Source organism: Juglans microcarpa x Juglans regia, chromosome 6D (genome assembly GCF_004785595.1).
Source record: "Juglans microcarpa x Juglans regia isolate MS1-56 chromosome 6D, Jm3101_v1.0, whole genome shotgun sequence".
Classification (NCBI taxonomy): domain Eukaryota; kingdom Viridiplantae; phylum Streptophyta; class Magnoliopsida; order Fagales; family Juglandaceae; genus Juglans; species Juglans microcarpa x Juglans regia.
In genome coordinates, this window is record NC_054604.1 from 18,395,391 (window position 1) to 18,539,569 (window position 144,179).

A 144,179-nucleotide genomic window follows, 5' to 3' on the forward strand; every position below is an offset into this window, starting at 1 on the left:
TTCGAATGGAAATTTACAACATTCAAACTTATATAATATGTTGGCGCCATTTGAGAAGCTGTGGCTGGATCAATTTGCACCATATTACACTTTCAATTATCAGTTTTTCAATTATCAGTTCAAACGTTTATAATTGACATTCGAATGGGTGTGAGTTGAATTGATCCAGGTAGGAAATGTTTCTCACTTCCTTGTTTTCAAGTTCGAACAATTAGTAAATTTTGTTCAAATGAGAAAATAAGAAACAAGACATCCAGAAGCACAAACGTGCTAGACATTTGGGAAAAATATTTTTTGAGATACAGAGAGAGTGAGAAAGAGAGAGACCAATAAGTAAATTTAAATTATAATTAATACTTAAAAAATCAGAAACATAAGATTTATTAATACTTAAAAGATAATTAAAAAATATAAGGTATAATTAAAAAATAAGTAAATTTAAATTATCATTAATACTTAAAAAATAAGAAACATAAGATTTATTAATACTTAAAAGATAATTTACTAAAAACTATGAGGTATAATTAAAAATAAGTAAATTTAAATTATAATTAATTCTTAAAAAATAAGAAAAATAAGATTTATTAATACTTAAATTAGAATTAATACTTAAAACACAATTTATTAAAAACTATAAGGTATAATTAAAAAATAAGTAAATTTAAATTATAATTAATGCTTAGAAAATAAGAAACATAAGATTTATTAATACTTAAATTAGAATTAATACTTAAAAGATAATTTATTAAAAACTTTAAGGTATGATTAAAAAATAAATAAATTTAAATTATAATTAATACTTAAAAAATAAGGAATATATGAATGATCTCCCACTTAAATAATTATTAATACGTATAATTATTAGAATTATTGGTGATTTGGAATGTGATAGTTGTAGGAGTTGGTTTACTAGTGGCTTGGTTTACTAGTTAGAAGCTAGGTGGATTTCAGAGTTATTTTTATATGCAATTGAACCTTAGATCCGTTCGAGAGTTGTGGCCAAATATTCTCTTAAAGAATGTTTAGGTATAACTCTTGAATTGTCCAAAGTGGATAGTTTGGGATTCTATCATCTATATGACAGATATATTCAGTTTAAACTCTTGTGTTAGTCAATCAAAATTTTGGTTCAGTGTTTCCGTACATTTTTCGGGTATGTGGTCTGAAAGTTTCTCGACCTATGAATAGGGTCGACGACTTATCATGACTAGCATACTTGGAGAATTGTAGGAAAATGCTGTTGAAATTTTTACTAATATTAGGGTTTAAATTGAGTGTATATGCGATATAAATGATAGTCTCTCGAATGAGATAAGACTAACTACCTTATCAAAATAGAAACAGTATCCTTAAAAAAACTCTTGTAAATGTTTATCCTATGAATTAGGTTTTTCTGATAGACAGAAGACAAGTAATGGAAATACAATGGAGAAGAGTTGGATGCTATTGGGAGACAGACTTGGGTGAGAGTACAAGGAGTATGCACAAGAGGTGAAGTTGTTTATAGAGCTTGCTCATGAGTGTTGACAGTCAAGGATTTATAAGATTTACGTGTAAGAAGTGCAAAAATCTTCATTCTTATAATTTAGTGGTAGCGGAGGATCATTTATTTGTGAATGAAATCGATCCTAAATACTCACCTTGGATCTTACATGCTGAACCATTTCCTAAACGAGTCAGATTTAGCAGTCAGTCCAATCAAATGGAGAAAGGTAACGACATCGACATGGATGACATTAACGTGGATGCTTCTGATGACAGTGATGATAATGGAGAGGATATGATTGACATGTTAGGCGATCTGGGTGTAGGAATATTTGGGGAGAGGGATGGAGAATGAACATCTGTACAATCATTTGAGGAAAATGGAAACTTTGGAAGACTGTGGGAGGATGCACAACGAGAGTTGTACAATGGCTGCATCCATCATAGCAAGTTGTTTTTCACGATGAGGTTGCTCCATATTAAGTTTATTTGTCATATTTCTGCCAAGGTCATCGACATGTTGTTAGAACTATTTAAAGAGGCTCTCCTTCAAGATAACGTAGTACCCCGTAATTTTTATGAAGCAAAGCAATTGAAGCGAGGGTTAGGATTTGATTATAATATCATCTATGCTTGTTAAAATGATTGTGTTCTCTTCTGGCAGCAATATGCAGAATTTGATTCATGTCTAGTGTGTAATGAGTCAAGATGAACATTCGATAATCGCGATATACCCCAAAAAGTGTTAAGATATTTTCCGTTGATTGCTCAACTTCAAAGATTGTTTATGTCTTTGTTAACTGTGAAAGATATGTCTTGGCATCACACAGAAAGAGTCCAAAATGAAAACTTCCTCTTGCATCCTGTAGATTCCTTACAATGGAAGAAATTTTATGTTGAGTATCCTTGGTTTGCCGAATAACCTCGCAATGTACATCTTGGTTTAGCAACGAAATCCATTTGGCAACATGAGCACTTCTCATGGTACTTGGTTTGCCATATTAATGCCCTATAATATGATGACTCTACTGATACCAGGGCCAAGGTCACTAGGGAATGAACTAGATGTAAATCTGCAACCATTGATTGCAGAGTTGAAAGAGTTGTGGGATCAAAGTGTCAGCACATATGATGCAGCCTCGTCACGAGAGTTGAAGATGCATGCTACAGTGATGTGGACAATAAATTATTTCTCAGCATATGGAAACTTGTCTGGATGGAGCAAAAAAGTTAAAATGACTTGTCCTGTTTACAATAAAGATACACAGTCTCAGTGGTTGAAAAATAATAGGAAATTATGTTTCATAGTACACCGTCGATATTTACCACATGATCATAGATGGCGTTCAAATAGAGTGATGTTTGATGGAAGGGTTCAGCACAGGTCATCACTGCCATAGTTATCTAGGAATGATATTATCACGCAATTGAGGGATGTTTCAGAAAACAGATTTGAAAAAGATACAAGAGTTCAAAAGAGAAAACGACAAGCAACGAAGTTGAATTGGGCAAAAAAAAGTATTTTTTTTTAGTTGCCATACTGGTCTACCTTGACACTATGCCACAATCTAGATGTTATGCACATTGAGAAAAATATATGTGAAAATATATTGGGCACTCTGATGTCAATAGAAGAGATGACAAAAGATACATCTAACTTTTGTAAAGATTTAAAGGAGTTGGGGTAAGACCGAAGTTGGAATCGCAAGATAATGGGTCATCAGCCTATATACCCATCAGATGGTATACACTTTCAAATGATGAGAGAAAGAAATTTTCTGATTGGTTCATGACAATCAAATTACCCGATGGGCTTCAAACATGTCCGGATGTGTTTGACACATGATTGGAAGATAATTGATCTTAAAAGTTCATGACTGTCATGTGTTTGCAGCGTTTGTTACCAGTTGGTGTGCATGGAAAGCTTACTCGAGATGTTCGTAAAGCTCTCACAGAATTAGGGGATTTTTCAGAGACATTTGTAGTAGAACGTTGAAAGTTGATACATTGTTAAAAAGAGAAGCTGACATTGTAGTGAAATTGTGCAAATTGGAGAGTTTGTACCCGCATTCATCTTTTGATGTAATGGTTCATTTGGTTGTGTACCTACCTCGTGAGGCTTTAGTCGCTAGCCCGGTTCAGTATAGATGTATGTATCCTATTGAACGTTTTTTGGAAAAACTTAAGCGATCTGTTGGGAATAAAGCTTGTCCAGAAGGATCGATTGCAGAGTCATATATTGATAATTTGTGGCATACTTTTTGTTCAATGTATTTCCATGGAGTTGATACTAGATTTACCAGACCGAATCGAAATTATGAAGGTGGACAAATGGGAGTGTCATCGGCATTTTCTGTATTTTCCCAGACCGTACGTCTCATAGGCGCACAAGGGGGTTATAACCTATGTGGGCGAGAGTTTGAAAGAGCTCGATGGTATGTCTTGAATAATTGCGCAGAGATTGACCATTACTTGAGGTTAGTAATGATCCTCTAAATAAATAGTATCTAATTTAAGTTCATGTATAATAATATAGTATTATTTGTTACAAATTAATAGTTCACTCGAACATGCGCAACGAACATATACAATTACTTCGTACGAATGGTGTGACTGACGTAGAAAAGATACGAAGAGAAATTTACCTTATGGTTTGAACATACAGTATTATTGTAAAGCCCCATCTTATAATAATACGAACTACATACCACTAAACTCCACAGATTTCTATCTAACATTGATATAACTATAATAATATTTATTGATGTAGATTATATTGAAATATGGTGAACATTCAGAAAAAATTTCACTAGAAATGTATGCTGGCATGTGGTTTGTCTAGGCGGGCCATCCAATACTCAGAATGTTTGGTGCGTGGGTATTGTGGAAGATATCATAGCATTAAAGTATGTGGGGATAAATGGTCTGGTTGTTTAAATGTAATTAGTGGGATGTCTCAACTCCTAAGTTGGGAGTGCGTAATGATGAATATTTTGTGAATGTCAATACATCTCGCACATGGTATGAGGATGATCCTTTGTTCTAGCTTGCCAAGCGAATCAAGTTTTTTTATTTAGATGATCCGGAGTACGAGAACCCATGGCGGGTAGTGGAGAAGTTTGCATCAACAAATGTATATGATTACATTGCAGAGGTAGACGAACCACATGAAGAAGTTGATAGTCTAGCAAATGAATAAGAATATCAAGAAAACTAATCAGGCATCAATTTATTTATTTATCTAAGCCAATATGACATGGTCTCATTGCGTAGAGAAGATGCTCAACCCGAAGTAATTGAGGGTGAAATATCGAAACAAGATGAATCAACTGAAGTGTCTAGTGAGGATGAGGGCGACTGGTCTAGCAAAACTGATAGTGAAAGAATTTCAAACATATATTTTTGTAAGTATTATTCTTATAAATATCCATAACGTTTATTCGAATAATAATTTATTACAATTTCAAATAGATATGCCTCCCAAATGCAACAACACGTGTGTCATCCCATCCATTACCGACTCTCCGTGTAGTTCACCTGCCATCAATAATGGGCTAACATTACCAGACCTAGAATAAGGTATTTTATCAAATTAAATACCACATTTTATGCTCAATTTAAGTGATATAAATCTATAAAATAAAATAATTTAATTAAAATATATGCTTTAATTACTATATATATAGCTGTTGTAAGCCAACGCAAAGGTCAAGGCACTACGAGGGGTGTCTGCATAGAGAAAGTAAGGAAAGTGGATAAAATTAAAGTTGATATTCTTGATTATCACACCTGTGGCTCTGAAGATTTGGCAGTGTGGCTTGCTTCTTATGTTGGTACGCTTACTCTCACGTATGCACCGATGACTACTTCCTCCTAGTCTAAAGTTCCTCAAGATATGAAAGACCGCATCAAAAATCGTTGTTTGGTAATAAGTTACATCCCAAGCAACTAAGTGTATAACATGTTAATTTAAAGTTAATTTGTATTTATACTAGTTGTTTATAATTTTTGAAAGGAAGAGTTTGAATTTAATTTTGGTCGACGAGAGGATTAATTAACTGTTGAGAAACTGATGTCGAATGCATTTCGGAGGTACAAAGGTCGATGCCATGCACACTATAAGAAGCTCAGTACCACAACAGAGGTGCGCCAAAATTCATTTGAAGCAATGCTACCAAATGAATGAGAGAAGGTTTGTGATATGTTTGAGAATCCTGCTTATTAGGTAATTTCTCTGCTATCTTTTTTTAATAGTATATGATAGGTGTATTAAACATATAGACATAATGTTTTTTTTTTTTAGCAACGGAGTACTATGAAACAAGCAAATAGATCAAAATTAACGATACACCATCATGCGGGTTCTCGATCTTTTCATCGTTTGTCTAAAAAAATGGTAAGTTCTTCTCGTCCCCATTAAATATTAACATATACACTTTTTTTCTTTAAGTTATAATATAGATTTTCCTTTTGTAGGAAGAAGAAAGTCCTGCTGACTATGATCTGACCCAATTATATGCTAAAGCACATAAAAATTGTGATGGTGTTTGGACCAGTCTCGAAGCAGAGGCAAATTATGTAAGTTTAAATTTCTTTAATTCCATTGTCCAATAATATTTTTGTTACTTATACTAACTTTAATGTTTTTGTTTTTGTATGACAAGATGATATCTCTTGAGGAAACTGCTATGAATCCATCTGATGAATCATCTGTCAATGATGCTCAGATCATTTCTCAAGTTCTTGGATCAAGTTCTGGATATTTGAGGGGCCTAGAACGTTGCGTGAAGCCATCATCAATCATCATCCTCTTCTCGAGTCAGATCAAATGACGACAAAACTAAGGAATTAGAGGAAGCAACACTTGAGATAGAACGATTGAGGTCCAGGGAAAAAAGCTGCTGACTCAATTGGATCAAGCAGTGGATTTAGAGGTGAGATTAGAAGCAAGGCTGCAGTTGAATAACCAAAAAATGTTTGAACAGTTCCAGTCAGTAATATCCCAAAACTCTATGCCACCACCACAATCTTAAAATTTATTTTTTCTTTAATTGCCTTTATATTATGATGTTCCAAAATATTTGAACAATTAATGTTTGAATTACAATTTATGTAATATTAGTATGATATTTTTAATTAAATTCCGATCTGTATGATTAATATCGTTCAAATGGTAAATAACCAGTTCAAATAGTAAATTATCATTTATAAATCCATTCGAAGAAAAATAGACCCATTCGAACAAAAACTAACCCATTTGAACGACAACCGAGAAATACAGTCAGTACGGAAGTTCGAACATTAAAATATTTTTTCGAACAATATTATTATGCAAAATCTCATTCGACTAGATAGAATTTCTAAAAATAAAATGTATGTTCGAACGGACATAATTTATATTTGGACAAAAGTCATTTGAAAAATTTATTGGTTTGAACGCATAAAATTTGTTTGAACACTCGATTCATTCGAACAGGATCAAATATGGTTATTAGTTCGAATCAAAATTTCATAATGTTCTAATGGATGTGTTGGTTCAAACTGAAATATTTCCACTCGAACGGATTTTTGAGACGGAATTGGTTCATCTAAAAACAAAGTCTCGTTCGAACAGTTTTGACTGGTTCTGCCCAATTTAGTCCTTAAAAATGATTTTTTGAGACGAAAATCAAAAACCTTTTGAGACGGTCTTTTCAAGACAAAAATTTTTCATCTCCAAAAATATTTTGGGACGAAATTTGGGTTCTTTCAAACAAATTTTTTTGTCTAAAAAAACCCAATCTCTTATAGTGATAGTCCCATTTGTAGGTTGTAACACTCGGGTAATTAATCTTTTTTGAAGTAGCCGTTGGATACTTGTATACATCACGTTGCCTCCCGTATACAGAGCATTCATGCAATTAAATTGTGATCGTGATTATAGGTGTGACAATAAAGCCCAGCCAAGAGGTGCGTAGAGAGAGAAGCGATTGGGGCGATTTTTTCCTCCAATGTCGTGGCACCATCCAAGGCATATTAGTCAACTGACGATTCTCTAACTCTTCCCATAAGCCTCTTCTTTTCGTATAAGAACATTTTGCATAAACAAAGGTTATAAACAACCTTTGATTCGCCGAAGACAACCATCTAGATATCATTTGAGACGTACCAAAAACCATTTGAAACTCATTCGGCTCTTTCCAAATAATCCACAATTTATCACCCACAGACACATTAGAACAAAAATAATTAAGAGTCAAGAAAGAATCTGTAGCAGCCATCCGGTTGTGACCAATAAAAGGTTCCGCATGCTCACAGATATTAATGTCTTTTTTTATAATTAACGAATTTAATCTCCTCTTCGAACTCCCCAACCCTCTAACATTCCTGTATGAAATGTTTCCGATCATAAATTTAGCTTTTGTGATCGGGTATGAACCCGCTGGGACTTCCTCACCATCTTGTCTAAGATAATTTTTAATAGTGCTGCATCTGATCGATTAGCTCCCTCAAAATCATAAGCCTTGTCTTTGCCCAGTGAGCCTGTTAATTCTCCTTCTTCCTGATACTAACAATATCCCATATCTACTTCCCCTTGCATTCCATTTTCATCTAGCACCTTTTCCGTCTCAGCAACCAGGGACTTTGGCACAATAGAGAGCTCACACTCTTTCAACTGCAACGTCTCTGAGGCCACTTCATTCACTTTATCACACCAAACCTCTTCAAAATCTTCATTGCTATCATCCTCTTGATTTTCCATTATTTTCACTAAATCCTGGCGAGGGTCTTTCAGCATCTCTGTTAATAAAATACTCGACCCCTATTCAGACTTATCTATTTCCGCAGACTCACTCGTAATATTCACTTACATCCCTACATGTATAGAATTAGGCGGTCCCTCAATATTTTCAACTTGCACCACATTAGCATTTTTATCCTCTTGTGTGACCTACAAACTCTCACCTAGTAATTCAATATTTGCTTCCATCACCTTGTCATCTTTAGTCCCCGAAGTACTACCTTTAATATCAGAATTTTTTGGCTGCCATATTTTTTTCTCTTTCGGCTTCCCATCCTCCTTGCATCTCTCCCCAACCTTACAAACCACAACCGTATGACCCTGTCGAAAGCATTTCATTCAATAGTAGCCTCTTACCAAATGCATTTTGTAGGTGAGACTACAATAGGAAAATATTTCACTGGTTCCACAGTCAAATCCACCTCCACACAAATTCTGGCCCCCATGTCTCTTGATCGGTTCAAAGTCGCATTATCCGTCCCTAGGTAACAACCAAAACGTGTTGCAAAAATCTGAAGACAATCACGGTGATAAAGGTGCATAGGTAATCCGGGTAAGAAAATCCATTGAGGAGCCAATGGAGATTCCTTACGTAAATCAAAATCCTTTGTCCATCTAAACAGTCGAAACAAGTTTCCTTCCATCACTCTTCCTTCTCGAGCCCATCCATGCACAAAATCATGTCCAGTCTTCATCTGAATTTAAACATGATAATCGTCCATAAAACTGATCGTCGGAATCTCGGCCAAACCCCACTTTTTCACCACGTTCAATCTAATCACATCAATAGAAGGCCGAGCACGCAGGAATTTCATAACAATCACAAACTTGTATTCTTCCGCTCCTTTTGTAGTCTCTGTTTCCATAAAAACAAAGCCTAGCTCGCCGTTTATCTCCACAGGAAACTGCAGAGGGATTTTGAACGATGTATTATCTGTCGGTTTTGAGACTGCAGCAACATACGTTGCTGAAACATCTCCAGGACTAACGTTCCCCACCGATGGCAAGGCCACCAGAGGGTTGAACCACCGAAGAGTAGCCAACCCTAGCCATCAGAATGCTAGCAACCACCCCAAAAAAGAAAGCCCAAGAATTTTTTTTTTTTTTTTTTTTTTTAAAGAAAAGTTAGGGTCACCTGTACAGAAAGCCCAAGAATTCCGCACCTTCCAAAACATAAATATTTGAGAGGAGGAAAAAATCACCCCAACCGCCTCTCTGTCTACTCTCCTCTTGGCTGGGCTTTATTGTCCAGCTGTGAGTTACATGGAAGTGGCTATATAATTAGCACCTCCTTTCCATGTTAAGTGTGACACAAAAAAGAGTAAATCTCTTTCAAAGAATTCTCTCTAGTCCCTAAATCTAGGTTGTGGAATTTGTTAATATTACTTTGGTCTTACCACATAGCACACTCCATCATTGATACGGGAAATTTCAAATGAACAACGATGACAATGGAGAATTCATGGAACAACTGCACTAGATTCAAGATATTTTCAATGAGGTAATATCGCTTCTGCTATGTATTTTGATCTAGTATTTCTAACGTTGGTATCAGAGCAAGATCGGTTGTTCCCGATTTACATTTTCATCTACTTTGTTTATGCTAGAATTTAGCATTTTTCCTGTGTTCAAGAGGAAGCATATTTTATACTAATGGAGCGCTGCTGCCTAGTTAAATGGGGTTGTCTAACCACCATGTAGAGGTGCTCGATAGAGCAAATGCGAGCTAGCCTTGTTCTGCCATGGCACCGTGAACACCATCCGGTTGCAGCGTTGTCCACAGTGTTTCTCTGCCAAGGGTGTTGTGTGGTGAAATTGGCTAAGGCACTGCGCAACATTTGTTTTTGTGTTAAGTTGTGTCGGTTGATGGGCACAATTAGTGAAACGCAGCTGTTGCACTAGCGCTATGTTTTATCAAGTAGGATCGTGCAATGCCGTGGCACTATCGAAGGGGAAGCGTCTTGCACAAGCAGGCGCACAGCTAGATGGGAACAGGGGCACCAACTTGGTAAAGCGTCGCCCATGGTGCTGCACAAACCAACTGGGTGCTACGTAGCTAGCGATCAAGCAACTCTGCCACGGTGTAGCGCTGAAAAACGTCGCCGTAAGGTAGAGACGCCCATCAGCATGGTGCAATGAGCAACCTCGACCAACACTGAGGAGTCAATGGAGGCTGTCCTCTGCCGCAAGCATAGCAATGCGCACCATGGTGGTATTGCAAACAACTATGCACAGAGGAGCACGACTCTCCAACATGCGGGTGCAAAGTTGACTGGTAGGAATAGGCGATGCTAATGAGGAGGAGCACCATAAGCCGTTACCTGCGATGGATGGGAGAGCCTTGTGGTCTGGCTGAGGGTGGTGGCGGCTGAAAGAAAAATTTTTGTTTCTCTGTTATGAGAAAAATGCCCTAATGTGTTTGAGGAAGAAGATAGTCGTTTTATAATGCATATGGGCTGTGGACTACAAAATAAGTTTTGTTATTTATTTGGGCCTTGGGCCTCTTTTAATCATTTTAAAAGCCTGGCCAATTTTATAAAATAAAACCCAGCCTTTTGTTATAAAAGATGTGGCGCCCCTAGCTCCTACTTGGGATTGGACGGTAACTGAGACGTCGGGACACGTAACACAAGGCTATACTTCCCTCGTACATGACAAATAATATGCTATACACCTAAGTACACTAGCAGTATGCAATAGTGTAGCAACGAAAAATTAATACAAGTCTGATAAACTAAGCAACGCGAGAAGCAATTGCAAAGCACATGGCACCATACTAATATTATAACCCCAAACATTGTCCAAACGTAAACATAAGCCATAAAGGCGTAATATCCCAAAATCATAAAGCATAGATTAAAATTTCCAAAACACTGGATTTCCTCATAACATAGCTCCACAAAATGTTGACCATAAGTATTGTTTCCCTTTTTTTTTTCTTTTTTTTTTTCCTTTTTCTTTTCTTTTCAAAATACTTAAACTCTCATACTGTTCATAACCATTTTCCTATCGGGCGATAGACACCAAAAGACCCCATGGGATTGCTGAGGCTCGAGCGGTATCAGACCTAATTCCTTTGCTACTGCCTTTGCGCCAATCGAGGCCTTAGAGGCTCGCTCTAAATACATAGACAACTAGTCCATATTCCACCAAAACTTCAAATTCTTAGAGGTTTGATAGATCGTAGCATCGATCTCGGTCTCACTAATACTATGTAAAATCTTCCTGAGAAGCTTAGCCATATGAATTAATGCATCAGCAGTGTAGTCTTGATGAGCCTAAACAGTGTACTTGTCCTCTATCAGGGAACCATCCGGATTCATGTTTCCTGATTATTTGAGGTACCTATTACAACTTCTACCATTTTGGTTGGGGGAATGGTAGTGAAAACTACCACAATGAGATCTCAAAAAATTTCAGCAAGTAATCACACAACATACCATAGTTAACACAAGCATACAAAAGGTATATCATGAAATGCGTGCATGGACATATACTTGACAACTAGTCCATTCCTAAGATTAGATCAAATTCCATCATGTGAAAGACAATCAAATTCGCTGTCAAGACCAAGTCTGTGATTTCCAACGGGCAATTCCTAACTACACTTGTGCAACCGATTACCTTTCCGTCAGGAAAAGCTACTAAAACTTTCCTAGACATTGGCTCAGCATCGAGCTCACATCGTCGTACACATTTACTAGAGATAAAAGACCTTGATGCTCCGGAATCAAACAAAGCACATACCACGTACTACTTCAATCTAATTTTACCTAAAGAGGTAACTATAATTACTCAAGATTCCCAGACACAAACTATCTATGAATTAAGGAAAAGTTGGAAATGTTACCAGTAATCACCCTCGCATCTACTGTCTCATCTGCTTCTATGTCTACCTTTCCTGGCGTATTAGCATAAAGCTTGGCTTTTGTCACAATCTTGGGTTTAGCATTTGGTGTTGACACTCCTTCAGGCATAATTTGCGGACAATCCCAGATCATATGGCCTGTTTGACCACATCTAAAACATGCTCCTGAGGCCCTTCGACATTCTCCACTATACCTTTTCGTGCATTGGCGACAAGGTGGTGGAGTGACTGGTGCTGCCTTCCCAACTACCACGCCCTTTTCTTTGCATGTGGTTACCGAGGCTTTTCGCTTCCCTGTACTACTTCCTAACGAGTAAGGAAATCCCCTTTTCCTATCCACTTGAGCCTGTGCGATTAGTCTTAATTGCTCCGCCTTTGCTATCGAAGCTATATTGACCAATTCTTGAAAATTTCCTATCTGTAGGCATGCTACTTGGTTTCGGATACGAGGTTGCAAACCGTCCTGGAACTTCCTTGCTTGCATCTTCTTGTACTAATCGGATGAGGTGCGAACCTCCCCATTTCCATAAAACGAGCAGTGTACTGATCGACTGTCATATTCCCTTAGGTCAAACTTGCAAATTCCAAAACTTTTTGCTGCTTAGCCGTTTCTGGAAAGAAACGATTGTCAAACGCAGTCTTGAATCGTTCCCAAGTGAGTGCAATCAAACTTCCCAATTCTTGGGCCGCAAGCTGCCGTTTGGTATGCCACTAAGTTCCAGCTTCTCCTTGAAGCATATGACCAGTGTACTGGGCCTTCTGCTCTTCTGAGCATTCGCTAATTTCGAAGATTCTTTATAAATCCATAAGCCACTTATTAGCGTTTAAAGGTCCTTCCGTTCCAACGAAATTCAGGTATCTATACACCATGAACTTCTCGTAAGTACATCCTTGTTCTCCTCTAGACATTACTTGTCTGGCGTTCTGTCATTGTTCCATCTGAGTACGTACCACCTTAGTCATCTGGCGAATGGCTTCAGCTATAACCTGTCCCCCTTCCATTGGAGGATTCCCAGTCTCCTGATCCCCACCTCTCGGAGATCTATTCTTAGGCTGGTTCTGAACCATGATTTCCTTATTCCTGAAAATGCACAAAACCAACATGGGTCAGTCCCTTCCTTAAGGAGAATAACCTTTCTTCCCTTGAACTCGCGATCTCATGGACGTAGCTTCTTCTTCCTTTGAATTCAACCCTAAAGCTATAAGATCCAAGCCTATGACTAGAGATCTCAAGCCTACTTAAAGGCACCATGCATTCCTAGGACAACGTGTGGGTTTACCCAAAGATGTAATTGCTCTAATACCATACTCTGTGGTGCCCTAGCACCTGCTTGGGATTGGACGGTAACTAAGATGCCGGGACATGTAATACAAGGCTACACACCACTCGTATATGACAAATAATATGCTATGCACCTAAGTACACTAGCAGTATGTAATAGCATAGGAGTGGAAAATTAATAAAAGTTGGATAAACTAAGCAACGCGGAAAGCAATTGCAATGCATATGGCACCATACTAATATTATAACCCCAAACATTGTCCAAAGTAAACATGAGCCATAAATGCATAATATCCCAAAATCATAAAGCATAGTTTAAAATTCACAAAACACAGGATTTCCTCAAAACATAACTCCACAAAAAGTTGACCATAAGTACTGTTTTTGCTCTTTTTTTTTCTTTTCTTCTCAAAATACTTAAACTGTCGTACTCTTCATGACCATTGTCCCATCAGGAGATAGACACCAAAAGACCCCATGGGATTGCTGAGGCTCGGGCAGTATCAGACCTAATTCCTTTGCTACTGCCTTTGAGTCAGCTGAGGCCTTGGAGGCTCGCTCTAAGTACGTAGACAACAAGACCATATTCCACCAAAACTTCAAATTCTTAGAAGGTTGATAGATTGTAGCATCGATCTCGGTCTCATTAATAGTACGTAAGATCTCCCTGACAAGCTTAGCCATATGAATTAATGCATCAGCAGTGTAGTCTTGACGAGCCTGAACAGTGTACTCGGCCTCTATCAAGGAACCATCCGAATTCATGTTTCTTGGGTATCTGAGGTACCTGTTACAACTACTACCATTCCGGTTGGGGAATGGTAGTGAAAACTATTATAATGAGATTTTAAGAAATCTCAGCAAGTAATCAGGCAACATATCACTGTTAACATAAGCATACAAAAGGTATATCATGAAATGCGTGCATGGACATATACTTGACTTATGCCTTTGACCAGAACTTGACTTATGCACTTGACCATTATCAAAAGACTTGTAACAGAGACTTAAGCTTTTCATAAAAACTTCTTAACTTTTTTTTATTCACATGAACTTAACCAGAACTTGCCTTATCAGAACATATCACAATATTTGCATCGAGTGATCCTTAGCACTGTTGCTCATATTCTTATTCTGAGAGTGGATACAACACGGTTCCCCTTAGCACTGCGTGTTCCTGCTAGTTACCACAATAACAACGGTCCGTGCACCATGATGAATACTTTATAAACAGAGAATCATATTAACTCGACCTTATTTCATCGGATTACATGCCTTATGTACCCACTAGTGTTAGGCGCTTCCTTGCTCCGATATCCTTTGAAAAGAATCCATTTGAGGCTCGTTGACAGTGCTTTGTCCACCCAGGGGTTACCACTCCATTCTTAAGCACTCCAGAGTGGACAGAAGAGTTCCACTACGACATTTCCCCACCCTCGCACTTCGGGTCGTGATGAAACTTTTAAACCTTTTCCTTTGAAAACGTTTTCTGTGAAAATACTTTTTTAAAACACTTTTTTGAAAACATTTCTTCCCAAAATGCATGTGGCATGAGACTTAAACATGCTTACATATACTTGACATATGACATGCGAAATGTCGTGCATGAAACAACCAAGCATAACATGTTCATTTCATAGCATGATAACATAAACCATATGAGATATCATAACACATACATGGAACCATGAGAACTTGCTTACGCCGAAACTCATAGGCACAAAAACATGAAGATTGATCACTTAGACATGTTCCAAACTTCAAGCATATAATATAAAACTCAAGACATAGTGAAACAAACAAGAAATCATAGATTTTTGACCAAGGTCCGAAACTTCCAAGACATGTTCAAACCGAAACATCATGTTGCATAAACCATCAACCTTAATCAAGTGAAAATCGAAACTTATAGGAGTATTTCATGGCATTTTCATCACAAATCCGAAACATATAATTCTTTCCTTTGAGTTACTCAAGATCATATTAAGCATATTCAAACAAACAATCAAGACATAGCAAACAAAGCATTCAAAACCATGAAAGGATTTACACAAATATATACAAGCATTAACCAAGAGTAAGTTGAGTGTATACTTACAAAATCCACGTAAAGCAATACTAGCAAGATGGAAATACGAACATACTATATTAGAAAGAGCATCTAAAACCCTACCTCATGTTCTTGAGTGTGTGTGTGGATTTCTAGGGCATCACTTGGTCTTAAACCATTCGGCTTCTAGGGTTTTTGGGTTAGAACTCCTTCATTTTACTCATAAAACAAACAAAACCTAAAGTAAGCAAGATACATGTGGTGGTCGAAACATGGAGGATGAACTCTCCCTTCACTAATCGACCTGAAAGGTTTTTCTTGAAAACCCTAAATTATTTCCAAGAAAATGATAAGAAGTGTGTGTGTGTTCTATCTTTCTCAAAGTCTAATAAGATTTGAATCTCGTCTTCGGATTGAGAAATGACTTGTGTGTGTGCAACACTTAGAGGAAGTCGATCCTTACCTTGCTAATCCTTGGTAGTGCCGAAATCCCTTCTGTTGCAAGGATCCTCCTTGTTTGGTTGGAAGGAAAATACAAGAAAATGAGGGAACTTTAAATGAACATAGGAGAATTTGTGGAGAGAATGAGAGCTCATGCAAATCCGAAAAATGGCAAGGGAAAAGCCCCCTTGGTATGAACCCTTCTCTTTATATATGAGATCCTTCACTTCCCTCCTTGGTTGTATCCAAAGTTCTTGCATGGATGACAAGTGGCAAGGTTTCTTCTTCCCCCTTTCCGTATTGCTGAAATATTTCCTGGAGTTCCTCACTTGGATTGTATTGGGAAGGGACATTTTGTGGGGTGGCGTGTAGGACTCCTCCTCCTTGGCCAAAATTCATTCTTTCCCCTTTATGCCATTCCTTTCCTTAAACAACTAAATATCTCTTCAAGGGTATCTTGGTAAAACCATACATGCCTTTTCCTACTCCCAACAAGTAACTCTTGGCATGGAAGACAAGTGGCATTGGGTGTGTGCCATAGCCCTAGCCGTCCCCTCCATTTCCTTTCCCAAGATGTTGCTTCATCTTCCAAGTACTCCTTCCCTAGGTGACCTTTCATATACCGTTGGTCTAAAATATACTAAGTGACAAGTGGCAAGTGAATGGGATACTTGGGAGTGTGCTAGCTGAAACTCAACGGGAAAACTTGTCCTTGATACAAAAGTCTCTTCACAAAATCTTTTAGAAATTTAGTGCATGCTTGACACATGGCAAAAGCTAGCTAAATTCGAAATCCTATAGGCCTCCCTTCTGTTTTCTATACAAAAATTCTAGAAAAGCTCGATTTCACCTCCCTAGGCATCCCTTTCCAAGAAACCTACATTGGAACTTGAATTCTGGACAAAAGCAATAGGCTTGGCATGCAAGCCCATCTTGGTGCCTTCCTGCACCTCTCTTTCCCCCTTAACCCATTATCAAGACTAGATTCAAAGTGTAACACTCTCATGACACATGGCACTAGCGACTTAGAATTGGATCATGGACCTAGGTTTCTAAATAGGACCGAAATTTCAAAGTAAACTAGGGGCCATTCTCCTGCTGGGCTCAAATTACCACATCAAAGGTTCTAAGGCCTTATAAAGTAATTACACAGATTTCTTCTTTCTGCTTCTCTCGAGCTACTCCACAGCTGTCGTTCCTTATGTGGTAACGCTCATCGAAAATGAGGCCTTCCTCAAGTGTCCGTATCCATCACATGAGTGCGATGATGGTCAAACATTTCCATCTATCTTGATTGTTTTGCTAACGCTTGTTGTTTTCTTCTAAGGCGCTCTTTGATACGACGTTCTTTTCATTCTCTCAACTGAGCCATTGAAGAAACAGACATACGTGGGGTCCTTTTAGTTCGTGCCATCCCCTGTTTCAAGGGTTTGGTAGGTGTACATATGGTTACCACACTTAAACTAACAAACACGAAACAAACAATTTCTCATAGAACAAAACATTCACAACATATATATACATTCATATCACACAATTCATACATACACCAAAGGTTCTAAGATACAAATAAATGAGGATATGCGCTTCTCATTGTATCCTCTCGTTCCCAAGTTGCTTCTTCAAATTCCTGGTTATTCCAAAACACTTTCACTAGAGGTATCTTCCGATTCCTCAACTCTTGTTCCTTACGATCCACGATCTGCACTGGCCATTCTGTATAAGACAAGTTGGGTTGAAGCTGAATCTTGTCGGGCTCCAAAACTACTGGTCATTTTTCTCCGAAACTCTTCTTCAAAGTTGACACATGAAACACATTATGTATTCCCTGCATCTCTGTTGGCAGATTCAATCTGTAAGCGACTGGACCGACTCTTTCGATTATCTCATAGGGTCCTACGTATTGAGGACTCAACTTTCCCTTTTTACCAAAACATACGACTCCTTCCATGGGCGATACTTTGAGGTATACCCAATCTCCTATTGCAAACTCCAAACTCCTACGTCGGTTATCGGCATAGCTTTTCTATCTATTCTGGGCTACTTTCATTCTTTCTTGAATCACGGTTACTTGTCTCTGAAGTTCTTGTAAATATTCGGGTCTTAGAATTTTCCTTTCACTCACTTCATCCCAATATAACGAGGATATGCATTTTCTTCCATATAAAGTCTCGTAGGGTGCCATCTGAATTGTAGTCTAAAAACTATTATTGTAGGCAAATTCCACCAAAGGTAGGTGACTTTCCCAATCACCACTTAGCTCCATAACGCATGCTCACAGCATGTCTTCCAAGGTTTGGATTGTACGTTCCGTCTGTCAGTTTGTCTGAGGGTGATAAGCACTGCTAAAGTTTAGACGGGTGTCTAACATCTTTTGCAAACTCTGCCAAAATTGTGAAGTAAAACGAGTATCTCGGTCCGACATTATGGTCTTAGGTACTCTCGTGCAATCAGACGATTTCCTTAACATAGATTCAAGAAAGTTTCTCCATAGAATCTGTATTAGCTATGGGTAGAAAGTGTGCGCTCTTAGTCAATCGGTCGACTATAACCCATATCGAGTTCTTTCATGAAGACGTCCTTGGCAGACCAATTACAAAGTCCATAGACACATCATCCCATTTCCAGTCTGGGATAGGCAGTGACTGTAGTTCACCTACCGGTCTCTGATGTTTAGCTTTTACCATCTGGCAGATGGAGCATTTTGCCACAAACTCAGCTACTTCCTTCCTAATTCCATCCCACCAAAACTGACCTTTTAAATCTCGGTACATTTTTGTACTACCAGGGTGCGCTGTGTAAGGGGTGCAATGAGCCTCCCTTAGTAACTTTTCCTTAAATCCAACGATGTTTGGAATCACTATTATCTTCTTATAAAAGAGCATCTCATTCCTTCCAATAGAGAAATATTGTGGCCCTTCTGATTTCAGAATCTTCTGTTGAAACTTCTCTAGTTTCTCATCTTTGCACTGTCCCTCCAAGATTTCTTCTTCAATCACAGATACAAACTCCTGTGCTATTGTGAAAATGACATCTCGTGGTGGATCTCCAATCATTAGGTTCCTCAATCTTGCTAAGACCGATGGTAAGTCAATCTAAGCCTTGCGGCTAAGTTCACCCGCTACAACATTAGCCTTGCTGGGGTGATATTTAATCTCACACTGATAATCACTAATGGTCTCCACCCATCTCCGTTGCCTCATATTCAGATTTTTCTAACTGAACATGTACTTTAGACCTTTGTGGTCCGTGTACACTTCGCGTTTCTCTCTGTACAAATAGTGCCTCCAAATTTTTAGTGAAAAAACTACCACTACCAATCCAAGTTGTGGGTAGGATAATTCCATTCATGGTCTTTGAGCTGTCACGAAGCATAAGTGACGACTCTTCCTTCATGCATTAGAACACATCCCAGATCCATCTTAGAGGCGTCACTGTAGACTATGTAGGGCTTATGAGGTTCTGGTAATGCTAATACTGGGGCCAAAGTCAACCTCTTCTTCAATTCTTGAAAACTCTTCTCACACTGCTCAGTCCATACATATCTAGTATTCTTTCTTGTCAGTGTCGTTAAAGGGCTAGAAAGTCTAGAAAACCCTTCTACAAACCTTCGGTAGTTCCTGCCACATTGAGGAAACTGCGTACTTCATGGGCATTAGTTGGCCTTTGCCATTCCGTTACAAAATCAATCTTGGCAGGGTCCACTGCCACTCCTTTACTAGAAATCACATGTCCCAAAAATTTCACCTCGCGGAGCCAAAACTCACTTACTAAGTTTGGCATACAACTGATGTTCCTGCAATATCTCCAATACAATCCTTAAATGCTTCTTATGCTCCTCCTCATCATGGGAGTAGATCAATATGTCTTCTAAGAACACCACTATAAAACTATCTAAGTATTGCTGGAAAATCCGATTCATCAATTCCATAAATGCGGCAGGGGAATTCGTCAGCCCAAAATGCATGACTAGGAATTTAAAGTGTCCTAAGCGAGTTCAAAAAGTAGTCTTAGAGACGTCTTGCTCCTTGATTCTGAGTTGGTGATATCCAGATCGTAGATCAATCTTTGAGAAAATCACAGCTCCTTATAGTTGATCCAACAGATCATCTATCGTTGGCAAGGGATATTTATTCTTGACAGTCACCTTATTCAAATCCCTATAATCGATACACATTTGAAGAGTCTCATCCTTCTTCTTAACAAACAAGACCGGTGCTCCCCACGATGATGAGCTAGGTCGGATAAAACCTTTCGCTAGAAGCTCTTCAATTTGCACTTTAGGCTCTTTCAATTCTACTGGGGCCATTCGATATGGTGCCTTATGCACTGGGGCTGTGGCCGGTTCAAGCTCAATTATAAATTTCGTCTCTCGATCTGGAGGTAATCTAGGTAGTTCATCGGTGAAGACCTTAGGAAAATCCTCAATCACAGGGATTCCTTGGATTTCTTTAGGTCCTACCATTACGTCCCTTATCATTACTAGATAAACATCGTCCCCGTTCACCAAACTCAACTTAACTTGTCCAGCTGTTACTGTAGATGGATCAAGCCGAATAGTCTCGCCCATATAACAAATCCTTTCGCATGCAGGTAGATTGAACACTACCACTCGCCTTCAACAGTCTATCTGGGCGTAATGCCTAGACAACCAGTCCATTCCTAAGATTAGATTGAATTCCATCATGTGAAAGGCAATCAAATCCGCAGTAAAGACCAAGTCTGTGATTTCTAACGGGCAATTCTTAACTACACTTGTGCAACCGATTACCTTTCTGTCGGGAATAACTACTAAAACTTTCCGAGACATTGACTCAGCATCGAGCTCACATCGTCGTACACATCTACTAGAGATAAAAGACCTTGATACTCCAGAATCAAACAAAGCATATACCACGTACTGCTTCAATCTAACTTTACCTAAAGAGGTAACTATAATTACTCAAGACTCCCAGACACAAATTATCAATGAATTAAGGCAAAATTGGAAATGTTAATAGTAATCACTCCTGCATCTGCCGTCTCATCTACTTCTAGGTCTAGCTCTCCTGGCGTAATAGCAAAAACCTTGGCTTTTGCCACAGTTTTGGGTTTAGCGTTTGGCGTTGACACTCCTCCAGGCATAATTTGCTGACAATCCCACATCATTTGGTCGGTTTGACCACTTCTAAAGCACGTTTCCGGGGCCCTTCGACATTTTCCACTATGCATTTTCCCGTATTGGTGACAAGGTGGTGGAATGACGGGTGCTGCCTTCCCAACTACCACGCCCTTTCCTTTGCTTGGGGTTACCGGGGCCTTTTGCTTCCCCGTACTACTTCCTGACGGGTAAGGAAATCCCTTTTTTCTATCCGCTTGAGCCTGTGCGATTAATCTTCGTTGCTCTGCCTCTGCTATTGAAGCTATATTGACCAATTCTTGGAAATTTCCTATCTGTAGGAATGCTACTTGTTTTTGGATACGAGGTTGCAAACCGTCCTAGAACTTCCTTACTTGCATTTCTCGGTACTGATCAGATGAGTTGCAAACCTCCTCATTTCCATAAAATGAGCAGCGTACTGATCGACTGTCATATTCCGTTGGGTCAAACTTGCAAATTCCAAAGCTTTTTGTTGCTTAGCCATTTCTGGAAAGAAACGATTGTCAAACTCTGTCTTGAATCGTTCCCAAATGAATGCAGTCAAACTTCCCAATTCTTGGGCCAAAAGCTGCCGTTTGGTATGCCACCAAGTTCCAGCTTCTCCTTGAAGCATATGACCCACGTACTAGACCTTCTGCTCTTTTGAGCGTCCACTAATTTCAAAGGTTCTTTCTAAATCCATAAGCCACTTATTAGCCTTTAAAGGTCCTTCCGTTCCAACGAAACTCGGGTCTCTATACACCATGAACTTCTCGTAAGTACATCATTGTTCTCCTCTAGGCCTTACTTGTCTAGCATTTTGTCCTTGTTCCGTCTGAGTACGTACCACCTCAGTCATCTGGCGAATGGCCTCAACTTTAGCCTGTCCCCCTTCTATTGGAGGATTCCCAGTCTCCTAATTCCCACCTCTCGGAGATATATTCTCACGCTGGTTCCGAACCATGATTTCCTTCTTCCTGAAAATGCACAAAACCAGCGTAGGTCAGTCCCTTCCTTAAGGAGAATAACATTTCTTCCCTTGAACTCGCAATCCCACGGACGTGGCTTCTTCTTCCTCTAAATTCATGCCTAAAGCTATAAGATCCATGCCTATGACTACAAATCTCAAGACTAGTTAAAGGTACCATGCATTCTTAGAACAACATGTGGGTTTACCCAGAGACATAATTGCTCTGATACCATGCTCTATGGCGCACCTAGCCCCCGCTTGGGATTGGTCGGTCACTGAGATGTCAGGACATGTAACATAAAGCTACACACCCCTCGTAAATGACAAATAATATGCTATGCACCTAAGTACACTAGTAGTATGCAATAACGTAGTAGTAAAAAATTAATTGAAGTCAGATAAATTAAGCAATGTGATAAGCAATTGCAAAGCACATGGCACCATTCTAATATTATAACCCCAAACATTGTCCAAAAATAAACATGAGCCATAAAGGCGTAATATCCCAAAATCATAAAGCAAAGTTTAAAATTCTCAAAACACAGGATTTCCTCAAAATATAGCTCCACAAAAAGTTGACCATAAGTACTGTTTCCCTTCTTTCTTTCTTTCTTTTTTTTTTTTTTTTTCAAAATAATTAAACTCTCGTATTCTTCATAACCATTGTCCATTGGGAGATAGACTCCAAAAGACCCAATGGGATTGCAGAGGCTTAGTCGATATCAGACCTACTTCCTTTGCGTTGGCCGAGGCCTTAGAGGCTCGCACTAAGTACGTAAACAACTGGTCCGTATTCCACCAAAACTTCAAATTCTTAGAGGGTTGATAGATCGTAGCATTGATCTCGGTCTCAGCTTAGCCGTATGAATTAATGCATCAACAGTGTAGTCTTGATGAGCCTGAACAGTGTACTCGTCCTCTATCAAGGAACCATCCGGATTCATGTTTCCTAGGTATTTGAGGTACCTGTTACAATTACTACCATTCCGGTTGGGGAATGGTAGTGGAAACTATTACAATGAGATTTTAAGAAATCTCAGCAAGTAATCAGACAGCATAGCACTGTTAACACAAGCATACAAAAGGTATATCATGAAATACGTGCATGGACATGTACTTGACTTATGCCTTTGACCAGAACTTGACTTATGCACTTGACCATTATCAAAAGACTTGTAACAGAGACTTAAGCTTTTCATAAAAACTTCTTAACTTTTTTTTTATTCACTTGAACTTAACTAGAACTTGCCTTATCAAAACATATCACAAAATTTGCATTGAGTGATCCTTAGCACTTTAGCTCATATTCTTATTCAGAGAGTGGATACAACACGGTTCCCCTTAGCACCGTGTGTTCCTGCTAGTTACTGCATCAACAACGGTCCGCGCACCGTGATGAATACGTCAAAACAGAGATTCATATTAACTCGACCTCACTTCGTCGGGTTACATGCCTTATGCACCCACTAGCATTAGGCGCTTCCTCGCTCAGGTATCCTTTGAAAAGAATCCATTCGAGACTTGTCGACGGTACTTTGTCGACCTAGGGGTTACCACTCCATTCTTAAGTATTCCAGAGTGGACAAAGGAGTTCCACTAGGATATTTCCCCACCCTAGCTCTTCGGGTCATGATAAAACTTTTTAAAATTTTCCTTTGAAAACACTTTTTGAAAAACACTTCTTTGAAAACACTTCTTCCCTAAATGCATATGACATGAGACTTAAACATGCTTACATATACTTGACATATGACATGCGAAATGCCATACATGAAATAACCAAGCATAACATGTTCATTTCATAGCATAATAACATAAACCATATGAGATATCATAACACATACATGGAACCATGAGAACTTGCTTAGACGGAAACTCATAGCCACAAAAACATGAAGATTCATTACTTAGACATGTTCCAAACTTGAAGCATATAATATAGAAATCAAGACATAGTGAAACAAAACATGAAATCATAGATTTTTAACTAAGGTCCGAAACTTCCAAGACATGTTCAAACCGAAACATCATGTTGTATAAACCATCAACCTTTATCAAGTGAAAATCGAAACTTATAGGAGTATTTCATGGCATTTTCATCATAATCCGAAACATATAATTCATTCCTTAGAGTTAGTCAAAATCATATTAGCATATTCAAACAAGCAATCAAGAGATAGCAAACATAGCAATCAAACCATGAAATGATTTACACAAATATATACAAGCATTAACCAAGAGTAAGTTGAGTGTATACTTACAAAATCCATGTAAAGGAATACTAGCAAGCTGTAAATACGAGCATACAATATTAGAAAGAGCATCTAAAACCCTACCTCATGTTCTTGAGTGTGTGTGTCGATTTCTAGGGCATCACTTGGTCTTAAACCATTCGGCTTCTAGGGTTTTTGGGTTAGAACTCCTTCATTTCACTCATAAAACAAACAAAACCTAAAGTAAGCAAGATACATGTGGTGGTCGAAACATGGAGGATGAAGTCCCCCTTCACTAATCGACCTGAAGAGTTTTTCTTGAAAACCCTAAGTTATTTCCAAGAAAATAGTAGGAAGTGTGTGTTCTATCTTTCTCAAAGTCTAATGAGATTTGGATCTCATTGTCGGATTGAGAAATGACTTGTGTGTGTGCAAGACTTAGAGGAAGCCGATCCTTACCTTGCTAATCCTTGGTAGTGCTGAAATCCCTTCTATTGCAAGGATCCTCATTGATTGGTTGGAAATAAAATACAAGAAAATGAGAAAACGTCAAATGAACAAGGGAGAATTGTGTGGAGAGAATGAGAGCTCATGCAAATCTGAAAAATGGTAAGGGCAAAGCCCCCTTGGCGTGAACCATTCTCTTTATATATGAGACAATTCACTTCCCTCCTTAGTTGTATCCAAAGTCCTTGCGTGGATGACAAGTGGCAAGGTTTCTTCTTCTCCCTTTCCCTATTGCCGAAATGCCTCTTGGTGTTCACCACTTGGGTTGCATTGGGAAGGGACATTTTGGGGGATGGCGTGTAGGACTCCTCCTCCTTGGCCGAAATTCCTTCTCTCCCATTTATGCCCTTGCTTTCCTTAAACAGGTAAATATCTCTTCAATGGTAGCTTGGTAAAACCACACATACCTTTTCCTATTCCCAACAAGTAACTCTTGGCATGGAAGACAAGTGGCATTGGGCAGGTGCCATAGCCCTAGCCGTCCCCTCCATTTCCTTCCCCAAGATGTTGCTTCATCTTCCAAGTACTCCTTCCTTAGGTGACCTTTCATTTACCATTGGTCTAAAATATACTAAGTGACAAGTGGCAAGTGAATGGGATGCTTAGGAGTGTGCGAGCCGAAACCCTAAGGGCAGACTTGTCCTTGATACAAAAGACTCTTCACAAAATCTTCTTGAAACTTAGTGCATGCTTGGCACATGGCAGAAGCTAGCTAAATTCGAAATTCTATAGGCCTCCCTTCAGTTTTCTATGCAAAACTTCTAGAAAAACTCCATTTCACTTTCCTAGGCTTCCCTTTCCAAGAAAGCTACCTTGGAACTCGAATTCTAGACAAAAACAATGAGCTAGGAGTGCAAGCCCATCTTGGTGCCTTCCTACACCTCTCTTTCCCCCTTAACCCACTATCAAGACTAGATTCAAAGTGTAACACTCTCATGACACATTGCACTAGTGACTTAGAATTGGATCGTGGGCCTAAACCATTGGACCTAGGTTTCTAAATAGGGCCAAAAGTTCAAAGTAAAGTAGGGTCATTCTCCTCTTGGGCTCAAGTTACCACATCAAAGGTGTTAAAGCCTTCCAAAGCAATTAAGGCTCCTAAAATGCCATGGCAACCTAGAACGAATTCTAAGGGCCAAGCCTAGACAAAACTCGGGTCATCACATCCTTCCCTCCTTAGAAAAAGATTGTCCTTGAAATCGGCATCGCAACCATTAATCAAGACACTCATAAGATGAAATACCAGACTACTACCTCTTCCACAAGCAACCGTAGACTTTTCAGACGATGTAGAGGATGAGGGCATTTTATCTGCCTCCACGGTCATGGAATCCTGTGAAAACTAAAATATAGCTTCCAGATCGTAATCAAAATACATTTCTTCGATCTATCAAGAAATTGTATTTGCGTGTGTTTAACTCGGTGGATTGCTTATCCTAGTGGGAGTATGGTTGATATTGATATGGAATTAATTTCCTATACGATATAAATTTACGTGAAAATTAAGTTAGAAATTAATAATTAGGCATTGAGGTGCAAGAGATGATTAAGAAGCTTAGCAAATTTGTAATCTTGTGGCGTGTGTTAATTATTCTTGTTCTCACTTAGATTGACGCAACAAGTTTCTTAGATGTGTGTGGTATTAAATGCGCATAGGATAGTAATTTTGAGATAACCGAAATGAAAGCCTAGAGATTGTGTATGCGACTTAATTGGAGCATTAATCTCCTCCATGAGCAATAGTTGGAAAAAAATGAAAATTATTATGAGTGTTAGATAGTTTTAGACCACCATTATTGTAAAAACCTCTGAAAGGTCTAGAGTAAAATTAGAAGTGCACGTGTGACGCATGCACTACAATTCTCATAGAAGTTGAAGGGATTGACTAACACATAGAGTTAAACTGCTATTTTGCCTATTGAGAATCTTGTGGGTAATCATGAATGTTGTGCGTTGCTTTTGTAACGCAAAGATTAATTACTCCTATATTTGAGGTTGAGTATTATAATCTTGGAGCAACTTAGATTAACTCACAGATAAGCACATACTCTCTAAAACTTGCTAGTATGTTTGACAAGTAAGGACATTAAAATCTGAGTATGCAAGAGTGTTGAGAACATTCTTGATTGGCACATTCATTTTAAAGATTTTATTAGTGCGCCTCTCTGTGGTATTAGCACTGATAATTTTGCTCAAGTTTTTTTCTCTCTAGCCAGAATAAATAGGTTCTTGCAGATATATGAACTTAGGAGCACTCCTTGAGAGTAATACCAAGCACCTTGGAGGTTTGCATGGTAACTGTGGTAAAAAGTCTAAATAATTAGGTATGACTTAATTAAGCCTAAAAGTATTGCCTATGATTGCATTGATGCAAGATAGGTTTTAAGCTAAGATAATTTCTCGCAAAGCTTTTTTCTCTCCTATACTAGATTGGAGAATACAAAAAATATTGAATAAGTGAGAAATAGGGATATCGCTAGTTAGCAACTAAAATGTCATATACTACATTTATTGCACAAAGAGATATTCTTGGCACTTTTAACGCTATACAACACCTCATATGGTGCCATCCTAATCATGGCTTGCAAACTATTATTATAGGCAAACTCTACCAAAGGTAAGTGTCCTTCCCAATCACCTTTTATTTCTAATATGCACATTCGAAGTATATCCTCCAATGTCTGTATCATCCATTCTATTTGTCCATCTGTTTGTGGATGATAGGAGCTACTAAACTTCAAACTCGTGCCCATTAGGTTCTGTAGAGTATGCCAGAATCATGATTTGAACCGAGTATCCCTATCTAACATGATCGATCTCAATACTCCATACAACCGAACTATCTCTTTAACATACAGCTTGGATAACTTTTCCATAGAGTAGGTGTTGGCGATCAGCAAAAAGTGAGCACTTTTTGTCAATCTATCAACATTAACCCATATAGAATTCTTTCCTGTCGCAGTCCATGGAAATCCAAGTATAAGATCCATGGAAACATCTTCCCATTTCCACTCTAGGACTGGTATGGCTACAGTTCTCTTGCTGGCCTTCGATGTTCTACATTAACTAGTTGACACACTAAACACCTATTAGCATAGTCAGCCATGTCTATTTTCATTCCACTCCACTAAAAGTGTCCTTTCAAGTCCAGTACATCTTAGTATTACCGGGATGTGCACTGTAAGGCATATTTTGTGCTTCCCTCAATAATCTTTCCTTCATTTCTGAATCTGCCGGAATTACCTTCCTTTCCTTATAACACAACATTTCATCGTCCTTTTGCTAGTGTTCCTTGATTTCTCCATCATTCAAGGGCAAAGTTTCTTGAATCATGGCCAATGTCTCGTCCTTCCTAGAGTCTCCAATTAGCAAGCTCCTCATGCTACTTAATAGAGACTTCGTCTCAGTTTGGACCTTACAACTCAAGGCATCTGCCTCTACATTGGCTTTTCAAGGATGATATTTTATCTCATAGTAGTTGCCACTGGTTGTTTCGATCCATCTTCTTTGCCTCATTTTCAAGTTCTTTCGGCTAAAAAAAATACTTGAGGCTTTTGTGATCAGTTAAAACCTCACATTCTTCTCCATACAGATAGCTCCCCCATATCTTCAGCGCAAACGCCACTATAGCTAATTCGAGGACATGAATAGAGTAATTCTGCTCATAGTCCTTCAATTGTTGCGAGGCATAAGCAACTACTCGTCCTTCTTTCATTAACATGCATCCTAGACCTATCTTTGATGCATCATTGTAACAGCCCATCAAAAATTAAGTGGATGAATTTTTTTAGGTTTTAGGAACTCTGTGAAAACCCAGGAAAGTTTTCACAAATCAATCAATTGCATAGATTTTAATCTGTCAGCATAGTTGGTCTTACAGTACTCATTATGATGCCAGAAATGAGATTTTATTTATTTGAAGTACTTAAGAGTGTGAGAATGAGAAACGGTCTGCGCAATTAGACTTCGATAAATGTTTAGGCTTTTATGGCACTATAAAACAATTTTCGATTTCCGGAACAACAATTATTCAAAATCGCATTTTGATTTTATTTGAGGCATTTTGGAGTCTAATTTTGACAAACGATTTGCACTTTGAGATTAGTATGATTATTTAGGATTTTACAGTGCAAAGTTTAGTTTTCACTTGTTCAGAGTGAATAGTGCTCGGTGTTAGCATTCAATCCAGTGTTTTTAAGATCACAATGTGTAATCTCCAAATTAGGTTAGATCAGTTTTATTTGGACATTTGGGAAGATCTTAGCTACACTTGGTGAATAGTATTGGACACTTGACACCAAGAGGAACCATAAGATGGAAATGTGAAGGAAATCAAGTTTTGTGATCATGTCACCTAAGTCAAATATTATTTCATCCAACCATCCATTTTGTGCCAAACAAAATAGGGTTTCAACCCTAGTGAAACCCCAAATACTTACCTCAAAAATTTGGTGAAAATCGAAACCCTGAACAGTTTCCCAAACCCCAAATGTTTGCCTCAAAACCCTAATTATGACCGGTTGTAGTTTATTGTTTAATCACTTGTTTAAATCAATTTCACATGCTATTAACCACTCAGATTCACATCATTATAGCCTTATTTATTATTTTATATCTAAAAAATTAGATTTGGGCTTGTTAAAAACCCAAACCACAAACCAATTCCCATTGAAACCCCCAATATGGCCCATTCGGTTAAGGCTCGTTAAGACCCACGAATTTGCACCGCCAATGCAAGGCTTGTGGAGGAAGTTTTCCTCATTCCATGAGTGTCCTTTCACAACCCAAGTCAGCCCCAAATAGTGCTTGGAAGGGAGGCAAAAAAGCAACCCCAAAACCAGCTTTCACATGGAAGTTTCCTTAGCTGAAAACCATGGGCTATGTGGCACACAGTTTTCACCAATTTTGGCTGACCACCCTCCCATCAAATTGACTTATTTTGGCCACTAGGCTAGCCCCTCCTCCTATATAAGTCATCCATAGCTTTCCCTTCGTCATTTGATCACTTTCCACTTACTCTCTTGGAGAAGACTCAAGAGGCGACTTATGACAAATTTTCAGGTCTTTCTTACACGAGTTTTTTGATGAAACTCTTGTAAGTGGATTATTACAAAGTTATCTACACATAGGTTGTTAATATTTGAGTCTAGTTTCTTTTGGTATATTTTTTGTAAATTTTCATAGACGTTTGATGGGTCAATTTTTTTTTTTTTTTTAAGCATGAAGAGGTCATTCTCAGTAATAGTCTAGACAATGTGTGGCATTTTGATATTTTGATTAAGTTCTTGTCAAGATCCTAGTCTGATCCTTTTATGGTTTATATTTAACATCCTAATATGAAAGTTTTATGAATATTTGTTGCATGTTATAAGTTTTTATAAGAGTTTTGCATAGATCTAAAAAGTTGGAAACTAGGAGTAGGAAAACAGTTTATGTTTTGGAAAAGTTTAGGTCTTTTGTTATAAAAGCATGCACCAATGACTTTGATATTCACATATGATGCTCTTAGGACTTTGATCTACATTTTAGAATGTTATTTTGAAGATTTATGGTGTTGGTCTTGAATGTATGAATTTTTATGCATACAAAAGTGTGGCGCCCCCGACCCCCATGTAAGGAGACACGGGAATCGAGATGCCAGGATGGTGACAACAGGATCACACATCCCAACGATAGTGCCAAGTGTGTGTACATGCAACAGTGTACAATAAACAACGCAGTGGATAATTAAGTCAACTAAGTACCAGAATGGTTAATACAATTTAAACAATCAGTAAAAAGGTTTAAAAATTATACAGTCATCCAAAATAAATATTTTACAAGTCTCAAACCAAAACGAGTGATCCCAGATCGCTCCTCGGGAGGAGCCGAATCCTCAGGCTCACCCTCAGCCTCATCTGCATCAAAATCTGCGTTACTACAAAATGGTACCGCAGGTAAGTATAGACCAAACAACTACGAGATAAAAATACATTAATGCAACCAACATGCATGCATATGATGAAATATGCCTTAGATCCAAAAATACTATTTTTCCCGAAAATAGATATTTTCAACACACGCCAAAACCCCATTTTGGCCCAAAAATAATACTCCGTCATTTTTTCAAAAAATGACCCAAATCAATAAAATCTCATTTTCCCAGAAAATGAATCACATAAAATCCTTTTAATCAACACACGCTATTTTCCCAGAAAACAGCCCATTATTCCATTAACCAATGCACCATGATCTCCCCTAGGGATCATCCGCACGTCCTGGCTTCGTAGCGATGCTCAGTTCCGCGCCCAGCGCGTTCGTGGCCAAGCACCCACTATGCAACGAGCGATGCCCAGTTCCGCGCCCAGCGCGTACGTGGCCAAGCATCCTCTAGCCCCCGCCAGCAGAGGGGCCACAAAGTCGGCACGAGACCATCTCGTCAGATCCCGTTGTCGCCCAACGACAACCCAGAGGACGTCACTCAGTATATTCCGCTCCCGAGTGAACAGAGGAGCTCCACCGAGATAATACCCCATCTCGGCTTGGGGTCGTGATACACACGCACCCAAAATCCTTTAACACATGAAAACCCAGTTTTCATGAAACACATGAACATGAATGCATGTATACGAAAACCCAGTTTCCTTTACAAACATGATCATGCGTGCAATATGTCATGTACATGAACAACACCATACCAACAACCAACATTTCACAATACCAACCAAATACACAACTCCATCCACAATCAATCCGACCCCCAAGCTCCTCGGACTCAGTCCGGCATGTCCAACTAGATCACAATAATATGAGTTAGTGCAAAAATATATTTAAATCACGATAGTTCTTTGGAAAAATACTTACAGTGCTATATAATAATTTCCGAAGGATCATGGAGCTGCAAAAGGTGGCGACACAACAACGTAACAGTGTAAAATACACTGTGGTCGTGGGTCTCAAATACCCACTTTTGAATGGGGACAAACTAAGACCCGAAATTGATAGGATAGGGCTTAGAGAAGTCGGTGAAGCCAATGGTGGTGGTGGTTTGCCGTGGGTGGCGGCGCAAATGGTGGTTTTAGGCCAAAAATACCCAAATCGGAAATGAAGATAGATAGGCTTCATCGGTGACGGATCGGAGCTGGGGTTGGGTCCATTGGGTTGCTAGGAGGTCAAGGATGAAGTCGTGAAGAAATGGTGGCCGGAGGTGGCGCGACGGCGGCGCTGGAGTGAAGAGAGCGCCGCGGCTTGGTGTGGTGCGTGGGGGCTGTCGGCGGCGCGATAGGAGCTGAGAATGGAGGGAGGTGATCGCCGGCCGGTGGGGAAGCGCACGGGAGAGAGGGAGGGGAGTGCGTCGCGCGGGGAAGGAGAAAAGCAAAGGGAGAAAAAGAAAAGGGGAAGAAAGAAAAGAAAGGGAAAAGAAAAAGAGAAAAAGAAAAGTAAAGGGAAAAGAAATGAGGTCCAATCCTCACCACTTGGGTCACAAAAAATGATCCAACGAAAATGATTTTAAAACAGCATCTCAATTAAAATAATTTAAACGTAATGATAAAATGAAAATAAAATATTTAAATCCAACAATCAATTAATTTAAAAAGGAGAACAATTTAAATGTACAACAATAAATAAATATTAAGAAAACATAACAATTTAATTTTCACAATTTAAAGATCATAAAATAAACCATTTAAAATATCCGATAATTTTAAAACAAGAGAATAAATTTTTGAATTATTAAAATAATCCTTCACTAAAAATACACTAAAATACGAGGTGTTACAAAAGGTGCGGTTAGATCTTGTATGTGAGGCTCACGGATGGATCTATGTTTTTATGAAATTTCTACCATGTGATCTTAGGTTTGATGCTTAGATCTATTTTAGGACTTGGATATGAACCATTTGATGTTATGTATGATGATTTGCTTCATGAAAGTTTTAGATCTAATGGTATGATCACAACCAAATCTCATAGTGCTCGGTATTGGAGAATAGGTACAGACCAATTGTGTTGAGTATGATTTTGTGACTTTTTGTGGTTTTGGCTTAATTATTCATAGCATGATATTTCTTTGGAATTTTTTATGAACATATTAAGAGTATTATATTGAACTTTTGGAGTTCTTGGAGTTGTTTTGAAGGGAGATAGGCCTTGAACATCAATGGTTGTTCCTTGAGGTCAAATACTTGAAGTTTTATCATGAAGAAAGTTTGTAATTTTTATGATATAAGTTTGGTGTTTGTTCTAGCATATTATTTAAGCATAGGATGTGATTTTTAATGTTGCATATTTCAGTTTTAGCATGAAAGATTGGGTTTGAAAAAACTGCAACAAAAATCAAGAGTTTTAGCATTGTCATGTTTCGGCCTATGCTCGGTTCACATAGTTGTGTTATTTTTTAAACTTTTATAATTAGATATTTGGATTTAGGAAAAAATTTATATGAGAAAATTAGATTTTGGTAAATTTTGGAGTTAGGATATGAAATCTTTAAGTTAGGGGCAAAATTATCATTTTCCCAATTATATAGGGGTAAAAAGGTCATTTTACTTTAAGTCATTATTTTTATGTTTCTAAGTTTGCTAATAAGAGTTTTTAACATTTAAAAATGTCTCCTTACAATTCCTATTTAATGGCACATTTAATTTGTCATGCTGCGCTCACTGTAAATTGGCGTCAAACTTACTTTTAGGATATTTGTGTATGCATAGTGGTAATAAACCATCATTCACGTTTAGTATGCTTATTATAAATGTTATGTTATTCCATGCCATGATATTATAGTTATATGATTGCCATGAGTTTGATGTTATTGCATGACATGTTATTTTAGTTATATTGCCATGATTATGATGTTATTCTATGCCATGTTATTTTAGTTATATGATTACTATGTTTACCTTGTTATGCCATGCCATCTGTAACAGGTTGCCAAAAATTTAAGGGATGAATTTCTTTAGCCTTTAGAAATCTCGTGAAAATTTCATAAGTTTTCAAGAATTGACCAATCACAAAGGTTTTAATCCGTCAGCATAGTCAGTGTTACCACTCACTATGGTGTTAGAAGCGCAATTTTACTTATTTCAGATAGTTAAAAGAGTCAGAATGGGATACGGTCTACGCCATTAGACTCAAAGGAATATTTAGCATTTTATGGCGCAACAAACTCGTTTTTAGTTTGCAGACGAAACACTTGTTCAAAAACGTGTTTTGACTATTTCAAAGCATTTCAGAGCCAAAATTTGATAAACGATTTGCATTATTAGGTTAGTATGATTATTTAGGATTTTATAATGCAAAGTTTATTTTCACTTTTCCTGGAATGATTAGTAACCTTGATAGTAGCACCAAGTACAGTGTTTTCAAAATCACAATGTGAAATGTCCAAATAAGGTTAAATAAGTTTTATTTGGATACTTGACAAGATCTTAGCCACACTTGGTGAATAGTATTGGACACTTGACACCACCAAGAAGAACCATGAGATGGAAATCTGAAAGAAATCAATGTGTGAAATCAAGTCACCTAAGCAAAACATTATTGCAGCCAACCAACTAATTTGTGCCAAACCAAGTAGGGTTTCAACCCTAGTGAAACCCTAAATACTTAGAATCCAATTGAAACCCCAAAAGTTTGGAGGAAATCGAAACCCTAAACAGTTACCCCAAACTTGATTTCAAACCCTAAATGGATCTGATTTCTAGAGCGTTATGTTTAATCACTTGATTAAATCACTTTTACATGCTACTAATCCCTCAAATTCATGTTATGACATCATTATTCAATTCATTAAATCTTAGAAATTTGATTGGGCCAAAAAAAATTAGATTTGGGCTTAATAGCATCTCAAACACTAATCAAACCCTCTTTAAACCCCCAAATGAAACTCATTCGATTAACTCTCATTAGGCCCACAAATTTTAGCCACCTTGGCAAAGCTTCTCGAGGAAGTTTCCACCCACCCAAGGCTGGCCACCCACTACTCAAGACAGCCCTCAAATAGTCCTTGATGAGAAAGCAAAGGCCACCTCACCACAACCACCTACATGGCACCTCAAGGCAAGTTTGCCCCTTGTGTTGGCCAAGACTTCCATCACTCAAGTGTCACTCAAGACTTCACTTCACCCTTCAGTTTGTATAAGAAGAGTGCAGACCATTCCCTTCCTCATTTCATCCTTTTCACAAATGTTCTTGGAGTGAACACAGAGTTTTCTCTCGGGTAGTTTTCTGAACTTTCTTGCTTACGATTTTTGAAGCCTTTCTAAGTATTATCTCACAAATCTTCCTTCATGAAAGTTGTTCTTATTTGAGTTTAGTTTCTTTTTGTCCTTTTTGTTTGATTTCATGGTCAGTTTCTTGGTAAAAAGTTACTTTAACCATGGAAAGGTCTGTCTGGGCTATAAACTGGATAGTGTTTTGTATTTTGAAGTTTTTGACCTAGCTAATGAATAGATATTGGTCCGAGACTTTTATAGAGTGTTTCTAACATGTTTATTTGAATGTTGGTTAAGGATTGGTTGCTTGATAAAAGCTTTGGATGAAAGATTTTCTCAAATCTAGAAACCTAAAAACTGGAAGGATAAAAACAGTTTCTATTTTACGAAAGTTTGGATCTTTTGTGGTTTAATCTTACTCCAGTGACTTTGATATTTTTATTGTATAATTCTAAGCCTTTTATATACATGTTAATATGTTGGTTCGAAGCTTTTAGGGGTTGATTTGGGAAGATATGATTTTTATACAAGAGAATACTCGGTTGGGTGAAATGTTTGATGATTTCGGCTAGATCCATATTTTGGTTTATTTTTAGCAACGTGATTTTAAGTTTAATGCTTGGATCTACTTTATGATATATTTTTAACCCATATGATCTTGTTGGTTTGAAGTTTTTATCAAGGTATGTTTCGGACCAAGTGTTTGATCAAATCAAAATTGAGGAAAAAAAATCTATTTTTGTCCAAGTGTTGGAGCCGAGTACTTCAAGTGAGATTTTGTGACTTTTATATGTTGATTCGAATCATGATAATTCTTAGGAGTGTGTTATGGATATTTTAGAAGAAAGTTTTAAATTTTTGGAGTTCTTGGAGATATTTTTAAAAAGAGTCAAAACCTTGAGATTTAAGTGTTTGTATTTTAATTAAAAAGTTTGGATCTTTTTATAAAAACATTTTGATTTTATGTGAAGTGAATTTTTGTTAGTTTTTTTAAGCATGCTTCTAAGTATAAGATGTGATGATCTATGTTGCAATATTTTGGGTTAAGCATGAGCGTTGAAGCTGGATAAAATTGAAACAAAAATCCAGGAGAAATGGCCTAAGGGTGTTTCGGCCTTGTGTGATTTTTATAGTTGTGAATTGTTTTAAATTTTTGTAATTAGATATTTGAATTTAAGACAAAATTTACATTAGAAATGTAAATTTTGAGACTTTTGAAGATAAGATGTGAAATCCTTAAATTGGGGATAAAATGGTCATTTTCTCACATGTAGAGGATAAAATGGTAATTTTACTCTAAGTTAGCATTTTTCATGTTTCTAAGTTATTAGTAATAAGTTTTTAACATTTACAGTCCCTACTCACAGTTTCTCGTGTTTTGTGTTTTTCCCTATAAACGCGACAATCACTATAAGTTAGCTCCCAACTTACTATCGGATTACTGTGTATGTGGGCAAGAGAACTACTGTTCATGTAATCATGTTACACTATATGCCATGTTACATCATATATGTTTGTTACTTAAATCATTCTGTCACGAGATATTTATCTGTCACACAATGCATTCCGTCACACGATATTTATCTGTCACATAATGTTATATGTTACACGTTATGCCATATCACGTAATGTTATCTGTTACACTTTATGACATGTCACGTAATGTTGTCTGTTACATGTTATGCCATGTCACGTAATGTTGTCTATGATATGTTATGCCATGTTACATATTGTTGTTTGTTTCATGTTACATCAAACATGCATCTCATGTACATGTCACGTCACGTTATGTCAAGTCAACTGTCTTTTCATTTTATGTCACGTTATGTCTCAAGTATAGAGTGTGTCTCGAAAATAGTATTTTCTCAATCAGTCATGCTTGAGATACTTGTGACGTAATCACGATGATTGTCCGAGTTTCTCCATTTATAATTCACTTGAGGTACTTCCGGCGTAATCATTTTAATTGTCAAACTATTACAAGGTACTCATGTTGTAATCATTCTGATTGTTGGGGTATCTCATTTAAAATGCTCTTGACGTAATCATTCTAATTGTCAAACTATTACAAGGTACTCCTGATGTAATCAATTTAATTGTTAGGATATCTCATTTAAAATACTCATGGCGTAATCATTTTGATTGTTTGAGCATCTGTGACGAAATATGTTGTCGATATCATTCTGATTGTTCATTATTTCTGACGAAACAACTAGCAAAATCATTTTGATTGTCAAAATTCATGTATTTTCATATTCATATTCATGTTATGCCAAGTTGATGTATTCCACATTTAGTTCAAGTTCATGTATTTCACGTTCAATTTATGTTTCAAGTTCAAATTCACGTTCATGTTCAAGTTCATGTTCATGCTAAGTTCAAGTTCACGTTCATGTTTCATATTCAAGTTCAAGTTCACGTTCGTGTTTCATGTTCAAATTCAAATTCATGTCATGTCAAGTTCAATTCACATTTCAGTTCATGTCGTGCCAGTTCATGCCTTGTTACACGCCAAGTTATTTTATGCTTGTTTATAACTTTGATTATGCATTCATGCATTTATTGTCATGCATGGATCATTAACCTGTGTGTATGTTTTATGTTAACTTGTTGAGATTTGTACTCAAATCTTACCGTGGTAGTCTTAACTAACATTCCCCCCAGAATGGTAGCTCGTGTGCCAGGATTAGGAGGCGCTTCAGAAGATGATCGATGACATGACGGTGACGACATGATGCAGAGCTCATCGTTTTGATGTTCCAATTTATAGATAGTAATATGGCATCCTTGATTGAGTTGTGCGAAGTATTCGATGGATTAGCCTAATAGATACTTTGGTTTCTGCTTGTACTTATGGAACTCTGTCTCCCGTACCTTTGAGCTTACAAACCTTTTGGATTCAAGTTGTAATCACAGAAATCTGTCAGTTCAATGTTTATATGTTTCAATTTATTGGGATATTACTAGTTTGGTGCATAGTATTGCTAAAAAAAATTATCCGCTGCGAATATTGCATACTGCAATAAGCATGTTAGGAACATTGCATCTTTAACTGTCATAAACAGGGCAGGTAACCTTGTATTGCATGTCCCAACACTTCAGATATCGGTCCAATCCCAAGCAAAAATCTGAGGGCATCACACCATGTCATTATAAGCATCAATCATGATCATCTATCATGTATCATGATTATCATGTCATGAAGCATAAAAGTCAGTCACAAAATATTTTTGAGTCAAGCATGAAACATTTATTAGTTAATTTATACTATGGTCAAGGAGTATATGATCTACCTAGTACTGTGGTCAAGGCATACGTGTTGCTTGGTACTACGATGAATGAGTAGAATTTTCCGTAATACAAAAAGGATACTCATGGTGAAGACGTAGGAACTACCTATGTACTCTCATTTCTTAATCAAAATGCATAATTTTAGTTACACGAACTAGCATTTTCAAGTTCAATTCATGTCCGGTTTCATGTCATGCTTATTTTCATGTTAGTTTAGTTCATGTCAGTTAAGTTCACGTCAGTTTTAGTTTGTATCTGTTCAGTCCACGTTAGTTCAAGTTATGTCAGCACATGTCATGTTATTTGTCAAGTCATGTCACACTCATTCATGTCCATGTCAACATTCATGTTATTTTACTATCATGCATGCATTTGCAAACTGTTAGTTTAAGTTAATTGTTAACTTGCTAAGATTTGTAATCAAATCTTACTTAGTTTTCTCAACTGTCCCAACTACCATTTCCTGCCAGAAGATTGGACAAGGTTGAATAGAATGTGGAGCATAGACAAGGAGTTGATGGATTCATTCCCCAATTTTCTAGACGTCAGTTTGGATATCAATGTTGAAATGTGTGAGTGGCTCAGAGATTTAGCTCAATAGTTTTTATTTCCAGATTATAGTTATGGAATGTTGTCTCCAGTACTCTTTATGTTACATACATGTTGGATAAGTACTGTAACCTCTTGGATACCTGATATCACGTGAATTTTATGAAGCATGTTTATATTTTGGAATATATTACCTCTAGTACATAATATTGCTCAAATAAAAAATAATTATCTGTTATGAATATTGCATATTGTAAGTTGCTAGGTGCATTGCATCTTTATCTATCATGAACGAGAGTATGTAATCTTGTGTTGCGTGTCTTGCTTCAAAGTTCGTCAAATTCAAAGCAGAATCTGGGGACATCTCAATTGCTATAAACGACATAGGGTTTATGAGGTTCAAGCAAAAAGCCAAAATGGGAGCTATGTCAATCTTTGCTTCAACTCCTAGAAACTCTTTTCACATTCTTCAATCCAACTAAACTTTGCGCTCTTCTTGGTCAACGCAGTAAGAGGTCTTGAGAGTTTAAAGAAACCCTCTACAAATCTCCTACAATAACCAGCCAAACAAAGAAAACTATGAATCTTGTGTACTCTGGTCGGCCTGTGCCAATTTGTCACTACTTCTATCTTGCTAGGGTCAATTGCTAGAAATTACATGCCCCAAAAATTTTACTTCTTGAAGCCAAAACTCACACTTATTGAGTTGTTCATATAATTGGTGTTCTTGCAATTTGTCTAATACTAGACCCAAATGTTTCCTATGCTCCTCATCACTTTAGGAATAGAGCAGAATATCCTATATAAACACCACTACAGAGCAATCCAAATAGGGCCTAAAGATCTGATTCATCAAATCAATGAATGTTATCGGAGCATTGGTCAAACCAAACGACATTATTAAGAACTCGTAATGTCTATATCAAATTCTGAAAGCAATCTTAGGAATGTCTTGCTCCCGAATCTTAAGTTGATGGTATCCTGACCTCAAGTTTATTTTTTAAAACAATGAAACTCCTTGTAGCTGGTCTAACATGTCATCAATCCAAGGTAACGGGTACTTATTCTTAATTGTTACCTTGTTTAACTCCTGACAGTAGAAGAACATTCTCATCAATCCATCAGTCTTCCTTACAAATAATACTGGTGCACTCCATGGTGAAGAACTAGGTCAAATGAACATTTTCTCTAATAATTCCTCGATCTGGGCCTTTAGCTCCTTAAAACTCTGGAGGGGCCATTCTATAACGTGCTCTATTACAATGGTGGTTGTTGGTTCTAACTTTATGAAAAACTTTGTTTCTCTATCCACAGGTAGTCCAGGTAATTTATTAACAAACACCTCAGGAAAACCTTCTATCACAAGTATTCCGTAAACTCCTTTGGATTCTTCCTCCTTTTCTACAACGAACAATAAATAGGCTATCTCACCATCTACAATACTCTTTTTAACCTGATAGGCTGAAACAATCAATGAGGATGCCTTGATGGGTTCCTACATAGCAAACCCTATCTGTAGTCGAAGCAACATTAACCAACTCTGGAAAATTCTCAATCCTCAAGTAAGCAACATGATTACGAATCCTTGGTTGCAAGCCACATTGGAACTTTTGGGTATGCATCTTCTCCATCGCTATCAGATGTGGCGAAAGTCTTCCAAGTTCCATGAAACGAGCCGCATATTGTTCCACTGTTTGATTCCCTTGAATCAAATTGGTGAATTTTTTAGCCTTTTGATACTTAGTGGGTTCAGGAAAGAATTGGTTATCGAATTCCTCCTTGAACCTTTCCCAAGTAAGAGCAGCTATATTTCCAAGCTCTCGTATCAAAAGTTATATTTTGCTGCCCCACCATATACCGACCTCTTCTTGAAGCAAGTGTCTAGCATACTAGACCTTCTATTCTTTTGTACATCCACTAATGTCGAAAGTTCTCTCTAAGTCAATGAGCCACTTGTTGGCCTTAAGCCTCCTTCTGTACCCATTAGATTCGGGTATCGATATATAAGAAACTTCTCAAATGGGTAACCTCGATTTTTCATCTTTGGTGGCCCTTGTCTATTAGTTTGCCCTTGGACTATTTGTTGTCACACGATTTCCATCATTTGGCGGATTTCCTCCATTATGGCTTGTCCTCCTTCTAGTGGAGGATTCCCTTCCTCCCATTCTCAGGTTCTTGGGAGATTTTCGTCACGTCTCCCACATGCTATAAGCTTTTTTCCTTCCTAAAATGTAGAAAGGTCACATGCATCAGTTACCACCCTTATACCAAATAGCCTTGATCCCATTCTAGGCCTAAAAGCGTGTACGATTTGTGCCTATAAGCTATAAAGATTCAAGCCTATAAACTAAGAGATTCAAGCCTTACTTTTTGGTACCATTTCCCTAGGACAATTGTTGGTTTACCCAGAGATATAATTGCTCTAACACCACCATCTCTGATGCCCCCAGACCCCGCTTGGGATTTGATAGAGACTAAAGCATCGAGACATGTAACACAAAGTCACATACCCCTCATTCATGACAGTTAGCATGCAGTACACATAGCATGTTTCTAGCGGTATGCAATAATTGTAGCAAAAACATTTAAACTATTCAAAGGTTTGAGCAATTTCAATATAGTACCAAACAAAGTACTAATAATCCCAAAGTAAATTAATTCAAAATCTTCCAATACAAAAGCAATAGGTCTAAACCTCGACCATTCTTCCATAAAACCATTAAAGTATATCAATGTCACTACAGTCTAAAAATCCTTCTTCTTCATAATTTTTTGGATGTCAACAAAAAGTTCTAAAGCCTCGCAGAGAAATTTTTCGGTTGCTTCGAGCCGCTCTACTAATGAAGGGTACGCAAGATGCTCGATACTCTTCAAGGCCTCCTTAACTACAGGGGTATCCTCGCACTTGAGTTTCCCCATCACTGTCCTCTAATCCTGTCACACCTTCTACCATTCCAGGAAGAATGGTAATGGAAACTACTACAATTAGATTTCAAGAAATCTCAGCAAATTAAACTAAAAACATACACAGAGATAACATAAGCATGTGTAAGGTAAACCATGAACATGAAGGCATGAGCATGAATATGAATTTTGACAAAACACATTTTTCTCCCATCTAGATTTATTTTAAAAAATACTGAACTTGTAACCATGTGACAAAGTAACGATATAACCATGTAAAACTGTAACAGTATGACCGTGTAACAAAGTGTCATTTCTTATTAATCTCATGTAATCATTTCAATATAACAATGTGGGTGGAAACCTCACAGCTCCCCTAAGCACCGTGGACTCATTGCTAGTTACCGCATCACATCACCGGCCCTCTGACTGGGTGTGAGTACATTCAATTCAATATGATGCAGCAGTTCACAACTTGCCTTCACCGCATTTACAATACGATACAGCAGTTTGCAATTCACCTTCACCCACTAGTGTTAAGTGCAGCTACTTCGTTCCGAAATCCTTTAAAAAGAACCCAGTTGAAGTCCATTGACTGTACTTTATTAACCTAGAAATTACCACTCCAATTTAGGCACTCCAGAGTGGACAAAGGAGTTCTATTAGGATATTCCCCTTCCTAGCATTTGGGGTCATGAAAAAAATCTTTTTGCACAACCCGAAAACATGTGACATGTGCTTGTGATGAAACCATGCAATTTTTCATGTAACCATTGCATGTACTTATGCTCAATATGCAAAGAATGCATCACATGAATGATTTAAAATAATTTGAACATTCAGATATGTAACATGAACAAAACACATGAAGACTTCAATATAGCATATGTATCCTTTTTCAAAGAAAGCTCCAAACATGTAATTTCAAACGAAAATTCCAACAAGTATCATATGAACATACAAGGTATAAACCGTTCATGGCATGTAACAAAAATAGGATTTCATTCACTAAAACAAGTAACCAAATGCAAAGTTTACAAAAAAAAATATAAATATATTATCCAAGAGTAAGTTAGAAGCTAACTTACAAAGCTCCAAAAAGTATTTTTTTCCAATGTTCAAGCAAGCGGAAAGTGTATATCATAACTATTAGGCTTTGGAAAGCAAAACACCAAAACCAAACATGTGTGTTGTGTACCAGGGTTTAGGCTTCCTAACCTAATTGGTCATGAACCCTCTTTTGTGATTTTCAAATCACATAAACACATGGCTTAAGAAACTCTAGGGCCGAGTAACATCCTTTCTTTCTATCCTCTCGTGACCAAGTGAGTGTGTGTATGACAAGTGTTGGTTTCACTCCACAAACCCTAATGGCCGAAAGTGCATGGAACTCAAGATTGGGCTTTTTCAAATGGTGACTAAGTAAAACCCCACATGAAACCCTAGTGATGGTCGAATATGCCTTATCTCTACAATGGTCTCTTCTTTTCCATTTTACCATCAAAGATCCAGGCTCTTAAGATAGAAAACCCTAGAGAAACCATACTTAATAAGATTTAATCATGGCTGCCTTCTCATGGTCGAACCAATCACTCCATTCCCATGAGGCTTACAACAAGGCTACAACACAACCATTAGCTCCCTTAAACCGAAATCTCCAACAAACTCCCTAGCAAGTGCGCATGTGTGTGTATGAGAAGAAAATGAGGTTATGGCTTGAAGGTTCTTACCGTGCTAATCCTATCCAACAAAGTATTATTGGATTTCCCTTCTATGTTTGCACAAAATGAGTGTTTGGATGGGGATAAAATGATGTTTGGTTCTTCCTAGAGTGGGCGAGAAAGAGAGCAAAAAGAGAGAAGGAAATTTAAAAAGCCAAAATGACCTTTGATCTCCCTCTAGCAAGTGTATGGGCGATGACCATAAATGCCCCTATTTATACCCTTTCGCTCCCACATATTCTCTCTCCTATCATCACTTATGTCTGGAAAATGAAAAGCCTCAAGAAAACCTTTTTGCCCAGGCACCAAGTGGCCCCTTCTTTTTGCCCTAGCCGAAGACCTCTTCCTCTTCCTTTCATCATTGTTTTTTTGGAAACTTAAGAGACTCATCTACATGGAGGACAAATGGCGCCTCCCTTGATGTGGTTGAAACCCTAAGCTTCCCTTCTTCCATTTTTGATCTATATATAATGAACCTATAGAGATTAGACTGCATGGCTGCCAAATGGCAATGTGGGTGGCATGTGCCTTAGCAAAAACCAAACTCCATCTCTTCTTCTTCCATCATTAGATTCCTCTAGAAATCCCATGAACCTATGCATGTATGACAAGTGGCAACATGGAAGTTGGCTTCCATGGGGTTGGTGTGCATTCTAGTAAACCGAATTCACCCTAAAGCTTTACCTCTTCCTTCTTGTGACTTCTTCTATAAGCTTGGTTGCATGTTTGCCAAGTGGCAAGTCCCTTGACAAAACTAAAACTCCCATTTCCTAGGTATCTCATACTTGTGCTTATGAAATTCAAAGGTTTTTCTTCTTACTAAACTCCAAGTGGCACCTCCTTCTTATTCCCATAACACTAATGAGCTTTTTCTCACCGCTTGATGAGTGTATGAAAGTGCACTCTAAATACCTTATTATTGGACTAATATGCTAAAATATAAATAGAAATCATAGGAATTAATGTGTATTCTTGAATTGAGTTTCTATTTATTTTGGGATACTCCTGAGCAGATTTTTATGTCTAATTTCAAAGTCTATAAAAGAGCAAGTCCAAACCTAGTCAAATTTAATGGACTTTCAAGTGGGCAAGATGTTGTAACAACCTAAGAACTTTCAACAAGTGTAGGACTCTTCAAATAAGAATAATAATGGGGTTTGAGAGTAATTCAGATCAAGAGAAAAAGTCAGTCTGAAATTCGCTAGAAGATAGCCTGTACATACTTTAATATTTTGATCATAACTTTTCACTCAACTATTGGATTGATGTGATTCTTGATGCGTTGAAAAGCTATCTTAAAGAGCTACAAAGTTATATCTAATGAGGATTTCTAAATTTGAAACATTGAAGCACGTACGTGGCTGACAAGATGAGTCCTAAAATTTAGGCGATTTTGTATGCGGGAATATGAAAGACATTAGTGTTTCTTTCCTACCCTATATAAGCATTTCATTAGTACGAAATTGAGAGTTTTTTGGGGAGGAGTTGGCACATTTCTAGAGAAGAGAAAATTTTCATTTTTATTATTTAATTCCTCTATAGAGAAATAAATCTTGGGTAAAGCTTAGGGTGGAAATTGATTGGTGAAAATACTTTGACTTTATTTCAATTCATATGTTAAGTTTTATTGCTTAAAATTCTAGGATTCAATTCTCCATTTGTTTTGGATATTATAAGTTTGAGACAATTATATTAACTCTTGCTATGGTTTGATTTTGTTGAGCTATAGGATTATAAATATATGATCGTGACTTAAACAACCTTTTCATACCATTGATGTGATCTTCTGTTGTACTATTGTTTATGAACATAGGGTCGTCTTTAGATCTGATATTCATTTTTATATATGAAAACCTTAGTTTGTAAAGGTAGAATACATTCTAAAATTAAATTTGAGAAAGTAGATGAATATAATGTCATATCTTCTAATTAGGAATTTGGTGCTATAATTCTTAACACCAAATTCTTAATTGTGTATATCGTTTGGATTGAAAAAGTAATAATATTGGATCCGGTTGATAGAAGCCCAAAGCTTTACTTGCCTTCTTACCTGTGCCCTGATCTCATTTTAATTACGTGATTTAAGTAGAATTTCATATTCTTGTCATATTATAATTTGATATTTTCTTTTAAGCTTGCGTCTTGTTGTCTTTTTTCTGACTCCCTGTGGATCAACACCCTGAACTATACTATAACACCGCGTACTAATTTGGGCGTAACCAGATTTTGGCGTCGTTGCTGGGGAGACAGTAGGAGAATTACTAGATAGTTTTTCTTTTTAGCAGTTTGTAAAGGCGGTACTTCGTTCATTCTTTTTGCTTGCTACATTATTTTTCTTTTTCTTCTTTCTTTTTATAGTTTTTTTTTTTTTTTATAGTATTTCATTACCTTGCATGCATAGATATAGAGACACCTTGGGTAGATTTGCTTGTGGGCCTATGCTAGAGTCAAAATCAAATTTTTTAAATCCTTTATTTGACAATCCATCTAGTCCCAAAGAAATGAGTGAACACGAAGATAAACCCACTATAACTCTTCAGGACTACCTCCACCTTACACGCACAACCACACCATCATGCATCATGTTTCTAGCTAATACTCACCAAATGGATTTTAAAACAGAGATGATACAGTTACTCCATACTTTTCATAGCTTGAAAAATGAAAATCCATATGTGCACATTAGGGAGTTTAAGTAAGTAGTTGCGACTTTTCATAGTCAAAACGCAACTGATGATGTTGTCAGACTTAAGTTCTTTCATTTCTCTTTGAAGGATAAAGCTAAGAGTTGATTATACTCACTAAGACCACGATCTATTGGGCCATGGAATAAGATGACTCAGGTCTTCTTTAATAAATAATTTCTCCAACATAAGACAATGCCTTAAAAAGGCAAAACTCCACCTTTGCACAAAAGGACAATGAGACTTTGTATCAGTCTTAAGAGAGATTTAATGAATTGTTGAGTATGTGTCATCATCATGGGTATGAGAATTGGTGCTTAGTAAGCTATTTTTATGAGGGACTTACCCTAAAGAGCGCCAATTTGTGGAAATGATGTGTAATGATGAGTTCTTACAAAAAGATCCTGATGAGTCCATAGAATACCTCAATGAGCTTGCTGAAAAAGCTCACACTTGGACTGGACCAGTGTTACTGATAGCACAAATAGGTCACGACCTGCAGAAAACCCAAATGGTGGTGGAATTTACTATCTCAGGGAAGAGGAAAGCATAGAGGTTAAGGTTGAGATGCTCACTAGCGAGCTAGATGTGTTAAAGACTAAGGACTTAAAGCCAACACATGTGGCTAATCATGTAGAGTCTTTTGGACTATGTTTTATGTGTGGCGGGCTAGATCACCTCGTCCAAGAGTGTCCCACACTTGCTGAGATAAGAGGGATGTATAAGGAACAATGTCATGCCTTAGGTATGTGCAAAAAGCCTTTTACACCTTACTCTGATACCTATAATCCGGGGTGGCACAATCACCCCAATTTTAGCTGGAAGCTTGAAAACTAGCCGCCTGCACAACCCTCTAGATCATATCCTACACCATATCATGCACCATCATCTTCTAGGAGTCCTTTAGAAGACACTTTGCATGCTTTTATTAAGGCACAGGGTAAAACTAACCAAAAGTTTGAATCTTTGATTATGCAGGTTGTTGAAGAAAACAAGGAGATAAAGAGCCAAGTGTCCAAATTGATGAGCTCCTTGAGTGTGAATGAGCGAGGTAAGTTTCCATCTCAAGCTCAGTCTACATCCCATGGTCAACACATGGAACAAGAGAACTTGAAGGATGTGAATGCCATTGTGACACGAAGTGGTAAGTCATTACACATCTCAACAACAAACAAATCAGAGAATGTGGAAAAGGATTAAGATAGTAGTGATGCCGAGCTGCCCAAGGGACCCGAGGTGACAAAGAGTCCTTTTAAGGTACCATTCCCTCAAGCTTTAAAATCAAGCAAGCAAATTATGGATCCTAACAATGAAATCCTAGAGAATCTAAGGCAGGTAAACAAGTTCCTACTTATACAAAAGTTTTAAAAGATTTGTGCACAGTTAAGAGGAAGCACAATGTGAAGAAGACAACATTCCTAATAGAGTAAGTTAGTGCTCTAATTGAGCAGTGGATTCCTCCCAAGTACAAGGATCCTGATTGTTCAACCATTGCATGCACAACATTGAAAATCATGAGTTTTGGCAAGCTTTGCTAGATTTAGGAACTAGCGTGAATCTAATGCCATATTCTATTTATTTGCAGTTGGGGTTGGGAGAAATCAAACCAACCACTGTGGTATTGCAATTAGCTGACCGTTCAGTCAAATGTTGTAGAAGATGTTCTAATTCAAATTGACAAATTTTATTATCATATTGATTTCCTAATCCTAGACACTGGCTTTGTTGTTGATACTACTTCTAAAATTTCTTTGATTTTAGGTAGGTCTTTCCTTGCCACTGTTAATGCTCTAATTAATTACAGGAATGGGCTCATAAAGCTGTCTTTTGGAAACATGACTCTCGAGTTAAATATCTTCCATATTGCAAAACAGTCAGAAAATGATGACGAGAGCCACTAGACATACATGATTGACTCATTCATGGATAGGGGAGTTTCTACAGCTTATGATTTTGATCCCCTTGAGTATTTTCTTGTTAATTTTGAGTTTGATTTTATCAGTGATCCATCTGATATAGTTGATATTTGTGCTATTTTTTATAAAACTCAAGATTATGGCACTCGGGCATGGCAACCAAAGTCTGAGGAGTTGCCTGAGAAATGTGAAAAACAAATTCCTTGAACTGTAGAAGCACCCAAAGTTGAATTGAAACCTCTGCCTAATGATTTAAAGCATGCTTTCGTTAGACTAGGTGATACTTTTGTTGTTATTATCTCAATTGAATTGTCTGAGTCTCAAGGTGAGAAATTAATTCGGACCTTAAGTGAGCATAAGTCAGCCTTAGGTTGGAGCATTGTTGATATAAAAGGTGTTAGTCCCCTGGTCTATTCTCATAAAATTAATTTGGATTAAGGAACTAGCCATCGTAGAGACCCCAGCATAGGCTTAATCCCACTATGAAAGAAGTGATGAAAAATGAAGTGTTGAAACTATTAGATGCAAGAATGATATATCCTATTGCTAATAGTAAATGGGTAAGTCCTACACAGGTTGTTCCTAAAAAGTAAAGTCTTACTGTGGTGAACAATGACCTGGGAGAGTTAGTCCCTATAAAACTTGTAACTGGGTGGAGGATGTGCATTGATTACAGCAAATTGAATGTTGCCACCCGAAAAGACAATTTTCCTCTCCTTTTTATCGATCAAATCCTTGAGCGTGTGACTGGTCATCCTTTCTATTGTTTCTTGGACGGTTATTCTGGTTATTATCAACTTGAAATTGCATTAGAAGACCAGGATAAAACCACTTTCACTTGTCCTTTTAGTACTTACGCTTTTCGTAGAATGCCATTTGGATTGTGTAATGCACTTGCTACTTTTCAACGTTGCATGATGAGCATTTTTAGTGACATGGTTGAAAATTGCATGGAAGTTTTTATGGATGACTTAACTTTTTTTTTATATTCTTTTGATGCATGCTTATTGAATTTCGAGAGAGTGTTGACTCATTGTGAGGAGAAGAAATTGGCTTTGAATTGGGAGAAATGCCACTTTATGGTACCTTCAGGTATTGTCTTAGGACATATTATTTCTTCTAAAGGATAGAAGTTGATCAATCTAAAATTGAATTAATCTCTAAGTTGTCTACACCTAGGACAGTAAAGAATGTGAGATCCTTTCTTGGTCATGCAGGCTTTTATAGGAGGTTCATACAGAATTTTTTCACCATACCTAGACCACTATGTGATCTCCTAACTAAAGATGTCCCATTTCAGTGGACACAAGTTTGTCAAGAGGCCTTTAAAACGCTAATTAACAATCTTACCTCAGCACCTATAATGTAGCCACCAGATCGGACTTTACCTTTTGAGATCATGTGTGATGCTAGTGACTTTGCTATAGGTGTTGTTCTTGGACAACGAAGGGATGGGAAGCCTTTTGTCATTTACTATGTTAGTAGAACTCTAAATAGTGCTCAGATGAATTATTCCACCACTGAAAAGAGTTGCTAGCTGTAGTGTTTACTTTGGATAAGTGGCGTGCTTACTTGATTACTTCTCTTATTATTATTTTCACAGATCATGCAGCTATTAAGTACCTTCTTACAAAGAAGAATGTTAAGGCGTGACTAATACGGTGGATTTTACTTTTGCAGGAATTTGACATCGCTATCATGTAGCCATCAGATTGGACTTTACCTTTTGAGATCATGTGTGATGCTAGTGACTTTGGTATAGGTGTTGTTCTTAGACAGCGAAGGGATGGGAAGCCTTTTGTTATTTACTATGCTAGTAGAACTCTAAATAGTGCTCAGATGAATTATTCCACCACTGAAAAGAGTTGCTAGTTGTAGTGTTTGCTTTGGATAAGTGGCGTGCTTACTTGATTACTTCTCTTATTATTATTTTCACAGATCATGCAGCTATTAAGTACCTTCTTACAAAGAAGAATGTTAAGGCGTGACTAATACGGTGGATTTTATTTTTGCAGGAATTTGACATCGCTATCAAAGATAAGAAATGAATGGAGAACGTAGTGGTTGACCATCTCTCGAAGCTCACATTTGAGGACACCTTTGACCACCTGTCAATCAGGAATGATTTTCCTGATAAGCATTTACTTTCTATTACTTATCTATCATGGTTTGCTCATATTGTAAATTATTTGGCTGCAGGCTAGATAAAGGGGGATTGGAGCGCTCGGGACAAGAGGAAGTTCATGACTGAGGTACGTAATTTCTATTGGGCTGACCCTTTTCTTTTCAAATACTACCCTGACCAAATTTGAAGGCGTTGCATCCCTGGTGAGGAGATTGCAGGCGTCTTGGAATTTTGTCACTCCCAAGCTTGTGGAGGCCACTTTTCAATGAAGAAAACTGCTACAAAAATTCTGTAGTGTGGATTTTATTGGCCCACTTTATTTAAGGATGCAAACATATATTGTCGTTCATATGAATAGTATCAAAAGTTAGGAGTTATGTCCCGTCGTAATATGATACCCTTAAACCCAATTTTAGTGATTGAATTTTTTTTTATTGTTCGGGCATTGATTTTATGGGACCATTTCTCCTTCTTTTGGATATCAATATATTATTGTGTTAGTAGATTATGTATCAAAATGGGTAGAGACAGCAGTTTGCAGGAGCAATGATAATAGGACGGTAATTAAATTTCTCAAAGATAATGTGTTATTTCGATTTGGTACACCACGTGCTATCATTAGTGACCGGGGCACACATTTTTGCAACCGTTCTTTTGAGGTTTTGATGAAAAAATATGGGGTGGTACATAAGATCTCTACTGCCTACCGCTCCCAGACAAGTGGACAGGTAGAACTTGTAAATAGGGAAATTAAGCAAATTTTAGAAAAACCGGTCAACCCGGATCGCAAAGATTGGTATTTGAGACTAGTTGATGCGCATTGGGCCTACCGTACAGCTTTCAAAACTCCCTTAGGCATGTCACCATATAGGCTTATTTTTGGAAAGGCTTGCCACTTACCTGTGGAGCTCGAGCATCGAATTTATTGGGCCATCAAGCATTTCAGTTTTGACATGGGAGAAGCAGGTAAGTTTAGAAAATTTCAGTTGACTGAGTTAGAGGAGTTGAGAAATGATATTTATGAGAACTCTAGAATCTATAAGGCTAAAATGAAAGCGTTTCATGATAAAAATATTTTGAGAAAAACATTTAAGCCTAATGATCGAGTGTTCTTATATGATTCTAGACTCCATAAGCACCTAGGAAAACTTCGGTCTAGGTGAATCGGCCCTTTTGTAGTGAAGAATGTTTTTGCAAATAGAGCGGTAGCAATAGAGGATCCTAAGAATGGTCGAATTTTTAAAATAAATTGTCAACGCCTTAAAGTATTAATTGATAAGCAAGTTCCAGAAGTGGAAGACATTCCACTTATGGATCCGGTCTATCAACCTTGGCCACACCATGCAAATATGTTTTTCTTTATTTGTTTTGTTTATTTTGTTTTATTTTTGCTTTCTCTTATTTTCTTTCTTTTTCTTTTTGTTTCCTGTTGTTTTCTTTGTTTTTGTTTGCAGTCTAGTTTCATTTTATCATTTTAGATTACCATCTTTGGTGTTTAGTGAGCTACTCATGTCACTCATCAAGTGTATTCTACCCTTTTTAGTTACTTCTCATTCAACTTTGATTCTTAAACATTGAGGACAATGTTTCATTTAAGTTGGGGGGTGGTGGTACAAATTCAGTATTTAAAATGCTTGTTGAAACTCTGTGGCATATTTTCATGTGTCAAAATTTTTTTAATTTGCATCACACGTGCATCATTTTCACATGTGTACTCATTTTCATTCATAACCATCTTCGTGAATTCACCAAACCCACTATAATCATTTTTTTTTTTGCTGAAGCAATCACAGAACCCCTAATTCACTCATCCAAGTTTTGTGGTAAGATGGTGGTTTGACACATGTATCTAGAAAACTCTTTTACTCAAGTATTCATGTGAGTCTTGAAGAGGATTAAGAACCTACAAATGCAGTAAATTATGATAAGCATTCATTGATCTATTGAATTGGGCACTTCTTTTGAAAATATCATTACATGATTTGTGGTAAGATGGTAGATATACTTGGGATATGACCAAGGTCAACTTAGGATCAACGTTTGAGCCTTTCAAGCTAACCATTTCTATCATAGATTCCTAGTAGCCAACTTTGAGCCAATAAATACATGTAGCTTTTTCTTTTCATATGCCCACATCATTCATGCCTCTCCACATTGGAGTATAGCCTATACACTGATTTTTCTACCCTTTTTACTTCCAAGTGTATATAAGGTGTGGAATTTGCATTTTCTTTCTTTTGTGTTGAGTTTTTCAATTTAAAAAAAAGTCAAGGTTGGGTAGAAATGCAAGAATACCAAAGTGTCATGTGTTTGCTCATCAAATTATTATGAATAAAGAAATAAAAAAAAGAAGAGGAAGAAGAAGGAAAAATATTATTATTTGATGATCTGAAAAGTTGGAGAGTACATCAAGTGAAAAGTGGGGTCTATTGAGATATTTAATAAGATTTCCCTTGTATGTACTTGGAAGTTTTTGAACCATTTCATCTTTTTTTTTTTTTTTTATATATATAGCCACGTTACAACCTTTTGTGTTGATCATTCTGATCCTAAATAAGCTTTTGGAAAGAGTGGTGGAAGTCTCATTTGTTAGTGTTCCTATCATAAGATCAATGTTTGCTTGTTGCTTGTACATAATTGCCTAATTCCCTATGAGAGTGTGTGTACACCCATTGTCAACTCCATAGAGAGAATCCTCACACGAAACACTTTTATACCCGTGAGTTATGGAGTTGAACATTTCATTTGAGATGTTCTTAATGTTGCATGTGTTAGGACTTCTGGTTAGATGGATATAGTTTGGAACACACACACACACACTCTGTGGATTGCTATAGGTGGATTGCTTGTGATAGGATTATTAAATTCCTAAAATTGCTTTGATATGTGAATATAGAAAGTGTGACTTGGTGGCCTTTGTGTGTGATTTTCTTTGGTCTCCTTCGTTGTTTTGGTATGAAAATTGCTAGGGACTAGCAATAAGCAAGTTGAGGAGTGTGTTAAGCTTTATTGTTTAAGATTATAAGATTCAATTCTCCATTTGGTTTGGATATTATAAGTTTGAGACAATTATATTAAATGTTGCTATGGTTTGGTTTTGTTGAGCTATAGGATTATGAATATATGATTGACTTAAACAAGCTTTTCATACCATTTATGTGATCCTCTGTTGCACTATTGTTTATGAGCATAGGGTCGTCTTTAGATCTGATATTCATTTTTATATATGAAAACCATAGTTTGTAAAGGGAGAATAGATTATATAATTAAATTTGAGAAAGTAGATGAATATAATGTCATATCTTCCAATTAGGAATTTGGTGATATAATTCTTAATTTTGTATATCGTTTGGATTGAAAAATTCGTAGTATTGGATCTGGTTGATAGAAGCCCAAACCTTTACTTGCCTTTTTATCCGTGCCCTAATCACATTTTAATTACGTGCTTTAGACAAAATTTTGCAGATTCTTTTCATATTATTATTTGATCTTTTCTTTTAAGCTTGCGTCTTGTTGTCTTTCTTTCGACTCCCTGTGGATCAACACCCTAAACTATACTATAATACCGCGTACTAGTTTGGGTGTAATATCCCATCATCCTTAAGTGGCTGAAAATTACATGGCCCAAGGCTTCTTCTTGGGTTTGGGAGGCTACTTTACTAAGTATCAAGGGCAAAATTTAGCCTTACCTTACCATATTCTAATTTAAGACTGTTCATCTGGGCCGGATTTTTATCCGGCCTGGTCTGGAACCCGCATCACTCCTAACCGGCCCAACCCGGGCCGGTTATGGTATTACATCCGGGTACCGGATTTTAACCTCGGTGCCTGGTTTTAATAACAAAAAAAAAAAAAAAAAACTAAGCCTAACTAAGCCCCCGTTGGCTGAATGTTATCCTCACTTCTCTACTCTGTCTCTCTCCCCCTCGAGCCATGAAAGTTTGAAACCCTAGCCTTCTCCCTCAAGTTTTACCGCCGTCTCTCTCTCTCTCTCTCCGTTGCCGCTGGCTAGACTTCCGATCGGTAAGTCTCTCTTCTCTCTCTCGCTTCAGTAACTCTCTCTCTCTCTCTCTCTCTCTCTCTTGATCTATGAGCAATGCATTTGGACAAATCTTATGTGGGTATAGAGTATATGCCGTTATTTTTCTAGATCTGCTCTCTTTTGTTAAACATGGGGTTTTTTTTTTTTTTAAGTTTTTGAGGGTTTACGTTTTTGTTCTCTCTTTGTTGATTTTGAGTTTGTTTTGATGAGAATGTTTGAAAGTTTGAGGAGTATTTTTATGGGTTAGATCCTCATGCCGTCGTCTTCATCTGTGGGTATGTTTTATTCTCTCTATATGTTTTGTTCTCTGTTTGTTGATTTTGAGTTTGTTTTGTTGATTTTAACGAAGGTCTTGTGAGATTTAATGCTTTCTCTTTAGCTTTGTTTTTAGAAGATTTGTTGTTGTCGGTGAAAATTTTGAAGTTGAATTTAATAGATAAGAAGTAGCTACTCCGTATATATTATAAACATGATTATTCGGTTGTGATGGGTTTTAGACTTTGGGTTGAAAGTGATAGATTAATGTTTTCTTAGATCTCCTTTTTTTTCTTTAACATGGGTCGTTTTTCACTAATGATCTACCCAGATCTTAAGTTACTCGTAGACCCTTTCCCTGGTCTAGCACGTTTTGGTATGGAACTCTCTCTCTTTTGTGTGTGCGTATGTGTCTTGGTATGGGTTGTTTTCTTGAGAGCCAAACAGAATGACAACAATTCAGCTTTTAGATTTGAAGTCAGCATGAATATAAACTCAAAAGGCATCTATAGTTTATCCAACTGAAACAAGACCTCATGTCTTAAGTTGTGTTGGCTACTCGATGACGAAAAGCCTCTATCGAGTAACTTTTCTAGTTTTTAGGGCCAAATCTTCCAAGGTTTGGGAACAAATCCTCCACATCATACACCAAATATATCACCCAGTAATTAAACTTTACATAGCGTACCAGCTATATAAACAGATTGACCTGTGTACAGAGAGACAGAGAGAGCATAAAAATAATTATGCATTTCAAAACAGCTTAAAAGAGTCATTCATAAAGACACTATACAGAATGAGGTTGCAACTTACAAGCTTCTGGACCATTGTTTGCAGTACTGAGAGAAAAAAATGTAGACTTTTCCTGTCTAAAAAGTCTTTACAAGGGTTACAACTTCCCATTATTGATTTAAAAATGGAACTCAGTGATCAACATCTTTTTTTTAGTCCATCACTAAACAGATCTTCAAAGATACTGTATCTCAGTTCAATTTTCTACTGGAATCTATGCTTAGCATTGTCACAATTTTCTTTTACATGTATCTATCTTGCAGAGAAAGAGATTTTTGGTGTGAGATTAATTCACTGATGGGAAGACTGTGCTGCTGATTTTGTAACTCATTTCTTGTAATTTTGTGTTTGGTAATGTAATTTATAAATACCACTAGTGTAATATGTAGTGGATTGTATTGTGATGCATGCATAGATGAATATTGGATTTGTTTTTTTTTTTTTTTACATGCATTTAGTATTTTTAGAACACAAATAAAATAAAGGCTTTTAGAAATAAAATAAAGGCTTTCATGAACTTGACTTCTTAGGAAAAAAATTTAATAAAATAAAGGCTTGTACATAAAATAAAAAATAAAAAATAATAATAATAATAATAAAAATCCGGGTACAACCTGGAACCCGGATTTCTGGTTTTAAAAAACCCGGATCCATCCGGGTTCCGGCCCGGGTTCCATCCCGAGTTTGAAACCCGGGTCCCGATCCGGGTTGGAACCCGGATGAACACCCATATTCTAATTCCAAGGCCTTTGAGTCTTCACTCACGTAGGTCCAAGTAAAACTAAGTCTTAATTTCAAGAACCTAGCTCGGGCTGGATTCTTTTTTCTTTTTCTTTTTTAACTTCCATTACTATTATCTTTGTTCAGATTAATAAAATCTTTATTTTTTTTTTTTCAGAATATTGTCTTCTTGCTCTTCTGTTCCAAGTCGACAGTTTTGAAGACTTAGAAAAAGAAAGCACCTGATTATTAGAGAGATCTTCTGAGGTGTTAATAGAGACTTTACTAGTGGAGTAATCACTGATTATAGATACTGTATTTTGTTACCATACTTCAAAGTCCATTTGATTAATGTTATTCTTTAAATTCAAAAATTCTGCATTCTCTTGATCATCCACATCCTGAGAAGATTGACTATCCTTATCCTTTCCAAGTTGATACTGTAATCTTCCTTCTCTTTTTCAAAATTAATTTTTTTCTCGACATTCTTGTAACTGATTCTGCAGTAGTCCTTCCATATCTTCAACAAATTGCTCCGTGTTTTTCCTCTATGTGGCTTCTCTTTGCAACTTCATCTATGCTTCCATCATCCTTATTGGATCGTCCTTGCCAGCGAGGTGTTTGTTTGAATACTTCTGATCTGCCTCCATACTTTTTTAGTGGGGTTACTATGCCGCCCCACCTTTACTGTTGGGTGTACCGCCCAACGTTTTTTTTTTCGTTTTTTTTTCACATTTTTTAATACATTTAAATATTTTTAAGAAATAAAAAAAATACACCAATACACTTAAAATTATTTCCTTAATCACTAAGTAAAAAAAAAAAATTATGCAAGCAGTCAAATGGAGCGGTTCAAATGGGGCGGCATATTATCTTTTCCCATACTTTTTTACTACCATTGCAAAAGAAATAATTGAACTTGCACAAAGCCATGAACCATATTGATCTTTAGTGGCATTCTGAGAAGACTTGCCAATCTTAGAATACTGGCATTCTTTTGTCTTTATGTTTTAGAATTCCACACCTAAAAAAAAAAAAAAAAAAAAGTGGTAATCTCTCATATTTGAAGGCTAACCATGATTGTTTTCCACCAATGTTAAAAAATTTGCCTCACACTAATGGCTTTGTTCTATCAATATCGACTTTTGTTATGAGAAATTGACCCCATCCAAAGCCCTCCTGATCCACATCCACCTCAAGTACTCTTCCAATGGCTGCACCTATTATTGTACCAAAATCTTTTGTCATTCTTGCTAAAGGAAGATTGTATACCTAGACCCAAAAAGGTTTATATGAGAATTGAATCTCGTTAATTGGCATATTCTCTTCTAATTCTTGGAAGCTTATCAAATGTCTATCAAAGCTCCACGGTCTTCCATTTAACACGTTCTACTTATCCTCTATATGTTGGAATTCCAACAGAAATCTATTCTCACCCATTTCTTTAAACGTTACCCACACTTTAAACATTGTTGATCTGAAAGCTTCTCTATTGACTGCTTTGTCATTGATGTTCAAAACTAATAAACAAGTCTTGCCTTTGGAATTGGAAACCAGAACATCGTCTTCTAGTAAAGCAATTTCTTTGCTTTACTCTTCTGTAAGTGACAAACCTTCCCACAGTCTCGTAATCTCTTCTGCCATCTTCAAGAAACACTCTTCAAACTGATGTCTAAGAGACTAAACCTCACCCTTCGGAGAGGAGAGGACCCACGCCGTGTCACGTCTTTAATCGCTCAATGAAGGGTAAAGTTCCACCGGAATGAGATTTAAAATATTGCTTAGATCTCATCATATTGAATAAGATGATGCTACTGGACCGATGCCCCTACCGATAAGTACATTTCATAATTTTTTTATTTTTTGCTTTTATTGTATTTATTTTTTTAACATCTTTAATTTATTATTATTTTTTTTTTACAAAAATACATAAACTCAATAATATTCACTTACTTAATTACTAAGAAAAAAAAAACAAAAAACAAAAATTGGTCAACCATCAATCATCTACCAATTCAAACAACATTATCCTATTGAATATATCAAAGTAATATATAAGTCGCATTGGAATTCATGACCTTATCAAGATTAAGAATAAAATACTATTAATATCAGAAATATTATTATTTAATCAATAATATTCTTTAGAATAATAAAATCACCATGGTATACACTAAATATATCAATATATACCTACAACTCTTTTACTTATTTTACATCTCATTTTTAAACAAACAATAAAATCATGTCACTCCATTAAAAATAAAATATTACAAAACTACCTTCCATTTCACATAAAGTTGTAAAATAGTTATAAGGTTATCATTTCTCATATCAATATGCTGAATAAAACTCACTACATAATTAAGATAAATCATCATAATTGATGTATTATATTTTTATTAAATAAAACGTCCTATTTATAAAAATGTGTGATTTATATATTTTATATACTAAGCTCATTAATATATATAAATTACGGATAATATAACTTATGGGCTAAATTGATGCAAAGTCAATATGAAAGTTATTTTATTAAATAAAATATGATTAAAAAAATACTAGCCAAAGTGAATTATTAGGATGCTAATTCAGCTGTGAAAAAAGAAAAATGTTATCGGTGTTTGGCATTGTCATCGGTAAACATAAAGGTGAAGTTCTTCTGCAAAAATGCCTTGCGTTTCTGATGATCCAAGCATTCATTGCTGAGGCAACAGCTGGGTGGCTGAAGATGGAGTTTTCTTGTTTCTTTACGAATACAATCCGCCATTTTCGAAGGCGAGATTCTTCTGGAGCTTTAAAACAGAGATTTTAAGAATGAGGAGAGATGCTTCCTGGGCGGTCTCTTCAGCTGCCTTCGATACACAAACAAACAGAACAGAAACTGATGGGAAGAAGATAACAAAACAGAAGTCCGGCTTGATCCTTGATACCAATTGTACCCTTCCTGTCGTAACAATACTTTTACCATAAGAGGGATAAAATAGTCACTGCACCTATTCTATTTCCGTTCGTCCATGAACAGTCTGTTCCCTCTCTCTCTCTCTCTCTCTCTCTCCATCTCTCTACCAATCGATCTTAACGTAAGGCAAGCACAAGCACAGAAGGAAGAATCACACTCTCAGCCGCCATATTTGCCAGTGCCTTTCTCGCTCATTCGGTTCGACCAGAGGTACCATTTCCGTTTCCACCCTTAACGAGATCGGACCAAAATTACAACGTTTATATGTATTTATTTGATTTTTCTTGCTCGACCTCGTTTTAATTGCATTATCCATGAGCTCCAAATTGTGATTCTTAAACATATTTTTACAAATTTGGTGTGGGTATTTTACTTGTTCTAGATGAAAGAAAGTAAAGATGGAATCAAGAACGATAGAATTGTTAACTCTATGCCACTCATTCTTGACTCTGATGACTTTAAGGTAAGTCTCAAAACGCATCAATTATGCCCTACATATTTGTGGTATTGTTTTCTATGTCTCCAATTTCAGCTAGGTCTTGTTCGTATTACATTTTGGTTTGGGGTGTTAATTTGATCATTTACTCAGACAAAACGAACTTATATATATATATATATTATACATGTTTTGAATTGGTAGGGGAATTTTTCCTTTGATGCTTTGTTTGGAGACTTGGTGAATGAGCTTCTTCCATCATTCCAAGATGAAGAAAATGATTCACCTGACGGGCATAGCAGCAGCATCAGCGGAAATGATGCTTTGCCGAATGGACATTTGCGTGGTGATGCTTCAAAGTCGAATGCCCCTTTATTTCCAGAGGTCGATAAGCTCTTGGCTCTGTTCAAGGATTCTTATAAGGAGCTGATTGATCTTCGAAAGCAGGTCTGTTTTTAGAACTGTAGGTTATGGAACATGTATTCTATAAAGATATTGCTCCCCTAAGGTTTTCAATTTGCCTTTTCTCTTTCTCCTGGTTGAAGATCGATGGAAGACTCTACAATCTCAAGAAGGAGATTTCTGTCCAAGATTCTAAGCACTGCAAGACACTTGGTCAGGTTAGCTAACTGAAGGGCATTTTATTTTGAATTGTATACATTGAATGAATTAGAATCTGGAAGTTGAGTTGCATACAATAGTGATATGTATCTTTTTTCTTTTTTGCAGCTAGAAAAAGGTGTAGATGGCTTGTTTGAGAGCTTTGCAAGGTTGGATTCGCGTATTTCAAGCGTTGGACAGACTGCTGCAAAGATTGGAGACCATTTGCAGGTAAGTTTTTCCCATACTTCCTTCTCATGTGCTTATGATATTCCTAGCAAATACAATTTTGTACATTGCAACTTTGCTATTGTATGTTTTCATTTGTATGGAATTTTCTTGTCAGAGTGCAGATGCTCAGCGAGAAAATGCTAGTCAAACAATAGAGCTCATAAAGGTATTTTCTTGTCATAAAGGTATTGTCAATAGAGCTCATAAATGCTAGTCAAACAATAGATGCACTAACTCCTTGTTATTAATTTAACTCTCTACAGTACTTGATGGAGTTTAATGGCAGCCCAGGAGACCTAATGGAACTTTCTCCTCTTTTTTCTGATGACAGCCGTGTTGCTGAGGCTGCTTCAATTGCACAAAAATTGCGTAAGATGGCCTTACCTCGCCATAAAGTAATAATTTCATGGGAATAATACACTTTGCACCCTCAAACTACAATGGACTTTACAGTTTACACCCCAAACAACCAAAATTGACGTATTGCATGCTTAAGCTATCAAAAACTAGCACATGAAAGAAAAATAGGTTACATGGCACAATATTGACCGTTAAATCTTAATCAAAGGTGCAAAGTTTTAGTTTTCGGTAGTTCGAGGATGCAAAGTGTATTTTTTCCCCTAATTTCATACATATTGATTACCCAATATGGTGAAGGGTTTACTTTCATTATCGTGTAATGTTTTCTTGTGATACCTTTTTATGTTTTTCACTGCAGTTTAAACAACTAGCAATTTCTCTTGATTTAGGATCATTTGCTGAGGAGGATATTGGAAGACAAGTGCTAGGCATACCATCAGTCATGGGAAATGCAACTGCCAGCAGAGGATTAGAAGTTGCGGTTGCTAACCTGCAGGATTATTGTAATGGTAGGGTAACTTTTACAGAATGTGGATGTATTCATATCTCAGAAAAATTGAAGCCATATACTGTTTTTTGCATGTGAGTTTTAAGAAGTCTGCTGTCTTTGAAAAGGAAACTAAATATGTTTTCTAATTGCTGTATGATACAATATCTTCATTAGAGGAATGATCTAATTTAAAATTTAAGCTGGAAATTTATATTTCATTTATTTGTGTTTATATATATTTAAGTAGGCATGTATGTTTGTAAATGTCTATATAAGTGTATGTATGTACGTATGTATGGGTGACTGCATATATGTATATTGTGTGTAAACCGTGATCTGTTAATATTATGTCACAAGTTGTTAGTCTAATTTCCATGAAATGGTATTTGGGAAGGCAATTTTAAATTTTTATTCATTTGGAAGCACATAAAATAAGATTACATCATTGGACACACAATCCTATGATTTATGGACAGAGACGAGCATCTTGTTTCGAAACAGACAAAAGGTGTTGGGGTAAGTCTACTTCCAGAAATCTGGACTCAGGAAACATATATATTGGTGGGTGTGGAAATAATTTTACAAAATATATATCTATCTACATTTGGGTTTGTTTCACATGCATAAGATCCCTAGATGGCATGTAATGTGCAAGTATCCTAACAATGGTGCATATTACATTACTATACTGCACTGTTTTATTAATGATAATGATATGCAGGATAAATTTAATTTTTCAATCATCATATTAGGATTTAAAAAAGGTTAAAGAATGTGAGTGATATGTTCTCTGGAAAACACAGAGATGTATGCAATGTAGTAGTAGTAGCAGGTCTGTGGAATTTCTTTTTTCTTCTCCAATTCAAAGTTGAGAAAGATTGGGCCATATATGGCAATTTACTTTGGGAAAATGTGAAATTCTATAAATTAAGGGTTTGGAAACAAAAGGTCTTCAGTGAGTCCCTCACATGTTGGAGTGAGTTTTTCTCATCCTTTTCCTGTAATATATTTGCTCTCGTGCAGAACTGGAGAACAGATTGCTGGCTCGGTTTGATGCAGCATCACAGAAAAGAGAATTGTCTACAATGTCAGAATGTGCTAAAATCTTATCTCAGGTAAATTTACTGGTCAGGTTTGATAACAATGAGTTTATTCAATACTGAGTCTAAACTTCATTGCTTCATTAACTAGCTCTCACTTCCAACTCCCACCTATTCTTCTTATCTTTTTTATTTTTTTATTTTATTTTTTAATTTTCATGCTTTTGTTGTATTCAAGGACTCAACGAGAGTGATTTTAGGTCAGTTAGAACAGTATGAAGGCTGTTGTCTAATGTTAGTGGTGTTATATGTATTAGTGGATTATATTTATTTGAATTAATTCCTATGTTATCTATGTATTTCGGGTATAGATATATTTGTACAGCTGTATAGGATTTATATGATTTGTAAGTTGAATATTTAGATTAAGTAGATAAGTATGGGAAACATATCTTATCCAAGATTTGAATCCCTATAGGATAGGAAATCAGATTTCAAATGGCTGATTTGGTGTAATCTATTTTTGACTACTTAATGAATGAGAAGGAATAGGAGGAGGTATTCAGTCAAAGAAAGAAATTTGTTATGGTATCAAGAGCAGGTTCATAATTTTTTTTCTGTTTCTATGAATGTTTTCCTTTCTCGGGGGCTTCTTTGTGGGTTCTTCATTCTCAGCGCTGGCTGAGTTCGTGTTTGGCCTTCTGTGTGCTTCTCGGTGCCTTCATTGTTTGTTCTTGGCCTCTCGTGTGACTATCGGCATTGCCTGAGTTGAAGGCTAGGGTTCCTTGTGACTTTCGGCAACCTCTTGAGTGTTTCTTGTGCATTGTCGGTGCTGTTTGCGTCAATTTTTGACATCTGTTTCAAAAAAAAAAATTTCATCTGTAGAGGTGATTATCGGCACTTTGTTTCAAAGTGTATTGTGGATTTCTGAGGTTGTCGGCACATTCTGTGAGTGATTTTTGGGCTGCGATACGTTGTATTGCGTGTGGGTGATAATTTCTCAAACTATCGGCATTATCTGGAGCAGTTTGGTGCTTCTCGGCAAGGTTTGTTGCGGCTAGGGTTTCTTGTCTATCATGTCTTCTGAAATTAGAGATTCTCTTCTGGTTCGATTCAATGGAAAGAATTATGCTGCATGGTCTTTTCAGTTTCAACTTTTGGTGAAAGGAAAGGAACTTTGGTGTCATATTGATGGGAGGTAGTGTGGCACTAGAAGACAAAGATCAGCGGGCTTCTTGTGAAAGCAAGGATGCCCGAGTCATGTCTTGGATTCTTGGATCTGTTGATCCCCATATTATCTTGAATTTACACTCATTCAATAATGCTCGTGATATGTGGAATCATCTCAAGCAGCTGTATACTCAGAATAATGCAGCTAGGAGATTTCAACTCGAACTAGAGATGTTGAATTTCTCTCAAGGAGCTCTCTGTGTGGAGGAGTTTTATTCTGGTTTTTGTAACTTGTGGGCTGAGTATACAGATATTGTATACACTTCAATTCCAGCAACAAGTTTGGCCGATATTCAAACTGTTCATGAAGCAAGTATGCAGGCATAGTTTCTTATGAAACTAAGGCCGAAATTTGAATTTATTCGTGCTAATCTGATGAACTGAGATCTTGTGCCTCCACTTGATATGTGTTTGGGAGAGATATTTCGAGAGGAGCAAAGATTGATGACTCAAACAACCATGGAACAAGCTACTCCAGCTCCTGTGGCATATGCAGCTCAAGGAAAAACCGAAGGGAGGGATTTGAGCACTACTCAATGCTATAGTTGCAAAGGTTATGGGCATCTTGCTGCAAATTGTTCTAAGAAAACTTGCAACTATTGCAAGAAGCAAGGACATATTATCAAGGATTGTCCAATACATTGTCCACGTCGCCAAGCAACTGCCTATTCAGCTGCTGCTGAGGCTACTAGTGCTGTCGGTTCTACCTTGGCCACTTCCTCTCATGTTCCAGCTTCCACTTCTCAAAATTCCACTCCTATTACACCAGAAATGGTCCAACAAATGATCTTCTCAGCTCTTTTAGTTTTTGGCATTTCAAGTAAAACCAAATCTGCCTCTAAACCTTGGTATTTTGATTCCGGTGCCACCAATCATATGACAAGTACCTCTCACTCTCTTGTTAATGTCTCACAGTATGCTGGTCCACTTAAAATTCACACGGCAGATGGTAGTTGCCTACCTATCACTGCCGTAGGTGACATTTCTCCTTCCTTAAATAATGTTTTGGTTCTCCTTCATTAAATACCAATCTGATTTCTATTGGACAATTAGTTGACAGCAATTGTAGAGTGTCATTCACTTCTGGTTGTCTTGTACAGGACCAAGTGACCGGGAAGATGATCACGAGGGGTCCTAAAGAGGGTCGGCTGTTTCCTTTATGTTTAGATTCAAAATCTGTTGAGTCAAATTCTTTATCTTCGTTTTCTTGTAATGTTGGTACTTTGAGTGTGAAGGATTGGCATAGGTGGTTGGGCCATCTCAATTCTCACATACTTCATAAGTTGTCATCTTCTAGTTTAATAGGCAATAAAGATTTCTATTCTCTTGATCAATTAAATTTTGATTGTGAAACATGCAAGTTAGCTAAAAGTAAAGTTTTGCCTTTTCCTTCAAAAGGATCTCATGCCACTCGTGCCTTTGATGTTATTTATAGTGATGTGTGGGGTATTGCCCCGATAGAATTTCATGATCATTATAAATATTTTGTGACGTTTATTGATGATTATACTCGTTTTACGTGGATTTATTTTCTTCGCACTAAGAATGAAGTATTTCCGGTATTCAAGCGTTTCTTGGCTTATCTCACTTATCAATTCTCTACCTCTATTAAGGTTCTTCGCTCCGATTCAGGAGGAGAATATATATCTATTGAGTTTCAAATGTTCCTTCAAGATCAAGGAATTATTTCTCAACATTCTTGTCCATATACTCCCCAACAAAATGGAGTAGCTAAAAAAAAGAATCGTCATCTTCTTGATATGGTCCGGGCTCTCTTAATTGATTCGAGTGTGCCCTCTCGTTTTTGGTGTGAAACTTTGTCTACTGCTGTGTATTTAATTAATAGATTACCTACTCCAGTATTAGACAATGTTTCTCTTTATTCTTTGCTATTTGGGCACTCCCCAGACTATTCTCAATTGCACTCATTTGGTTGTATTTGTTTTGTGCATCTTCCATCTCACAAAAGACGCAAACTTTCTGCTCAATCAGTCAAATGTGCCTTTTTAGGGTAAAATTCTTTTCAGAAGGGTTTTGTTTGTTATGATCCTCAGGCTAAACGCATTCGAGTTTCTCGCAATGTGGTGTTCTTTGACAAACAACTATTTCTTCATACTCATCTAGACCCTATTCCTCCTGGTTTCTGTGTTTTGCCAAATTTTTCAGATGAAGATACAACTTCTACACCAGCTTCCGCTCGGTTTAAACCTAGTTGTGTTTACACCAGGTGTAAACCATCTCATCCAGAAGATCTGACCGCTCTTTCTGCCCCTCCTGAGCATCCGCCTGTGCCTCCTGATCAATCCCTTGACACATCTTATGATCCACCACCTTGTCGGCATACTTCTAGAGTCTCCAAACCCCTGGATCGGTATAGTTTTTCATCTCATTCTTCTATATCTGCTACACTTTCTTCTATTGCTATTCCCTCCTCTTATAAGCAGGCTATGGAATATGAGTGTTGGAGGCATGCCATGCAAGTAGAAATGGATGCACTAGCGGTCAATGACACTTGGGATATTGTGTCTTGTCCTTCTTCTGTGACACCTATTGGTAGTAAGTGGGTGTATTCTGTGAAGCTTAGATCATATGGATCCCTTAAGAGATATAAAGCTCGTTTGGTAGCTTTGGGAAATAGACAAGAATATGGGATTGATTATGATAAGACATTTGCTCCTGTTGCTAAGATGACGACTGTTCGTCTCCTTATTGCTATTGCCGCTTCTCAGTCTTGGCAATTGCATCAGATGGATGTGAAGAATGCTTTCCTTCATGGTGATTTAAAAGAAGATATTTACATGAAACTTCCTTCTAGTATGCCCCTTTCCTCAGCTAATGATGTTTATAAGCTGAAAAGGTCATTTGTATGGTCTAACACAAGCTCCTAGAGCTTGGTTTGAGAAGTTCCACAATTCCTTACTTGAGTTTCAATTCACTCAGAGTGCGTATGATGCTTCTTTGTTCCTTCATAAGAGTGATTCTGGTTTTGTTTTTCTGTTGGTCTGTGGACGATATCATTATTACTAGATCCTATATTGAATTTATTCAAAGGGTTCAGATGCATCTTCATAGAGTCTTTCATATGAAAGATTTGGGACTATTGACTTATTTCTTGGAGCTGGAAGTTCACAATCAGCCACATAGGTTATTTATTAATCAACATATATACACCCAGGACCTTGTTCAGTTGGCTGGGTTGGGGGAGACTAATTCAGTTGATACTCCTATGGAAGTCAATGTGAAGTATCGGAAGCATGAGGGTGATTTAATTTCTGATCCTACATTATATAGGAAGCTTGTTGGGAGTCTAATCTACCTGACTATCACACGTTCGGATATCTCATATGCTGTCCATATTGTTAGTAGATTTATGGACACTCCTAGGCACTTGCATTTAGTGGTTGTTTGTCGTATTATCAGATACTTGATTGGGACTCCTACCCGTGGGTTATTTTTTCCTGTTGGCACTTCTCTACAACTTATGGCTTATAGTGATGCCGATTGGGCTAGTTGTCTAGATTCTAGGCGTTTTACAACTTGGTGTTGCATTTTTCTTGGAGATTCACTCATCTCCTGGAAATGCAATAAGCAAGAGTGTGTTTCTAAATCCTCTGCTGAAGCTGAATATAGAGTCAACAACGTGCTCTGAGGTGATGTGGTTACGGGGCATTCTTCAAGAGATTGGTTTTTTGCAAGACAAGCCAACTCCTCTTCATGGTGACAACACTAGTGCCATTCAAATTGCTGCCAATCCAATATTTCACAAGAGTACCAAACATATTGAAGTAGATTATCATTATATTCGTCAAGCCTATGAGGCTATGTCAATTATTCTTCCTTATATCTCTATGGATCTTTAAGTAGCTAACATATTCACAAAAGCGATGACAAGATAGCGACATCAATTTCTAGTTAGCAAATTGATGCTAGTAGATACACCAGCATCAATTTGAGGGGGGATATTAATGGATTATATTTATTTGAATTAATTCCTATGTTATCTATGTATTTCGGGTATAGATATATTTGTACAGCTATATAGGATTTATATGATTTGTAAGTTGAATATTTAGATTAAGTAGATAAGTATGAGAAACATATCTTATCCAAGATTTGAATCTCTATAGGATAGGAAGTCAGATTTCGAATGGCTGATTTGGTGTAATCTATTTTTGACTACTTAATGAATGAGAAGGAATAGGAGGAGGTATTCAATCAAAGAAAGAAATTTGTTAATATGGAGTTGTCTTCTCCAAGGAGCGTGAAACTTCTATGACCTTGTTGCTATTTATCATTATTTTATTAATCTCTCTCTTCCCAGTGGCTATTTCTGATTATTCTCGCCAGAAATAACCCTTTCCCCACTTCTGGTATCACCAATAAATTCTTTGTCTTCCTCAAAGGACGCTCTAGAGGTTGACAGTTGGTTTAGGACCACAGGACGGGTTAGGGTCCTGTTGAATTATACCTCATAAATCCTGCCACAGATGTTTTCTACTTTAAGGGCGCAGGAGGGATTCCAATTGAGTGGAAGCTTGATTCAATGTTTGTTGAACTTCAACCCAGTACACATAGCTTGAATCTCATTTAATCCATAAACACATACCTTTTTTTCATTTAAACAGTCTGCCTTCTCTAACTTTTGGTTTTCAAGTCTGGTTTGATCTCAAATTTCGTTTTTTTTTCTTTCCAATTGAAATGACAAGTCAGTTGTTTATTGAAGCCATGTTTTGTTTCCTTTGAAATATAGCAAGTGGCTCAATGATTCATAGCACTGAATGCTCCAGGGGGAGATGTAGGTCGTTGTCTATAAGGAAACTGAGTCTTGAGTGGCGGCTGATATCTTCAGGGGAGGCTCTACTCAAAGGGATGGGATGCAAAGACTTTGTAGACCTCGTAGGAAGGGAAATGTGCTTTCCTTTTGCAGTGATGTGCGAATAGGTATGGTCGATTTTTGGATCTCATTGGTTGTCCCAAAGGGAAGAGAATGGAACGGCTAGAGAGCTTTTCATGGTGAGCTCAATAGGGTGGTCGCCTTTTCTCAGTCATCTCCCTGTGATGGGTACATAGCCGAGCCTCATCAACAAGTCAAGGGCGGTGTTTCTATTCTAGAAAGGTTAGCCACTGTATCAGCTGGAATGCGTAAAGCTGGGTGTAGGGTGATTGGGATTCCCATGTATGCTAAGTTGTGGCTAGGATGTGGGAGATTCTGGCACTCGAAAGACCATCCAGGGGCAATATGGGAAAAGCAATGAAGAATGCTGTTGGCAAACTGTTTGTGTTCAAATGCCACTAATGTTATGGCTGTTGCAAAAAACTCCAGATGTTCTAGTAGTGGAATCACACAGTAGGTTGTAGAAGACAGGTGCCAACGGATAGGTGCATTGGCATGTTTGAATCTTTTTGGATACACTTGCTGCATTTGAGAGATTAGGAGGTAAATTTTTTGGAGGCTTTGGTTTTAATCTTAAGGGTCCATGGGTTTCTTGTCAAACAGGCCTCAAAAAAATCTGAAAACACCCCGGTTGGGCACTTGGGCTTCAATTGGATGGGCTTAATCTACCTCTAGGCTGGCTCGTGTAATAAGGGTTGGGCTCTAACCTATTAAAAGGAAGAGGCCTGTTGCATTTATCAAAGGAACCAACCAGCCCTACTTAGCAGTGGGTCAAAACATTTGTTGGGGATTAGTATAGGAATGATACTGATATGGGGGATGAGTTACTAAGTTTGTGACGCCCCCAAATTCCGCTTGAGATTTGACGGAACTTGAAGCGTTGGGACATGCAACACAAGGTTACCTGCCCCCTGTTCATAACATATAAAGATGCAATGCACCTAACAATATGCAATATTCGCAACGGATAATTTTTTTTCTTTGAGCATTATTATGTGCCAGAAGTAATATATCCCAAAACATAAACATGCTTCATAAAATTCACGTGATAGCTGGTATCCAAAAGGTTACAATACTTGTCCAATAGATCTGTAACATAAAGAGTATTGGAGATAGGGCTCCATAACTACAGTCTGGAAATAAAAACTATTGTACTAATTCGCTGAGCCGTTCACGTAGCTCAACTATGATATCCAAACTGTCGTCTAGAAAATAGGGGTTAGGCTTCATCAACTATTTATATGCTCCACATTCTATTTGACCTCATCCAATCTCTCATGCACGAGTTCTCTAGATCTTGACACATCGTCTACCATTCCGGGAGAAATGGTAGTTGAGACTACCAAGTGATATTTAATTACAAATCTCAGCAAGTTAACATATAACTTAACATACAGGTTAAAGATGCATGCAGGGTAGTAAAAGCATGAATGCATACATGATCATAAATAAATTTGGCGTGACTTTGACATTTAACAAGACATGTATTGACATGACTTGAGTTGACATGAGAAGAATTGAACTGAACTGAAATGAATGTGAACTAGCTGAAATTGAACATGAACTGAATTGAACGTTAAATAATATGAGCAAGGACGTGAAATACATTAATTGGAAATGCTAGCTCCTATAACTAAAATTATGCATTCTGATTAAGAACATGGAAGTATTCAGGTAGCTCCTACACCTTCACCATGAGTATCATTTTTTTGTATTACGGCAGATTATATTCCTTCACTGTAGTACTGAGTAGTGCATATGCCTTAACCGCAATACCAGACAGATCATATACACCTTGACTGTAGTATAAATTATCTAATAACAAGAATTTGAATTGAATGTGGAATAACATTCGTGAAATTGAACATAAAACTAAAACTTGAAATTGACTTGACTGACGTAAAAAATATTATTTTCAAGACACTCAGTACTTGAGACATGACGTGATATGAAACGAAATGACAAATGACCTGACGTAACGTAACTTGACATGTACGTGAGATGAATGACATGATATAACATGAAACAAACAAACATTTCATGACATGGCATAACATGTCACAGATAAACGTTTTGTGACATAGCATAACATGAAATAGACAAATGTTTCGTGACATGGCATAACATGTAACAGACAAACATTTCGTGACATGGGATAACATGTAATAGATAAATATTGCATGACAGAATATATTGTGACATAAATATTTCGTGACAGAATAATGTGTAACAGATAAACATGTAGTGACATGGCATTGCATGACATATATGATAACATAAGTACATAAACAATAGTTCCCTTACCAACATAGATACACAGTAATTTGATAGTAAGTTAGGACTAACTTATAGTGATCATCGGGTTTTACGAGAAAAAATACGAAACACGAGAAACTATAAGTAGGAGTTCTAAATGTTAGAAACTTTATCACTAATAACTTAGAAACATGAAAAATGCTAATTAGAGTAAAATTACCATTTTACCCTCTGCATGTGGGAAAATGATAATTTTACCCCTAACTTATGGATTTCATATCCTAACTCCAAAAATACCAAAAATACCAAAATTTACATTATTCATGTGAATTTTGTCATAAACTCAAATATCAACTTAGAAGAATTTAAAACAATCACAACTATGAAAGACACCATAAGGCCGAAACTCTTAATTTTTGTTGCAATTTCATCCAGCTCCAAAACTTATGATCAAACCGAAATATTGCAACAAGGATCCTCATATCCTAAGCTTAAAAACATGCTTAACGCATCCAACAAAAATCTACTTCATAAATCACAAAAGTTTTTAAGCAAAATATCCGTACTTTTAACCAAAACACGAAACCTTGAATCTCAAGATTTTGACCTTTATCAAAACATCTCCAAGAACTTCCAAAAATTCAAAACTTTCTTCTAACATGTTCATAACACATTCCTAAGAACTAACATGCTTTAAATCAACACATAAAAGTCACCAAAAATCACAAAATCTCACTTGAAGTACTCGGCTCCAACACTTCATCAAAAGCGAAATTTTTTTCTCAACTTTGATTTGATCAAACACTTGATCCGAAGCATACCATGATAAAATCTTCAAACCAACAAAATCATATGGTTTAAAAATGTGTCCTAATGTAGATCCAACCATTAAACTCAAGATCACATGGCCAAAATTAAACCACAACATGGATCTAACCACAAACCTCAACTTTATGGCCCAACCGAGTTTCCTCATGCATAAAAAATCAACACCTAAAATCCACAAACCAACATCCTAACATGTAGATCAAAAGGTTAGGATCATCAAATAAAAATGACTTAAAGTCATTGGAGTAAAATTAAACCACAAAAGATCTAAACTTCCTTAAAATATAAACTGTTTTTCTCCTTTCAGTTTCTAAGTTTCTAGTTCTGAGAAAATATTTAATCAAAAACTTTAATCATGCAAAGAATCTTCAACAAACATTCATATAAACATGTTAACAATACTCCATAAAAATTTTGGAGCAATATCTGTCCATTAGCTTGGTTAAAAACTCCAAAATAAAACATACTATCAAGTTTATCGCCAGATTGACCTTTCCATGTTAATATAACTTTTGATTAATCAAATGATCATAAAATCAAACACAAAAGGTACCCACGAAAACTAGACTCAAAGAGGAACAACTTTCATGAAGGAAACTTAGGGAGATAATGCTTACAAGGGTTTCGAAAACTAAAGGCAAGAAAGCTCAAAAAACTGCCCGAGAGAGGACTCTATGCATTTTCTCCAAGAACGGAAATGAAAATGGGTGAAATGGGTGCAACGATGATCTAGACGCCTAAGAAACTTCTGAAGGGTGAAGTATGAGTTTGAGTGAAACCTTGATGGATGGTGATTAGTTCACAAAAAGGTGCAAATAGTTAGTAGTTTTCAGCCAAATAAACTTCCAAGAGAAGTGTGGTGGTGAGGTGGTCTTTTCCTCTCACATCAAGGAGTCATTTGGATTCAAAGATGAGTTGAAATGAGTTGTGAATAGTAGTGAGATTGTTGAGATGAGATATTTTTTGAAAATGTTGTGTGTTTGGATTGGAAGTGAGTTGAGATGGTTTTAACTTTTTGGAGATGAAATTGATGTGGGTACCACAAATGATTGCATATTGTTTTTAATAAATTTGTTTTATTTATAAATATATTTATTCCTTAAGTAATAATAATTTACAAATTACCTACCCAATTTTTATTTTTTTTAATATAGTGAATAATAATATTTTCCGGATTACAATATTTTTTTCTAACGGAATTTTTTTGTAAAATATCAAATAAAAATTGTTTTAAAAATGATGAGATGCCCCCTAGGATGCCTTCACCGTGGATCTTGAGATGCTTCCAATACCTCAGGCTGCCTTCCAATTCGTGCATTTCCTAGATTGCAGATGAGATGCCCCTCGCCCATGCCATGAAGTGGGCTAAGCTGGTGAGGTCTGGAGTCGATGACGGCAGGAGGTGGGTCTGCCCACAGTTACAAGCTCTGCGTCGAGATGAAGGGTGCGTGAAGGGATGGGTGAGGGCCTTCGGAGCCTTCATTACACCCTTGTAATGGAAACAGTCCCTTAGAAAAGTAAAAAGCAACAGTCAGTAAGCCATTTTGTCGTATATGAAAACATATCAAAACAACCCCTGATAGCATCAATACACCGTTTGAATTGGAGAAGAGTTTTCCGTACGGAATGAGTTGAGATGTTCTGAAGTCATCTTCGAATCCAAACCACGCCCAAGTGACTATTTGGGGTTGTCATGGGCAGAGGTTGGTCTGCCTTGGGTGGGTGGAAGCTTCTTCAAGAAGTTTTGCCAAGGTGGTCAAAATTCGTGGGCCTAATGGGCCTTAAACAAGTGGGCTTCATTTTGGTGTTTAAAGAGTGTTTGGTTAGAGTTTGAGATGCTATCAAGCCCAAATCTAATTTTTCTTGGCTCAATCAAATTCTTAAGGTTTAAAGGGTTGGATAATGATGTCATAACATGAATTTGAAGATTTTTTTTTCTTTTTGGGAGCCTCTCCAAGGCAGGGCCCTTTGGACCTACCCCTGCTGAGTAAACCTTGTTCCTGTGCACTGCACCCTCGGAAGTTTTCCTACATGCAACTAGTTAAATCGTTGGCTTTTCACCTGGAAGTGTGGCCCCAAAGGATTGTTTACACCCATGAAGTGTTGAACTTTGGACCTCGAAGGGTGTGATACCCCAAGACCAAGACCTTCACCACTTGGCTTCACCCCTTCGGGTTAGAATTTGAGGAATTAATAGCATGTTGAAGTGATTTAATAAACTGATTAAACACAATGTAGAATCGGTTCAGTTTAGGATTTGGAGGCAAACTTTAGGATTTGGGGAAACTGTTTAGGGTTTCGGTTTCAACCAAGTTTTTTGAGTTTCAGTTGGATTCCAACTATTTAGGTTTTCCCTGGGGTTGAAACTCTCTTTGGTTTGACACAGTTCGGTTGGTTGGATAGAATAGTATTTTGCTTAAGTGGCATGATTTCACACCTTAATTGCATTCACATTCCCATCTCAAGGTTCATCTTGCTGCCATGTGTCCACTACCATTCACCAAGTGTGGCTAAGATCTTGTCAAGTGTTTAAATAAAACTTCTCTAACCTAATTTGGACATTCCAGACTGTAATTTTGAAAATACTGCATTTAGTGCTAGTATGCTACTATCGAGGTTACTATTCGCTCCGGGAGAAGTGAAAATAAATTTTGCACTACAAAATCCTAAATATACACACTAACTTAACTGTGCAATTTGTTTATCAAGATTCAACTCCAAAGTGACTCGAAATAAACAAAATGCGTTTTCTAATAAGCGTTCTGTCCGAAAACTGAAAATGGGTTTATTGCGCCACAAAATCCTAAATAATCAATTGAGTCTAATGGTGCAGACCATATTGCATTCTGACACTTCTAACTACATCAAATAAATAAAATCGCACTTTTGACAGCATAGTGAGTGGTTACACTGACTATGTTGACAGACTAAACCTATGCGATTGGTCGATTTGTGGCTCCTAAAGCCTATAGAAATCCCACCATTGAATTTCTAGTGGACTGTTACAAAGTTGGATATTTCCAATTGGGTGATGCAGAAAATCAGATTTTTCCGATATGTTTTCGAAGTCATGTGAAGGGTTTTGGGAGAAGCTTATGGCATTGTTTGTTGCTATTGAAGCAAATAAGACTCGAAAGAGAAGGCATTAAGCTTTAAATTTGTTGCAAAAGATCAAATAGAGTTAAAGAGGCTAATTTGTTCGATTATTTATGATGCTAGGGATGGAAGTGCAAGTTGTAGTTGTACTAAGGGGAAGGGCTCTGGAGTTAATTTATGAAGCTCATAATTTTATAATCGATGTTAGGGGGAATGACAGGGGAAAGTGCCTTCAAGTGGGGAATTTGCTTAGAAATTGTAATGTGGATATCATTTGTCTTCAGGAAATAGAGGTGAAGCACATTCCTTGTAGTACTCTACATAGGGTGCGTAGTCAACATGTTGATTGGTGTTTGGATTCTATAGGAGCCTTGGGAGGTGTATTGTTAATGTGGCTAGATGGGTGGTGGAACAAATTGATATTTGTGCCAGTGAATTTATTATTGTGTGCCTCTTTCAGAATGTGGAAGACAAGTTTCAGTGGGCCTTTGCAGGGGTCTATGGACTAAATTGTTACTATGCGAGAAAGTTTCTATGGCATGAGCTAGCTGGTTTGATGAGTTGGTGGAACATGCCTTTGCGTATTGGGCGGATTTTACCGCAACTCGATTTCCTTTCAAGAGATCGGGTTCTACTTCTTTGAGTTTTCCCATGATGGTGTCCTCTTATTTTATATTTGATTTGAACATTATGGATATGCCATTAGTGGGAGGAGCTGTCATTTGGTCTGATAACTGAGACATCCCAGCTTGGTCTAGGTTGGACTGGTTTCTAATTTTCTATGATTGGGAAGAACACTTTCCCAATGTGGCTCCAAAGCATCTAGAAGATTCTGCTTTGATCATTTTTTAGTTTTGTTGGGTTGGTGTGAGAATCAGGGTGGAAAAGGATGTTTCAAGAATGGTTCTTGTATAGACTCAAACAGTGGTGATGCTCGTACCATTTTCAAGGTTCCCTTAGTTATATTATGGCACAAGAACTTGAAGCTCCGAAAGCTAGCTTATGTGCTTGGAATAAAGAGGTGTTTAGCGGTTATTGGCACAAGGTTGAGGAAGATAGAGCTTATCACTAAGCTGGTAAGGACAACCCTTACAAAGGAGATATGTATTGAAGCCCTTGTTGCAAGAGGGCGATATAAGGATAGATCTACGAAGTTCTTTCATCAGGTGGCGAACTTGCATAAAAGAAATAATTCTATTTACTCCTTGTTGACGGATCACACTGCACAGTTGTACACCAAAAAATTTAATTGGCAGCCCAAGTTGTTCAGAATTTTTTTCGCAACTCTTGAAGAAGATGTGCTATATTGATGGAAAGACCCTTCAAGGGAAATGAGGTTAGGGAGGTAGTGAACGCCCAAATGGAGATAAGGCACAGGGCCCATGTAGGTACTCCATGGCTTTTTTCCAAACTTGTTTGGGTGTTTTGAAGGAAGACATTATGAAGGTTTGTCACGAGTTTCATTCGAAAGGAAAATTTGAAAAGAGCCTTAATGCCACAATCTTATCCCTTCTTCAAATGAAACCAGGGGCTGTTGAGGTGCAGGATTTCTTGCCTGTTAGTCTAGTTGGTGGTGCTTATAAAATTAAAGCTAAAGTTCTTGCAAGTAGAATAAAGTCAGTACTATCAAAGATCTACAATTCTCAAAATGCCTTCATCAACGGGAGGCAAATTCTATCTCGGTTCTTACTGCTACTCAATGCCTAGATAGTATGCTGAGATCTGGGGAATCAAGACTGATTTGCAAACTGGATATTGAAGAGGCATACAATCATGTCCATCGAGGCTTCTTACTCTATTTGTTGAAAAGGTTCAGGTTTGGGAAGAAATGGTGTGGCTTGATCAGACAATGCATCTCTTAAATCTATTTCTCTGTGCTGGGGAATGGTACCCCATGGGCTTCTTCAGCAGTTCTTGAGGTATAAAGGCTATTGTTATAAAGGCTATGAGTAGGATGATTTTTGCTATGGAGCATGGGGGCTTTAGTTGGGTTTCTAGTGGGGACTAGGAATGGAACTGGGCTTAGCATCTCCCATTTGTATTTGCTGGCGATACATCACCTTCTTTTACATTGTGAGGTTGGTAGCACCCCATGGAGTGTGATCTTTGGGATAGACTGGGTGCTGCCATCTCAGGTGTAGAACTTCTAACATGTTTGAAAGGCAACTTGGTAACCATCAGTGCACACCTTTGTGCAGGATGATCCTATTGTGTGTATTATGGTGTATATGGAGCGAAAGAAACCAAGATGGTTTTGAGGATTGCTAAAAGTTGGTGTCGGAACTGAAGTCTTTCGTTGTTAACACCCTATCTCATTGGTTAATCGCTCAACATGATGTTACTCTGTCTAGTTGAAACTTCCAGGATTTTCAGGCTCTATTTCCTTCAGATATTTAAGCGGATCTTATGTATACCTCGTGTCTATCATTTTCAGCTTGCATTTGAGAACATATGTGTTGTTTCACAGTGTCAATCCCATTATGCGTGGAATGTTGTATATGTTCACTTTGTTGGATGCATGTTTTCACTATGTTTAGTTCCTTAAATCATTTTATATACAATTTTCGGCTGTTCCTATTTCTAGGATTTTGATTTAATGCATTTTCATTAGGGATGAATAGGCTAACTTAACTGAATCCATATGACTTATTGAAGTCAATTAAGAGGGTTTCTCTTTTTGGTCATTTGCCCACTTTATCTGAATACTCTACTTTTGCAATGCAGTTTAATAGGGGAACGAGTGCCATGCAACACTACGTGGCAACACGTTCTATGTTTATTGATGTGGAAGTAATGAATGCAGACACAAGGTTGGTACTTGGGGACCAGGGTGCACAAGCTAGTCCTAGCAATGTTGCTCGTGGGCTGTCTTTGCTCTACAAAGAAATTACAGGTTTGAGACTGGTCTTAATGCAAAATATTGAGTTCTTCAACAGATTTGTATTCTCTTTTTTGTTTCTCTTGCAGATACTGTGCGTAAAGAAGCAGCAACGATTATGGCTGTATTCCCTTCTCCTAGTGAAGTCATGTCAATTCTTGTTCAGGTATCCACGCAGAGATTCTTTTCACCCTTAGTTTAATGGGTTTCATGCGTAATCAGGCTTTGCTTTAAAATTTTATTGGTATGTAACTTGATAAACATGTGGAGTTTTTTTTATTTTTGGTAATATGCAGCGAGTTTTGGAGCAGCGAGTGTCAGCTCTCCTGGACAAATTATTAGTGAAGCCATCTCTTGTGAATCTGCCTCCTATGGAAGAGGGTGGACTCCTATTAGTGAGTAGGACAACAGCTTTGTTTTTTCTTCTTATGCCAATGCCTGGTTGAACTCGTTTTGATTTAAGTTGTATTTAAACTTGGGTGATCAGTATCTTAGAATGCTAGCAGTTGCATATGAGAAGACACAAGAACTTGCTAGAGACCTGCGAACTGTTGGATGTGGTGACTTAGATGTTGAGGGTAATGAACTACTTCTAAATTTCATGCGCTGTTGTGTGTTTTAACTGTACTTTCTTGTTGCAAGTTTCCCATCTCTACATAAAAACTGGTTTGGATAACAGATGTTGATGAGTACTGGAATGAATCATTTTAGCAATGTTCACCTGTAAACTTCAGTATTAGTGGAGGAAATGTACAATAGACTAGTTTACTAGAGGAACACAATGTCTTGCAGGTTTTTCATGGTATCTTATGAGGTTGCTCAAAACTCAGGATGCCTGCTATGGAATTAAGGACCTTCCATAGCTTGTTATGGGGATTTTTGTTGCAATAGTTGTGGGAAAGCCATTTAGGTGGTTCTGAATTGAGTGTGCAAACCCTCTGTTTATGATGCCTGTAACTTGCATTACCTTGTCAAATATACGAGGCAGTCTGTTGTTTGGTTTTAGCTGGCTTGATGAATTGATTAATTGATTTTAATATTTGTTTCTTATAGCATTTTTTATGGTCATTAAGATATTATTTTATATTAAATTGATGAATTGATCCATCTGGCTAGGGCTTTCCATCATGGGAAGAGAGAAGAACCCCTTTTGTAGGCCTAGAAGGGTGAAAATGACACTATACGTAAGGTCTTTTTAGGTCATATCTAACCAACTTTATAGTGGATCTATTTAAAACTTTTCTACATTTCCTGAAAATATTCCATCACATAACATAACATAACATAACATAGCTGGCGAACTTGAATTACTAATTAGTTGGATAATAGTGCAAGCACTTTCAACTACTGAACCTTTTGGTATGAACTACACTATCATTTGGTTATATGATTCAAGCACAAGTTTTGCTTTATTTACCTAATAACAACCCCTGTTTTGGTTCAGGGCTCACAGAGTCTTTGTTTTCTGCTCACAAGGATGAATATCCTGAACATGAGCAGGCCTCTCTCAAACAACTATATCAAGCAAAGGTTTTCTTCAATTTGATCAAATTTAATTTTCTTTAACTTTCATCTTGCTTTAGCGAAACCTGTAACATGATTATGCTATGCAGTTGGAGGAATTGCGTGCTGAGAGCCAGCAGATCTCTGAGTCAACTGGAACAATTGGGCGCTCAAAAGGAGCTTCAGTGGCATCTTCTCGCCTGCAAATATCTGTCACTGTTGTCACAGAGTTTGTGCACTGGAATGAAGAGTCACTATCCAGATGCACATTATTTTCATCTCAGGTAATATTTGATCCTGCGACTAACATCACATGCCTTTTCCAGATGCAATTTATTTTCACCTCAGGAACATCCTGCAATTAGGATCCATTTTTGGGTGTTGTTCGATAGCCACCAATAGTAGGCCATCTATGCCCCCTATCCATGGGAAGTTTTGAGGTTCTGGACCATATTAAACATTGTGTGAAAATCTAATTTTAGTTTCACCCCCACATCAAATCTGGTAAAGCTAGAGAAAATCCCCCATCCCTTCTGTAATTCCACACTCTAACTCCATATGACCCACTTTCTGCATAAGCTTCTTCGGATTCTCCCTTTGACTCCATTAGAGATTGTTAAGCCTCTGTTCTCAACCTCCTCTGGGCTTTGCTGCCAGAACCGTGAGATAGAGTGACAAACTTGCAGGAGAGAGAAACAGAGAATAGAGAGGGTGCTGGATAGAAGCAGAGGAGCATGAGGAGGAGGAAGCTCACTTGTCGGTTCCTTGGTTCTCAGTGCAAATGGTTGGTCGTGAGAGGGAGATGACCATGGGCTTTCAGCAGTGGAACACGAGGTGGCATGCGGGGCTTCAGCTGGCTTCATGACAGGTGCAGTGTGTTGGGAAGGACTGTATAGAGGAAGAGAGGCAGAGCTACTTCAATGCAGAGAGAGAGAGAGAGAGCAAAGAAGGGAAGAGGTAGAGGGCTTGCTAGGTGGTGCAACTGTTGTAACGATGGTGTGGCAAAAATGGACGATGAGAAGGCCTATGTTTCGGTGTAGCAATAATGTTGGTTTTCCTGGTTTGCTTTGGTCGGAGACCAAGGGAGAGAGAGTATGAGATCTGTGAGGTAGGGACAGTGTGAGATAGGGCAGTGTGGATTGAGAGAAGCGTAGAGTTCTTCCTGTTTTGACTATGCAGAGAAGGAGAACAAGGATATGTAGGAGGGGTCTAGGCTGTGGGCTATTTTATAGAGAAAGAGATGGGGCTTGCCGTGGGTGAAAGGTATTTGATGAGAAAAGGAATTTAACTTCATCAGTAACCGTGCATGGGAGGAATCTAGAGAGGTATGGGAGGAATCTAGAGAGAGAAAACTGTAGTTATTGTGTTGGAATAGGAGTGTATTGTGTGAGGGTCTGAGTGTTATTCAATTACCAAAGGCTTGTCAGTTTGGGCTTGTCAAATGGGCTAACTCTAATGTGTCGGGGTTATAGAGGGTATTAGATGGGCTTTAAATAAATTCTTGGGCCTATCGGCCCAATAACATATCCAACCCAAGTGTAGGCCTCATATAAAATGAATTTATCAAATGGGCTTGTAAAGTTCATGGCCCAAACAAATAATCCTTATTTAAGCCCAAACAAAGTTTGGCCCAGGTGTTACAATACAAACGGATTTTTATAATTTTTTTGAAAAAATGGCAAAAGTGCACCTTTCTGCCATTTAGCTCACATGAAAATCGTAAAGCGTGCATTTGTAAATGCATTTTGCTTTCGATAAGTGAAGTGCTTCAGGCTTTGTGCTTAAGCGCTCTTTAAGTGCGCTTTTTTACCAACACTGGTGCAGGCTATAAAAATGCGAATGTTTGGAAGATGTGGAGCACTTGGTGATAACACAGTGCTCGAGCTTTTAAGGCCCAAAAAGGATAGTGCCAGAGTTAAAAGCTTCTATATTCAACACTCTAGGATTGGATGGCTACTCACCACAACTTTCAATCTCCTGGTTTTCTAGACTTCAAAGACTTTTGCTCTTTTTTCTTCTTGTTATTTAGGTGTTTCCTTTGTATACTCCCTATGTACTTGGGTTGCTGGGTTGCACCCCCCTTTGTGCTTTTATTAAAATCACTTATTCATAAAAAATAGTCAAAACTAATAACTTTTCCTGGATTTAACTTTCATATATTTCAGCAGTTCTCTGATTAGTTTTTAACATGTCCTTGTACAGCCTACTACACTGGCAACCAATGTGAAAGCGGTTTTCACTTGCCTACTTGACCAAGTAAGTTGTCAAATACATTGAGGTATTCACTGATTTTATGTCATAGGTACTCAGAATTTCTTTTGCCTGCAGGTTAGTCAATACATAACGGAAGGGCTTGAACGCGCTAGAGAAAGCCTGACTGAAGCTGCTAATTTGAGGGAAAGGTTTGTGCTGGGCACAATCGTTAGTAGAAGGGTGGCTGCTGCAGCTGCATCTGCTGTAATTGCCTGATCACATTACCTTATTTGTGCATTTCAAACTGTGTGGGATGTGAGATGTATTTTTAAATTCTTCTGTGTAAGTGTTAACCCAACATGGTTGTGATGGGTTGATGTATAGGCAGAAGCTGCTGCTGCTGTTGGTGAAAGCAGTTTCAGATCTTTCATGGTTGCTGTACAACGTTGTGGTAGTATTGTGGCCATAGTTCAGCAAGTATGTTGGATTGGATTCTTTAATTACTTTCAAGTATTTTTCACAAGATAATAATGACTTAATATAATTAAAAAATTCCAACAATTTGAACATTTCCCTGCAGCATTTTGCAAATTCTATTTCTCGGCTTTTGCTCCCCGTAGATGGTGCACATGCTGCTTCATGTGAGGAAATGGCAACCGCTATGTCCAGTGCAGAGACTGCTGCTTATAAAGGGCTTCAACAATGTATCGAAACTGTGATGGCTGAGGTCAGCTACTGAAATACTAAACAGTTTAGTTAGATTCAAATACAAAGTAGCTTTTAACTAGGCATGAGTCTTTGTTAATCACCTGATTATGTAATCTCCTACTTTGCAGGTAGAGCGATTGCTTTCAGCTGAACAAAAGGCAACAGATTATCGGTCACCTGATGATGGAATTGCTCCTGATCATCGACCTACAAATGCCTGCACAAGGTACATTTTCATGCCCCATACCCCATCGGGTTGGGCTTTTCAAAGGGCTAGGTCATGACATACATCCTTATGACAAACTTGTAATACCTTATGTTTTTGCGGTTTTTGAAAACCGCATGGATACTAGCCACTAACTTTTTTTCCCTGGAGTATTTGAAGAATAGGACATATTTTCATTTTTTGTTATTCTAGTAGGGAAATTCGGCTTGTCGTACCCCAAATAGGAGGGGTTTTTACTGTCACGTTTATCAGACTGGGTGTTATCAGACTGGGTGGGTGTGGGGGCGGGGGGTTCCTACTAAACACACCAAAGCAAGTTTAAGAGGCGACGGGTTCATATCTGCCTGCCCTGTTTAGATTATACATTCCCATATAGAACTACTAATATTTCAAAAATATGCCCACCTTCAACAGAGTAACCATTTTCTTTTTCGTTCTCTTTCAAGTTAATTGTTAATTGTTGAGCTTAGGAAGCAACTTTTTGGTTGCAAACTTTTTGTCCATCGAATTGATGTTTTCTTCCTCCTCATCTAACTTTCTCAACCAAGCCACCAGACCCTCCTCCATCTCGAGGTGGGTTTTGGAGCAGGGATTTCAAGAATGTCTTGCATCAATGTGAGGGTTTTGGTTCCAAAGGTTAAGTGGGATTAATAGAGTTCTTGTTTGGGCAGAGGCTAGGATTTGGTGAGGTTCATTTGCTCTACATCTTTGAGAGAGAGAGAAAGAGAAGAAATTAGGGTTTAGAGTTTGGAAAAGTTTGAATTGATAATGAAATCTCCAAGTGAGGGCTAAACCAAATATTTTCCTACATGATGAAACTAGCGCCATGCTTGGTAGAAGAAAATGTCAGGAGAGATAACAATCATGGTGTTGTCCTGCTTAGTATCCAATGCAGGTTCAAGACAAGGATGAGGAGGGAGGAAGGGGAATGCATGCCTTGTACTAACCATATGTTACCATCTTAAAACTATCTTTTTAACAGTTAAAATTTAGTGGGAAACTTACACTTTGCACCCTTGAGCTAACACGTCTATTGCAATTTGCATACTAAACTATGAAAATTGTAATGTGCACTCTAAACTACTGGTTGAAGTTCAAAAAATGTTGAGTCAAACTTCCACTCATTGAAATGGACGAAAGAAAGATCACATGGCATAATCTTAATGGTCAGGTCTTAACATTTATTTAAACCTATCGGTAGTTTAGGTTACATATTGTAACCTATCAGTAGGTTAAGGTACATATTGCAACATCTTGTAGTTTATGGTGCACGTTGCAAAAGGGATGGTAGTTTTTTTTATCAATTCAAAGGGGATGGTAGTTTAAGGGTGCAAAATGTGATTACCTTAGACATATGAGAAGTGTTAGATTTACAAAGAGATCATACAAAAGTAAGTTTACAAACTGATGTTGCTTAATGTGATATGTCAGATCTAGTTTATATCAAAAAGTGTGAGCTTGTTTTTAATTATATAAAGTTGTCCAAAGCCGATGTTCTAAAGCATGCAAACAGAGGGGAGTTCGTTGATGGAAAGGCAGTGGGAAGGCCTTCCTCGGTCAAAGGTCCCTCATATACCTCGGTGTTGAGGTCACCTGCGGGTAGTCCGGTCGAGAATAGCTCTGCGGCGGAAGGAAATTGTAAGACACTTGTAGGATACAAAGGTTGTCAGGTGAAATTGGGAGAAGTGGAGGGTAAGCACCATGTGGTGCAGGGTGGAATGGTTGCCTCGGTCAAGTGTTTTGAGCGTAGGAGAAGTGAAGGGGGTCTTGTGGGCTATTAAAGCTCAATTGATGGGTGTTATGGAGTATGTGAGAGATCTTATGATTAATGTGGATAAGGGGTTGGACCTGGTCATGGGTTTGGGTGGTAGATCCTACTGGTTTGAAGTTCTCAAGTGCACCGGCAAAGGGCACTTCGACACCATCATAGATAGGGTCGTTGGACTCAGGCATCATTGTTCACGTTGGTTTGCCATTTGACTACCCTCAATCACCAGTTGCAATTGGGGTTGGTACCTTTTTCTAGGGTTCACTTTCAGTTGAAGATGGTGGTGGTTTTGAGTACTTTGGAAGAAGCAGACGAGCTTCTTTCAGAAGATAAAAATGGGGTAACAGAAGGAAGTGCTCCTCTTACCTGTTCTATGCCTCATGAGGGAGTAGTAGGGTCTGACAAAGTGGCACAGAAAGGGTCGTCGGGGGTGGAGCACTTACAAGCAATGTTCTCGTTGATGGAACGACGACACCTATGTTGGAGGTGAAGGAACCTCTAATGGTGACAACAGTAATGGACAGCAACAATATAGCTGTTGAGGAGGTTCGGGATTTGAATGCAAGACACTGAGGAAATTACGAGTTTATCATTGGTGCCTTGTGAGGGGGAATGTCTAGGGTCGGGAGAGCAGTTGGGAACTGTGTCTGCAGATAATGTTGTTCCTCCGACAAACAACATGGCGGGTTCACCATCAGATTGGGTTCTGCATAAGGTTAACGAGATTCAACACATTGTGGGGCTTTCATACGGAGGATGTGAAGACCAATTTAAAGCACTACTCACTACGATAGGGGCAGGCCACTCGCTTGAAACCAAATCAAGTTTTAAGAAAAGTAGGGAGTTAAAGCGTCTTTCTTGGGCAATCAACTACGATGCTAAGGGAGGTAGCTCAAGTCGAGGGAAGACGAAAGGAAGGACATTATGAAGACGTCCTCGTAGAGGGAGTTTCGGGTGGAGTATTAGTCTTACGAGGGGTTGGGGGTTGGGGAGTTGTGTTCTATTCCAATTCGGGCTTGATGTATTTTGGATAGATTTCTAATTTTCATGGACTTTTTGGGTCATTTGGGGCTAGCTAATATGGGCTAGGTATTTTCTTGTATACGTCCAGTGTACTTGGTTACTCCTATTGATATAAATAATATTTTTACTTATAATAAAAAAAAAATTATATAAAGTCACATTATTTTGTAAGATCCCTTTTTAGATCAAGCATTTCTCTAAACATATTTGATTTAGAAGTGTGAGCTCGTTGAACTTTTTCACTAATGTTTACCATTTGATGATGACTCCATTTTATGCTACTCAAGGCCTCTATCTGTTATATTAATTATAAATATATATATTTGACTGCCATGATGCTTTTAGACTTGACAAATGTTTTATTTTCTATTGGCTAGAGTGGTGGCATATCTTTCACGTGTACTTGAGTCTGCATTCACTGCACTTGAAGGTCTCAACAAGCAAGCATTCTTGAGTGAATTGGTACGATTTTAATTCCGTGAGGTTTCTCTTGTCTCCTTGTGCATATAAAATCATGAATTTAATCCCCTACTTCTCTATTCAACTTGCTGGTCTGGGTGGTTGGTGTCGAAGTGATATCTTAGAATCAGTTTGTAACGTCTGTTCCTCTGATGCCATATAAGATAGAATTACAGAAAGGTCATGGAACAGGTGTTATTAACCTTAAAAAATTTCTTTTCTTTTTCTAGCGCACTAGGTATAGAAGATTTTGTAAATAAAAATAATGCATGCATTAAAATTAAAAGAGAGCATGCAACGACATTTATTAAAAACTGAATTACAAAATTGTGAATTTACAAATTGCAATTAGTGTGCCTAGGCTTCTGTCGCTTTTCCCTGAGCCAAGTCCCACCCATAGCTCTGTTTTCATTTTAAACCTGGGACATTCGCACATTAAAACAAATTGGGTCAAATACTCCATAAGTATTACTTCATTTTGAAAACATATTAACACAATTAGTCATAGATTTTTCATTCTCAATCACATTCTTTACTGAATAAAACATTTTTTTATAAAAGAGCATTCAATTTCTATTACATTAATTTACATACGCTTTACTGTTCTCGCTTTTATTGGCCAGTATATACTGTTATGCCCCTTGTGTTAGGGTTAGTGGTCCTTGTGACTATGGTTCCACCTGGGACTGATAGATGGAACCCAGTCGATTGAGATGGTCACCACCAGGTGCATCTAGTGAGCCATCCCGGTGTTCCATTCTGCCCATTCATTTTGCACCATAACCTCATAACATTCATTTGCCCCTCATTTAAGTTTTCACATATTCATTCTTCGTTCACTTTACTCCTTTCATTTCATTTCCTCATCATTTATTTCATCAACCACAGTAACATATATAAACATGGAATAACATTTAATAAACATCCATTCCAGCATGCTCGTGCATCACATTTATCACAAGGGGTGCATTTAAAAGGGGCTACCAAAGGAAGGCCAATACATATATACCATGAAAACATTAATGCATATAGCATAGTTTTATAAAATGATCTTTCATTTCTAAAAAGAAACATTTTCATTTTCATTTTCAAAACTATAGAAGAGTATGAAAATAATACTAACCTAGACCCCATGCCATTACATCATTTCATGCAGTCCATTCATTCTCGTGTCAAATGGCACCTATATGCACATATGCTTATTTCAATTCCTATTCAAGTGCATAGTTAATATAACTTGGAACGAACTTAAAGAAACTACCCTCGTCATGTTAAACCCTCTTCCACATGGTGTTATCATTCATGAACTCTTCACTTAAAATTCTTACATTAAAGCCTGTGTTGTCATCCAATCAACCCTCCATACGTTCAAGAAATCCTAGCCTTACTTCAAAGCTTGTGGCATCCATCATTTACATCCTCATGAACATCCATGACTTCATAACTTACACCTATATGTGCTCTAAACATCTCAGTACAACACTTCTGCAAACGATGGTTAATAACCTCAAGCATAGCCCTAGGCATACACATCAAACCCAAACAATGACTGATGAGAGACAACTTCGTTACTAGCCCATAACCTCACCATTCCTAGACAAACTTCGGTGCTCTATTTACTGCATATTCGTAACCTCAAGGCCATAGCGAAGGACCCTTAAGGTCACACATTTCCAACTTGATACACCTAATTCATGGCCTTACACATCTTTTGCATCATTCTCAATATACCTCCATTTCATTTCTAATTCTCAAAGTGAGCCTCCATGCTTCACTTTAAAGTTCAATACATCAATTTAAGAAACTCCATCGTTCTATCTAAGACCTCATTTTGAAATTTACAACATCCATCCATGCTACACAATTCAATCCAAATTCAATGCAGAATGTCCTTCCTCCATCCATACACAAAGTTTAGCCCCACATTACCACAAAATGCACATCAATCCAAGCTTCATTTATCTTCTCGCATTCAATTACATAACACAATCCAAGACCTTCCAATTTAGCAAATAAAACATAACAACTTCAGCTAACTTTAATACCTAAACATCATATATATTCTTGGAAACAGTTTCTATACAAGCTATAACAAAATTGATCCAATAACTTTAGACACATGTAGTCCATAATCCCTTACTTCTATAACCATCACAACTTTAATCACCAATCTGTTATGCACTTAAACATCCAGGCTATGTCTATTTCCAAGCATACTCATCTGTTACATACCAACAATTTATAAGCTAACAAAAGATATAAGGATCTAGTGTGTTACCTAGAGAAGAAGAGTGCTGGTTTGGTGTAGCCATGGACAGCAGCTGTTGAGGTGGCTTGGAACCATTGAGGAGGAAGAGAAAGGTGGTGCAAGGAAGAGAGGCAGTGGCTGGCATGGGACTGAGCTCTTGGTGCAATCCATATGCTTGAAAACAGAGGAAAAGAGAGAGGCTTGCGTGGAAGGGCTCGGTGTGGTGCTGTCGGCATGAGTAGGCTGGCTATACGTGACCATTCTCAACTGATTTTAGCTAGGGAATGTTCTGTCCATGAGTTTGCTTCCTAGATTCAGAGATTGAGTGAGGGAAGGATGAGTACTAGAGTGTGAAAATACCAGTCGGTGCTTAGGGTGCAGAACCAAGAGGGAAGAACTGAGTTGCTGACCTTCATGGTGGCTGCTGGTTTTTTTGCTTCTGTAGCTACTGCTTTGAGCAGTTGCGGCTATGAACTGGAGGCTTGAAAGGTTGTTGTGGCTTGAGGAAGAAAAGAACTGAGAGATGGAGGAGCCAGCTGGTGCTTCAGGGTGAAAGATCTTCTCAATTTCAATTTCCTGCTGCAGAACTTGCTGCCATTGCCATGAGCTTCTGCAGTGGATCTATTGGGTTGCTGCTGCCATGGAAGAGGGAGGAAGAGAGAGGAAGCCAAGAGAGACAAGCAGGAAGGGCTTAACACACACGGGCTGAGCCTGCTGCTGTTTCTGGTCTGGAATGGTTGCTGCCTTCTGCTGCTACCTGCTACTGTCTGTTGCTGCTGCCGTGTGGAGGAGCTGAAGAGGAGATGAAGACTTGAGGAAAAGAAAGAGAGGGAGGAGCGGTGACGTGATGAAAATGTCAGCAAGGAGCAGATGTGTGTTTGATTGGGTTGAGTGATGAAATGAGGGGAAGAGATAAGAAAGAGATTTGGGAGGGGCGGATCTGCACGTGGACTGAAACTTAAATAAGTGAATGAGATTAATTGTAGAAAAAAAAAAATACTGGAAATAAGGAAAAAGGAAGGGATGAAAATGAAAGAGAAAATAGACTAAGGTGTAAAATCCAAGTTTCTTCTTGATCAAAATGGGCTGAATTTATCAACTTAGAATACAATGATGAATTTTGTGAAATGTTTCTAAAAGAAATAAAATCAATTTAATAAATTGGGACTCTAAACTTTGAATTGGCTTGATTTAAAAATAGGGTCTGGTTCAATAATAATTGAAAGACCTGGCTAAATATAAAGTTTGGACTTTCTAAATTTTCCGACAATTTTAATTGCCTTGGCTCACTTAAAATGAAATACTAAAATTAAAACGAGGCTTAGGGTCAGTGGCTTCAAATATAATGCTTGACCAACCCTAGAAGGGTTGGGTCGGTTGGTCACATAGATGTCTTCTCCTATTGTATGTGGAATTAATGAGAAAGCTGAGAGACTTCCCAGGAGTGTGTAACCCACCATTATATTAATAAAGACCAAAAAATAGGGAGATTGTTGGGATTACTTTTCTTGTGTGGATCATTATTTGTACTTGAAATTTTCTTTAAGAAATAAACACTAGGGAAGAAAGCAAAAGGGATTCAAACATATGACTGTACCAGTTTCAACAACTTGCTAGAACCTCAAGCAACAGCTTTGGGATATAACTGGTTCCCCACTCTCTGAAGCTGAATTTTGAGCAGGCAGTGACATCACCGGTAAATGTGTGATGTGCATGGGTTGCATGTGAAGAAGTTGTCACAGATATAAAATCTGATATGTTAACACTTCTGTATAGGAATTATCACTAAAACTGGGATGGCTGTATTCAGTTTTTAAAAACCCTGATATTACTTGCCAACCAATGGCAGCAGCAAGAGGGAAAGGAAGTTGAAAACTTGGTTTCATAGGTGGGAACTCCTATTCTAGACAGTTGCATTAAGGGGAAGACAGTGGCTGTTTTCTGAAATTTTTCATGAAGAGAAGTGTTGAAATTCAAAGGTTTTTCTGACCTATGGTTGTGGCAGACCTGGAGGAGCCTTCCAGGGTTTTCTCCTTGAATTCTTGATGAATAAATTGAGGGAAAGGCAGGCTGTGACAGGTGGCAAGCTTAGAGGAGATCGGGATGGATGCTTTTGACAGCACTTGCTAGGGTTTTGTAAGGGATAAAGCTGGCATGAAAATCAGCTTTGGTTTATCAGTAATTGCAGCAGTTGATCCTTCCTAGAATATTTCCTATTGTGGTTTTTAATAAGGCATGTTCCTAGGTTTATTAGGGGATTCGACGGACCTGATTTTAAGGCTTCTAGAGTCCTAAAATCCTTGTATAGAACCTGTCCAGTGTAGGCAAGACCCAATTTGGCAAGTTTCCTCTATTGCCTTTAAATCAGCACTAAAAACACTCGATTCAAAACTTCAAAACAGTTAAACAGCAGCTGGAAATGTGAAAATCAAGGCATCTTCGAAATTATTCAAACCAAAAAATAAAGAACTCTAATTCTATGCCCCTAGTACTTGGGTATGACATATTACATGTAAAAACAAAAGATAGACATATGATTTGAAGTTCTGATTTTTCTCACTGACTTGTACGTATACATAGGTGTGTTTATACACACTACTGGTTCAACAGAATCCCTTATACATAGCTACCATAAGATATATCTAAACTTTTAAAATTCAAATATTTGATCACAGGAACTAACTTTAATATTTAAAATTCAAACACTTGATCATAGGATCACCATATCCTACTCCTACGTTGTAGGAACTACTTCAGCAGGTGTTGAGTGAGCAGCCTTTGAGTTTGGCAAGAGTTGATCTTCAATACGCCCCCTCAATCTCAGGGGAAGATCTCCCTCAATCTCAGGGGAAGATCTCAGACACTGAGATTGGAACACAATAGTTTGAACCGAGTAGCTGCTAGTGATTTGGTGAGAAGATCAACGAGTTGATCACGACTAGAGATGAACTGAACTAGGAGCTTTTTGCTTACGACAAGATCACGGACAAAGTGGAAGTCTATTTCAATGTGCTTTGTCCTTGCATGGAATACAAGATTGGTACTCAGATAAGTTGCCCCGATATTGTCGCACCACAACACTAGCGGACTATCCATATGAAGGCCAAGTTCCATTGTGAGGGACTGCAGCCATAAAAGCTCCGCAGCAGCATTTGCAAGAGCTTTGTACTCTGCCTCAGTGCTACTTCGTGCCATCGTGCTCTGCTGTTTGCAGTGCCAAGAAACTAGATTCTGTCCAAGAAAGATGCAGTAAGCACCTATAGATCGTCTATCATCACAATCACCAGCCCAGTTGGCATTTGAAAACACTTGAAACTGAAGTGAGGTGTGACGTGAAATGAATAGACCATGCGAAATCATGTGTTTTAAAAACCTCAAAATTCTTTTCACTGTCTGTCATGGGACACTTTTGGGTTATGCATAAATTTGCTTACCCGATGAACTGAGTAAGCAATATCGGGCCTTGTGAAAGATAAGTATTGCAGTCCTCCAACTATGCTCCTATACAGAAATGGATCCTCAAAGTCACCCTCATCATTTACTGAGAGGTGCAAGATAGTGGATATAGGAGTGACACAGTTTGCAACCTATATCCACGGTTTGCAACGATCCATTTTAGACCGCTTCAACAAATCTATTATATACTTGCGTTGTGTTAAGTAAAGACCATCAGCAGAGTGTAGGGATTCAATTCCCAGAAAAAAAGATAAATTTCCCAGATCTTTGACTGCAAACTCTTTGTGTAAAATAGTAGTCAGGTTATTGACAAGCTGAGTATCTGATCTAGTAATTATTATATCATCTACGTAGATGAGGAAAAATACGACATGAGAGTGAGAACGATAGATGACTAAGGAGGAATCAGCACTGCGAACAAAGCCAAGCTGCACTAGAGCATCTGCCAATCGTGAAAACCACTGTCTGGGAGCCTGACGCAGTCCATACAAAGAGAGCTTAAGTTTACACAAATAATTAGGATACTGCGGGTGATGGAACCCTGGAGGCTGAACCATGAAAACCTCTTCTTGTAGTGAGCCATGGAAAAAAGCGTTTTGTATATTGATTTGGCGAAGGCACCACCCTCTAGAGATTGCAATGTAGAGTACAAGACGGACAGTTGTAGGTTTGATTATAGGGCTGTAAGTTTCATGATAGTTGACACCGTGTTGTTGATAGTAGCCCTTGGCCACCAGTCATGCTTTGTAGTGCTCAATGGCAGCATCTACACATCGCTTGATCTTAAAGATCCATCTGCAGCCGACAACATTAGCATAAGGGTCAAGAGGAACTAAGCCCCATGTCTGGTTTTTAATTAAAGCATCGAATAGAGATTCATAGCAGCATGCCAATGACTATGCTTGGCTGCTTCAGTATAGTAGGAGGGTTCACTGCTATTTTGTGTGACTGCAGCAAGTAGTGCTCTGGGAATAGGATGCACGATACCACCATCTGGTAACTGCTTGGGTTTCCGGATGTTATTTTTGGAGCTAGTGGTCATGACATGCGTATTCCTGCACCTGGGCTGTGTTATATGGGAGGTCTCTTGGGTCACCGGCTGACTGCCATTTTGAGTAACATCAAGTTGATTGGATGGGAGAGCCTCATCTTGGCGATGATCCAATACCGATGGTGCTACACAAATTGTTAAAGGTGGTGGTGCATTTTGCAATGTACCTGCAGATGTCAAAATAGGAGAAGAAACAGGAGGGGTAGTTGTGATGGAAGTTGATAAGGCAACAGTATTAGTAGTGTTACTGGATTCAATTGTGGGTGTTTTTTCATACGGAAATGATTATTCATCAAAGATAACGTGACAGGACACATAGATCTTCCCTGTTGTGAGATCGAGACACTTATAGCCATGATGATTGAGACTATAACCTATGAAAATGCAAGTTTTTTACCAGAAATCGATTTTGTGTTTATTAAAGGGACGTAAGTAAGGCCAGCACGCACATCCAAAGACTTTAAGAAATTGATAGTTTGGTTTAATTTGATAAACAACTTCATAAGGTGATTTGTTTTGTAAAATGGGCGTAGGAAGTCGATTTATCAAATAAGCAGCTGTAACAAAGGCGTATTCCCATAATTGTTGGGGGTAGATGCGAATGTGATAGCATTGATAAACCAACCTCAACGACTTGTTTATGTCTCCGTTTAGTTGCACCCATTTGTTGATGAGTATGTGGACAAGCTACTCGATGTTTGAATACTAGTGTTCTTGAAATGAGTGGTTAATCTTCAAAACTCACCGCCCCAATTGGATTGGAACATTTTGATTTTGCGCTCAAAGAGGCGTTCAACATAAGACTGAAATTGAAGAAATATAGATTCAACTTTAGATTTTAATTTGAGTGGGAAAAGCCACAAAAATTTCATGCAATCATCTAAAAAAGATATATAATAATGGCAACTAGAATTGGAAAGAACAGTGCTAGCCCCCATACATTGCTATAAATTAAATCAAGAGGGAACTTGGAGTTGTGATGATGTGATCTAAATGGTAGGGGACAACTCTTACATTCTGGCAATCGGAACACAATTTTCTTTTCTTTTCTATTTTTTTTTTTTTTTTTTTTTTTTTAAAGAGATGAAGATCACCAGTCCATGAGTGACCCCCTCCCAAATTTTACCATAAAATAACTATCACTAATGTGGAGGAATACCGTGGTAACAAAAAAAACCCATATTCAAACCTTCTCCACTAGTATCTAACATAAGGTATACCCAACTTATCTGTACGTATAAGCCCCTTCAATCTACCAGAAACAACACCAAAAAAGTCCCAATTCGCGCCACTCACCCCATATTTAGCTAAGAAATCCGCTACCATGTTAGCTTCTCTAAACACATGCTTAAACTGAACATTCATCGAGGATATAAGAGAAAGCGTTTCGTCCTAAAAATCCCACAAATACCAATATTTACAAGTCCCCGAAATAAACCATCCTATTACCACACTCGAGTCTGATTCTGCTAAAACAGTTCGCAAACCCAGCTATTGACACAAATAAAGTCCATCAAGCACTGCTCTACACTCAACAATATTATTTGTAGCCTGACCATACAAATGAGCAAAACCCCCGAGAACCCACCCATTCACATCCCAAACAACACCCCCACCGGCCATCCCAGGATTTCCAAGAGACCAACCATCTACATTGAGCTTTGAGAATTCCCTTGTCGGAGGAGCCCAAGCAATCAACTTCAAATTTTTGACTTTAGGCGGCACAACAGGACAATTGAGCTCCCTTAACACTCTCAAATCATGATCCCCCACTATTTTAAACGTTTTCATGGACCCTAAGATATCTAGAAGAAAACCTTTTACCATCCAAATAATGTCTTTTTATTCGAATTTAGTATCTTCCATCCATGCCGCATATCGAGCTTTCCAAAGAGCCCAACAAATCAATATAGGAATAATACCACAAAACCAACAAACTTGCGAGACTAGAGAAGCCCGACATGACCATATGTTCAAAACATCTGTCCATCCTCGAGTCTCAAGTAGTCGGATGCCGAAAAGAGTAGCAAAAAAATCCTAGACCTTCCTCGGTCCCTCCCCGTCACAAATCCTGTCCAATATAACGCAAATCCTCCTCCCCCCGAGCCTGCCATTGCACCAAGAAAGTTTTTGCCCCCCAGAAGGCAACTCTAAAAGCCCACAATCATGAATACATGTATTAAACTCCTCTTTTACCCGAGAAGCACTCAACAAGCCTCCCACCTTTTCCTCATCATAACAAATAATATTGAAATCACCCCCAACAAGACACGGCCAAACACCGACATCGAGAGCACACAAATGCTCCCACAACTCCCTACGCTTCCTCTGGAAACAACTAGCATAAACTATAGACACCAAGACTTGCACACTACCTCTAGCAAACCAGTCAAACAAAACTTGATCAGACATGAAAATGAAATCAAAATCCAGACTAGCATCCCAAAACAACAACACTTTGCTCCCTACTACGGCATTATTCATAAAATTCGGCATGTTTAACCACCTAGCCCATCGCCAACATTTATTGGAAGAAAGAAAAGGCTCTAATAAAGCCACCACTAGCGGCCTACTTTTACTCATAAGGCGTTGAAGTCTACTACGACGAACGAACACCTCGAATATTCCATATAATTATCTGCATAGATAATTAAAAAAAAAAAATTGGATCGAGTCCTCCTCTCCAGGACTACCAACTTTCCCTTCTTCTTCACACCCTGTAATTTTTTCAAAGGAACATTCAATTTTGAATCCGAATCAAAAGACTTGCTTACAAAATCCGCCACGTCTTCTTCGGGTTCGCCCTCAGACATGGAACACCACTTGTCAGTACCACCATCTTCAACTCCCATCGTTGCCAATCATGACAACTCAAATTCCAATGCCTCATCCACCAATTTCAGTGAATTGCGTGGCTTCTCTTTCACAACCTCCAAAACCTCTAGCAATTCCTCAGTATCTGAAACCTCTTCAATCAATTCAAACCAGCTATCCGAGACTTTTTGAATTGAATGGCCACTACTCTTCGCAGCATCACGCCCCCTAGCCAAAGCAATATCAGAACCTGCCAAGCCGCCGCCATCAAGTTCCTTCTCAAATTGTCTCCTAGTAAGTGCCTCGCCCTTTAAGTCCACATAAAAAACCTCCATTGCTGCCATTTCCACTGCATGCCACGCTAATTAATCCCGTTCAAAATATCTGCTCAACGAATGGCAGAAAAAACCGTCTTTTCAATCATCACCTCTGGTGCCGAGACTTCCGAATTTTTGTTTCCAACCACCTTCCACTGGCCCTTAGCCTTCTCACACCCCGCACCTTCATTAACGCCATTCCCAACTCCATTTGTATCAAGCTGTTTACGCCAACTACATCTGCCCTCCTCATGTCCCTTCTTTCAACACAACCCACAAAACATAGGAAGGGATTCAAAAATTACCTCCTGATGAAGGCTACTCACATGTCCTGGAACCCCCAGCCAGAAAGCCCTTTTCAAAGGTTTGGAGACATCGACCTCAACGCAAATGCGTGCCACCTCAGGTCGTGTTGCACACGCCGTCGCGTTGTCCTGTTTCAAAAAACTACCAAAACCCCCACCAATCGACCTCAACATAGACTCATTAAAGTAGTTCGGAGGCAACCCCGGAAGAGATAACCACATTGGGACCAATGGGAAATTCTCTTCTTCTACAAACTCTGGTGTCCAATGAAATACCCGATAAGGTGCCCCTGCAATCTCAAAATTTCCCCTAGCCATAACCGCAATGAAGTCCTCTTCATTCGATAATCAGACGAGAACGTTCCAAGGGTTTCGCAACTGACCAACAACAGGCAAGACATTTAATCTCCAACGGGATTTAATGAAGCCCCGAACGTGATCAAGCGAAGGCCTCTGACGCAAGAACTTCAGCACGATAGAGAATCAAAATGGTTCTGTCAATTGCTTGACTTCTAATCTGGAAAAGATAAAAAAACATCTCCCCATCCGAAAATTTTGGTTCTCTGAAGGGAATCTCCACCTCGGGCAAAACTTGAGGCTGGTCCATCACAACGTCTACAAAACCCCTACCAAAACCAATCTGCGGTGCTCCTCCCACTCAGCGATCCAAATTCGCAGTCGTCTGTTGTTCCATCCCCTTCAAAGAGCCACCTTGCCCACTCCCTGATGCCGCGAGGGTGGCAGCAGAGACCATCGCTGCCCTAATCGCCCTACAGATTCGAGAGAAAATTTTTAGGTTGCCACGTCAGCATTTCACTAGACTTTTACTAATTTATATATGTGGATACAATCGGAACACACTGGATGTCCTTTATTGGCAACAGGAAAAAGCTAACGTGGCAAGCTGACGTCTCAATTTACCGAGATGTTGATGCCACAACTGGTAGGAAGCACAAGTTGTAGAAAAACGAGGATGAAGAGAGGCCGCTGAGCGAGAGAATGAATACAGCCCGTCTGTAAATGCCCCTCGATGAAGGAGTCTCCCCAAGTAATCCTTAACAACAACAAAAATATGATGAAACTCAAAATAAACGTTATTGTCCAGACAAAACTGTTGGATGGAAACAAGATTCTTTTGAACTTCAGGAACAAGTAAAACTTGATTTAAGATGAATGGTTTAGCTGAATTAGAGATAGAAGTAGAACCAATTTTGGAAATTTGCAAACCTGCACCATTGCCTACATGAATTTGATCAGCACCATCATAATCTTCACTCCGTAAATTGAGGATGGCTATATCGTTGGTGAGATGATGGGTGGCACCAGTGTCAGGGTGCCAATTAGGTTCTGATTGTGAAGAGCTCGTAGCAACCAATGCTAGTGGATTGCGTTGATCAGAATTTGCAACGTAGGTTATATCAAATGTGTGAAAGCATTTCGTAGCAGTGTGGCCTGGCTTACCACATACTTGGCAGATAATAGCATCACGAGTTGACTGACCACAACCAGAAGAATTAAACTGCTAAGAACCCCCACGGAAACCGCGCCCCTGCCTCTATATTCACCACGACCACGACGAAAAGTATTTTGCTAAGGTTGGCGGGTAGCAATATTAACAGATGCCTGTGGTAATGGCTGATTGTTATGAGACAGGCGGGACTGTGTATTGAGAAGAAGAGAGCAAACCTCCTCTAGGGTAATAGGATCCTTGCAAGCAGAAATAATAGTGACAAAGGGGACGTAGTCATGCCCGAGACCAGCAAGAAGGTATGTGATTATTTCATCACATTTAAGAGGTTGGCCAGCAATGGCCAGTTCATCGGTGCAGCATTTAATCTGCATAAAATAGTCACTAGCAGAGAGGGCACCTTTACAGGCATTAGCAAGATCAGTACGCAACTGAATAACATGGGCCTGTGACTGAGACGAGAAGGACATTTCTAGTGCTTGCCAGTCAGTAGCAGACGTTGTGTGAGAGACAACTTGGACCAAGATGGTCTCAGTAATAGTTGAGAAAAGAACAGCAAGAACAATAGCATCCTGCCTTAGCCAGTGTTCATATAGAGGGTTAGGGATAATAGACACGGCATTAGATTCCGGATTGATATCATCAATCTCCATAGAAGGAATTTTGGTGGTGCCATCAATGTAGCCGAAGAGGCCTTGGCCTCAAAAGAAAGGAACAAGTTGAGCTTTCCAGACATGATAATTGTCACGAGAAAGCTTGGTGACATTGATGGTTGGTGGGGTAATAAGAGATGGAATAGTAGTGGAAGAGATGGCTGACATAGTTGATGAAGGAGAGGACATGGAAGGACGTAGGTCAAATGGCTCAATCTGATACCATGTAAAAACAAAAGATAGACATATGATTTGAAGTTCTGATTTTTCTCATTGACGTGTATGTATACATAGGTGTGTTTATATACACTACTGGTTCAACAGAATCCCTTATACATTGCTACCATAATCTATATCTAAACATTTAAAATTCAAATATTTGATCACAGGAACTAACTTTGATATTTAAAATTCAAACACTTGATCATAGGATGTAGGAACTACTTCAGCAGGCTTCAGCAGGTGTTGAGTCAGCAGCCTTTGAGTTTGGCAGGAGTTGATCTTCAATATAACATATATGTTGCCTTGGACACTGAAGACAATGAATGCTTACTACTGCATTTTCTTCTTCAAATCATGTTCCTGATTGGTCGATCTTCCAGCACCATGTATACCAGACATATGATATTCATTTTCTTGAGCCCGCCCCCCCTCCTCCTCTCTTTTTGGGGGACGGAAATTTGAGGAGGTGGTAATATGTTGAAAAACTATTTTGATCTTCATTCAGATTTTAATTAGTTGCTTTCTATATTAGGGAATCCGCTTGCACAAAGGGCTGCTTAATCATTGGCAGAAGTTCACTTTTAATCCCAGGTAACTGGCCTGGCCCTCAAATCTCATGCCCTAAAAATACATTTAAAGTTTGTCTATGACATGGCAAATGGTTGTTTGCATTCTGATTATAATATGCAGCTTTCCTTTGTGTGAGCTCAAGGTATATTTTAGTTTGCTCTGTGCAGATCAAAAAGTCGAGAGATTTTGGATTTCGGATGGCAAAGTAGAGAAAGATTTTGGATTTGATACAGTTGCTCTCCAAATGTACCTAGCAACCATAGTATCTCAAAAAGAAAAAGCAATTTATTCTCTCTCCACTCTCATTGCCCCGTAAATATGAATATAAATACATTCAAAAAGATTATTTAAGTAGAGTAGAGAAACATTTAGAAAGTGGGATGTATCTCGTTGTCCAAAGTGGGTAGCTAAAATAGAAAAAGTGGGTCTTTTAGCTAACATTGGGCTAGTGCAATGCTACTGCTACTGCTCTTAGTCATGTTGGCAAATTTTGAAATGGAAAATTATATATACAAACCTCAAATGCACAAGCCTTGCACAGGCCCTTTATAAAAAAAATGGACTCCACCATGAAAAAGAGTGAAAAACTCACTTTTTCTTAATGGGACCCACATTTTACAAAAGGCTTGTGTACATTTGGGGCTTGTATTCTGTCTCTCTCCCCTTCTCCCCCCCCCCCCCCCCTCCTCTCTCTCTCTCTCTCCCTGTTTTTATTTTTAATATCTTATCATATGAGGTTCTTGGAAGTCTGTTTTTTATAGTTTCCCCAGAATTTGGTGTTATTAATGTCCTTTGTGGACTATTCTGTTTGGTGAACTGTGCAATTTGTTGTTTCTGTTTGTTTCTTATTCTCCTTGGCACAAATGTGAATAATTCAGGGATACTGTTTCCTTTTTGGTGTTTTTAACTTTTTGCAGTGGAGGACTGCGGTTGAAGCGTGACATAACTGAGTATGGGGAATTTGTGTGCAGTTTCAATGCTCCTTCTGTTGATGAAAAATTTGAATTGTTGGGCATGTAAGTTGCAAGGCTTTGCAAGATTTTCATTTTTTATTCGTTTTATATCTCGGGTAACTGATGTATTTTGTCTTCAGCATGGCAAATGTCTTCATTGTCGCTCCTGAAAGCCTCTCGACACTGTTTGAGGGTTCCCCCAGTATACGAAAAGATGCACAGAGGTAATCCGTGAGAACATGTTGGATTGCGTATGATATATCCATCAAAATGCATTAAAAAAAGGTACTATATATTTTAGTGAGAAACGTGGGTTCCTTCTCATCAAATGGTAAGGATGGTTTAAAAATGGTATTAAATGTTCGGAGTTTCTGTTCTCTTTCTTCCCTTCCAAAAAAATACAGTAAGGAAATGCATTTCCATTTTGCGGTCACGCATTTAAGAAGTATCTTTTACACCACAGTTTTTCTTTTTATTATTATTATTAATTTTGTGATGTTTGTTGATAAGTGGTAGAGTTCTTTACATCAAGGGTGCCTTATTTTTATAACTAAATTTTGATTTTTCTGCCAACTTAGGTTTATCCAGCTTAGAGAAGACTACAAGAGTGCAAAACTTGCTGCCAGACTTAGTTCCTTGTGGCAAAGCTCTAGTTGATACGGAAGCGGCAAGCTGATTTAGCTATGAACCCAAAAAATCCTTGAATGGTTCAGATCATGCTGCTACTAGTAAACTACATTGAGGGTACTGACTTCTCTCTCAAGTTGCATTGATTCGGTGGCAGAAGAGCGAGTTCAAGAACCAGTTGAAGATTAAACTAGTGACATGGATAGTGACCCCATCTCGGACAGAAAACAATAGAATTTTTGGCCCCCTTTCTTTTGGAGTGTATATTTTTTAAGGTATGCAGAGAGGAAGACCATTATTAGCTTTGTATTCTTCAAGGCTTCAGGTTGCATGCTAGGTCATTTCATTGCTTGTGTGTGTTGACAATTCGGAAAAGGAAATCTTCTCATGTCAGGTGTGTGCCCTTGTAAATGATCCTTAGGGTATTATGAATAATGACAAATTTTAGTTGATTTTCATGCTATGTTGCCCGAACCTTAAAGTTCTCGTGATGTAGTCCTTATTTGTGATTTCGGATATAAGAAGTTCCGATGTGATTCTTTCTTTTTGCTTTTTCTTCGTACACGGTGTTTTTTTTTTTCCCTCAGCAAATAAGGCATTTATAGATAAATTAACAGTTACAAGATACAAGTTTGGGATGGGAGTCCCCTACAGTTTTTCCAAAACCAACATATTACAACACAAGAAAAAGAAAAGGCGGGTTCTGGAGCCAAATAAATGGCTCTCACTCAATTCTCATAAGGAGAGACCGCTCGGTGACAGTTTTTAATTAGTCTGTTGAACAAACTATAAAGCTGCAGTAAAGGGTTGTGCGCTACAACATGTTGGTCTGGACTGGCTGGAAGGAACTTCAACTACTTTCACTCGATCTTTGGTTAGGGAAAGCGAGATCATAGGAAAGCAACTAGAAACTGAGACGAATCATTGGTGAGGGGCCACCACTATCTGTGGCAGCACATGCAATACACGCGCCGCACTTGGAGAGGAGTGGAAGCTCGAGTTCCAAAGATTTGACGCCACTAATCTCGATGATGCCGCGCGTGGTGGTAGGAAACTTCTCCAGACACGACGGTGAGTGAAACTCACGCAAGACATAAGCCGCACATGAGGCTTACGTGCTGCTCGTATGGCTAGATTTCTTCTGCTGTCTTGAAGATCGTGTGTTGAACTTTTCTTACTGTAAAGCAGCAAATCAACTAGTTTCAGTGCTAATAGATAAAAGTTAACTACAAAAAAGAGAAAAAACACAAATCTAGGCAGAAATTAAGGCTGGCAAGCAAGGGAGGTAGTTAGAACCGAAGCTCCAACCCCCCTCCCCCGGTGAACGGATTGAAGTCTTGGAAGCGACAATGGGTTTTGCAGAAAAGAGAGAACTTATCAGAGAGAAAAAAAAATCTGTTGTTCAACCTTCAGACACGGCATTTGATTGCGAAAAGCATATCTATTCTACCTCACTTTGGATAATCTCTCAAAAATTAATTATTAACTGATTGTTGGTGTCAAAAATTTGTACCCATGTGCCCCGAGAAGCCCATATCATCCCATGAACCGTCCGGATCAATGACCCAAAACCCATTCAAATGGGTCCACTTACCACATTACATCCCGATAAGGACCAACTGTCGTGTTGGATTGGGACTCGCATTCAACAAAAGAAAACCAAAATTGGGCCCCACACTCACAAACATGCCTGGGGAGCACACTCAGGCATATACCCCCCGAAAGCATGGTGGGCCAGTCATATCAACAGAAGCCCCCGGTCACTGTTGCAAGTGAGCCTTTTATTGCCACAGTTAGTCCCTTATTTAGTCCACCCCATCTTTCGCATGTTGTTTATCCTTAGTAATGGCATTGCCATTGGCTATCCGATAAATGCCTAAAATTGGGTGCAAGGTGTGGTCTTTGGGGTGAGTTTGGTCCAGTACCGGATGGTACCTGTTTTATTTTTCTCAAACTCAGTCAAAATCGGTCTGATTTTAATTTTTTTTTTTTCTAACACCGGATCAGACTCGTTCATATATATGTTTTTTAATTTTTTATATGTTTAAAATATTTTTTATATGATTTTTATATTATATATATAATATATAATTATATATAAAATAATTTTGTAATATATGATAAATTACAAATTAATATAATATTAAATTTTAAAATCCTATATAAATAACTATATATTATCACTATATTATATATTATAATATATCACTATAGTCTATAATATAATTATAATATATATTATAATATACTACAATATATTATCACTATATTATTATATACTATAATATATATACTATATAATATATCGAAAAAACCGAATCAAACGGAACCAGAAGTACCGGCTTAGGAGTTTAACCGTTGCGGTTTCGATTTTTCAAAACTCAAAACCGATATATATCAGTTCGGTTCTAAAATATATCCAAAATCAGACTGAATCGGATCGGTTACAGCCCTACTTGTGACACCTCGTCCCTCTCAGACTAGTTGAGATAGAGAACCCACATGTCACTGACATTAAAACATACGTTCTTTGCACTAAGCATAAAAGATATCATAAATTAAAATCATCACTAATACTTTTATTAAAGAAATCTCTCAAAAACAAACATATTGCTCAATAGCACTTATTTTAAATATAATAGCCTAACTTTTGCTAAGCATTATGGAAGTATAAATCATTTAATAGTAACTATAAAAATCTAAATCCTTTCTCAAAGCCTTAAGAGCCTCATTGCCAATGTTAACCTCTAGCATCCTTGCCCGTAACATCCTCTAACTCTTCCTCATGAAAATATTTAAAAACAACTAAAATGAGTCTAATATTCAGTAAGAACTATATCATAAACGTAATATAAAACATAAGGTTTTTCGTTTGAAAACAGCGTTCTTTTGAAAACGTGTAGTCATACATAAAACATTAATTGTAAAGCGTTGAGATCATTCCTTTACCTCAACTCCAAGCATAAACATTCATCTTCCTTAACATCATTAACCTTTATATTTCATTACCTTAACCTCATCATTATAGCCCTTTACACACTATTAATGTCTATGCGTTAGGGTTGGCGACCCTTACAATCGATGGTTCTTCCCAAAGCGATCAGCTTATGAACCTATGCCTCGTGAATGGGTCATCAGTACGTGCACCGCTAGTGATACATTCTGACGCATGGCACCTTCCTCATATGGCTAATTCATTAATCTCAAGCATTTATGCTTTCTTTCTCTTTCTTTACATTAACCTTTACCTTACTTTTTATTCGTAAACATTCATGCAACATAATACTCAATCATACAACAATCACGCAAACCTAACATCCTATCATCATTGGCTTCATAAAAATGGGCTCTCAAAGAAAGGCTTATACATACATATATAGACATTTGGAAATCATGCATTACATATATATATATATATATATATATATATATATATATATATATATATATATATACCCTAGTAGTGGTTTAACGTGCGAGGCACATTGTCTAGTTCGAAGAAAAAAAAGTTTTAGCAGAATATAAATCTTTTGTAGAAGCAGATAAGAGTACAAACTGATTAAGAAATGCATTCATTACATACAACACAAAGGTATTCGTTTATAGCAGAGAGACTAGTTTGAATGGCACGAATGACTTCTGCAAACAGTTCGAGTTCAGTAGGTATGACTAAGCTGAATGGAAATCAAAGCGAGCATAAGAGACGAAAAGAATCTTTTACCTCAGACTTCACAGACCCAACATCAATCTTCTGCTTCACTTCTTTAAGAAGGTTAGGCTTTACAGACAAATAAATCTAATATAAAATAAAAACATTGATGGCAGGAGGATGAAATACAAGCGAGACAGGAATTAAAAAAAGAAAAAGAGTGAGAAAGATAATTCAAGTGAAGAAGCCAAATATACGTAATTCATCATAGAATTCAAGAGAGAGATATCCACCTACAATATTTCCTGACGATCCCTATCATGGTTATTCTACACAGCAATTCCATGAGCACAACGATAAGAAAAAACATATAAATACGACATAAAAGAGTAGCCTAACATAAATAGTTTTCTCAAGATCAACAAAATAAATAATTGAGAAATGGAGTAGAATGCAGAATGCAGCTCATGCCTAATTTATCAGATGGCATTTTGACATGGATGGCAGAGAAAGCATAAAATCCACAACAGTAGACCAAATTTGTTTCGAAGGATATGTCATACGCTTGAATTATATTCAGGATCCAATCGACCGAGTAGTAAATGATTCAAGAGTATTTGGGCGGCCTTCTCAAAGCAGTCAAGGCAGCTTCCTGAAAAGGTGCTGGAGCAGAATCTGTAATTTTAACATGAATGTTTCTGATTGCAGAGGCAACAAAAGCTGGAGCAATTGCTCATCCAACCCACCAACCAAGCAACATATAACCAGTGGAGCAAAGTGATTCTAAAGAGCAACCAGCTAGTGCAACATACAAACAGTGGAGCAAAGTGATTCTAAAGAGCAACAACTGATCACCAAGCAAAAATGGAACATTTGGCAACTATAAAAGCAGCCAAGAACAATGAGTAAAAATTATCAGAACAAAAAACAAAAAGAATGAAGAAGATTTAGATTGGCATTTTCCAGCTCAAGGAAATCTATATTACAAGCTTTTGGGAGGCCAACTTAAACCTCTGAAGCTAAAAGTTTTAGACAAGGAAGATGTAATGATAGTCCGCTCTTGCATTCCTGAAAATAAAGCAAGGGATATGTGTTTCTCATTTTCAAATGTTAAGTGTTCATATATATCAAAACAGAAATAAGGTATTCTTTTTAGATATTAGATAGAGTGCATCAACTTTCCCGCTTGTAAAAAATCTCAGCCAAAAAGCATGCTAGTACGTAATTTAAAACCAATAATGCATGGAGGTTTCACTTTGCTGGGAAAAAAAAGAAAACTAACCCAAAAGGGAAAATTAGGATTCAATTAACTATTATGGCTGGTTGAGTGTGATCATGCCATAGACAGACAACAATGACAAGCCATTATGAGAGGTTATATCTCTTAACATTTCTAAGTAATGTAGAATTCGTGCTCTTTTCATGGTTATGACCTCCCATATTGTTTAAATATAATTGTATTTCTTGTTTTAGGAAGTTAACTTATGGAAACTCATGGGTGGTTTAAACTTCCAGGGAATCATAGTACCATGTATACGAATTTTAATTAGAGCTCTATCTTATTAGAGTTTTCCGTCTTTAGCTGCAGAAATTTATGGTGTGTCTAGTATAATTTCTTATTGTGTATGATTCTGGATTGGATAAAAAATTTGGTAGAACTGTATTAGACATAAAGTACTTACCTCTATAATAATGGTAATTTGGTTGCATAAGCAAATATTGGTCAAGTCTTTGTCCCAACAAATCTTTTGCTACTCTAATGGTTCCACCACGTTTCAATTCGATCAATATTCGTCTTTCATCATTGTAAACACTTGTTGTAGATGGGCACTTTCGTTTTTAGAACAATCACCATGCAGCCAAGGACTCTGGCAACCTATATGATTTCCTCCCATCAGCAGTCCTACAGCTAAAATCAATTTCTGATATTTCCAGCATGATAAGGCATTTTTTCAAAATGGTTTCTGCTTCAGAGCTCACAGTTGTTGGTAGAGGTCACATTGGCTTAGAGCTCAATGAATCATAGTTGCTGCTTCAGAGCTCACAATGGCTACATAAAAATGGGTTCTGCTAATACTCAACAACCAGTATCATTTGAGTATTAAAATAAAAAGCTTTTGTACATAACAGAGTAGTACGGATAGTTTTTTTTTTTTTTTTTTTGTTTATATCGGGGAACCTCTCTCCAAGGCAAGACGTTTTGGACCCACTTTTACAGAGTAAACCCCGGTCTCGTGCACCGCACTCGAAAGTTTTCCTACATGAAACTGGTTAAATCGTTAGTTTTTCACCAAGAAGTGTGGCTTCAAATGATTGTTTGCAACCATGAGGTATTGAACCTTGAACCTTAAAAGGAGTAATACCCCAAGACCAAGGCCTTTACCACTTGGGCCAACCCGGTTTAGTAAGGATAGTTAAAAGAGAGTCAAAATGTTCTTCCACGTCCAGCCAGTTCCATCACCTATCAATTAGGCAGTTACCATCTACCACATGGCACAACATGCATCTACACTTAGTTCAAGTCATCTGATTAAAACGATAGAACCTGCATATCTTTGCAAGAAGAAGAAGCGAGAGAGTTTAGCCGAGATTCAAAAAAATGAGAAAAGGGAATAGCAAGGATACGAAGAGTCTTAAAACAATACTTACGGAAAGTTTGCTATCTAGATCCCGTTTGGAACTTGGACTGAAATAGTTGAATCTAACATTCAAACATCTAACTTTTAAATCACTAAACTAATCTCAACTCAAAACCTCTTTACATGTGGGACCCACAACATTTTTCAACTCAACATCTCTTTATACACGGGACCTACAACCTTTTTCAACTTTTTATAAATACATCTAAATTCATCTTAACATCCAAACACATCTAAACTCATCTTAGGGGCCTCACAAAACTCATTTTACCATCTCAACTCACCACTATTCATAAATAATTCAACTCAGCTCAAATCCAAACAGGACCTAAGCGTGAGCTCACATTAACAATTCAAGCACTGGAAGAAGAAGGCTTCATCAGTGGGATCATAGCTCGAACATATTTCTGGTACCCAAATAATTGGTTGCATCAACTTTGTGGGCATATTCAATGGAATTATCATATCTGAGATTGAAATTAACACCAGCATTGTTTGCCTGCAATAATATCTCTTTGCATTAAAGTAGCTAAAGTACAATATAAATGAAAATTGATTTTTTTTTTTTTATAAGTAAATGAAAATTGAAATTACCCCTTTACTAATTTACTTTTAAATCTTTTGGCTACATCTAAAATCGATGCATAGTATTTAACATGTTTAAGCAAAAATTTGATAAAATCTCAAGTCCCTTTCCTTCACCATAGCTAAATCAAACGGAAGTCCTTTTCAAATGAATTGCAAGATAAGATTGGTGCCGCCTGTCTTGTAAGCTTAAACAAAATATAATACAGGAGATATTAAGGTATTGAAATATTACCAGAATATCTAAGTGATAAATTTTCTATGCATGCCAGATGTTTGATAGAAAGTAATAAAGAGAACCTGTGTGTATATTCATTGTGATTTTTTCCTAAGTGCTCTGCCGAGACTTTACAGACCTATATAGAGAAAAATCCTAACAAAATTTATTCTCAATGCACTGATCCTTTGCCACCTGTCCTTCTAGATTGTGATTCTTTATACTAGATCCTTCCTTTCGATGCTGCTGCGCTTTGCTGTGGCTTGCTGAAGTATGATTTGCCTTGCTACATGTACTGCTGCCACTGCATTCCTCCTTTTGTATTGCTGGGTCACTTGTTTCATTAACAGTCCCCACTTGATGCAAGCATCTGCGAGGTGCCGATTGATCGTATAAGCTCAAAACGAGTAGTTGAGTGTTAGAATATCAGCCAATTGATCTTTTCTTGATACAAATGAAACATTAAGGTGGGTTTGGATAGAGAATTCAGATGAGATGAGATGAGATGAGATAAGATGTTTTGTTGAAAGTTGAATAAAATATTGTTAAATATAATTTTTCAGTATTATTTTTATTTTGAGATTTGAAAAAGTTAAATTGTTTATTATACTTTTGTATGGAAATTTGAAAAAATTGTAATGATAAAATGAGATGAGATGATATAAGTTTGTGTATCCAAATTCACCCTGCCCCTCTATCCCTAACAAAATGATAATCTAATTCTACATATTTAGTGCGAGAATGTAAAATTGGATTTAGAGACAAATATGTACCCCCAAATTATCACACCACAAAGTTGGTGGATTAGCCAAGTAAATTCCCAATTCTCCCAAAAGAGATTGTATCCATAATACTTCACATGTGGTATTAGCAACGGCCTTATGTTTAGCTTCAGTAGATGAGCGAGAAAAGGTAGGTTGCTTTTTGGAAAACCATGAGATCAGATGCGAACCAAGAAAGATACAGAACCCACTTATAGATTTTCTATCATAGGACAACTTGCTCAGTTAGCATCGAAGAAGGTCGAGAGAGTTAATGTGGATGATTTTGAAAAATAGACTCCAAAGTGAGAAGTGAGTTTTTAAGTATCTAAGAATTCTTTTGACTGTCTGCCAGTGAGGAAGTTTGGGATTATGAATGTATTGATAGACTTTATTAAAAGCAAAAGAGAGGTCTAGACGAGTGAAAGACAAGTATTAAAGACTACCAATAGAACTACGATATAAATGTGGATCTTCAAAAGTTGAGTTCAGTTGAAACTGACATGGTAGTAGAAATTATTTTTGCATTGTTCATTTTTGTTCTATAAAGTAAATATGGAACATCTTTTGATTGACTTTAGAATAGGCCATCATTATTCCGAAAAATCTCAATTCCTAAGAAGTAATGCAATGGACCTAGATGTTTAACTGGAAATGAAGTGCAAAGATTAGAAATAAAATCTGAAATCAACACAGAATTCGAACCGGTAACAATGATATGATCCACATATATGAGAACAAAAAGCACATGAGATGAATTGCGACTAATGAACAAAGATGCATCTAATTTTGATTCTTGAAAACCCATGGAAAGAAGTTTGGTATTGAGTTTAGAGAACCAGGATCGAGGAGCCTATTTTAGACCATAAATGGAATTTTCTTACTTACACACATAAGATGGATCTTCAGGATGCACAAAACCAGGAGATTGTTGCATGTATACTGCTTCTTCGAGATCACCATGTAGAAATGTGTTTTGTATGTCTAAATGTTGCAGCGACCAATTGAAATTAACAACAAGTGAAAGGATTAGACGAATGGTCGTGTGTTTGACTACTAGGGAAAAGGTCTCAGTGTAGTCTACCCCTGCCTGTTGATGAAAACCTTTGGCTACAAGGTGAGCCTTGCGCCTTTCCAGAATACCATCAACATTCCTTTTTAGTTTTGAGCACCCATTTGAGACCCAAAATGTTGAAGGAAGCCGATGGTGGTACCAAGTCCCAAGTGTGATTGTGCAAAAGTGCTTGAAACTCAAATTTCATGGCTTCATGCCATTCATGAAATTTACTAGCCTCTGTGTAACAAGTGGGTTCCTCAGGGATGATGGTATGTGCCGATTCAATGAGGAACAATGAGTGTTTTGGTGTTGGCCAAGGTATCGTGCCATCTGTGTGAGAAAGAGGTTTGTAAATATTTACCTTAGACCTAGTTACTATGGGATGAATTGATTTGGATGGAGTTGTTATTGGAAGAACTAGTACAGAGCAAGCTAAGGAAGATGAAGATGCGGAGGAAGTTGTGTCGAGATGTTGACTGGATTGCTCGAGGGTTAGAAGTGTATGGGCCAGAGGGATGTTAGAGCAAATGTATATTAGAGTGGGTTTCAGAATTGTTTGGGTTGGGGGGATGTAAAGGAGCCTGGGTATCAGTAGGTGATGTAAAACGGGAAAGGGAAGTGGGAGGTGGACCCAAGACATTTGTGCCGCATGTTAAAAGAAGGAAAAGGTCCAGTGAAGAGTGGACCTGAGACATGAGGAGACTGAGTTGAGGTTTGTGTGCACTGGGTGGGTTGAGAGTGAAAGGGGAATTGGGCTTCATTGAAAAGAACATCTTTAAAGATATAAGTTCGGCTCGATAGTATGTGAAAACAACAATATCCCTTATGATCGGGACTATAACCCATGAAAACACAAAGTCTTGAATGAAAATCCATTTTATGCATATTAAAAGGACATAAGTTGGGCCAACAAACTGACCCAAAAACTCTAAGAAATTTGTAATACGAAAAGAGTTTAAAAAGAACTTGGAAAGGTGATTTATTTTGCAAAATTGGTGTGGGCATCCGATTAATCAAAAAAGCTGCAGTTTGGAATGCCTCAGACCAATATTTAAAGGGCATGGATGTGTGAGCCAAGAGGGATAATCCAATTTCAACAATATGCCTATGACGTCTTTCTATCGACACATTTTGTGCATGTGAGTATGGACATGTAAGGCGATGAATTATTCCATGATTTTAAAGAATTTTTCGAAGGGGCAGAATTCTCCTCCCCAATCAGATTTAACCGCCTTTACTTTGGTGGAAAAGTAGTTATGTACATATCTTAGAAAAGCAATAAAAAAGGAAGAGACATCAGACTTGGAATTAATTAAAAACAACCATATGAATTTAGTATGAGCATCAACAATTGAAAGGTAGTACCGACAACTAGTGGAAGATAATACAGGGGCCGAACCCCAAATATCTAGAAATAACAAGTCAAAAGCATGATTAGATTGAGAGGGGGAGAGAGGATGTGGGAGAGCATGTATTTTGGCTTTGAAGCAAGTTGTACACGGCTAAACAGAGGTGTTTGAGTGCACGGGGAGATTAAAGTGCTGAATGATGAATTGTGTTATTCTAGGTGAAGTGTGAGCAAGCCGTAGGTGCCAGGAATTAGATGATGTGCAAGCACTGATAAATGCTTGATTTGTGGATGGAGAAGAAGTCATGGTAGCTGTACGTAAGACATCCAACTTGTCTCTAATGATGCCCCGAAGTAGAACCTCCCGAGTGTGTGAATCCTTCACAACAAAATAAGTAGAGTAAAATTCAAAGAACACAGTGTTATCTTGACAAAACTGACGCACAAATAACAAGGCTTTAGTAATTGATGGAACATGAAGGAGTTGAGAGAGAAAGAATTTGCCAGATGGAGTATGAAGCTGTGCAGAACTCGTGTGTTGGATTGGCATGGAAGAGCCATCTCCGATACTTACTTGATCTGTGCCCTGATAAGATATAGAATCCAAATTAAGGTTGTTATTGCTAGCAGTAAAATGATTAGTCGTAGCCGTATCAAGGAACCAAGAGTTGAGGTGAGAAGGTGGTGGTGGAAGAGTTGTAAGATTAGCCGAGAAAGATGGAGGAGGAGAGGCTTGATAACCTTGATTGAAACGATGGTAGCATGTAAGGGCCGTTTGGCCTGGTTTATAGCAAACCTGACAAGAGGGACGAGAATCCGTTTTACTGGAAAATGAATTGATGTGAGGACGTGTAACACCCTGCTTAATTAACCCTTGATTAACCTTTAAGTACTCTAGATTAGGCTTTTAATTGTGGGTTAATCACTTTCATTAAGGTTGATAGTGGGATTAGTATTAATATCGGTACTTAGTGTTAATGAGCTAAGGATTAGAGAGACAAGCCTATTAGTAATTTTGGTGAGGCTTTTTAAGACCCGAGTACATTCATGGGCCTAGCCCAAGAAAAACCTTGAACCAAGCCCTTATGAAATCCAGGCTAGTCTTGACCCAAGTATAGGAAGGCATAAGGCCTTTGGTGTAGATTGAACCTTTTGGCCTTTTTCAAGCCCATATGGCCCAAAGCCATATTTGGATTCATTTTACCATTCAAAGACCAAAGGCCCACTACACCATACTATTGGTTTCCTTAATCCCAAATCACACTCAAAGTACCCAAATTAAGTTTTGAAAATTGGCTAAGGTCATTAACCATCATACTTGAGGTTAGTGCACTTTAAACCATGCTTTGAAGTTTAATCATACTTAATTTTTTCTTAAACTTTTTAATTCAATTTTTCTTAAATTAATACTCCCTTAAACCATGATTAGACCATGTTAATACCCTAGTCAAACTATCCCACATGTCATTAAGAAAAATGATATAACAAGCTCAAACCATGCTTCAATTGGTTTTGTGCATTGCCCTTTGTAATGCTTGGACTGTTTTGCCCTTAAACCCAACATGTTTGTGGTTTATCCTCAAGGGTATATGGTCCTTAAACACCTCATGAGACCCTCCGAAACTCAATTTGAGCCTTGGATGAAATTGGTTGCATCAACCAACTCAAAGAACCAAACCGGGTGCACCTTGGTCTAGTTTGTGTGAGAGCCATTTGGATTGAATTTCAACTAGCCTCCTACCATGGTTTGCACCACCACTCCACGTCACCTCCTTTTCCACTCAATCACCAAGAAATCCCAAGACCATCATGAAGGATTTTTACTCGTATTTGTTGCCTAAAAACATCCAAAACTGAACTGATTTTCTGCCACCACAAAACCACCTCCATCCACCTGTTTTCAAAGGTGGTTTGAGGGATCTTCTGCCACCCAAATGATGCCTCATGATCTGGAGTCATCTGCATCTACTATGGAGAGGAAACGATGGTGGTTTAGGGCACTATTTCATTCTACACAAGTGACCTAAGCTCATGCAAGCAAATTTGAAAATTTTCCAGATTTGAGCACCTCCCACTTCACCCAATCACCAAGCACCCAAGCCAACGCCCCTCACCCCTTGGCCACCTATAAATACTTCCCTCCCCTTCTTATTTCACCCACACCACGGCACCAAGCATCCTCTTGAGCCTTGAGAGCATTTCCCCCTCTTAGAGATCAAATGAGTGCAAATCGAGTGAGTTTTAGTGAATTCTTGAGTGTTCTTGTGTAAGGCAGTCTAAAGAGCTTAGAAGACTACGAAATTTTGTAAGTTTTCTTCTGTTGGATCTTACCTAGCATGTCAAGTTTTATTTCCAATTGTTGGTACATAATTTGGTTGAGTTTTGAAAATGTTATGATACTTAATGCAAAACCAGGTCAATTAAAAGAATGTTTGAATGATTGAATGTTTTTGTAACGCCCCAATCCTAAAGATCCAGAGAGTTAGCTCTTAATACTTAATATCAACTTCAATAACACAACTATAAAATCTAGAAAACTCCATAAAATGTTAATCCATTTAATCAACCCAAATATCTATGTTCCTTCATAGGGACAACAAAGAAATTCTCAATAACATAAATTAAAAACTCTCTAAAACTCGAAAATATCCTTAACTCATCAAATCAAAATAACCAAAAAAAAAAAAAATCAGTTTACTAACTATGACTCTCAAATAAGCACTTGTACCCTCAGACACTTATTCCACTACGATCATCACTCATTGCTGAAACTTTCTACTCTTGTTTTCCAGCTGAAATATCAAAATTATCTTAAAAATATATGGAAATAATGGGTGAGTTATCAACAACTCAGTAATCAGAGGATATATACTAGTGTGTAAATATAAGCATTTACAGAGTTCAGAAAGCAAAACAAAATACTTTCTTTCAAAATGCAGAATCAAAATATTTGTTTTCAGAATGCAGAGTTAGAACATGTTTTTAAAATATATCAGAGCGAAAGTTCGAAAATATTCAGAATCAAAATCTTTGGCATAGCATAAACTGAAACATCACATCATATCTTATCTTATCATATCATAACATATACCATGTTTAACCCCCGTGGTAGGATTGTGCAAACCCCGACAGCCAACCGAGTAGAAACAAAATGTGAATTTTCACCTTATTCATTCTCGGAGCCCCGAGTATGTACATAGGAAAGACCACGCAGAAAACTACTTTATTTCCAAAGTGGGTGCACCGGAAATAGAAACATTGGTACCAACCCGAACAGAGGCCACAGTTTTACACTCATAGTATGGTCAGAACGGAACAAAAACAGAAACAGAATGTTATACCAGAGGTTTTCAGAAATCACATCAGATTATATCAGAGTATAGAAAATCTTCAGAACAGAACAAAATCATATTACAAAACATAATTTATGTACAAAATTTCATATTCACTCTCTTTTTCAAAGTTCAGAAACAGAATGTCAAAAATAAGCTCATGTCTACACCAGTCATGACAGAAAATACTTTCTACTTAAACAGAATCTCATGAGTAATGCAGAACAAATATGTATATTTTCTAAAAATCAACCTTAGCTCATTTTATTTTAATGCAAAGTCTAGCATAGGAACCCTGCTTACTTGAACTTCTTAACTTAACAGAATTTTTTCTCAGTAATACTGAACAAAAATCAATTGTCACCTATAAAATAGTTACCTACTCCCATAAATTTTCAATCAAACATGTATATCAATGCTTAAACCTGAAATACTACATAACCTAATTTTCCTTAAAAAAAACAATCTACAACTCTTACAATCCTAAAATATAATCACTTCCCAAATTACCTTGATAGCAATTAACACTTCCGACTTATACATTAAAATCTAAAATATTTCTGTAAAAATACAATTTTTGTATCTATATAAAGCAAAACTAGATTCAGTTTAAAAAAAATAAAAATATAATTGCAAATTTTCTAAAAAAAAAAAAAACCCATTGAGACCCAAGGATAAAATTCAGCGAATTCACGTCCAAAAAAAAATATAAAGACATGCTTTGGCTTATAACTCAAGGGTAAACTACTGGTAATATCTCTATTCGGAAACCTTCCTTAACCTTACGTAAAGGGCAACGCACCTCTTTTTATTTCTTTGTTTACAGGGAAGACCCAGGTCATGCAATGGAGGCTCACCGTGGGGTGGCAGCTGCGAGGTGGCTGAGACATGGGCGGGACAGAGCAGCTGTGCACTGAGAGAGAGAGGGATGAGCGAGAGATAGAGAGACGAAGGGAGATTACGCACCATGTGGCATGCATGGAGGCTTTGGACGGTGGCGCTGGACATCACCCGGTAGTGGAGGCTTGATTTCCAGCAGGTGATAGCGGCCCGGGGCAAAGGTGGCAACGGCTGCACGTAGCAACCCTCCTAGTGGTTGGGCAGCTCGTAGAGGAGCCTTACGTGGTGGAGATATTGGCTCTGTTTTGATGATAAAAAACAGGGGAATGACTTCTCGTGATTCTCGATGGTTCACGGTTTCTCATGGGGTTGGGCAATGGCCAGGGGCTTCCGTCGTGTAGGGGGAACTCGCACAGGGTGGCTTCCGTTCAGCTAAGTGCACACGGCGTTGGCTTTTCTGATGCAGCAACACCACAGAAAATGATGCCAAGTTGCATCTAGGTTGTCTCATTTGCGACAGTGGAGTGGTGGTTGAAGAGGGTAGCAAGGGCTGGAACTTGGTGGAGGGTTTGACGGAGGTTGAGTCGTAGTGTAAGCATGCTGCGAATGTACGTGCGTGGTGGAGGCGTTGGGCTAACTTTCAGACGGTGTGAAGAAACTAAGTTATGGTGTGGCGGCTTGGTGTTTTGCAGAAAGTATGTGTATATATATATATATATATATATATAGGTGATTGAACGTAAAAAGAAAACCCTAGAGCTGTAGGAGATGTGCAAGTGCAAGGGAGTGAATAAGTACATTAGATACGTGCATGCTTATGACTAACGAAAAGAGGCATGTAAAGGTGGGGAGTTTTAAAAATCAAATGGAGAGAAAATCGGGAGAAATATATATGGTTGTTTGATCAAAGTAATGATATATCTACCGCTGCTGAAAACCCTAGTGGGAAGCTCAAGTATGTGCATAGGATGTGGGGTCAAGAGAAAAATCTCATGGATTTGGGCTTTATGGTCTATAAAAAAATGTAGTGAATAAAAAAATAATAAATGGGCTCTTTCTTAAATTTTCTTGGCCCATAAAATAGTACTTAAAAAAAATTTTAACTGGATTTTCACATACTTAACCCAAAATATGTAAAAAAAAAAAAAAAAGGCTTGGCACTAGGCCCGGGTGTTACAGTTTTTAATTGAAAATTTAGTTATGGCTTGTCCTAAACATGATTTGATATGATCTAACATTGTCCTAATATGATTATGGAAGGTTAAATTTGTGATTAGAAGCATGCCATGATAGGTTTTAAATCTATTAGAGCTCAATGAATCATAGTTGTTACCTCAGAATTCACAATGGCTACAAAAAAATGGGTTCTGCTAATACTCAACAACCAGTATCATTTGAGGATTAAAATAAAAAGCTTTTGTACATAACAATTCCATCTCCTATCAATAGAGAGTCAAAATGTTCTTCCACGTCCAACCAATTCCATCTCCTATCAATTAGGCAACTACCATCTACCACATGGCACAACATGCATCTACATTTAGTTGAAGTCATCTGATTAAAATGATAGAACATGCATATCTTTGCAAGAAGAAGAAGCAACATAGTTTAGCTGAGATTCAGAAAAATGAGAAAAGAGAATAGCAAGGATATGAAGAGTCTTAAAACAATACATACGGAATGTTTGCCATTTAATCTACCTAATTGTTAGCTCACATTGACAATTCGAGCAATGGAAGAAGAAGGCTTCATCAATGGGATCAGATCTCGAACATATTTTTGGTACCCAAATAATTGGCTGGATGAACTTTGTGGGCATATTCAACAGAATTATCAGATCTGAGATTGAAAGTAACACCAGCATTGTTTGCCTGCCAATCCTACAACCAGAATTTACCACCTCACTCGTTATGGCTAAACCTTAAAACGCAATCAGTGATCCCATGACAAAAAGGACACGAAATTTATGCTTAGAAAACAATTTAAATGACTTACTAAAGAGTATTTCAATCACACGACTACTCATAGCCAATCCCAAAAAAAAAAAAAAAAAAAAAAAAACCCTGAATATTCATGTTGCCAATATAGAACTTAAATTCTTAATCTTGGTGATCGTTGTTGCCACAAATTAATTGTTCACTGAGGCCTCATTTGTTTTCACAACTCCTCTCAACTTATCTTATCTAATTATTATAATTTTTCTAAATTCTCACACAAAATAAAATAAACAATCAACTTTTTCAAATCTCAAAACAAAAATAATATTAAAAAAATATATTCTAACAATGTTTTATTCAACTTTTAACTCAAATCTCATCTCATCCGCAAAAACATACAAGGCCTAAGAAGAGATAAAAAAAAATTCTCAACCCATAAACACTTCATGTTGTACAAAAAAAATTCAGAACTGGAACAATCCTGGTATTAGGGAAGTATGTGGGACAAAGCCCCAAATAGAAATAACATTTTCATGTATATAACAATACGCCTTTCAGGTTCCCTGAAGTTGAACAAGGCAAGAACATTGACATATCAATATTTCGAATTCCAGGGACAACCATGTCATCTCCAAAGTTGACAAAATGGAAAATTACGAGTCAATACATGTATAACTACATTTAGTGCCCCAAGCATGTACAACAACCTTGTTACAAATTGCAATGCCCCAAGCATGTACAACAACCTTGTTACAAATTGCAATGCCCCAAGCATCTCAAAAAATCAAAGATTAAAACATAGGCATAGATCAACTACAAAATCACCTGTTAAAGAAATAATCAGGGTGTTCTTTGTATCTTTTTTATTTTTATCAAAGCTATTCAATGTCACCTATAGAGACATTCAAACCTAATAGGCAGAAGCCAATGCCATCAGAGCTTAAACCAGTACCTACTTATTTCCTCTAGGTTGCAACCAGATCAATATTTATAATTCAAGCTCTTTACATATATTTAATCAAATGGTCAAGAAGATTTACAGAATCACCCATACACACTTAATCTAATGGTCAGGAAAACACTGTTGTCCAAAAAACAAAAAACATAACAATAAATTTCGGAAAAAAAAAAAAAGTTCCCTTTTCTTAAGAACAACAAGTGCATGTCAACATTCATGATTCATAACTACAAAACTTGGAAACCAAATGCTTACCTTGTCTGCTGAGGCAGTGAAGAATACATCACCCCGTGTAACAAATTTTAGACTGCTAAGTGGTAACCTATCAAATGTAATGTCTAATCAGCCACCAAATTTTCATTACAGGACAACTTCAACTACAACAAAAAATAGACAAAGATAAGTAAATAATGATCTAATTGAACAAGGGAAAAAAATGAATTTCTCTTGAACTTTTCTTTAGCTATCACTTGTAAAGGGCTGGGCAAACCTGATTTGTATTTTGGGAATGCATTCCAGGCTTTCTCTTTCATGATGAGAGCATATGCTGGTGCGAAAGTAGTAGGCCAAGAAGAAACTTTGCTGCAACAAGAATTACAATAGTATAAGAATTTAAAAATGAGAAACGCTTTGCAACAACCCTGTTGTTGTAGGGCAAAAAATGGCCCACCAACCGGCTGGCTACACGTAATATAAAGGTTCTATATCACAATAGAATGGAAAGCAGCTGATTAATTCCTCTAATAGTAAAATAAGATATTGTTAGAATATTATTTTTTAATATTATTATTGTTTTAGAATTTGAAAAAGTTGTATTGTTTATTATATTTTATGTTGGAATGATAATATGAGATGAGTTGAAGTAAGTTTTGAATTCAAAACACCCTTAATCTTTTTCCATAAAACATCAAATTGCATTTTCTACATGTGTATGACATATTTGAAAATAAAGTTTGAAATTTGAGTTTTTGAAAGATGATTGATAGTCATTTTTCACATGCGCATAATATGAGTAAAAGTTTGAATTTTAAATTTTTGAAAGATGATTGATTATCATCTTTCACATGTGCAAAAGACAGATGATTTTGTTTGAAAATTTGAAAAGTGATTGATGTTATTTTTGACACATCCAAAAGAAAGATAATTTTGTTTGAAAATTTTGAAAAAGTAAATAATGCTCATTTTGTCATATGCAAAAAGTAAAAAATTAGATTTGAAAATTTTGAAAAGTGAATAATGTTGTCTTTGACAATTGCAATAAAAGATTAAATTTTATTTGAAAATTTTGAAAAGTAAAAATAAAGTCTACAAAGCCTGATGCACAGATGAGTGTGGAGTTTGGGTAAGGGATGAGATCTGGTGTGGGCATGTGCATAGTTAGTCACATAACATGCTGACGTGCAGAATGGGATTGGGGGGTTGGTTATGGTCGAAGACCAGACTGTCTGGTCTCTAGGTTTTCTCTTTAAAAATTATAACAAGATATTCCAAGAAAAACAAAAAACGAAGTACAAAAAAGAAACAAAATCCACCAAAAAAATTTATGGATGTAGCATATCTTTCAAATACATGATATTAATTATAAAAATTAGAATTAGGCCTCATTTGTTTACTCGGATGAGATTAGATAAAAGTTTAAAATTAAATAAAATATTGGTAAAATATAATTTTTTAATATAAGTTTTTGTTTTTATATTTGAAAAAATTGAATTGTTTATTATATTTTGTATGGAAGTTTGAAAAAATTCTAATAACTATATGAGATGAGATAGTTTGGTTTGTGTAACCAAACCAGCCCTTAAAGTTATCGTTTAAGAGTATTAATACTTGTGCCAGTCACATTTGCAAAAGCATATAAGAGCATTGGCATTGACTTCATCAAAGCCATCTCCAAAATTTGATGAAAAGTATATGTTTTTCATAAGTCCAAAACTTTCGAGCCATAACCCCACATTGGATTGGTCACTAGATTCATCAAAATAATAATATAATATTTTTTTTAATAATAATATTTTTTTTATATTTTACAATTATACTAACCATATGTTAATTAATAATTTATTTTGATATTTTGCAATTACACTAATAATATGTTAATTAATAAATTTTAATTATGTTCAAGCTCGTCCCCCAATGAAGGCTACAATCATGTAGTCAACAATTATGCAGCCAAACAATGTCTGCAAGTTACGAATGGCAGCTTCCTCTTCTTGAAAGCAACGCATCAAGATTTCAGTGACTAGACAAAAAAGTCCGTAGCTCGGGAGTTGTTCTTCCACATTTTGGAATACAAAATTCCTTTAGCCTGTTAACAGTATCACTTCAAATTTGAAGAATGAATTGGATTCACTGTAGCTCAAATCTTGAGCTGATGAGTTATAGCCACTCCAATGCAGACGATTTCAACTATATATATGCAAAATTTGCATTTGGCTGGGCTTTTGATGAAACCAATGCTAGTGCTCAAAGGATACAGTTCAATAGATTTTCTCAACAATGGAGAAGAAGAGGAAGTGGTGTTTTTCATTTTTGCAACCAAACAACACATTATATCATTTAGATAACATCTCAAGAGATTCAAGACACTTTTGCACTAATAAGAACTTAAAAAGTGATGTTAGTTCAATTCTCGATTTAGTGATTTGTCAACAAATTAAACCCAATATAGCAAACCCCCAATTTTAATTGACCAAAACACAACCCTAATTTTAAGCCATCTATTCACAGAAACTCCAACCTCCTTAGGCCCAAATCAGACAAGAAAATAAGAAAAGAAGAAAAAAGAAGAAGTAAATACAAAAAAACTAAAGAAAATCCCTACATCCATATCCTTAACTAGCAGGTAACTGAGGAAGAAAGTCCAACCAAATGCAACGACAATAAAAACTAAGTAAATAAACTTTGAATCAGTGTTTTGAGTAGAAATAAATGAGGGGTTATTGCTTCATTTTCGATATATATATATATATATATATATATATATATATATATATATATAAACCCCTTTTTCTAGTTAGTTGCAAAGTTTTGTCCTCCTCCTGCTTTTTTAGGTTTTTTGGGTTCTTGCAAAAATCAGAGAGAGATAGAGAAAGATGAGGATTTTAGAGCAGCCAGTTTGTTGGATGTTTCAGCACAAGAGACGTGTGTGACCCAAACTCAGGCTAGATTCAAACATCCCAATAGGAGAGAGAGAGAGAGAGAGAGAGAGAGAGAGAGAGAGAGTTGTGTTCTGTCCTAATGTTGTGGGTAGAAGAAGAGGATAAGAGTATTAGGTTTATTTTGCAGTTGGGTCGTGGGCCTATGGGCCAAACATTAGTTGTTATAGATTTGGTATTTTCTTTTTAGACTTGAAGTAATAGCCTGTAAGCCCATCGCATTGTTAGGGGTATGTTAGTCAATTTCTTTTATTTCTATTTTTCTCGTATGCTTCTGTTATAATGTACGAAAAATGTGGAAAATGATGTCAGGAAAATATACAAGGCTTTGTCCTTTTGGAGGTGTTGATTTCCTCGAAAAATCAGGGTGTTCTCTTTCAATTGAATTCTACAGTTCATCAGTCCATTGGGTTCTTAACAATTTTTGGAATTAGAGCCAAAGGTTCTTGGAGTGGGAGAGGGATCAGTGCCAGAAGGTACTCGATTCAAGGAGTTGGAGAAGCTGGTGCTGGGAATGAAACAAAATTGGGACCTACAAGAGCAAAGGGTAGAAAGCCATCAAAAATCACTCGACGAACTGTCAAAGAAAATGGATCTATTGTTGGAAACTTTGAATGGGGGTCACACTCACCCCAGATCTGGGCATATCACTCGATGTGAGGAAGAGGTACCCACTGACAGTTCTAGAGTTTCAGGCGGAATGCAATTTCAATCTATTAAGTTGGATTTTCCTAGATTTGAAGGGGAAAACCAAACTAGATGGATCTACAAGGTAAATCACTATTTTGCCCTCCATCCAATGTCGGATCATTAGAAGATTATGGTATCCTCATTCCACATGAAAGGAGATGCCTTAGTCTAGTTCCAAGATATAAAGGAGACAGGGTGCTTTAACAGTTGGGAATCCTTTCTACAAGCTTTGCAGATTGGGTTTGGGAGCTCATCATATAATGAAACCATGGAGGCTATAACTAAATTGAGACAAACCACCACTGTCTCAGCCTATATGACCCAATTTGAGGTACTTTGTAATTGTCTTAAAGGGCCGTCTGAGCGTTATAAACTCAATTATTTTCTTAGAGGACTTAAGGATGAAATTAGGCTTCCTATTAGGATGCTTAAACCCCATAATCTGAATTATGTCTTTGGACTGGCAAAAATTTAGGAGAAATATATTAATAGGACAAGGGGGAATACTAAACCTAGAAGTTTTGTCAGTAGCCCTTCACATGGTTCTTATAGTTTGGGGGAGTGAGGGGGGGATCAGGGCCCTAATATTTCGATGCCAAAGAAGGAACTCACACATCCTAAGGGGTTTTCTACCAAGGGGACCCTACCTATTCACCGGGTGAGTTCAGTTGTGATGAAAGAGAGGAGAGAAAAGGGGTTGTGTTATTTGTGTAATGACAAATGGAACCCCAATCATAAATGTAGAAAGGCTAAACTCTTTATCATGGAAGGGATGAAGTTCCCACAGGAGGATGAGGTGCGAGAGGAAGAGAGTGTGAAGACTAAAATTGAAGAAAAGGAATTAACTATGCAGAATGCAGTAGGGGAAACACCAAAAATATTACTCTATGCTATAGCAGGGTCCCTTAACCCAAGGACCATGCGAGTGTTGGGGAAAATGAAAGGGCAATATTTGGTGGTCCTTATAGACACAGGAAGTACACATAACTTCCTTGATCCTACAATTATTACAAGGGCTCAATTGGCTATAAACTCAATGAAGTAGATAGAGGTAAGGGTGGCCAATGGGGAGAAAATCAGAAGTGAAGACAAGCTGGTTGGAGCTGATTTTGGGGTGTAGGGATAGAAGGTCACTACTGATTTCTTTTTGCTTCCTTTAGTGGGCTGTGACATGGTGCTAGGAATGCATTTATTGAGAACCTTAGGGTCAATACTATGGAATTTTTCTTCCTTAGCCATGACTTTCATTGTGGGAAAGGATTCTATAACTCTTAAGGGGTTGAATCCTAGCCCATCGGAATTGATTAAGGGAATAGAATTATCCCAGCTGACTAAAGTGGAAAAAAGATGGGGGATCTTTTTACAAATTATGGAAATTGAACTTGAGGGAGAAGAGATAGTGGTACCCACTGACTTGAGAAAGGTGCTGGACAGATTTAGTGGGGTTTTTGTTGAACCCCAGGGACTACTAACAAAGAGAAGAGTCGACCATCCTATTAATCTAAAAAAGGGGACTGCTCCAGTATCTGTGAAGCCCTACAGGTATCCCTTCTATCAGAAGACTGAAATTGAGAGAATAGTGCAGGAGCTATTGGCAACTGGAGTTATTAGGCTCAGCCAATCATCATTTTCCTCCCGATCTTGCTGGTTAGAAAGGCAGATGGGAGTTGGCGTATGTGCATGGATTACCGTGCACTATAAACAAGGGGCAATTAAAGACAAGTTTCCCATTTCGGTGATAGATGAGTTATTGGATGAACTACAAGGGGTTACAATTTTTTCTAAGTTGGATCTACGTTCCGGTTACCATCAAATAAGGGTTTGGGAAGAGGATGTGCCCAAGACAACCTTTAGGACCCACCAAGGCCACTATGAATTTCTAATGATGCCTTTTGGGTTGACCAACACCCCTACCACTTTTCAGGGGCTAATGAACGAAGCCTTCTAGCCCTATTTGAGGAGATTTGTCATTGTCTTTTTTTGCAACATCTTGGTTTACTGTAAATCCAAGGAGGAGGAACTTGTGCTGCACTTGACTTTAGTGCTGGAGACCTTTGCTGAACACACTGTTTGCAAAGAGAAACAAGTGCAAGTTTGGGTGTCGGGAAATGGAGTACTTGGGTCATTTGGTTTCTGCAGAAGGAGTGAAGACTAACCCTTCCAAGATTTAGTCAATGCTTGAATGGCCCCAACCTAAATCATTGAGGGGTTTTTTTGGGACTTACAAGGTACTACAAGCAATTTATTCAGCACTATGGGATACTAGTTGCCCCCCTCACTGCTTTGCTTAAGAAAAACCCATTCCATTGGACTGAATAAGCCTTTAAGGCCTTTGAAATACTGAAGACAATTATGACTGAACCCCCAGTGTTAGTTTTGCCCAATTTCTCTAAGCCCTTCCTTATAGAGTGTGATGTCTCGGGTGTGGGCATTGGAGCTTTACTAATGCAGGAGGGCAAGCCCTTAGCCTACCTTAGCCATACCCTTAAGGGAAAGGTTTTGGACTTGTCAACCTATGAGAAATAGTTGTTGACCTTAGTGTATGCAGTGAAGAAGTGGAAACCCTATCTAGTGGGGAGGCCTTTTATATCATAACTAACCAGCAGAGCTTGAAGTTCCTTTTGGAACAGAAAATTGGGACCCCTTCCCAGCAAAAATGGATTAGCAAACTGTTGGGTTATGACTTCCTAATTGAGTACAAGAAAGGAAAGGAAAACAAGGTTGATGATGCCTTGTCCAGACAACACGAGATAAGGGAGGAGGGCTCTTTGGCTGGAATCACTATTTTGGATCCTTTATGGCTGTAGGACCTAAGGGATTCTTATAAATCTGATAGGGAACTCTCATACTTATATCATAAATTAAAGAGGGAACAACTGCCTGATAAAGGATTTTCTTTGGTGAATGAGTTACTATTGAAGAAAGGAAGAATATATTTGACTAAGAACTCTCCCTTTAAGGTTCAAGTGTTGCATTATGTCCATGACAACCCTTATGGGGGTCATGCAGGGTACCAAAAGTCACTACATAAGGCCAAAGCTGACTTTATTTGGCTTGGAATGAAGAAATATTTCAAAGCTTACTTCAAGGAGTGTTCTGCTTGCAAGAAATGCAAGTCAAAAAACTTGCATCCAGCGGGTCTGCTCTAGCCTCTGCCCATTCCTACCAGGAGTTGGACAGATATCTCAATGGACTTCATTGAGGCACTGCAATATCTAAAGGGTTTACAGTGATTCTAGTTGTAGTAGATTGTTGCACCAAGTACGCCCATTTCCTCCCTCTATCACGCCCTTACGCTACTTCCACAGTAGCAAGGTTGTTCTCTTCCCAAGTGTTCAAACTGCATGGTATGCCCTCTACCATAGTTTCAGATCGAGATGTGGTCTTTACGAGCTCCTTTTAGAAGGAGAAGTTTAAACTACAAGGGACAAAGCTAGCTTACAGTTTGGCCTACCACCCCCAATCTGATAGCCAATCAGAGGTGGTGAACCTTTGCATCCAACAGTACCTTAGGTTTTTGTACACCAAAGGCCGAGAGAGTGGGTCATCTGGCTGCATTGGGGGGAATGGTGGTACAACACTAACCTCCATTCCTCCACCAAAGTCACCCCCTTCAAGGCTTTAATAATTGAGGTTCCACCCCAACCCTCCTACAATATGTCTCAGGCACTACTCAGAACCAAGATGTTGACTCATAATTTAGAACAATATATACACCAAAGGCCGAGAGAATGGGTCATCTGGCTGCATTGGGGGGAATGGTGGTACAACACTAACCTCCATTCCTCCACCAAAGTCACCCCCTTCAAGGCTTTAATAATTGAGGTTCCACCTCAACCCTCCTACAATATGTCTCGGGCACTACTCGGAACCAAGAGGTTGACTCATAGTTTAGAACAAGGGAATAGATCCTAACCCTCCTAAAGAAAAATCTACAGCTAGCTTAAGAAGCCATGAAGAAATAGTACGACAAACGTCATGTAAAAATGGAATTTGAGATTTATGACCTAGTTTACCTCAAGCTCCAAAAATACTGCCAACAAATGCCTCCAAATGCCAAAGTTTTAAACTTTCTCCCCGTTATTTTGGCCCCTTCAAGGTTTTAGAGAGAATTGGTGAAGTAGCCTACCAGTTGGAGTTGCCAGCTGATTCGCTGGTTCATCCCATAGTTCATGTGTCCCTCCTCAAGAAACACCTCTGATCCATAGTTGTTCCCTTGCCGAAGCTGCCTCCTGTAGATCCTCATTGAGCCCTACACGTAGAACCAGAGAAGGTGTTAGATCGAAGGATCACGAAGTTCATGAACCGTCCATTGATATAGCTCATGGTTAAGTGGAGTGACACCCCAGAAGAAGATTCATTGTGGGTTCCCGTGGAGTAGTTGCGACGACAATTCCCCGACCTTGAGGGCAAGGTCTTTTGAGAGGGGAGTGGTTGTTGTGTTCTATCTTGATGTCGTGGGTAGAAGAAGAGGATAAGAGTATTAGGTTTATTTTGCAATTGGGTTATGGGCCTATGGGCCGAACATTAGTTATTATGGATTTGGTATTTTCTTTTTAGACTTATAAGTAATAGTCTGTAAGCCTATCGTATTGTTAAGGGCATGTTAGTCAATTTTTTTTTTTTTTTTTATTTCTATTCTGCTCATATGCTTTTGTTATAATGTACAATAAATGTGGAATATTATATTAGGAAAATATACAAGGCTTTGTCCTTTTTGAGGTGTTGATTTCCTAAAAAATCAGGTGTTATCTTTCAATTTTATTATATAGTTCATTAATCCATTGGGTCCTTAACAGAGAGAGAGAGACTTTTACCGAAAGGCCAGCTATGAGAGGGAGAGATGGTGGCAAAAACACGAGGGTTGGGATTCAGTAAGTTAAAATTTTGTTCACTTAGGATTCGGTTGGAGGGACCAATAGACCAGCTCCCCGAACACCCTCAATAAGAAGAACTGAGTGCTAGAAATATAAAAATCGATAGCAAGGAAAATACTCACAGCATAATGGTTAGTTGGAACAAGAATGAACAAGAAGATGCCAAAAGCTATGGGTCCGTACACAATATCCCCTCCACCACCAACAACACGATATCCCCTCCTCCAAGCATAATAAATTGAAGAGGATGAACCGAATACAACAAACCTATTTCTCCCAGATTTCTCTCCATGCTTTACCCTCCAAACTTCACCTCTACAGCTCCCATCAATCGACCAACGTCCCATCCCTCAAATCCAGCCTAACTTGCCCTATTTGGATTCAGAGTTGATCTCAACTCATCTCATCTAATCATTATAACTTTTCTAAATTTATACAAAAATATAATAAACAATTCAACTATCCCAAAACAATAATAATATTAAAAATGAATATTCTAATAATATTTTATTCAACTTTCAACTTATCTCAAATCAATATTTTATTCTAACAATATTTATTGTATTTTCTATGGAAGTTTATGAAAGTTGTAATGATTGGATAAGATGAGATGAGTTGAGATGAGTTTTGAATCCAAACCTCCCCTAAAGGTGAAGAAGAGGAAAACGCTTCAACCAGGGATTTGCAAAACACATTTTTCCAAATAGGGACAAAATGGGGAAAAAACTTAATGAAAAAATACTATTTATATGCCGACAACTGCTTTTACCATTTTGTCCCATCAAATAAAATAAGGCTAGACAGAGGGATAAAAATAAAAAAATGAGAAAACAAAACCAAAAAATAAAAATTTGACGAAAAAACATTGTTCAATAGCATATAGCCGCTTTTATAATAGTGTATGTATATAGTCTATTTTTAGTGTATATATATATATATACACTTAAAATAGACTTTCATAGTTTACTATAAAGCAATGTATTGAAGAACGTGATCATAATCACTTACTTCAATTCTTAAGCAATTTAGGCTAGTCTTTTTCGTTTCTTCAAACCTTTCAATCAAACCTATAATAATTTAAGCAATTATGTAACCTTTCTAATTCATTATGCATTAGGCGTGTCGTGCTTCATGCATGGCTCTCTTGGCTATCTCTATTCCTTGCCTAACACTTTAGCTACTTGGTTCTATGGTGTGTGCATACTACTCGGTTCTATGGCTCATACTATACTTGGTTTAGAGCTTCTAACTAATTGACATACTTGACTTTGTGCTTGTGACATTCTCGGGTCTAGGGCTAATGGCATGCTTGGACTAAAAGCTCATGACATGCTCGGCTCTAGGCTTATGACATGCTCGGGTATAGGCCTGCTTCATGCTTGGTTTGGCTTCTATCATTGTCGGTTTTAGGGTTTATATTATGCTTGCTTCTAGGGTTTCCTAATATGTTTGGGTTTTAGGGCTTGGCCGAAATATGCACACTTGGTTTAGGGTTTTCAAAACTCTCTTTTTCTATCCTTCATAATCTAATAAGCTTGGGATTTTCATGTTTCTAGTGATGTGGTTATGTTTCTAGGGTAACCAAAACCTATTGGGCATGGAGAGGCCAAAAGCTTTAGGGTTTCAAAGCCTTACTTCCTCTTGACTTTTGGGTCGATTCTAAAGGTGTTCTATTATGCTTGGTCGGGACATGTTATAGATGTGGATGAGGGTCATGAAGTCGAGATGGTGGTGGTGGTGGTGGTTGTGGATGATGTTGTGCTCGACTATAGGATGGTTCAATCGTACAACCTACGTGTGTGTGTGTGTACTTGGGTGTGTGGTGCTCAAACAGTGGCCTTAGTGTGTGTATAGGATCGTGTATATGGTGGCTAACTCGTGGCATGCATGTGTGGGTGGTGGTGCAAGAGAAAACACAATAGAAGTACAAGGGAATTTACCCAGGTGTGGCGGTGCTCGGCTTAGAGGTTTGGTGATGTGGCCAAGTATGTGACTTTGTTATTGAGTGAGGTGTGGTTTGGAATTTTGGAAAGAAAGAGAGATGAAGTGTGCGGCGCCAATGAGTGGTGTGAGTGGGTGTGTGTTGAGTTTTAGGGTCTATTTATAGAGTTTGTGAAATGCAAGTCCAAGTGAGGTAAGACTCCTAATGTTTTCCCCAAAAGGAAACCGGAACTTGCTTAGTGTCTTAGTCATGCTAGGGTTTTTCGACTAGGGTTCTTGGCTTGGATTAGGTCAATCCTAGGGATTTAGAATAGGCTATGACATTTAGGGTTTTAACCTAGACTAGGTCTTCCTTAGGGTTTTCAGATAGGGGTAGGAGATGTGGTTTAGCTCAACTTAGTCGTATAATTTTCGGATAGGGCTAGGAATCGTAGTTCTATTAAGTGTCTTGCTTAAGTAGTTGTAATTAAGCTAGGAGTTGCATCTAGACTAAGAGTTTTACTTAATCTAAGAGTTATTCTTAAACTAGGAATTCTACTCTAACTAGGAGTTCTACTCTAATTAGGAATTTTAGTCTAACTAAAAGTTCTACTTAAAGTAGGTTTTTGTATTAATCTAGAAGGCTTACTCTCGTGGGCTCTTTAATGGGCTTGGGTGAGCATAGTGTCTGGGCCTTACTTGCCCTTCCTTGATCTAAATGGGCTTGGCCCTAATGGGCTTAGGCCGGTTAAGTTAAAATCTACTTCCTAAAACTAGAAACCCTAATCTAGTATATTTCCTAGCTTCCTAATTTAGAAACCTAAAGGTTCGGGGTGTTACATATCCACTGCCAGGTTTTTAGGTTGGTGAATGGGCTCCCCTATTGGCTTTTTTACCAATTCTTGTGGATTGCGATAAAGCGATTCTTAATGTATCTTTTCCTTTCTGCCGTGGTGAGGGTTTGCTCTCAGGCTTCTCGGTAGGTTGCACTAATAATGGTTTTCTCAATGTCTCTCTCTTCTTTTTGCATATAATACATTGTTGTTTTGTGAATCAGACCAAGGCCAAAATGCTTCTCTCAGCTAATATAAGAGGCTTGAGAAAATATTGGCATGTCAAAAAAGAATATACTTGTCAAAAGGGGGAAGAATTACTTTAATCTAGAGCATTGTTTCTAATCTTCCTATATATTTTCTATGATTATTTCTCTTGTCAGCGAGATTGACGAAGAATATATTTGTCAAAGGATTGAGAAGATTTTTCGTGCTTTCTTGTTGGGAGCAATTAGGGAGGAAGTCAAGTGTTATCCAGTAAGTTGGGATAACGTTTTCTCCCCAATTCCATGTTTAGTGTTGTGGATAAGAAAGTTTAGAATTTTTAATAAAGCACTTCTTTGGAAATGGTTATAACGGTACCATCAGGAAATAAAGTCATTATGGAGGCCTGTTATCGACTCCAAATACGGGAGTCGTTAGGGGGTTGGTACTCTAACGAAGTGAGAAGTGCGCATGGTGTGAAATTATGGAATAATATAAGGTTGGGGAGATATCCTTAGTCATTTTAGATTTGTGGTTTGCGAGGAATAGAGGATCAAATTTTGATATGACACTTGGTGTGGTGATTTGACTCTTAAAATTACTTTTCCTACCCTTCTCAAGATAGCTTAGGATCAAGATGCTTATGTGGCAAATATTTTGGACAGTTCTAATAGTTGGTTCTTTATAATGAAATGCTTGTTTTCTTAGGCTGCCTGAGATTGGGAAGTGGGGGCTATATTACGGGTATTGTACAAGAGAGATAGATAAGTTACCTTGGATTCATGAAAGGAATAAGAAATTCATAATCTAATCTTCGTATAAGGTGATGCAATTTATTGTCCAGTAGAAAATGATTACTCTGTCTCCTACAGTGCATTTAACTTGAAATGAAGGGTTAAAAGTTTTAAAAACAAAGCACTCTTTAGAAGAACTTTGATATTTATTTTTTGACACCTTATTTTGTCAAGCCTCTACTATTGTTTTCAAAGTGGCTAGTTTTCATGATTTTCTTGATGTTATATGTTGTGTACTTCTTATGTACTTGGACTATGCCTTGTCACTTGTTTTATTAAAATTTCATTTTATTTATAAAAAAATTATATTATTACTTTTACGTATTTTTTAAATAAAGAGAGGGAAAAGAAAAGAAATAATAAAAATTATATAGATAAATATTGTATGCTAAATCATGTTAGATATAATTTTATGGCATACAAGTCTCATACAGTACATTTGAAAACAGGGACCCACCGTTGAAAGTGAATTTTTTCGAGTGAATCTCTTTTTTTTTTTTTTAATAACCTGCATGAGACATGTAGACCCTAGACCGGCCCAATCAGTTTCCATGCAAAATATAAAGAAACACTTTAACTCACATGTAATTTAAACTTTGCATAATCTAATGTAGCTTTTATTTTGATACAATGTTAGTCATTTATATTAGTCACTTTGCATTTAAATGTAAAATAATTTAAGTTAGGTTGAGAATATAGGCAAGTTTATGTATGCATGTCAAAGGTCAAATATTAATGCGCTTGAGTTCTCTCCCTTCTAATGGAGAGGTGGGAGTGAACTTAACACCCACCTCTCTCCACCAATGGTGCCCTAAAGAGTAGTCTCCTCTCTGTTTTCTTGCGAAAACAAAGGTGGTGAATTTTTTTCTCTAACCTTTGGGGAGGATGAGTGTTTTGTGAATCCGTGGTAAGGGTGTGTAGTATGGAGGAGATGGAGGATCTAGAGGAGTTGTGGGAAACCTGTGTTTAACAGAAGAGGAGAAAGTGAGGATCGACCTTGGGAGTGAATCAGAAGAGGTAGTGAGGGAGAAAGGCGACAGAAGTTTAATTGGGAAGGTGTGTATGGAAAGGGTGATTGGGAAGGAGGTGCTAGCCTTGACTCTGGGCAAAATCTGGAGAGTAAGCTACCCTGCCATATTTCAGGAGGTAGGAATAAACATGCTCATCATCACCTTCAGGACCCATGCTGATAAGATGAAGGTGATGGATGGGCGTCCATGGCTATTTGATAGCCATCTGTTCATCCTCCAGGTGTTTGATGGTTTTTCCCAACCACAACACTGGAAATTCGATAGAGAATTTTTTTGGATCCAATTTCATAATCTGCCGATGGCATACATGACGAGGGACTGTGGTGTGCAAATTGGTAATAGAATTGGAAAGTGTTGGATTGAGAGGTTACGGATGATGGAGTGGGTTGGGGTCAATTATTTAGAGTAAGAATTGAGATCCCATTACTAAAAGCCATCGCAAGGGGTAGATTTATAAAAACTGATGGGCATAATGCGTGGGTTAATTTCAAGTATGAGAAGTTGCCTCAGTTCTGTTTCCATTGTGGTTGGATTATTCATGGAGAAAAGGGTTGTGTAGTAAAAGCTAGTGCAAGGGAGAGGAATGAGTCTCCGAAATCCAAATTTGGGCCATGGTTGAGGGCTGACATAGCAACAAGGAGAAGATCCTATCAATTCGGAGCTAGGTAGGATAGAGAGGTAAGGGCGAGGAGTAGATCTGGGGGCAGGGAGAGATGAGGGTTGGAGGGATGAAAAAGGCAATAATAAAGATACGGGGAGGGAGAGGTCAGAGGGAGGTGAGGTAAAAAGAAAAGTAAATGAATATGAGGAGGAAATAGAGAAGGAAAAATTAGGGGAGGATGAGGTGAACTGGAAGAAAATTGGATCTTTGGTGGAAGTAGAGGGGGGGTTTTCAGATTTGGTGACAGAGGCAAATGATGCAATTCTGAAGGAGCCTAGAGAGACTGGAGTGGGACAGAGGTTATGTTCCTTTATAGATCAAGAGGCCTTAGAAATTGACAAACAGTTGCTTTCTAGTGATCTTAAGGAAAGCAATGAGAAGAATGATGATGAGGAAAGTATTGATGGGCAGAATGTAGTGCAGGCCAGTTTGATAACTAGAAAATGGAAGCGTAGAGCAAGAGGCAAAGGTAAGGCATCAGTGCCCTCTAGTCCTTTTATCATTAAAAAAAGAGGTGGGAGGGATAGTAGTAAGGAAGAGAAGGAACAAAAGAAGTTAAAGAAGATGGAAGGATGTGTGGCTATCATATCACTAACAGGAGTGGCGGAGGCTGTTTGGCAGCCCCGCCAAGAGCCATGAAAACTATTAGTTGGAACTGTCGTGGGCTTGGGAACTCCCGAACAGTTCAGGCCCTTTGCTTGTTAGAAAAGGAAAAGAAACTCAATGTTGTCTTCTTGATGGAGACAAAGTTAAACTCAAGAAAAGCTATAAGGGTGTAAAAGAAATTGGGAATGGAGGGTTGTATTGTGGTTGAACCTAGGGGTAGGAGGGGGGGGGGGAGATCTGTTGATGATGTGGAAGAATGGAGATGAAGTAGAACTATTGAACTACTCTCAGAGGCATGTTAGTGTATGGATTAATAGTGAAGGAGGGGGAAGTAGATGGTTACTAACGGGGTTTTATGGAAATCCAGAGGCTAGTAAAAGGGGGTCATCATGGGAGTTACTTAAGGCCCTAAAACCATTACTAGAAGTGGGATGGTGTGTCATAGGCAATTTTAATGAAATAATGTCCCAAGATGAGAAAGTAGAGGGAAGGGAGAGAATTGAAGGGTAGATGGAAATATTTAGAAGGGCTTTAGAGATATCTGGGCTCTCTGATGTGGGATGGTGTGGGTATAAATTTACATGGAGCAATGGTCACGAGAATCAGTCATTTGTGAAAGAAAGGTTGGATCGGGCTGTAGCCAATCATAGTTGGGCTAGTAGATTTCAAGATATGAATGTGGAGGCTTTAATGACTTGGGTTTCAGACCACAAACCTCTTGTTCTTACTGCTAATAGAAGGGAGCAGAGGTTTTTTAAGAAAATGAACTTTAAGTATGAAATGAGTTGGGGTATGGAAGAGGAGTGTGGAAAAATTATAGAAGCTGAATAGAGAAAGACCTCTAATGTGAATGAGCCACAAAAAAAAGTTACAGAGAGGTCTTGCTGGATGCAGAAACTCACTGAGCAAATGGAGTAGAAATTCTGTTCTAAGAAGGGAAGGTGAAATCAAAGAGTTGTCTGAAAAAATCAAAATCATGGAGGAGGAGGAAGGGCCAGAAATTATTTGTGAACTAAAGAGGCTAAAAGGAGAGCTTAATATCCTTCTAGAGCAAGAAGATCTAAGGTAGAAGCAGAGGGCAAAAAAGCACTGGTCAACATATGGTGATAGAAACACTAAGTTCTATCATGCATGTGCTAATTAGAGAAAGAAGAAAAACACTATCAAAACAATTATGGATTCACAAGGGAGGATGGTGGAGGAAGAGGTGCAGATAGAGGGTGCTTTCCATGGCTACTTCAGTGAAATTTTTTCATCATCTATGCCCAAAGATGAGGATATAGAAAGTGTGTTATGCTAGCTGAGCCAAAAGTTATAGAAGCCATGAATGAGTGGTTGGAAAGGGATTTTATTGCTTTTGAAGTTAAAGTAGCTCTTAAACAAATGTCAGCACTAAAATCACCTGGCCCCGATGGATTTGGGGCATGTTTCTATCAAAATCATTAGCATATTGTGGGGGAGGACACATGTAGGGAAGTGCTGGGTTTTTTAAATGGAGGGTAGATGAATGTGGGGCTAAACCATACCTTAATTGCTCTTATACCCAAGGTTAAATCCTCTACCAATGTCAAGGAGTTTAGGCCCATAAGCCTCTGCAACGTACTGTATAAACCCATTTCAAAGGTTATTGCAAACAGAATTAAGATTGTATTATCAGATATTATATCACCCAATCAAAGTGCATTCATTCCGGGTAGGCTAATTTCTGATAATATCATGATAGCCTATAAGATGTTGCATACCATGAAGACAAAACAAGAGGGAAGGGTTGGGACTATGGCAATAAAGCTTGATATGTCAAAGGCCTATAATAGGATGGAGTGGCCTTTTCTTGAAGCTATGATGAAAAAACTTGGGTTTGGGATGAAGATGAGCAGGTTGATCATGAAATGTGTTTCATCGGTGAGCTATTCAGTCTTAGTGAATGGGAAAGTGGGGAAGAGTTTCTTACCTTCAAGGGGCATTAGGCAAGGGGACTCATTAACCCCTTACCTATTTATCATTTGTGCAGAGAGACTAAGCCAACTGCTGTTAAAATCAGAGAGGGAAAGAGTAATAAGGGGGATAACCATAAGTAAGGGAGGCATACGAGTGAACTACCTTCTTTTTGCTGACAATTGTGTGCTTTTTTGATGAGCCTTAAAGAGGGAATGGAAAGCAATTTATTCCATTCTAGAAGTTTATGAAAAAGCATTTGGGCAGGCCCTTAACAAACAAAAGACATCCATTTTTTTCAGCTCCAACACAATAGAGTATGTAAAAAGAATGATGTTTCAAGAGGCTGGGGCTGTTTTATGTGACAGTTATGAAAGATACTTGGGTTTGCCAGTTGTTGTAGGGAGGTCAAGGTATAATGTTTTTCAAAGCATAAAGGAAAGAGTGTGGTTGAAGATACAAAACTGGAAAATTGTCTTCCTGTCTAAAGTTGGAAAAGAAGTTCTTATAAAAGCTATTCTCCAAGCCATCCTAACTTACACAATGAGTGTATTTCAGCTGTCAAAGAATTTGAAGCTTTAATGTCCAGATTTTTGTGGAGTAACTGTTAGAAAGAAAGGGGCATTCATTGGAAGAGGTGGAGATGGTTGGGCATGGCTAAAGTTGAGGGAGGAATGGGGTTTAGAAACTTGGAATCCTTCAATAGAGCAATGCTAGCAAAACAAGGATGGAGGTTACTCAAGGAGCCTCTCTCTTTAGTTGCAAGAGTTTTCAAGGATAAATACTATAAAAATGTGCAGGTTCTTAAGGCACCCCTTGGAAAATCGCCTTCTCTGATATAGAAGAGCATCTGGTCAGCCATGGGTTTAGTGAATGAGGGTATGCTATGGAGGATTGGAAACGGGAAGTCAGTAAACATATGGGGGCAGAAGTGGTTACCCACTCCAACAACCCATTGTGTTCAATCTGAAATAAAAGTCATAAATGTTGATGCTAAAGTAAGTAAGCTAATAGAAGAACAGGAGGGGAGGTGGAAGGAGGATGTTGTAGTAGAAATTTTTAATGAAGAGGAGGCTAAGGTGATCTGTGCAATCCCAGTCAGTAGAATTGGAGGTGCAGATAAGATAATTTGGGGTCTATCCAAGAATGGGATATTTACTGTTAGAAGTGCCTATTTTGTGGAATAAAAGAAATATGAGGAGAGTGGTCCATCTCATGTAAATGAGGAGGTCGATGTATGGAAGAGGATATGGCATCTTGATGTCCCAAGTTCTGCTAAGCATTTCATGTGGAAAGCTGTTAATAAAATCCTCCCAACAAGGGTGAACTTAAAGCATAGAAAAGTTACATAGAAAAGTTACTGAGGATGCCAAGTGCCCAATCTGTAGTGTTGAAGATGAAACTGTAGAACATGTTTTATGGAGTTACCCTGCAATAGTGGATGTTTGGGGGGAAATTAAAAGCCCTGTTTATAAGTGGCCAATCGGTAGTGGGGACTTTATACAGTTGTGGATAGATGTGTAAAAAGATACAAACAGAAAAGTTAGAAGAAATAGTGATGATAATGAAGAGTATATGGCATAAAAGAAATAAATTTGTGTTTGAAAACAAATTTGCAAGCCCAAGTATGGTTGTACAGATAGCAGTTGGGGGGCTTGAAGAGTTCCATGTTGCAAAACAGACAAAGGGAAAAGGCTTGAAACAGACTGCAATGGGAGGTAGGGGGAGAGTCGGAAGAGATCGGAAGGAAAATGGTTTAAAGCACATTTTAATGGGGCTATAAATATGGAACAACAGAAGATGGGGATGGGGATTGTGATAAGGGATAGCAAATGAGAGGTAATAGCATCATTGTGTGGCAAAAAAGGGTCTGTAACGTCCCATTTCATTGCAGAATTCAATGCTCTTTGGAGAACAATGGATCTTTGCTCTGAGTTAGGTATTCAGGATGTGATAATTGAGGGAGATGCAAAGGAGCTCATAGACGCAATCAAAGTTGGAACTGAAGATGAATCATGGAGGGGACAACTCGTGGAAGATATGAAGCACAGGTGGAAGAACAAGAAACAATGGACTTTGAAGTTCATATACAGGGAAGGGAATGAGGTGGCGCACCACCTTGCAAAATTGGCATTACAGCTAAATGAAGAAATGTGCTGGATAGAAGAAGTTCCTGAGCATCTACACCTTTGATTCTTGCTGAGTATCAAGGACTTTGATGGCTAAGGGCATGTTTGCGTAATGTGATGACATGAGAATTCTATGAATAGTAGTAAAATTGTTCAAGTTAAGATATTTTATTAGGTTTTGGGAAATGAGAAAAAAAGTTGAAAAAAAAATATTATTAAGTTAAAATTTGTTTAAATATATATATTTTTTAAAATTTGAAAAGTTGTATTTTTTTTTTTTTTTGTGTTTTATTTGGAAGTTTGATAAAATTATAATGATTAGGTAATGATTAGATGAAAATGTCAAAATTTTGAAATTGAAAAGTATTTTGTGTTTAAGTGATGTTTGGGAAGGAAATTGTGAGATGGTTGAGATAATATCTCTGTTGCCAAACAAGGTCTTTATTTCTCTATAAAATGTTGATTTCGATTTCAACTCGTTTTTTATGCAATTCCACAATCTTCCTTTGGCGTATATGAGAAAAAAGGTTGGTGAACAGATTGGATCAATGATTGGTAGTATCCAACAAGTTGATGTTGACGAATTTGGTATAGGTTGGGGCAAATACTTAATGAGTCAAAATTCTTCTAGACATTACTAAACCATTATCACGAGGAATGATAATTGATAATATAAAGAAGTAATACATGGATTCCATTTCAATATGAGAGGTTGCCGAAATTTTGCTTTCATTGTGGGGTGATTATACATGTAGATGATGGGTGTAGAAAGCCACCCAAAATCACATTGTATGTTGAAAATCATAAGGATTGCTATGGGACTTGGTTGCAGGCTATAAGTCAGTTTCAATCTCCGATGACCAAGAAACCAAACATGATTAGAATTTTCGATGATTTAGATGTTGTGACTTTGGTGGAGAAGTCAGATGATGTGGCAAAAGTTACTCATACAGTGGATAAGGGTGGTTTTGTAAAAGCAGTTATGTTCAAGATGGACAATTATTCAGTTTGGATATTTATGGAAAATGCAGACATTTCAACATCTGCGGGGAATTTTGTGTCAACCCCTTGTTTGAAGATTCCAAATGGTGTCTTTGCCAATTCTCTCATAGTCGAAAATGCTACCATGAATGTAACTGGCTCACAGAGTAATGAAGAGAAATCCAATGACAATGAAGATTCCCATCTGAATGTAAGTAACAAGAAAGGGAAACGTTAGGCTAGATTCCTTCTACACTCTGCCTCTTCTTCGATAAGCAACTCTATAATGTCTTTGAAAATGAATCATAAGGATTAGTTTCTTATATCTTTAACTGAGGAAGTGTCTTACCAGGGTGCTGTTAAAAATTCTATCTACAGGAAACGGTTAACAAAGTAACTAATCTTATGATATCAGTAGATGCTAGTTCCCAACCCCACTGTCCAAAATGAATCTTTTAAGTTGGAGTTGTTGGATGCTAGTCAACTCCCGAATAGTTCATTCCCTTTACCATTTGGTAAAGAGGTATAAGCCAAAGTTGTTATTTTTAATAAAGACAAAAGTAGAGGGTTTTACATACTTGTGACAACTAGAGAAAACGAGTTAATCACATATATAAGCTTGAAAATGAGAATGGAATTTTGTTGCAAGAGGATAGTGATATAAAAATGCCTTCACCAATTATTTCTTTTACATTTTTACTTCCTCCAAACCTAAGGGTATAGATGCTCATTTGTCAGTCCTTGAAAACATAGTGACAGATGATATGAATGATACTTTGCTCAAAACCTTCATGACTGAGGAAGTTAGAATAGCTCTATTTCAAATATCTGATTTTAAGTCATTGGGCCTGGATGACTATTCTACATATTTTTTTCAAACTAATTAGGAAGCTATTGGGGATAAGGTATGGAGTGTTTTAAAGTTCCTTAATGATGGGGACTCCTTATTGTCAACCTATAAAACTTCCATCACTCTTATCCCAAAAATCAAAGAGCTTGTCAAGTTAACAAATTATCGCCCCTAAGTCCATGGAATGTACTCTATAAAATTATCTCCAAGATTTTAGCCAATCTACTCAAGCATATTCAGCCTCAAATTACATCAACAAATCAAAGGGTTGTTATTCCCAATCACCTAGTTACTGCTAATGTTTTGGTTGCATATGAACAATTCATGCCATGAATTCTTGCTTAAAAGGGAGAGAAGGTTATATGGCAGTGAAGCTTGGTATGAGTACTGCTTATGATAGGATAGAATGTGATTTTTTAAAACTTGTGATGAAAAAAATGTGATTTGGTATGAGATGGATAAATCTGATAATAAAGTGTGTAACCTCAGTTCATATTCTATTTTAGTTAGTGATGAGCCACAAAAATTATTTTTTACCTTCACGAGGGATCCATCAAAGAGATCCTCTTCCTCCCTATTTATTCATCCTCTATGTTGAAGTATTGAGTGGCCTAATTTCACATGCAACTATGAATGGTACAGTGATACCTTATTCTGATAAGTGATAAGGGTAGGAGGTGTATGAGATCCTACATTATTAGGAAGAAGTTATTGCTCTTTATAATATTCTAATGAAGCTCCAATTATATCATTGACTAGTCTTTTTAGAGTATAGGTCATGTGGTTTGGGCCTTCCTTTGGGGTGTTACAAATGGTATCAGAGCCTATTCCAATAAAAAATGTGAGACTTGAACCATACCATCTACGATGAACTGGCTTGGCGAGAACTTTGGGAATATAAGGGGGAGATTTTGATACCCCATTCTCATAAGTGATAAGGATATGTAATGTATGAGATCCCACATTGCTTAGGAATGAGAAGTTTTTGTTTTTTATAATGTTCCAATGAGGCTCTAATTGTATTATTGACTAGTCATTTTGGAGTATAAGCCATGTGATTGGAGCCTTCTTTTGGGGCGTTATAGGTACTCTTATTGGTGTGTCAATTTCAAGAGGTGTGATTTGGGTTTCTCATTTATTTTTTGTTGATGATTTTTTGCTTTTCATCAAAGCAAATTCTTTAGTGCAGAAGATTACAGGGAATATTAGCTCGTTATGAAAGGTCATATGGACAACAATGAATCGGGATAAGACTTCTATCCATTCAGTAGCAACATAGATAGAGCAATTAGAGATAATATTCATCACATTTTAGGAATTTGATCTGTATGTAGTTTTGAAAAGTATCTTGGTTTACCATCTATGGTTGGAAGAAATAAAAAAGCTTATTTAAAAAAAATTACATATAGGACTTGGGGGAGATAAGCAGTTAGAAATCTAAATTTTTTTCTCAGGCTGGAAAATAAATTCCTCTCAAAGTAGTCATCCAAGCCATTCCAACATATTGCATGGATATATTTCGAATTGTCTAACGCACTTTGTTGTTAAATAAATTAGAAGATGCAGAGTTCTTTTAGAGCCATAAGGAAAATGATAATAAAATTTATTGCTTGAGTTGGAAGAAAATGGGTAGAACAAAGAAAAAAATGGTGACTTGAGTTTCAGAGAACTGGAACGTTTTAACACTACTCTTTTTGCAAAATAGCTTTGGAGATACTACAAACACCATCATCGCTATATGCTGATATCAAAGCCAAATAATTTCCTCATTCATCACTATTTGAGACGGTCTTGCCCAAAAATGCTTCTTATGCATGGACTAGTATTTTTCAGCTTGAAAATTGCTTATTGAAAGACTGTGCTGGAAAGTAGGAAATGATAAACTTATTCATATTTGGAAAGATAGACGGATTCCTAGACCTATCAAGTTCTCTATACAATCACAAGTAACTTGATGAGAATGCATGGGTAAAAAAAAAAACTTGATGAGAATGCCAAGATTGAGGAATTAATTGCTCACAGCTCAACAGAGTGGAACAAGAATTTACTACAGGAGTTGTTTAGTTTAGATGAAGTTGAAATGATCTCAAATCTATGCCTTAGTCCTTTAGCTGGTGAAGATAGTATGGTCCTTTAGCTGGTGAAGATAGTATGGTATGGAGATGTACAACTTATGGTAGGTTTTCTGTAAAAAGTGCTACCATCTTCAGCTAAACTCATGTAACAGAACTCTAAGTAACTCCTCTTTAGGCAGTAATGAAGAGAAATGGTGGGTAAAAATATTCCACAAGTGGTTAAGACCTTCATGTGGAAAGCTTGTTGTAACATTCTATCCACGAAACAAAACCTTAGATGAAAAATGTAGTTGCAAGAAGCTCATTGTCCTACTTGTGAATTGGAAGAGGACTCTGTAGAACATCTCTTGTCGAAATGTCCTTCAACCAATGATGTTTGGAGTATATGTAGTAAGAAGATTAAGGCTTGGTTTGGATAAAAAGATGATTCCATCTCATCCCATCAAATCTCAATATTCAAACACCACAAATTCAAACACTTTTCAATTTTAAATTCTCAACTTTTTCAAATTCTAAAATAAAAATTACATTATAACAATATTTTAACATTATAATATTTTTATTCAGTTTTTTCTCTCTCCTTTTCCAAAACCCCATAAAACATTTTAACTTAATCAATTTTTAACTCATCTTATCTCAACTCAAATATCTCACAACTATTCACAAATCATTTTAAATCATCTCATCTCAATCCACTATCCAAATGAGGTCTAAAAAATGTAGTCTAGTTGGCCTCAGTTTCAATGGCCATTGTCATGCATTTGGCTTGTGTTTTAGAGACTGGAGTTTAACGAATGATGGTCATTGGTAGGCACTTCTGGCTTAGACGAAATAAACTCATTTATAACAATGTTTTCCAGCACCCATCTCAATTAATTCTTATGGCTCACATTTCTATGGAGGAGTTTCAGATGACAGAGTCTTTAGTATCTGACAAAGTAAGCAAATACCACAAAGGATGACAATTCTACACAAGTTGTTGAATCTTATGGAGCTTTCATAGTTGTTTCTTTTTTTTTTTTTTTTTTTGGAATTGGGTTTTGATAGAATTATTTTTAAAGGTGATGCAAAGAATGTAGTAGAGCTGATATAGAGAGCAGATGGTGTTTATAGCAACTGTGGGCATCTTATACAAGACACTCAGATTCTACTCTCCAACATACAACAAAGGAAATTTAGATAGGTCAAAACAGATGTAAATCATGTGGCACACCATCTAGAAAAAGTTACAATCATTCTAGAGTTTGATAGTGTTGATATAGAGGGTGTTCTTGAATGTATTCAATCACTTGTAATTTCTTATGCAAATCAATGAATATCAATCTTATTTGGTCAAAAAAAGAAGGGAAATGATTTTTTCAATCATAATTAATATCGTGAGTCACATTGTTTATGTGGCATATTCTGCGTTTGGATGTTAAACTGAGTTGAGTTGAGATGATAAAATATTATTAGAATATTATTTTTTAATATTATTATTATTTTGAGATTTGAAAAAGTTGAATTGTTTATTATATTTTATATTGAAATTTGAAAAAGTTGTAATGATGAGTTGAGATGGGTTTAGAGAACCAAACGAAGCAACTTGCTTGATTAAACTCAAATTTAGCTCGGTCAAATTTGAAAAAGTTGCTTGGTTAAATATTCACTTAAAATGTATTTATCAAGTGACTATGAATAAAAAGTAAAGAATATCGTTAAGGCTGTAAATAAACAAGTTTGTTCGATAGCTCGCTCGATACTCACTTGATTAAACTCAAATTGAGCTCGATTCGTGGAAAAAAAAGCTCACCCATGACAACAGATTAACAAATGACACAAACTAGATTAAACTCGACTCGACTCGGCTAAGACTTGTTAAGGCCCGCTCGTTTATGCTCGAGACAACTTGTTAACTCGACTCGATTAAAGTTCATTTATACATTGATAAATGTGTATACATACATATATGTATATATATATATTGGTTTTTTTTTTTTTTTTTGAAATCAAAAACCTCTGTATTCATATTCATCATCGGTTTATAATACATGACTTATCCTCTAAAATATAACTATCATAGTCCACAAGGCCCTCTTCTATCCACACTTTCTCACCATTTACAATATGAGCAAATTTTACTAAAAAATTAGCTACATTATTTCCCTCCTTATACGTGTGTTTAACTGTCCACAAGGGTCTATTTGCTAAAACCCTTCTAATATCATCAATCAATTGGCCGTTCCATTCGCAGTGATCTTCTTCACTACAGACTGCTTTAATAATCCCCAAGGCATCCCCTTCAAAAACTGCTTCACCTATATTGAGTTCCACACAAAGCATTAAAGCTCTCCAAAGAGCAATGGTTTCTGCTATAGCAGCAGAACCAATATTTGAGTTTGGCAAACACAAGGAAACCAACACTTCCCCCTCTGAATCACGCATGACCACCCCTGCACCCATTTTCCTTGTTTTCCTATCATAAGCCGCATCTCAATTTATCTTTACCACACCTTCCATCGGGGCCATCCATCTAACCCTTTCTCTGCATACTCGAGTTTGTTCCACATTCATACCTTTATTGCATTGAGCTTGTTGGTATTATGCTATATTGAGTCTAGCCTGGATAAATAATGTATCTGGACTGGAGAAAACCTTCTCAAACACTAGTTTATTCCTCCTCATCCAAATATTCCTCATGACTGTAGCTGTTAATACAACTTCATCCTCACTTAGTCTCTCAACCCTCTTCGTCCATACCAAACCCACATCCTTATCCCCCCGAAGGCCATTTATGTACTGGACTACCCCTCTCTGCCCAAACATCCCTCGCTGTAGGACAGTTCCACAAAATATGAGCACATGTTTCCTCAGCTCTCTCACATATAGGACATAAGGGATTTTCAATAACCTTCCTCTTAAAAAAGTTTCCTTTTGTTGGTAGGCAGTTGTTAATAACTTTCCAAACAAACATTTTAATCATCCCCGCCACATTCATCCTCCAAAGGCTCTTCCACCCCTCAACTACATTATAACTACAAGAAGACTCCCCATCAACTCTTCTCTTTCCACTCATTTGAAAATGATAAGAAGTTTTTACACTAAATTGACATTTCTTTGAGGGCGCCCATATTTGCTTGTCAGCCATATTCAAAAGGCTTATAAGGATACTGCATATTAACTTAGCTTCTTCTACATTAAAGATTTCCTTCACCAACTCAACCCTCCACCTTCTCGACCCTTCATCTATTAGCTGCTCCACTCTTGCATCTTCCCCCAGCAACTTCATTGGAGATTAAACCTTGAAAGAGGACAAGCTCCGAATCCACCTATCTTTCCATATCTTGATACTCTTCCCGTTACCAACCCTCCAAACTAGGCCTTCCTTCAAAAGCTCCAGGGACCCCCACAAACTTCTCCAAATCAGAGAAGGATTGGTTCCCATCTTTGCTTCAAGCACATTGGTCTACCTATAATACTTATCTTTTAAGACTTTTGCAGCAATAGAACTAGGATTAGTTAAAACCCTCCAACATTGTTTAGCTAATAAGGCTTTGTTAAAACTTTGTAGCTCTCTAAACCCCTAACCTCCATTATGTTTTGAAGTCTCATCTTCCCCAACTCATCCATTTTATCTTCTTATCATTCTCTTTATGGCCCCACCAAAATTTTGACATTAAGCCTGCAAGTTCCTTGCACAATCTCTTTGGTAGATAGAAAACACTCATGTAATAAGTAGAAATTGATTAGATAACTGCCTTTAACAAAATCTCCTTACCCGCAGTTGACAAAAATTGATTCTTCCAATTACTTATCTTGAGCCAAACTTTATCTTTGATACCTCTAAAGGTATTATACTTAGATCTACCCACCATAGTAGGTAGCCCAAGGTACTTCTCACAATTATTCTGCTCCTTAGCTCCCAAGTCTTTTACAATTATGTCCTTGTCCTCCTTACTTCCATTTGAGCTAAACATGATGGAAGTTTTCTGTTTATTTAGGCATTGGCCTGATGCTTGTTCATACAACTTCGAAATGGCATTAATTTTCTGTCATTGTCCCCAATATGCTCTCCTAAAAATTATGCAGTCATCTGCAAAAAGGAGATGTGTAAGTTTTACACCTCCTCTTGCCACAACCACCCCCTTTAAATCTCCCCTATCTGGTGCCCCATTTATAAATGAACTTAGGCCTTCAGCACATAGAAGAAAAATATATGAAGATAATGGATCCCCCTGCCTTAGTTCTCTTGTTGGATTGATCACTTGCCTTGGTTCCCTATTAACTAACACTGCATATGAAACTGAAGTAATGCAATCCATAATCAGCTTGACCCACCTTTCACCAAAACCCAACTTCTTCA

At 37.6% G+C, this 144,179-nt stretch overlaps 1 protein-coding gene across 2 annotated transcripts; it reads left to right on the forward strand.

Annotated features, from left to right (window-relative positions):
- The first annotated feature begins 58,737 nt into the window (after positions 1-58,737).
- On the forward strand, positions 58,738-100,319 carry LOC121234345 (exocyst complex component SEC10b-like). 2 transcript variants are annotated; one of them, XM_041130258.1, is made up of 25 exons: positions 58,739-59,080; positions 59,253-59,333; positions 59,511-59,753; positions 59,852-59,926; positions 60,036-60,137; positions 60,253-60,303; positions 60,401-60,506; positions 60,887-61,006; positions 62,011-62,102; positions 77,056-77,224; positions 77,299-77,375; positions 77,506-77,604; positions 77,697-77,787; positions 78,654-78,739; positions 78,823-78,996; positions 80,915-80,968; positions 81,041-81,169; positions 81,290-81,382; positions 81,486-81,632; positions 81,742-81,839; positions 85,008-85,092; positions 98,156-98,214; positions 99,111-99,209; positions 99,287-99,370; positions 99,725-100,319. In XM_041130258.1, the coding sequence occupies exons 2-25, from the start codon at positions 59,253-59,255 to the stop codon at positions 99,801-99,803; spliced, it is 2,493 nt and encodes an 830-aa protein (XP_040986192.1). In that variant the 5' UTR covers positions 58,739-59,080; the 3' UTR covers positions 99,804-100,319. The 2 variants fall into 2 exon arrangements, with proteins under 2 accessions (XP_040986193.1, XP_040986192.1); XM_041130259.1 differs by lacking the exon at positions 81,290-81,382 and having other exon boundaries at positions 58,738-59,080.
- Positions 100,320-144,179: the final 43,860 nt, after the last annotated feature.

Excerpts from the sequence above, each read along its gene's own strand:
- LOC121234345 (XM_041130258.1), top strand. The coding sequence starts at position 59,253 with ATGAAAGAAAGTAAAGATGGAATCAAGAACGATAGAATTGTTAACTCT. Across the intron at positions 81,170-81,289 it reads CTGCTGCAGCTGCATCTGCT|GCAGAAGCTGCTGCTGCTGT; the intron begins GTAATTGCCTGA and ends GTTGATGTATAG. Across the intron at positions 99,371-99,724 it reads ATACGAAAAGATGCACAGAG|GTTTATCCAGCTTAGAGAAG; the intron begins GTAATCCGTGAG and ends CTGCCAACTTAG.